Source organism: Strongylocentrotus purpuratus, unplaced genomic scaffold (assembly GCF_000002235.5).
Source record: "Strongylocentrotus purpuratus isolate Spur 01 unplaced genomic scaffold, Spur_5.0 spur5_scaffold_16, whole genome shotgun sequence".
Lineage (NCBI taxonomy): Eukaryota > Metazoa > Echinodermata > Echinoidea > Camarodonta > Strongylocentrotidae > Strongylocentrotus > Strongylocentrotus purpuratus.
This window is the reverse complement of record NW_022145601.1, coordinates 33517685-33630494: the sequence shown is the minus strand read 5'-3', so window position 1 is coordinate 33630494 and position 112810 is coordinate 33517685. Positions and strand designations below refer to the sequence as shown.

Below are 112810 nucleotides of genomic sequence, written 5' to 3'. Positions count from 1 at the left end.
ATAATTTTGTACACCTATACAGTTATAAAAACTATACGACTCTACTACGTCTACTCAGCCATCGGAGACTAATATTGTCTTATATCGATCTACATTAAATTACAAGAAAATTTAAACAAGGTTATGAATTGTACATTATACATATTAATAGTTCAATATCAACCAGACAGAAGTATGTGCACTTCATGCATTGCAAAACAGTCAGTTGCGTAATGAGTAAAATCTTTTTTTTTTTTTTTTGGGGGGGGGGGGGGGGGGGGGAGTGCTGACAAAAATCTGCATCACCATGCACCATTCTTACATGTTACATGCAGACTCCAAGAAACGTTTTTTAAGTGTGTGGGGGATCAGTTAGATCGCAGCGAGTTGAGTGTTTATAGGCGTGGGTCCACGGGTTTCAAGGGGCCGTAACCCCCGAAAGCTCATGGGGTTTAGGCATTAAATTAGGGTTAGATCGCAGCGAGCTGAGTGTTTATAGGCGTGGGTCCACGGGTTTTAAAACCCCCGAAAGCTCATGGGTTTTAGGCATCATCAGATGAGCATATTTTTAATACTTTATTTGTGACACTGGCAGGTCACTAATTGGCGTGGGGTCCATACGTAGATTTGCGTAGTGTTGCGTACCAACTATGCTGGCCTACGTTACTACATGCTGATGGACGCAAACAATTCAACATGTTCAATTTTTTCCGCGTACTTTCGGCGTAGAAACTTGACGCAGAAAGTACGCCTTTTCACGCAACACTACGCTACTGTACGCCATGCCTACGCAACAGTACGCTACCCTACGCCAAATCGACAAAGCAGTAGAAGCTTTCCACACTGTAAGCAACCGTAAGCAACAATAAGCAAACCTATACGCCACACTATGGAACTCTACGCAGTTCCAGTGTGAAAGAGGCTTAAAGAATAACTACCGGTAATAATAATAATAATTATATTTGCTTATATAGCGCCTAACACTTACTTTATCAGAAGTCTCTAAGCGCTCTACAATAATGCAGCATAATTACCCTGGCTTTAGCAGTGCAGATGTTACGCTGTAGAGTTGGATCTTTTTTTTTTTAATAAATGGCAAATAAAGTTCTAGGTGGTTTTAGTCTCTATATATCTATTTACACCCCCGCCCCCTCTAGAATCCCGCGGATTTCCGCGGGTCGTGCTAGTAAATATATCATCGTTAAATATTAAAGTTGATATTCTAAGACAGTCCCAATTATTGAGATAATTACATCAATAGAAAGCTTTTAACCCCCAGAATAACACTAAATGGTGTCCAACTGACAAAAACAAGTTTAAAATGGTGAATTTATGTGAGTAAACTCTACCAAACTATCAAAGTCTGAAACCCGGAAGTGCATGTAGAGGTGGGCCTCTATCCGCGACGTCACAAACGGGACTCGTGAGCTCAGTGAGAGTGAATGGCAGTGATATCCCTACGTAAATGCTATCCTGTCAGAGCTTAGATTTGTTGTTGTTAATGAGTATATGTTTGATGGATTTTCTGTTTTCATTTGAATGAAGAATAACGAAGCAACATTTTCCAGTCGCTGATTTCTTTTTATATCGTCATATTCACCTATTTAGACGAGTTTACTGCTTGGGAAACAAGGTTAAATCATGCACGTATGAATAGGCGGAAGATGCATTATCTTGTCATCAGTTAAGGTACAGGAGCAGTTTTGTAAAACGAATAGGCCTAGAACTATGATAGTACTTATCATAGTGGCGGATCCAGGGGGGCCCGGGCCCCCTCCCCCCCCCCCCCCCCTAAGAAAAAAAAATCATGTAAAAAACACGTGATTTTTACCTTTTGGGGGGGTTGGGCCCACCCCCCCCCCCTGGCGCTCAAGGGAGGGGGGTTGCAAATTTTCAAATTTTCGAGGACCAAAAAAAACAAAAACATGTGCTAACTACCCCCCCCCCCCCCTCCCCCCACCCCCACTGAGCGACTTTTTTTCGCCCGGCGCGATTTTCAAATTTTCGGGAGCAAAAAAAAAAAAGTTGGGCCCCCTCCCTTAAGAAATCCTGGATCCGCGCCTGACTTATCATAGATGTGTGTGACTGCCTCAAACAAGAATACAGTACCAGTTAAAAAAAATTATGATGTAAAATATCAAACTTGAACGAGATCATGCAAGCACGCTTCCTAGTTATAAGTAAAATATTTTGACAACGTCTAGTGATCGAACGATATTCATACGCGAGTGATGCGGCTCTTGCACGAACGTTTCGTGATGCGAGCAGAATCAGGAGGTAAGCCAGGCCGCTGCTCTAGGCGCGGCTTGCTTGTGATATGGAACGTACGTGCGCTAGTTAAATGTTTATCGGCAATTGCAAGACAATGAAATTAAAGGTAAAGACCAGTTATGGTCATGCGATTGCATTGTGAAAGGTTCTGAAATCATCAAAATGATGAAGAAATTTGGCCCATTCTTCATAAAGTTACAAGCACTATACACAGAAAGATGTATATGGGACTACCCTATATCTCTCACAGACCATGAGAGAAACATGCAAATTTACCAAATATATGAATTACTAGGCGGTTTCCCGGCAAATTATTTATCATCATGTATTAGTCAAAACATATTCTTTCACATGATCGCGGTAATGAGAGCTTCCTTTAATTTTTAGAAATTGGGACGTTTCCAATTAATACTGGTCTTTACCTTTAAGCGACGTTGCCAGCTAAGAAAAACAACTAACAAAGACTTGCTCCTGTCTACCGGTGTCAGAATTGGTAGATCGCACAATTAATGCACAGCATGGAAGAAGATGAAGGATCTTCAAGGCCAAGGAAGGCGAAAGACATGGGAAGGAAGAAGAAACCAGCGGGAGATTGCTGTATCACGGTAATGATCTGTGCGGGTACGGTCCACTTACCAGACAGCCACTGTTCACTCCGTGCCTGGGCAGATTTCAACACCAAAACAAAAATTACATGATGAAAATATCGACTAATAGCACATCGTTGGGATTTATATGTCATCATTTTTAAAAGGGGAATTGATATTAATACTATGAAATATTAGGGGAAGGTAAAGAATTGTACATAGAATTATGATTTATTACACTTTTCAGCCTTTGAAACAAAAAGAAGCAGAAAATCGTATCTCTCTGCACATGCTTTCTACGGAACATCCGGGTACGTGAATATACTCTTTCCCGGACGTGATGTCATAATGAGTAGACCAGCGCCGTGACTGATTTTCTATGCAAAGAGAGGCGGATATTTTCGACATTTCAATTAAGGATTTCGAGTAGCCAGATTTTTTGTGTGATATACTAAGTAATTGAAAAACTTATAAATAACATGTGCTTGCCGTAGATACCAAATTAAGGGACATTTATTTGCTTAGAATATCAGTTTTAAAGGCCGGGTTTGTCATTTATGTGTGAAAAAATATATATACAATTAATGTCTTATTTGTGGTATTGAGTGGACATATTGCACTGAATCTCCCTATGCATGTAAAACGTTCACCTTTACTCACAACATTACTCAAAAGGAGTAACACATTCTCTAGCATCACTTAAATAGTATGTAATTTCTTTTCGAACTTGTTAACCTGTTATAAATGTTATGTTAGTAACTCTTCCACTTTTGTTATTATGATACTTATGTTTTTATATCATAAAAGATACAAGTCTGTTTTCTGTAATTAAATTATACTGGTAGACAAGATGCTAATCATGATTCAAATATTCACTGTGATCATTGGTGTATTTGCCAAATTCATACTGAAATCACAAAATAAGCGGTAGAGAAAGAAAATAACAGATTGTGTAATTAAAAGGAGAGGTATAGAGAGGGGGAGGGAGGGGTGAGAGTGAGAGCCTGGGGGGAACATTAAAGATGTCAGTGATGAAATATGTACAACGATACAGGCCAAATAAAGAGAGAGAGAGAGAGAAAGAAGAGAAAAAAAGTAGGAGGACGTAGGAAGAAAATTCAGCAGACTCAGCCAGCCGCTGAATAAGCCGGGGGGGGGGGGGGGGGGGGGGGGGGGGGGGGAGAGGACATTATTTTTTTTTTTGGTCCCGAAATTTGAAAATTTGACCGATCGACATTTCGTTACCCTATTAAGGGCCCTAAGGTGGGCCCCTGAATGCTTATTTGACCGTTATCCCCTGGACCCCACGCCAATTTACGCTCCGCTCTACCTGATCGAAAAACGTTCCGCGGGGCCTGCAGGCATGTTACATGTATGAGTCGGTGGGGATGCGAATTTTTTTTCTGCCCCCAAACGTATTTGCTTATGACGCCACTGCATAACAACGAATCAAATGTTATGTTTGAAAATTCAGACAAGGATCTAGAGTCGAGAACGGTACAACGTTTTCTTTCTCTAATAATCTAATGAAACGTCAAAGCTTCTGCGCTTCGTACCCACCCCTTAGGGAGCGCGCTCTGTGATTCGCCCCATCCCCCAAATCAAATCCTGGCTAGTCGCTTGCCAAAGGCGACCGAAGCGGGGGGGGGGGGCAAAAAGCATTTTCGCGTCCAGGCTCTAGTGATTCGCCCCCCCCCCCAAATCAAATCCTGGCTAGTTGCTTGCCATAGGCGCCGGAAGCGGGGGGGAGGAAGCATTTTCGCCCCCCCCCCCCTAAAAAAAAAAAAAACAACAACACGCCCCCCCCCCCCCGTTAAAAAAAGAAAATTGAATAACATCAAAATTATAATCCTTTCAAAGAAAAGGAGAGTAAACAGGAATTAAATTTCCTCAGCACTCCGCATGCCCCTATATTTATCAATGGAGGATTTTATAATAGTGAAAACGTGGAAATATTTTGAGAGGATGGAAAAGCGTGTTTTTTATTCAATGATAGGGGTGAGTAGGCCTAGGGTGAGTTCAATCGAATTTTCGAAGCTAGAATCACAAACATGAATCACAAATCAAAACGCCGTTACAAAAAACAAGGTCATTGCGGTTAGCGTTCAAGCGATTTTTCATCAACACTGATTCTAGCTCATTTCGAGCCCAGCCACTGCGCATCACCCTCGCAGTTTGACCCAGGAAGTATAGGTCAACTTCGGCGCGCGCTTTTTGGAATTGTTTACGGTCGACTGTCGACTGCTGTTTTGAGCATAGATCGCAATAATAAAACAAAGCATGAGAATTAGGTGATGGAAGGAAGAAACAAAAAATTATATAAGGAAAGACAAAAAGAGAAAGTGATAGAGTTATTAAAACAAAGAATAACATTAGAAGAAAAGGAAGAAACAAAGAATAACATAAGGAAAGACAGAAAGAGAAAGTGATAGAATGATTAAAACAAAGAATAACATAAGAGAATGTGAGTGAAGGGAAAAAACAAAGATTAACATAAGAATAGAAGGAAGAAACAAAGAATAACAAAAGAGAAAGTGATAGAATGATTAAAACAAAGAAGAACATAAGAGAATGTGAGTGAAGGGAAAAAACAAAGATTAACATAAGAATAGAAGGAAGAAACAAAGAATAACAAAAAAGAAAGTGATAGAATTATAAAAACAAAGAATAACATAAGAGAAGGTGATAGAAGGAAAAACAAAGAATAACATAAGAATAAAAGGAAGAAACAAAGAATAACATAAGGAAAGACAGAAAGAGAAAGTGATAGAATGATTAAAACAAAGAAGAACATAAGAAAAGCTGATAGAAGGAAAAGAACAAAGATTATAAGAATAGAAAGAAGAAACAGAGAATAACAGAAGAGAAAGTGATAGAATTATAAAAATAAAGAATAACATAAGGGAAGGTGATAGAAGGAAAAAAGCAAAGAATAACATAAGAATAGAAGGAAGAAACAAAGAATAACATAAGGAAAGACAGAAAGAGAAAAAGAGGAAGACAGGGTATAACAAAACGGAACAGGCCGATAAAGCGCATGGTATAGTAAACGCAAATTGCATGAAAAGCAGGCGCGCGGTTTCCCAGATAGCAAAATGTTGTGGGGCCCATCTGGGTTTTATCTGGTTAAAACTGGGCTGGCCCACTTGGCCCAGATGGGCCATCTCTTGCCCACTTGGCCCATTTGGCCCAGATGGGTCCCAGATAGGCCCCATGTGGGGCCCAGCAATCTGCACCCGGGTTATAGAAGGGCCCCAGATGGGCGGCCCAGATTGTACCCACTTGGCCCAGATGGGCCCACGTGAAACCCAGATGTACCCCACAATTGGCCCATCAATATACACAAGGGTTACCTATTGGGCACCAGATGGGCCATATGTGGGTTTTATGTGGGACCTACCACATTCTATATATGGGTCAAGTGGGTTCTATAAGGGCCCCATATGGGCTATAAGCGGGTTTTTATATGGGATCCATATGGGCTAAGTGGGTTTGATCTGGTCCCATATGGGCCAATGTGGTTTTAAATGGGCTTTATATTGTTTAAATGGGTTCCTATTTTTCCCAGTTGAATTCATTTATCCCATTTCAATTTCCAGGGTTACCAGTTGGGTTTAACTGGACCAGTCGTACCATTTGGCACAACTTTCAACCACTGATTGAAAGCTCCAATTAGCAGACATATTTAGTAGGTAATGTAGCACTTGTACTATTTAATTTCGTCAATGGCAACAACATATCGTCTAACATTTCCAATGTAAAGGCATTGGTATTAAGAACACTTGGTTAATTTGCTGTGATAAGACATTTCCATATACTTGTATTTTATTGAATCTGTTTTAGATTATAGTTAGTGTTTTTTCTAATTCATGTTTAATTAAATGTAAAATAAACAAAGTAGTGAAATTTCCTAATAATTGGCAATTTACATTTTGTAGTATTTTCGAAATAAATTGCAAATAACTAAATCATCAGTAATTAAGAAATATCCTGTAAATGTAGATAAATTGTTAAAAAAAACATAGATGTGCACGCACCCCATACTCATTATGCAAATGATGGGATATATCTGTGGGTTTTGGGTGGGAAGGCCCATCTGGTATACATCTGGTTTTCAGCTGGGCGAAGACAATGTTCGACGTGCGATTTTCACCACTAAAAACCCACATGGAGCCCATATGGGCCCTATATGTGTTGGTACTTGTGGGTTCTGGATGGGAAGGCCCATCTGGTATACATCTGCTTTTTATATGGGCCACGTGGGCTCCGTATACCTGTGGGTTCTTGGTGGGAAAGCCCATCTGATAAACATCTGGTTTTCAGCTGGGTGAAGACAATCTTCGACGTGCAATTATCACCACCAAAAACCCACATGGGGCCCATATGGGGCCTATATGTGTTGGTACTTGTGGGTTCTGGATGAGAAGGCCCATCTGGTGTACATGTACATCTGGTTTTTAAATGGGCCACGTGGGCTCCGTATACCTGTGGGTTCTTTGTGGGAAGGCCCATATGGGATACATCTGGTTTTCAGCTGGGTGAACTGAGACAATTTTCGACGTGCGATTATCACCACCAAAAACCCACATGGGGCCCATATGGGGCCTATATGTGTTGGTACTTGTGGGTTCTGGATGAGAAGGCCCATCTGGTGTACATGTACATCTGGTTTTTAAATGGGCCACGTGGGCTCCGTATACCTGTGGGTTCTTTGTGGGAAGGCCCATATGGAGCCCATATGTGTTGGTACTTGTGGGTTCTGGATGAGAAGGCCCATCTGGTATACATGTACATCTGGTTTTTAAATGGGCCACGTGGGCTCCGTATACCTGTGGGTTCTTTGTGGGAAGGCCCATATGGGATACATCTGGTTTTCAGCTGGGTGAAGACAATTTTCGACGTGCGATTATTACCACCAAAAACCCACATGGGGCCCATATGGGGCCCATATGTGTTGTACTTGTGGGTTCTTGGTGGGAAGGCCCATCTGGTATACATCTGGCATTTAGCTGGGCCCAGCCGATGTTCGATCGACGTGCGATTTTCACAAACAAAAACCCACATGGGGCCCACATGGGGCCCATATGTGTGGGTTCTGGGTGGGAAGGCCCATCTGGTATACATCTGGTTTTTGTATGGGCCACGTGGGTTTTAGTCAGCCCATACAAAACCCAGATGGGCCCCAGATATTTTGCTATCTGGGTTTTGTCCAAACCGGAACAGGCTCCGTCATACAATCATGATTGAAAACTCCGTCCGTTCAATCGAATTTTAGCGACCGTGATTCTGCAGAATCATGATACAAAACGCATCTTTTTCAGCGTTTCATGTTTGTGTTTTCAAACACGTTTATTTTTACGACCGACGAAAAAAATCGCATGAACGCATTGCGTTTTAAACTAAACGTCTTTAGAAACCGTGATATTCTAGGGTGAAAAAGTGTCGATTAAATGCACCCCTAGATATGAGCCACTGAACACTGGCGTACTGATTGGGGCAGTTGCCGCTCCCCCCCCCCCCCCCCCCCCCCTCCCCCGATACTTCCCCTCGATACCAGTGATTTACAAATATTGCTTAAATGACATGAATTTCCGGTATTTTTTTTCTTCAATTTCATTTGTAAAATATTCTTTTTTATGCGTTTGTTGGAAAATTACAAATTCCCAAATTTACAGTCAGCCAAAAAAATGTGCTCTGCTCCCCGGACGCGAATTTTTTTTCCGTACTCGAGAGGGCAAATACCCCATGTGCGCATGCGCGTGGACTTGTGATTTCTCTGCTACTTCCCATACGAAATGTACATGTATTCGCATCTACTGTGCACGATTCGCGTTCTACGAGTAAACGATGGCATAGTAGTCTTCAAACACAGACTCTGATTTGCCAGTTTGACAAAACAATTACGCATATATCGTGCGTAGCAATAGTACTAGTATTCAAGTCTGAGTAGTTGTATGATTCAGACATTTTAGTGCTTACAGAAATGCATCCCAAATTGAATAGCATGGTATAGTAGTCTGCAAGCACAGACGCTAATCGGACAGTTTGACAACATAGAGTCTTGAGTAGTGCTTTATATTCAAATATGTGTAGTTTTATGATTCAGACCCTACTGGTGCGTGTATTGGAAAGGCATCTCAACTTGCAGAGTGGCATAGTAGTCTGCAAGCACAGACGCTAATCTGACAGTTTGACAAAATAGTGTTATTCAAGTCTGAGTAGTTTTATGATTCAGACCCTACTGGTGCGTGTATTGGAAATGCACCTCAACTTATAGAGTGGCATAGTAGTATGCAAGCACAGACTCTCCTTTGACAGTTTGACAGAATAATATAGGCCTATTGTGTATTGAGTAGTGCTTTTATTCAAGTTTTCGTAGTTTTCTGTGTTGTGCCACTGCTCTCTCACTCTCTCTCTCTCTCTCTCTCTTTCTCTCTCTCTAGCTCTCCCTCCAGTATGCTCGCACTCTCTGTATTACTTTTATTTATAATCATGGTCTGCTGAGAGCCAGAAGGATGTTAACTCTTAACACAACGAATGCCCTTCTGGCTCTGAACAAACACTTCTCAGCACACTACTAGTATGTTGTCAAACTGTCAGATTAGCGTCTGTGCTTGCAGACTACTATACCATTCTATACAAGTTGCAATGTATTTCCATATGCACTACTGGGTCTGAATCATACAACTACACAGACTTGAATAAGCACATCGCGACACATACGCATATTGATTTGTCAAACTGGCAAATCAGAGTCTGTGTTTGAAGACTACTATGCCATCGTTTACTCGTAGAACGCGAATCGTGCACAGTACATGCGAATACATGTACATTTCGTATGGGAAGTAGCAGAGAAATCGTAAGTCCACGCGCATGCGCACATGGGATTTTTGCTCTCTCGAGTACGGAAAAAAAATTCGCTCCCCGGACCCCACCGAGGGCCCCCTGATGCTCATCTGAACGTAATTAAATGTCTAAAACCCATGAGCTTTAAGGGGCTCAGCCCCCTGGACCCCCAGCCAATTGGTTCCAGTCAATGTCACAAATATGGTATAGGCCTATAAATATGCTTCTCTGACCATGGCCCTCGGTGATCTCACAGCTGCGCTATCGGCCCCTCGACTGTCGTCTCGGGGAATATATAGCAGATCGAGCTTCCGGGGACCCCACGCCAATTTATGCTCCCTTGGAGGGGGGGGGGGGTGGGGTATTACCTTTCAATAAAAATTATGAATGATTAAATATGAATAAATGAAATAATAAATGAAGATATTGATAAATAAATGAATGATTTAACCTGAATATAAATAAATAAATAGATAAGTAAACAAATAAGTAAATAGATCTACGTAAAGAAAGAAAGAAATACATGAATAAGAGAATAATGAATTAATTAATAAATTTCAAACAGGATATAGACCTAGACTAGTCTAGATAAATAACTTGCAAATACGCGCAAGATTACGTACGGTATACGGTAAGGTACGCAGCCTCGGCGCTCATAATTGTAATTATTCGGCGCATGTGACCTTTAACCTAACTATCCTTCCTTGTCAACATGACGCTCTTGCTTCGTTACCCTTTTTGTGGCTGAAGATCGGAGATGCTCTATCGTAAGTTATGTCCTATATTAATGTTTGTTTAAATCTCAAATCAACCATGATACATTTCACATGCCAAGTATTATAGACATGACGATTGGAGAGAGTGTGTTGGTGTTTATGACAATTTAACGGATACGAATTTCTTTGAAATATTGATTATTGTCCCACATATTGAGTCTTTTGTGTGTTTAACTTGGATTCGTTGAGGCTAAAATTTCCGAAATGCAAAGCCATCGCGTTTTGTGACGATTGCAGAAGACAGCAAAATTTGCCAATCTTTTATCAATATTTTCATAATTTTAAACACAATTCCAAAGAAAATGTTGTCTCTGCGTAATTTTAGGGTGCTTGCATGTTCAGAAACGTATCCAAAATTTGACCCGTAACGTAACTCCGGCGTGGAGATGCCCTAGATCTACTAGACTCTAAATAAAACATAGGTCTACCCAAAAAGATGTAAATATTCATTAAATGTCTGAATAAAGATCATGAGTTAAAATTCGTTATGTTTATTACCTGTTTCGTGTCAGTTTTCTTGTTATTTTTGGAGTATTTTTCGAATAAACGTTGATATTAGTATACACCTTTTCACAGCAAACCGTGCCACTGCACAATACAAATACATACAGATAGTGGGTTGCGGGCGGGCGCGCGCCTGTGTGAATTTATCTACCGTAATGTCTCAGATCCTCATTACAGTAGATAACTTATGCATGTACAAGTTATAATGTCATGATGATGTAGTAGATTTTGAACCTTTTTGACTTTGTGTCTTGTTTGCATAATTATGGAAGCAGTAAACCCGGAGGCCAGGCAGGTGGTTGTTGTTGGCATTTAGATGGCGCTCTTCAATCTTGTCAGATTATCTGCGTCACAGCATTGATGTTCATCTTTTCAAACATTTGATTTCGGTATCTGGACAGTTGATTTGAAACAATAACTTGAAGAAGTTTACAAGCAATATTTCGTAAATCTTCATAGACCTATGTTGGGCAATATTATAATTAACAAATATTCATGACGGTTACTGGTTACCGTTAGTGCTAGTTATGACAATTTGTCTTCTTCTTCTTCATAGTGCTGAAAAAGAGTAGGCTCTATGTTTTGAAGTGTCTGGACACCCCCCCCCCCCCCCTGACCCCCTACCATACCGGTGTGGTTCCCCCAGAGTCCAGAGTTGTCAAGACATGAACGCCTTTTGTCAAAATTGATCTGCGAGAAGACCTTTTCTACTAGAATCAATGTATTCTGAATAAATGTACATGTAGACCCCTGTAGGCCTATGAAAATAGTTGTTCATGTTGATTTTTTTTCCCTTTTTCTTTTTTGTCTCCTGTCCAGATTTGCTAAATCAACCATGTCTTCAAACCTGAAGAGCAAGTGCTGTAAACAGCAAGGTGGATATTCAGAGGATATTAATAACAATCAGAATAAGTTGTGAATGACCCAGTGCCTGTAGCAATCAGCCACATCTCAAATGCAAGCTATAATAGTAAGATGCCACTCTTTGGAGATGAATCCAGAAGGATTATTGCCATGTGAGAATATCAGGGACAATGGATTCTAAGAAAAGGGAGAGCCATAAACCACCGTTGGAGACGAGGGATAGCGGCGTTTCTTGCTACACCCCGTCTCCTCCTCCCAAGAAGTCCTCTTTACTAAAGACGTCTGAAGGGAGTGCCAGGTCCATGCATCATGAGGTCTGTCATCAGCATCCTTCCATGGAAAGCTTTGATCAGAATGTTTCTAGTAATAATCCAGAAGAATTTCATGAGCAGATGATGATCCCACCAAGGCTAGACCTGAGTAGCATTATTGGAGATGATTCGGAGAGTGATGTCTCGTCATCTGGTATTGTATCAACCGATAGAACTAGTCAGTCCCATGATGAACAATATCCAGAGCTTGCCCTAGACACCCCATCCACAGACTCTAGAATGAGCCCAGCAGGTAGAATACTTCAAGGTTACCAAAGTGGTATAGATTCCACCTCTCCATCTCCTGCTCCATCCAGTTCTTCCAGTCCAAGCTCGTCAGGACTCCACAACCTAAGACGATGCAGAAGTGGTGAGTTGGAGGATGAGAGCGAAGGCAGCGTCTTGAAAGTCAAGTTGAAGCTGAAGTCAACCCGTCCACGTTCTGGTGGTGGAGTGAGGAAGAGAGATTTCACTGTAACTAAAGTAAGAAATTCTCCTCCTCTGAGTTCTTCTAGTGACTTGCTACATGAAGGAAAGGAACAAGCATATAAACACACCCCTGATGATGTCATGAGGTCAAAGTATGTTCCTCTTCCTGGTATTGGTCTACAAGGAGCTGATCAAAATATCAATAAAGAACACGGAGAGACCGAACAAAAACAATCTGTAATCGATAAACGTTTGAGAAGTCCAACATTAGAAATCACTCCAAGTGATGAGAAGGATATAAGAGAGCAGAGATTAATAGCTTTAGAACGCTCCGCATCACAAGGTGAAATAAGTAGGAAGTTCCCAACGCCACCTCCTCAGTCTGCCAAAACTGTTTCAAGACGAGCGATGAGGATGCAACAGTTTGCCAGGAGAAAGAGTGCAAGTCAGGCTGAATCAGTCTCAAGACAGGGTGTAAGACCAATGTCTCAGGCAAGTGACTCCTCTAAAAGTGTACTTCTTGCCATTCGCTTGCCCGATGGAACCAGGGTTCAGAACCTTTTTGATAGCACGCAATCTTTGCAAAGTGTCGTCCAGTTTGCCCTGAAGCAAGGAACATGTTCCCTAGATAGGAGCAATGTTTGTTTGGTCACCAATGACATGCCTAAGAGAGAGTTAATGAATTTATCTCAGACAATTGAGGTTGCTGAACTTCGTGATAGAACCCTGTTGAATCTTGAAGAGTTAGACTAAACTAGTTATATGGATAGTTACACTGTCCATGTACAGTAGTACCAACCAAGCATGCAGTTCTACCAAAGGCTAATAAGATTTAGGGTTTCGTAGAACAAGTATCTGTTTCTTGTTCGATGCTTTCTGCATTCGCTTTTTACAAGATACTTGCCTGGAAAAAAAGATCAATATGTTGGCAGAATTGGTATGTATACATGTACATGTATATATATTTGTTGAGTTTTGTGTCGCCAGAAACTAGAGATTTTGACTTTCCAATGGTGTGTACAACATGTACATGTACATGGCTTCTGTAAAATCCCTTAAAAACAGCCATTGGGTCAAAATTGTACCTTTCCCCTTTCCATTTATTCACTAATATGTGATTCAAATTAAATGTTTAACTTTCATGGATTGCACAAGGGGCGTGTCAAAAGGTGGGACAAGAGGCCATATTAAAGGGTCATGCAGTTTAATACGATATATGCACTTTGACATGATATTTTATTTCATCAAGGTCATGAATGGTTTGATATTGTGCAGCTGCCAATAGATGTCTTCCAATCGTTCTATTGTCAAAAGATGCAATTTTAGGGGAAACGGAATGTAACATTCTGTTACAAGTATATTGCTGAAGATTAGAACTTTGTACATGTATGTTTGTTTGGTTTTGTATGTCCAACTAATTACTTAAAACCTTGCTTCTCCATATAATGCTCTGTAACACTTTATAACCAAGATATATATAACTGTATTTCTCATGAAATGAGGAGCAGATATAATGCATGTTAAAGCCATGTACATGTATATCATAACATCATTAATTTGTGTGGGCCCTTCTCCCTATAGTCTATCTTATTTTGTAAGTGAAATCAGTGGTTTAAGCAGTATGTTAGGAATTCTGAAACGGTTCTGTAATTTGCACTTTATTATTTCATCAATATCCTCTGAATTTGTGAGAAATTTGTTAAAGAATATGCTGCATGTTGCTTTTATCTTCCTGTTGTTAACAAAAAGTGTAAAACTAGGTTATATTTTTAAATGGTACAGATGGTTAAAAAAGGAATGCAATAACAAATTAGAAAGTAATACATTTCCTGATGAGTTAAAAATTAATACCTATTAGCAGTGGCGGATCCAGGGGGGGGGGGAGGCCGGACCCCCCCCCCCCCCCCCCCACCCCTTGAAAAAAAAAAAAACATGTAAAGTTTGAATTTGAATTTGAATTTGAATTTGAACACATGATTTTTACCTTTTTGGGGGGTTGGGGGAGGGGTGCAAATTTTTTAATTTTCGGGAGCAAAAAAAAAAAAAAAAGTTGGGCCCCCTCCCCTAAGAAATCCTGGGTCCGCGCCTGCCTATTAGAGTATGAAGTCATGGGTATGCTTATTACTCTTTGTTTCTTATATAAACCGATGTGAAAGATTCTTTTTTTATTAAGGAGTGAAACCGTTATTTGCTTTAGATCTGTGCCAGCCTAAATTCTGTACATTTGTGTAGATCTTGGTATCACCATACAAGCCAATTTTAATTTGTACATGTATATGTATGTTTGTCCAGCTAGGATAACAGTGCTTTCATGCGGTGTGTGTGTGTGATACTTTTTTCTTATTCCTTTTTAACAAAATATAGTTTTGGAAAGTTTATGAGAATGAATTTACTAGTCCTTTTATTCTATATTTTCCTAAATGCAGTCATATTACATGTATGTGTATAAAGCGGATAGCAATTGTGATGTGTGCAGCTTGTTAAATTTAATGTTTAAAATGTGGTGTTATGAAACGACAGTATTCACCATTGATGTTGCAGTCTGTGGTATATTAATCAAGAGCATATAATACCAACAATATACGTAGAACACCAAGTGATATCATTAGCTTTGAGGTACCATGGTATAGTGGTTCATTCACTTGACTCTCAATTCAAGTGTTAAGAGTTCAAATCCCAGCCCATCACTAATGTCCCTTGGCAAGACTTTGATCCACATGTGCCACCCTCCTGTCAGGTGTAGATGGGTACCTGGCAATGCAGTGCCCACAGATAAAACAGATATAATAATAATGTTAGTATTTAATAATAATACTATATTGTTATTACGGTAGATAAGTTTCAGTTTCATAATTCTTTTCTGTTGTGTATGAACAGATAATAAAAATCAACTTATATAGGAACAATATACAAGTACATAATCCCTTTTTTTTTTTTTTTACAACAGTAACGTCAAAAATCGAATTTCCAACTGCACCTCCTTTTTTAAGTTTTAAACTGAAGATAAATGGACAATTCTACCAAGAACACGGTCGCAAAACAGTCCAGAAATTAAACCAAGGGCAATTTAAGAACCCTATATTGTACTGTATTACTTAAATCACGTATGGATTATGAATCGTGTCGTTGCAATGTTTGCACATTTTTAGCATATGACGGACAAGGCTATTGAAATTATTTAGGTTGATTCTTTTTTTAAAAATGGGACCGTATTTTAAAAGACAGAATGGCTTTTTATATCAATGGATTTTAATGTAACATTTGAACTTTAGCTCTATTTCTTTGTTTGCTCTGTTGGGCTTTAATCAAAGTGTTAAAAAGTAAATACCTTGCAAAGAGTTATTTCATCTAGATTGTAAAATGATTTAAAACCACATTTTATCTCTAGTTTTAGTACTTGCCTCATATTTCAATCTTGATTCTTTTTGTTTTTAACTTTCAGCATAATATATATAGTTGAGTTATTCCCTTTCTTGATTCGTATTATCTTACGAGACAATTACTTTCCCACACTGAGACGTACCTCAATACAGCTGTAATATAAGTCAAACTTTTGAAATTGAATATTTGATATTGAAACTGTGCTTATATTTTCATATTTTTACTTTGCTTGATGAATTTTGTGTGCAAATGTCAAAATAGAGTAGATTTGTTTTTAATGTTTAATTTGTTTTTCTGACCTTTAAACAATCTTTGTTATGCTATTAGCGTGTCCTTTAACAACTTTGTCCCGAAGTTATGAAATATGTATGTACAGTGTACTCGCAAATGAGTGATTAAAGAATTTGCTGGCTTAGTGCAGGAAATCTTCCAGCTGATATTCCGTCCATTAACAAAATACTTTATTTCAGTCTAGATTTAGGTACATGTAGATGAAATAGATTCTTTTTATTGTGTTAATGTAATTCTGCAGAAGGCAAAAAAGTTCATTTCATTTCATTTTGTTACTCTCTTTTCTGCATAAAGATAGGCGAGCATAGGGATGCAAAATCAAACAGTTTCGTAATAGTCTTTCAATAGTCAATAGTCTTTTTAAAGATGCCCGTTGCCCCGGATAACAGCCAACCCCTTCTCTTTGAAGTGCAATTCGTGAACGCGCATGGGATGACACTAATAATGGCAGTGATTAGTCTAATAATTATGCGCAAAGTGGGACGTCTCCAAGTGTGAAATATTTATCTATGGATAATTGAAGGTCATTTTGTACCATGTGCTACAAACTGGTCTATTGAAAATGATTCCGTCCCGCTATTTGTGAGTTTGTTTTACTTGATGAATTGTGCTGATCGTGTTTTCTGCTGATGTCTTTCAGACATTAATGTATGGCCTATTATAATAGTACCATGCTTCTAGATGAAAAATTGAGTTTTGTTGTTGTTGATGTTTTTTAATTAAAGCAGATAAAAGAGATGAAATCGTATTGAATAGTCCAAGTCTCTCTTTTCTTTTCTTTTTAGTAACGAAATTAATCATAATTTCCACTTAACAGTTTAACACAAGTAACAGATTCTCTCGCTCCCAGATAAAATTTGATTACTGACCGTACACAGTAATTCAACCATAATCCATCTATTGTTATATTCATCTGCTTTCTTAAATTTCGTAATTATCTTTATACCATCTCTCTCCCGAGGTCTCTCTTCCCCCTTCCTCCCTCCGTCAGCTCTCACTCTCAGTGTTGTTGTTTTTTTCTCTGTGCCATTCTGGTCCCTCTTCACTTACTAACAATAGTCATAATGCTGTCTTTCTCTCATCTCTCTCTCTCTCTCTCTCTCTCTCTCTCTCTCTCTCTCTACCTTTCCCTTCTTTACTAGTATTTTATGAATGTAGTTCTTTCACTGAATAATAATTAGAAGAAGAAGAATCTTTTAAAGTCCACTCCAAATTTTATTAAGTTAAACCGAAAATGGAAATTCTTTTTGCCCAATATTGATTGCCACTGAGCAGTGCCAGATCGACGTTGCTCTATTCTTATTGTTAAGGGATTTTAGCTCTTTATAATATAACAATTCTGAAGAATATGATACATTTGGTATTTGACCTAACTTATTTCGTGCATGGAATCATATTTAATGGACGCTTAGATTCGTATAATTTGATACAATAAAAAACAAATAACGTATAGAAAGGTTTCAGTTTCTTCACAAACCTAATCAAATCTTGTGCGATATCAGTAACTTACTGTTCTGTCCTCCGAGGCAAGTTCCTTTTGATTTTGTGTCTAATCGATTAAACCGCTGAATATTTCCTTCAATCTATTTCCTCTCTTGTGAGGTGAGTGAATATACCGTTTTTACCCGAACCCTCGTAACATTGCCTCATTAAACAAAACGAATAAAGATACAATCCATAGAGTCGAATTTTGTGGCAAATCGTTAGGCAGCGCGCTCGAGATGTTGTATGAGTATAATTTGATAATATTCGATTTACGCTAGATAGTTCAACGAGGCACAATATTACATCCATGTTTCTAAACTTTGTCATGAAAAATGTAGGCATTTGGGTCATGTCCGCCCAATGTTTGTTAATTCATAATTCTCCTTCGAATTCGGGGGAAATCGATTAGTGGCATAAAAATAAAGTTATTTCAAACATTTTTATTAGATCGAGATATCTCGCAGAGAAATATACCGTTATCATCCTTAATGCTGGATGCAATCATTTTAAACATGTTCAACTGATGTGTGTTGATCATCTTCATGGTGAGTGTGGAATAGAATATATAACTCCCTCTCTGTTTGTATCCATACGCTCCAGCAACCAAGGCTGACTATAGATACCCTGACAACTACTTTAATTTATATAGCTACTAAGGGGAGGGGGTGGACTCAACAAAATATTCCAGCTCCCCCCCCCCCCCCCAAAAAAAAAAAAAAAAATAAATAAATAAATAAATAAATAAAATATAAAAAAAAAAAAAAATAAAAAAAAATAAATAAAAAAAAAAAAAAAAAAAAAAAAATAAATAAATAAATAAATAAAATTAAAAAAAAAAAACAAACTTATATCGTAACCAACAAACATGTAGAAAATGAAAGTAAGAACCCCAGGCCCCCTCCCTCCCGAACCAATATAGTCATGTTCTGCTCCTAAAGAGGCCATAAGAATCGGATTTGGGCTGGGGAGGTGCAAACAACACCCCCCCCCCCCCCCCCCGTCATACCTAATTTACACATACACCGACGCGAATAATTATATTTTTGAATTGTTTTATACTTGTATAAAAAATTGCTGATAATATGCTCTTTACTGTATACATCTGTAATAGGAATTGATGAAGAAGGGGGGGGGGGAGGCGAAAGAATAGAAAAGAAAGGTATACCATATCCTAATGTTTTGTTTACATGTAAATCATGGTCATATATAATAGGCCACTTGGTTTCCCTCCCGGTTTCCCTATCCTGTGGATTATTGTCTGCTCCACCTAAATGTTGTCAATACTACTACAATTGTTTGTCTATCTTAATATAAGCGCTCGAGAGAGAGAACCAAAACGCCCAAAACGACAAACTTTTTATGACTTCGATGATTCCAACAATAGCGAAATCTATAAGCTCCTCCTCGTAACAATGGATTGAAGTTTCCCTTGACTACGGGTTTAGCCACGTCAACAAAGGGTGGTATCCCATGGCCATAGTCTTCCTACCAAAACATACACACACACGGTACACGTGCATAATATAGCAATACTAGCTAGTTGCGCACACACACACACATTACCACACTAGCTTCGCGAACTGACGGGACGGTCCGATATCAAAATCAGGCTCTTCAAAGTGCCACAACTTCTTACAAATACACATTAACCTTTTAAAATGGCCCACGGAGACCCCCAAAAATGGAATCTGCCAGGATGGAGGATAGAGCAGAGATATGCGGGGAATGTTCTCATCGGAAATTGGTCAGAGGAGAGACAAAAGGTTAGTTTTTTTTGGGTCATTTTTTGCCAGTCGTGGAAACACCTGTTGCATGTCAGTGGTCGTGGAACGGCCGTGTCTGCCCCGCTTAGCTTTGGTTAGTTACCGTAGTGCCACTAACTACTAGTGGACGTGCATCTCCGGCAAAATGGCCCCACTTAACTTGGTAGTCTTTAATAACTCACATAATCCTTGGATCCCCCTTCTTTCTCTTACTCTTAGCTTAAGGGGAATCGTTATAATCATTCCATGGTGAATCTGCATGATCTCGAATCTAAAATTCTCAGTCTGAGCAACAACAAAAAACAAGGCTCCACACCAATCAGTAATGACGATTGTCATGTCTTTTTCTTCAGGCAAGTGCAGACCAAATCAAAAATTTGAAAATTGAAGGGGCAAGTGTAATTGCAAGAAGTATTAATAATAGATCTAGACTACAATAATATAGAGGTTTCTAGCTGTCGTTTATTGAGCAATTTACTCCACTGATTCCAATTCCAGTTCAATCTGTTTGGAAAATTAACAAAACATTAAATCTAGATCTAGACCCCTAGATCTAGTCTAGACTATCTAGACTAGCAAAACATATTTAGAAATTGTTACTAGAAATAGATCATCAAGATCTAGTTAGACTACATCAAATCCATGGTCACATGTATACTTCGCAAGCCCTCACTAACACGAATACTCTTAACTTTAAACTTTTTCAGAAGAATTTGTAGATCTAGAACAACTCTCATTAAGTCATTTGTTGGTTCTCAATCCCTCACTAACATGAATAATCTAAACTTTTTCAAAAGAATAGTATCATAGAACAACTCTCATTTGTTGGTTCTAGAACCTTTTATTATACCTGAATACAATGCAGGGGTATCTTTTTTGGCATTAAAATGTTTTTGTTTTGTTTTTACTTACAGTTTGGGAGAGGAGGAGAGAAACACACATCAACTCATCGTATGGATTATCTCAACAACCGCAATTTCGCACCAGATGTCATGACCAGAAGGGCAGCAAAAATGAGAAACGAAGTAAGTTTAATCACTCCCATCATGTACTCTTTGCTTTTTTTAAAATAAAGGTCATTTTTAATGAAATCATCCATTTTGCCTACATTTTTAAAATGCTATCAGTCATTGCCATGAAGCAACAAATAATCAGTCAAACCATGCTAAATTTTACCTGTACACTGTAGGCTACATGTAATATATATCGTCTGTTTGGAGGCAGAAGAGTGTAAAATCAAAGTTAACACCCTTGTGACTCTGAACAGATCGATCTAGTAATTCTACTTTTGAATAAATGCCATTTTACGTGTTACATGTATTTTTATGATTTTGTTTTTCTTCATTTTTAACCATTTTCTATTCTTCTCTCTATTTCTTTTTCTACAGGGACTGGATCAAACCTTGCTCTTCGCACACCATAACAAAAATCTCAAGAACAACCTTATCTCGTGGTACGATGAACAGTTCAACAAACGTGAGAGGTCAGGAGGCGATCAGCTCCCCGAGCTCAGGCACTGGGACGGTCAGAAACTAGCATGGGAACCAGAGAAAACAGATCATCCTGTCAAAGGTAAGATTTCATCAGTTTGATAAATGTTTGTCTATTGCTGATATCTTTAATAGAAACTTCTGTTTGATATGTTGTGGATTATTATAAATATTTAAAGCGAGCCGATTGTTGTTATGACACCTTTTTTTGCATGCTCTGATTCCCTCTGAATTTCTTTGAATAGGGTGTGTCTTGCGCCTGATGTACATATCTGTACTACATGTATATAGTAAATACTATGGTTAAAAAATGCATGATAAATATTGTTATGGAATAAACAGATAAATTAAGTCAAATTGATGTGATGAAAGTCACTGATTGAAATATGGTTATTTCATTCATGTGTTTTAGGCCAAATAACAAAACTGAAGTGTTTTTCATCTCCACCCACCTCCCTTTTTTTTTTTTTTCTTCTTTTTTTTTTGCTATTTACTATTCAGAAGAAAGAAAAAGCCTGTGATATACATTTGTTTAAATAGCTTCTAAAGTGAATACAAATCATTTGTTTTGTCATACATTGCATCAGTATACTCACATAGCACAATATCTGTGAATAAATAGGCTTGACCAATGGCCAGCTATAATTAGCATGGCAGCCATCTTGGGAAAAAATAGCAAGAAAACTGCAAAATAGTGAATAGTAATGCCCTGCCTCCCTTTTTTTTTTTAAAGTCCGGACGAGAAACACATTTTTTGTTGTTTTTTGGCCTTACATGACTTCAAAACTCCACAAAGGCCTGTATGCGTTGTACCAGTGTTTTTTCCTCTTAATATCAACGTGGCCACCCAGTGTTATTTTATTTTTTTCCAAAAGCCAAAATATTTATGAATAATTATTATCCATTTGATTTCAATCAAACAGGTGCCCCAACAAACTTTGGCTTGAAAGACAGACTACAAGAGAAATGGAAGACTGAGGAAGCAGACAAGAAGCTGAGTGATTACAGCACAACATACGGACTAGACTACAAGAACAAACCCAGGGCGGCTCTCGTCACTGAACACTTTGCCCCACAGAGGGCTCAATCATCCAGAATGCATCCCGTTAATAAGATCAATAAGGATACCAACCTGCGGAGTACGTCCATCCTCCAGACACCGCAACAGATTCATATGAGGACCAGGAACGAGGCCGTCTCGAGATCAGGACCTGCACCTGTTTCGGTTTGAAGTGACCAGGATTATATGAGACTATTACGAACGTTGACTTACACTGTACATGTATGTGATCAACGCAGAAACATTGATGGAAGCCGGTCTTAAACGTCATGCACTGGATGTAAACATGGAAGCCTTTTCTGGACAAAGTGGGAAAACAATATATTTTGAAAAATAACATTCATGGATACAAACTTTTCAAATCATGAATTTTCAATTTTATTTATTTGTGATCATCATTTTGTGACAGAATTTAGCTGAATAATATGTTAAATTGAAGGTATTGTGATTAGTTGGCAAAGGGTAATGTATTGTAAACATTCATGCAAAATTTTCAATAACAACAAAATGTTTATTTACTTGAAATCATCCGTTTTGTGACATACAGTGTAAAAAGTCCAGCTTGAAATATGTCTTAAATCATAGATTTAAATGTATACTCTCTGAATAATTATTTTGTGATGTGTTTCATTATAGATGCAAGCCGCTATGCAATTCACCGTCCAAAACCACATAAAATTTGAGTCTACATTATGTGTGTACACATTAAATCAGTATGATTACATCAGTTAATGCTATGCAGAATTTATATTTCACAAACAGTATTTATTGCTATAACTCAACTTGATGCAGCATTTCTGTGCCTTTCATGTACTTGTACATATGTCAACATCAATTATGCAATCACATGAGTTTCAACAGTTAAAATTATATTCTAGTATAATAAATATGAGATTAATTCAACATGACTTGGTGTACCGGTAGATATATAGGCTCAAATTCACATGTTGTGTAACATGTAACACCTACATGTACCAATAGTCTAGTCCTAAGTTTAATCAGTCTCGTCAAGGTACATGTAGTTGAATCGTAACAATTCCTAGCTTGGAAACTCTGTGCGCCTGAGCTTTGCTAGTCCACTGCTGGGGATGCATCGTCCAGGCCAACCCTGGATGACGTCATCGGCTCATGAAAGCTTAATTAATAGCAAAGATTCAACCACTTGATGTCAATAGAGACTTCAGAAGCATATAGATAACTATAAATGTTTTCTAGGCTAAATCATTTTCTCTGTAGATGTTTTTGACCATTAGTCTGTTCTATGATTAACTGATCAGAAATTATAAATTATGATGGTAATTTTGCAATAGTCACACAAGATCTTTAATGCTTGAAATCATGCTGATGAGAATTAGGTATTAAATTCCATAGAGTGAATATTCTTTTATATGTACTTATATTATATGCTCAGTAGTGTATTTATAATGACATTTGGCTTTATTAATCTATCAGTATCAACATACATGTATGTGATCAAAATATCCTATGCAAAATCATGTGCTACAGTATATCCGTGTTACTTACAGTTTAATATTATGTAAAAGCATATATCTACATGTATGTGTATCTATATGAATTTGACTGTGTAGTTGCCTTGATAATGTGTTATAAATTTTGAATAAAAACAAAGGAACTATATGAATTTTGTGTATGAACATCTACTTTTTAGAGTATGTTTATATTTAAGTGTTTACTTTGCCCGAAGAATGTAACTATATAACTTAGTACATGAAGAGATGTGTGATGGAAAACTAGAATTGTGATTAACCACACTGAAGGAAAAATATAAGGGAAGCATGTCAGCATTGTATTGGATTCCAGCCGTGAGTCTGGCCTTATGGACGTATTTCAGTGGGCTTGGACCGAGTTACATCTTTAAATCCTATTATTTTACGACAGCCTCATGACTTAAGGCTGGGATTATTAGTAGATGTACAGAAAACTGGAAAGAAGTTTGATGTACTGAAACACGGGAAAGAAAGGGAAGACATGTTAATACGTATACAAGATAACATGCAACATAAACATTCTGAACCATTTGTTGTTTACATTGTGAGTCTGCAGACTTTATCTTATCATACATGAAGCTCTAGTTCTTTTTCTTACTCAATGCTTATCTCTCACTTTTTGCGTCATCTATTCACCATCTCTTTCATTCGTCATTCATTTACACAACTTTCAATCTCTTTTTCTATTATTCATCAGTCTTTCTCTCCCCCCCCCCCCCCCCCAGTTCCTCTCTCTCTCTCTCTCTCTCTCCATCTCTCCTACCATTATTAAGCACCTTTTCTTTTCTTCCTCAATCCCCAAATTTGACCTTTTCTATTTCTAGTATTATTGTCCCCTCTCATCACTTTCACCCCCCCCCCCCCCCCTTCCATCACTCTTTCTCTTCCTTACATCTCTCTCACTTTTCCCACTCCACTTCCTATAAATAAAGAGCTTCACAATTCAATGTCTATAGGTCACTTCTGCATGGTCGTATTAACTTTCTGGCTTCTGAATACCACACTGAACTTTGGCTTGGCTTGAAAATACCTCCAACTGTGAGGTCAAAGCCTTTCTGAAGCTCAAAAATCTTTCCACAACAAAATGTTGAGCTTCATATGTGATTTTTGCAAAGGAAGAAAGGGAGCATAAAGGGAGCATAAAGGAAGCATCTGAAAGAAAGCACAAACTAGGAATATTCATGTATTGTGTTGACAGTGGCATTCATAGGTTTATTAATCTTACATTTTGGCATACAAATCATTCATGAGGAAAAAGATATGATTTTGTTTTCCTTCTGTTAAAGTAAGATACATGTCAACGAGACCAAGCAGTTTGCGCATGTGTTAAGAATACATTTTTTTTTACATATACTTCAACATGCATGATTCTTCATACATAATTGTCTTTTCATTTCTTTTCTTTTCTTTTCTTTTTCCTGTAACACCACGCTTTCTTTACAACTTTACTGTATTTCATTAACGCAATGATATAAAATTTTCAGATTGAAAAAAATCACTACCTCTACCCATATCATATTCAGGTAATTACATATACATATATATCTTTGTATAAACTGTAAGTACAGAAAGGGATCCCCTTCCTCCTTTCAAATAAATTTCATCTAGTTTTTGCATTGCATCATACAATGCATAATACATCACAATCTCATGAGGAAAAAAAGAAAAACATCAAAATTCATTCAAGAAGAAAAATAAGCTACACTTTTCTGTCCATGCTAAAGCAAGTGAATAAAATATCCCTATATATACCATCGTAACTCTACTGATAATATCTCCCACTCAAACACGACGTAAATATAAAGAATGAAATGAAAGATATTGAAAACAGGTTATGCTCAGAAAATATACGTATAACTTCTACCGCAAAATTAAGGTCTACGAGATCTTAAGAAAAAGCCATATCCTAAGTAATGTTTTCACCAACACCAATCTCTTTTCAAACTTATCAAATGTGCTCAAAAATTCACATGTTCCTGTGAATTGCACTAAGAATTGTTTTCTTGGCTAAGAATAATATGAAACAAACAATGATTTTTTACAAGATACTCTTATAAAGAGAAACGTCAATTAACACTTGTTCAGTAGAGAGATACTGGATAAATTCCCTACTTGCATTATTTGATTGCTAAAAAAATCAATGACTTCTTCTCATTCTAAATATTTGCGTATCTCAGTCTGTTCACTTTACGAGAACTACAGTCTACTCCTAAATTACAACAAATAAACCAAATTGTATCATTTAAACAAACAAAACCACAGGCTTCCCTTTATCAAAATAAAATGACAACATTCTCAAAGTGAGAAGTATCTAAATCAAATTCATCTCAAAACAGAGTTTTACCTAAACTATGACATTTCATCATTATATGACCACACACATGCAGCATGGCAGTTAACGTTTGCTGTATCATCAATTTGGTCTATCGATAAAGAAAAACTTAGAATTTAAAAGAAACAAACTCTCCAATACTGTGGATTTTGTTACACTATGCAAAACCAACAAAAAATGCATATCATTAGAATATTACAAAAATACAACATTCAATTTTGTACTTACATAATAAAAAGACTGAATGGTATTTTCCCCACAATAAAGTGATCTGAACAGAGGCTTTGTGTTACTCAAGAGAATAACTCAAACTCATAAATCTGTCTACGATATGTATTGCTAATAGAATAATACTAAATGTGATATGTGATGCAAAGCTTATGCTACAAGCCTTCTTCAAAGACATTGTAAAATGTGAGAGATTTATGCTAAAGATTAAATCACAATAAATATTTCCATTTGTAAGAAAATTACGGCAGTCACATATTAAAGTACTGTATAAAACAGCCTTTAAGATTGAAACATTAAATGAAATCACTTTACCTGCCTGTTATCACAAAATAAAATTTGTATTAAATTACATGTCCTTGTAAATTTTGGGAATTCAATAAAACATGTCCAGCACATCAAGATGTAATGCAATAATAAAGATCATTTTAATGAAAGTAGGACAAAATGAAAGGATTTCTAGATTTAAATAAAATTGGCAAATGGACAAAGAAAAAGGATATAAATTACTAAACTAATGATATATCTATATCAATATACTCATGAAAGTAAAGTGCACTTAAAATAGAAGGAAACAAAGAAACTAAAAGAGAAAATATGGATTGTTTTAAAATTGTCATCAAATTGAATAACATTGAATGTTAGGCTAAACAATCTTAGCTAAAATGTTGAGTCTAAGAAATCTACTCAAGGCAAAGACACTTAATAGAAGAGCAGTGACACGATGTCACATGATCTTCCAGTCACTTCATTGACTCCCTCTGAAAAATCTATAAGATGCACATGTGGCATTACAAGAGGGATTTCCCCTAAACTACGAATCAAGATATAAGTATGTTCCTGTTCCCAAAAGAAAATACTGGTGATTATTAACGGTTTCTCTCAACCACATTTCTTTGTCTCTCTCCAAGAGGCAGTTATATTATCTATCTGTTTAGGTTGCATTCTCCCACTTTTCTTTGATTCTTTCTCAAATGATATATAGGGATTGTTACAGGAAAGAGGGTTGTGACCACCATGCTTGGTTTCATTTCTTTAGCGCTTGTAGGATGGTCCCCAGCGAGGAGCAGAGGAGGCAGCAGCAGGGGCTGGTTTGGGGGCTGCTGGGGCCTGCCCTGGGGCTGGTCCACCCATAGATGGGAACTCATTGACGTTAGAGGTGTCCGGTGGGTTACTCCAGGGGGCATCACGGATGACGAAGCCGCTGTTGCTAGTGTTCTTAGGAGCTTCCTCTCGGCGGCTGGGACCACGGATGTACTGCTGCATCTCTTCGGTCTCAGTCACATCCATCATCTATCACAAAGAATTACACATAAAACCATTCAATTAACATTTTAATAATAAATACTTTCTTTACTTTCCACTTTTTATTTAGATACTCTGAACAAAATGTTTATAAGTGACACTCTATTATCCTACATACTCCTTTAATAGCGTTATGTATCCCCTCCCCTTACCGGCTGCTATCGACTCAATCATTCATGCTTATGATAGTTAGCCTCTTTATTTATCTTGATTCTTTGACAGTTTGACTTACCTCCATACTTTCAAGTTTTTGATTATATATATATATATATATATATATATATGCATTTTTGGTGTGTGCATTTCAGTTGCCACTCTTTATGTAAATCAATTAAATTATATACTATTGTTATTTGAATATTTTGTATTTGATTTATCGACAAATGCAGAAACATCTGGTTTCAATTTTTTTTTTTAAATACAGCATTTATAATGCACCATGGATCCAGTAGACTATTCTGCAGCACAGAGAGATGTTACAGAAGTAAAAGAATTAAAGATAATTTTCCATAATGATCAATCAATAATACCCATCAATAAGCCTTTTTGTAGAATCTACATTCTGATTTATTATGAGGTGGCATTCCGATGTTCTTTGTTCCTGTTTCAACTGAAATAGCAGACTCAGAAATCATTAAAAAGGACCCTCATAGGAGTGATTATTACAAAGTGGACAAAGTGGGACCTCCGCATGTTTTGAAGATCTGTGGATATTTGGGGTCATTTGGGACATGTGCTAACCGTGAAGCGGTCTATTGTCAGACTAAATGGACTCCAGACATCCTACTTACATATTCTTCCTCCAGGTTCTTGAGATAGTCGCAGCATTCGTCCACATTGTCAGAATCACCAGTAACCACGACGACGTTAGGGTTAGGATCCTCCTCCCGTGGGAAACGGATATCAACCTTGTACTCGTCCATGATACGGTTGATGGCCTTGCCACGAGCGCCGATCAAACGACGATGGATGCGATGATCGATTGCCAGTTCAACAGAGACTTGGTCCTCCTGAAGGTGTAAAGGAATGATATTCATGAGAGATCAATTGAGGTTTAGAGTTAAGAATGCTCACCTGACACCTCTATAACCAAACAGTTTTCACACATCAAAAGGAACCATTCTGTGCAGTTTAGCTCACCATCTCTTCAATTGTTGGAGGTGCTCATTAGTAGATACTATTTCCTCTTTCTCCCTATGAAAGGAATATGTTCACTTGTGCAGTGCAATACTGTGTACGCTACAGCCAGAAGTATAATTTCTCAGAAAAATTGTTTTACAGTGCCTTATTCAGGAGGGCATCACCATAAGCATTCTAAATGATGTAGCTGAAATACCAAGGCTCAGTCCTTACATATCAACTTCTACTAAATACCAAATTGTTTGATGATTGTATCAAGCAACGCGAGAGCATGTATTGTGAGTAAGAACATCCTATTTATTACTTGTATCCAGGTCTCCACACAAACTTTTTTGGAATGGGTTCCGGATAGAACTTTATACAATCTGTTTGCATTAGCCTTATGAAAAAAAACTCCAAAATTGGGGGATCCGATCCTCAATTTGGAGCGCCCATGTGACCCGGGGCGCCTGTTAGTGTCGAGCCCTCCTTGTTTCCTATCACAACAAGATTTCTTTTAAAGATGTACGACTGTAGAAGTGTCGTAGTCGAGTGGTTTTAGCACTCGACTTAAAGATGTACGACTGTAGAAGTGTCGTAGTCGAGTGGTTTTAGCACTCGACTTAAAGATGTACGACTGTAGAAGTGTCGTAGTTGAGTGGTTTAAGCACTCGACTTAAAGATGTACGACTGTAGAAGTGTCGTAGTCGAGTGGTTTAAGCACTCGACTTGAAATTCAAAGGTTGTGGTTCAATCCCCGACACGGCACTAATGTCCTTTGGCAAGGCATTAATCTTCATTTGAAACACTAGACCCAGGTGAGGTAAATGGGTACCTGGCAGGTATTAAATCCTTGGAATGCTCGAGCGCTGTTATGGAAGCTAGGCTAAAGCTGGGGTAATAATAAATGTGCCTCAGAATAGAATTTCTAGATAGACGGCGATATAGAAATGCCTATATTAATTATTATTAATATTATTACTCACCAATTCCTTGACGATGGCTAGGATCTCCTCCTTTGCAGCCTCAGCGTTGGCCTCGTATCCCATGATCTTAATGGTATCCTGTTCCTCCTGGTTACGGGCGGGGAACTGGATGTTGACCTCATGCTTGATGCGGATCTTACCGATGACCGCTCCCTTACGGCCGATGATCTTAGGATGGTACTTAGGAGCCACGGTCAACTCCACAGTGAACGACTTGAGACGCTGGGAGGATGAGATTTAGGGAGATAAATATTTAGTCATAAGTACGTCTGACGGATGGATGGATGAATATACGTCAGGAAAAATTTCACAATGAATCTCCTAATTATTCTTAAACTGTTTCATATGAATAACAACAACAACCAACAGATATTATATACCTCTCTTTAGAAATCTAGTGGTTTGATTGGTCGAAATTGCAGTCATGATTTTAGCCATTCCCACCTATCTAATGGATGGATGGATGAATAAATATATGTTGGGGAAAATTTCACAATAAATCTCCTAATTATTCTTTTACTGTATCATATGAACAATAACAATAACAACAACCAACAGGTTCTAGTAAGCAGGAATAAGACAGAACACAACAAAGACTTGAGAAAACTGATAAAAATATCGCAAATAATACATGCTTGTAGGTCTACACATTTCTCAGCCGGAAATAATATTTGGCAGAAAGTATTTCAAAGTACTGCTTATCTTACACAGTCATGGAATGGGAGTTATATCAGTATGTATGGCAAAAACGGGGAAAGAGATGTCTCATTAACTGATAAGCATACAGATAGCCATTATGTTCTCAATTAGATTTGATTTCTAGTGTACATTTAAAATGTTGATGTGGTAGAGAAAGGACTAGTAACCTATACTTACTCTGTCTTCTTGCTCATCATCTAGCTCCCTGACTCTCTTGATAAGAGCCTCTACACCTCGGGCTACATTGACAGGTGTACCTCTCACAATCACAACATCGGACTGCTCACTGGCAGGTGGGATGGCAATGTTCACCTGGAAGCAAAACAAAAGTATTTATTTTGTGCCATTTGATATTGGTATTACACACACTTTCCAAAGACTTAATCTCTGACTAAGTATTTTGACATAACAATTGCCAAACTATATTTTGTATCATGATTGTATATTTTTGCAAACAGGTCATAAATTGAATGAGGATGATTCCCAATATATAGTATTTCTCAAGTTATAATTACTATATCATAATTCAAATCATTTTCATCACCTGAGAACTAATTATTTTTTCATTTTAAACCAGTGAGAAACACATACCAATTATATAATTTTTATAATAGAGTTTGATAAATGAATTTCTCTTTAGAGTCATTTTCTGTTCACATATTTCTAATATAAAATTTAAAATTTTCATATCAAATAAATTAATATATCATATTGTAGCATTGATAGCATGGGAATATAAGTGGGGCTGAGACTCGAGCACTGGTTGATTCAAGTCTAGTTGCACTCACATCATTTTCTTCCATCAGATGTCTCACACCAGCTCCTTTAGCTCCAATGATGTAACGATGATAGTCAAAGGGAACATTCACTTCCTGGGTGATTGGAACCAAAGCCTGAAGAGACAAAATAAACAATGCAATAAACCTGTTCGTAAATAGCTTAGGAATCCATGACCCCAAAATATCCAAAGATCATTTACACGATGGATACGTCCCACTTGTGCATTTTAGAATAATCACTGCCGAAGTGATGAAAGTGCTTCATGGACATATTTTGTTTGCCTCTTGAGAAGAATACTTCCACCAGTGTATCAGATAAATCTACTGTTAGTGCATAAATGAATACTGATTACATAACTTCATGAGCACGATACCAATATGTCTCGATGGATTTACAATTTGAGAACAAATGACCTTCATCTGCCCATGCACAGCTAGTATGTAGGAAATGACGTTTTACTCAGCATCTAATCACTTCTTCCTCGTATTTCATTGTACCATCTTCTTTTTTCTGCATTAGTTCTCCTCCTTTTTCTTGTGATTAATATAACTGACATTCGCATCACCCTAATACTAGTAATAATAATCTGGATTTATAGAGAGCTTAATACGGAATAGAGATATTATTACCCTGGTCATTGGATTCATTCACGCACAATGTGCACCATCTCCACTCCCATGGGAGTATTCCTACCATATGGTCACCGTGAGGGCATAGGCAATTACTAACACGAATGCTTTTGTCATCCAAACGTGTCCCCATTTCTCTCTTGGGTATTGAGTGGCACATGTAGACTAATGTCTTGCTAAAAGACATTAGACTCTAATGGCCAAGTCTCTCTAAGAGATGAGGGGGTATTACTTGATTGGCCTACGGATTTGCTTTATGCAGACTTGTACACCCATCAATGGTATTTTCACCAAGTCTGTTTGTCAGCGAATTATGAAACCTTTCAACCAAGCTTCTGAGAAAGAAACGCTACTCCTGAATTCTCTTACCAAGAGAGCTTCCTTGGCCTTGTCACAGTTATCCTTCTTTCCTGTAATCATGATGATATCTTGTTTCTTAGGACCAGGAGCTGGAGCAGGAGCAGCTGGAGTCTCCTCACCACCCTCACCGTTGGTCTCGCCATTAACTGGCTGGGCTGTAAGATGAAACAATGTCAAGTCATTAGTTAGATAATACAACTTGTGATTGTGTGATCCCAAAATCTAATCAGTTCAGTGGCTTTGCAAGATACACAAATCACCAAAGTTTGACGGGAATCCATCAATCGGTTCAATCACGAGACGTACGTACGTAGTTATGTACGGACAGACAACCCAAAAACATAATGCTTCCGGCTACTTCATAAAAACTACATTTAGACATTTTAAGTTTGAACTGTATATGAATGTTAATGTTTAATATAACTAAATGAAATTTTGATTTCTTTTTCTTTTTCCTAACACACTTCACACTTCTCCTCTTCACAAGATGGTAATATTTTATCACCGGTAATCTATATATTTTTATTTATTGTGGGGTTAGGGTGGTGGGATTGTATTTTTGGTTAATCTAAATCATCATTTTACAAAAAGGGAAATAATCATCCGAATGACATTCTCTACTGTATCAAATCAGACTTAACTCCCCCCCCCCCCCAAAAAAAAAAAAAAAAAAAAAAAAAAAAAAATTGGGGTACACAAGAGCCCATGGAGCTCAAAATGTACACTGATTTATAAAACTAGTGAATAAAATTGTTGTACATAGGAATTACCTCCAAAAAAACTGTTTCTGCATGATTGACTTACCAGCAGGAGGAGCAGGAGGGGGAGTGTTCTTATCAGGGAACTTGATGGCTACATCAAACTCCTGAGTGACCGTCTGAATGCGAGAGCCTTTGGGTCCCATGACGGTACCATGAAACTTCTGAGGAATGATGCACTCAATAGAGACTTGCTGAACCTATAATGGAGATGTAAAGATATGATCATTGCAGGAAATCAAAGAATACTATTGATAAAGCAGGGAAAAAATTAATATTTATTTTTCGGGGGCTACTTTTCAACCTTGCCTGCATGAAAAAACATTCTAAAATTTGTTTTGCATTCAACCCTATGCAAATTTAAGGGGGCTCTTTTCTGATTTTTGGGGGCTCTTTTGGGCATTTTGGGGGCTATTTCGCCCTGAGCCCCCGTGTATTTTTTTCACTGTGATAAAGGCATAGAGAAGATTTTGAAGTTTATTTGTTCGGCATTTAATTTTTTTTTTTTTTTTTTTTTTACAAGCGTTTAAACGTAAAATACAAAATAATTTAAAGATTTCAAATCAAGTATAATGTACAGAAAATAAGTACGAAGTTTCGAAATATATAATGTAAAATGTGGGGAGCCTAAATTTGTCTTGCACTCAACAAAGTTTATAATAAGAAAGAAATAGAAACCATGAAACCACACATAATTGGAACTAGAGCAACAAAACAATGAGGTGTAAACCCCTTACTTATTTCTAGGAGCATCTACACTCTGAAGTTCAGTAAATAATTTCTAATCTTCAATAAAAGATAAACTATCCTCTCGAATGAACAAATAACATTAAGAAGGGTAATCTTGTCACAAAGCATAATTCGTAAGACTTTTCACTCCCTCTGCAAATAAAATGGACAATAATACTTAATAAAAAACAATGAATAAACTACATCAAGTTGTGCTACAAAGATATTTTGCTGGGCAGATTTTAGGGATACATATCTTGAATAGCAGGAGGACTTACAAGATCTGACACAATATCTAGGATGCGTTTCTGAGCTCCATCCACACAGTCTCTGGCTCCCTTGATGACTACCTTGGTGCTAGATGATCCGTTGCGTGGGAAACTGACTGTCACTCCACCGTACTCATCACCAATCTCACGCAGAACCTGGCCACGACGGGCAACAAAGTGACGGTGGAACTTGGTGTCCACATCGATCTCAGCCTCGGTGATGTTGTCCTGTAAAGGTGAATAAGGATTCAGGTATTAATGTCTCGAAGAGCATCACATGTTTATTCTTCTTCACAAATGTTTTAGAGCACATGTACACAAAAGTGGGAGAAATCATGCCACACAGGTGTAGGAATGTCAGATGTAAGATCCTAGGAAATTTAGAAGACTAGTGGGGCGTTGCAAAAAAGTTGAGTTGCAATTAATTGCAAATGCAACTTTCTTGCAACCCCCATTAGTGTCTAAGCAAATCTATAGAAAACATATATATAACATGATGGGACCAATAAAACCAAACAAGTGACAATCATCATCATCACCACCACCACCACACCTATTATCAGCATCATCATCATCTCCATCATCATCCTTACCAGGTCTTTGATGAGACTAGCCAGCCTCTTCTTAGCCTCCTCCACAGCCTCCTTGGTCCCAATGATCTGGACCAGCGTCTGGTCATCATCGTTGTTGTTAGGGAAGACGACTCGTGCTCCGGTCTCCTCACGCACTTTGCGGATGTTTGCTCCACCACGGCCAATCAGGAACCTGTGATACTCCGGCTTGGCATGAACGTCGACGGTGAAGCTGGCTTGCTCCTGTTTGAAGAGAAATGATTAAACATCAACTGATGATGAAACAATTGTGTACACAAAAGTGACATAGAAATGTTTTGCTGATTCAAGTTCTAGTACGGCAATCAGCTTGATACAGATATACTAATGGGGTATTGCAAACTTCCTCGCAATACCCCATTAGTAAGAGAGAGAGAGGGGGGGGGTGGGGGAATAAAAGCTAGATCTAGTTAACTTAATGAAATTGTTAAAACTTTAATCCTAACAAATTCCTAATAAATTTTTTCGAGTAGTGGGGCGTTGCAAGGAAGTTAAGTTGCAATCAATTGCAAATATCAGTTGCAAATTTAGCAACTTGCAATCAATTGCAACTTTCTTGCAATGCTCCATTAGTAAGGAACATATGAGATCCAAGAGCCTTCAGAAATATAGAGTGCTCTTTCATGAACGGCCTGCCATAGTTAATCCAACTTTAAGTCGATCTTAGTCTTTGTGAAACACTCCCCTGGGTCAAAGAGGGACAAATGTGGTCAAGAAACATTGTACAAGAACTTAGTACGGAACATATGAGATCCAAGAGCCTTCAGGAATATAGAGTGCTCTTTCATTAACTCTTATCCTGCCACAGGGCTAATCCCCATTGTGCCAAGCCACAAATCCCCCCAGTGCCAAGTTTATTTTGAGATAATCGGATTAACGCGATGGTAGTATCAATAGCGTGTGCGAAACACTAGGCACAGTACAATGGGCATGAACAATAACTGCTTTTACAAATGCTTGCTATAACATGCAAGAAGCAGCAAAGCAGTAGCTTGCTCGTGTGTACAAAGCACGATAACAATAGCGTGCATACAGCCTTATGGTAGGATATGAGTTACCAAAAGATCTTTGTCCTTTCCTTACCCGTTCATTAGTAAGATCCATGAGTTGTTTCTTGGCTTTTTCCACTTCGTCCTTTGGTCCTCTGATGGTGACCTTGTCACTCCCTGAGCCTTCCTTAGGGAAGTGAATGTGTGCACCACCGCATTCATCCATGATAGCTCGGATCAGACGACCCTTAGATCCGATCAGCGACTGGTGATGTTTGGTAGGGATACGCACCTCCGCTTCAGTGATATTGGCCTGATTGCAAAATAGATCGAACCATGATTAATATTTTACATTGTGAATATTCTCTTTTTTCTTCCTTTTTCGTTAGTTTTTTTCCTTTTTCATTAATAAATCATTGAAGCAACGACCTTGTCATTATTGATTACACAAGACGTAGCACGGTTCATAAGTCTTTATTGCATCAACACTTTTGTATATATTAATATATTCACAAACATTATTACATCATAACATATAACATTAGGAGGAAAGGCACTTTCAAATGGTCTGAACTTAGAATTCTGTTGAATGAAGCAACATCACATTTTAAAGTGCACTGCCATCTCCTACAGAAACTGAGATGACAACTTTTTAAGAAATCTTAAATATTTAAAATGTTTGACATTGGAAAATTTTTTTGATACTGAATAAGTCTCATCTGCATTCTCTTCATTTCAATTAATCAATTCCTTATTACTTCATTCAAATCATTCTTCTTTTGAGATCTTACCAGTTCACTTTCAATGGCAATGATCCTTTTTTTAGCCTTCTCAACGTTAGCTTTCTTTCCTGTGATCACGATAAGATCACTGTCACTGCTCTCTGTAGGGATCTCAATCCTTGTATCTGTATCTTCCTTGATCTAGAAAACAATCAGGAATACAAATTACAGGTTAGATACAAACAAACTTATAAATCAATTACTGGAAAGAGTGCAGACCTGCCAACCTCTGGAGTTCAAAAACTGTATTCTTTAATCCCAAAAGTTGTATTTTACTGACAAAAGTTGTATTCTTAAAATAAACACGGACATTGTACGTCCCACAACCTCATTTCAGAGAAAAAAATGAAGGAGTGAATTTGATAACCACTGCAGAAAAACAAACTTTTATGATTACAATTTGTGTAGATCTCACGTATTCCAATCAGATTTCTGCTCGTATTTTTGCAATTTGTTTATTCCTCAGTAGATATTGGCAAAGGATCAACAAGCTATGCTTTCCAGTAGGTTCCTGTTTCATTTCATAATAATAATAATAATAATAGCTAGGACCGAAGGCCCTCTCAAAGCGCTTTACAGATATATACATTATTACCCCAGTCATCGGATTCAGGCTTACCCGCACACAATGTATGCACATTCTCCACTTCCTGGGGAGCATTCCAGCCAGGCATCATTTTTACAAGCGCACACTTGCTAATCTAAGCACATTAGCTTTCCCATCCTACCGGATACCCATTTAACACCTGGGTGGAGAGTGGAAATGTAGATCAATGTCTTGCCAAAGGACATTTAGTGCCGCAGTGGGACTTGAACTGCGGACCTTGAGATGCACAGTCCGGTGACATATCCACTCGTCCACGACACCTCTACTTACCTTGTCAACTATGTTCTGTATTGTGCAAACCATTGATATGAAATGGAATAAATTTGAATCAATCAATCAATCAACAAAAAAAGGATAGAGTAATTTTGAACTTACCGTGTTGATGGTTGAGCCTCCTTTACCAATCACATTCTTGTGGAATTTCTTGAAGATGGGCAGGGAAACCTGGAAGTTGTTCTCTACCTGAAAGAAAAATGATTTTATAACAAGTAACCATTAACATTTATGTAACAGTTACAGTATCATTACAGTACCTTTTACAAAAGTGGTCAACGTCTCTGTACATAGTGATACCTCAAACTATTGCATACATTAAACTTTTGTTCAGTTCAGAAGTTTCCTTCCATGAAGTGACAGAATTACAACACAGAATTGTTGCAATTCAGGAATGCTTTCTGCATCAAAATGGCAGTTATTGACAATTTGTGATAGTTTCAGGACAGTACAAAAACAAACTTTCTTTGGCATTTATCATTCTGATATCAATTATTCATATATAGACATTTATATTATTAATATATGTATCATTTTAAATGATATTTATATTATTAACCCTATGTTAACTGGGGGGGGGGTCAATTTGACCCCCCCCCCCCTGTAGAAATTTCGCGACTACTCCGAAACCGCGGCAGATATAAAAATTTTCTTTCATGACTTTTTACTTTCGAGTCTTACGCATCTTTTAAAACAATTTTTTTGAAAATCGGACCTACGGTTACAAGGTCACGTGACCTTTTGTCTTTGCATGTCAGCCCGAAAATCGCTCATTTTCATGATTTGTGTACAAAACATATGTAAAAGTCATTTTTCCTAAAAATAGATAAAACATTGGTTATTCAGTCTTGTTTAAAGTTTAGATGTTTGTTTTGGGGTCAAAATAGTTGAATTGTAGTTATAAATGAAATAAAACAACTAAAACAATAAAATACATAAGTTAAAAAAACAATGAAATACATAAGAAATTATAAAAACAAGAGATAACATAAGGAATAACCTGGCTCTTCCAATTTTTTGTGTTGCATTATTATTCCAAATGGTCTAATAAATGTATGTTATGAAAAAGAATACGTAAACATGAATAATCTATGATTTATGGGCAAAAATGTGAATTTGATGACCTTATTTGCATAAATTACCATAATTATGCAAATGAGTGAATTTTTCAAAAATTTGAAATTACCATAGTATTCTATACACTTCACTTGACATGCATGCAAATTTTCGCGGCGATCGGCGGTGAAACGGCAGAGATCTTAGGGGGGGGGTCAAATTGACCCCCCCCCCCCCCAGTAAAAACATGGTCTGAAATAGCCCAGTTAAAATAGGGTTAATATATATATCATTTAAAATGATATTTATATTATTAATACATATATCATTTTAAATGATATTTCGACAAGGAATTATATCCTGAGCTGAAGTTGAAAAAGCAATAAAAGATTAGTAAACGTCCAGACTTCCTGATTTCAAGATTTGCGATGACCTGTCTCTTCCTTGATGAGTTCCTTGAGGAAATGATGGCAGAGATCCATTTCCTGACATCTTCCTCGTACCCCCCCCCCCCCAAAGATGTACACTGTAGATTGCTGCAGTACATTGCTGAAGTCCCCTGCTTATGTCCATACTCATTAACAAGTGAGTCGCCAATTATGTCACAGTCTGTGGGTAAAAACAATGGAAGAAATCTACTTCCTTCAACAATACTTTTGAGGAGATTTTTCAATAACGTACCAATTCCTTGGTGAGTTCCTTGAGGAAACGGTGGCACAGATCTACTTCCTGTTTGGGTCCACGAAGGGTCACGACATCACTCTGTTTGCCGTGGTCTGGGAATGTGATTTGAACCTGTCATGGGCAGAGAAGAATATGTCAAGTTAGGTTTAGCATTTTAAGAGTGATGAATCACGATGTTAGTTAATTATTCCAGCCAGCTCTACTTCCTAATTTGCGATGCAAAGTTAAATGCATTTGAGCAGGTTTTCTCAGCATTTTATCTTCCAAATAAATGCTATTACCTTACATACATGTGACAAAAAGCTTCTACTTGCTAGCTAATTCAACAAACTATTTGGAAAATTGAGTGGTCTCTGACACCTTAATTTCAAACAACAAATAAAGTATTGTTTCGACTAAATACCCTAAAAAAAGAACATTGTTACCTCTCACATCTTAAGTTAACAACCTTTCTTTTAGATTGCTCTTCTCCTCTCTTTCTCTCTGTCTTTCAATTTTTTCTTTCAAAAACAGTTTTTTTTTTTCTTCACCATACAGACATGAAAGAGGCATCACAATCAAATTGAATGGGTGGGGGTTTAAGATTCTCACCTGTTTGAATTTATCCCTGATATCTTTGATATATTCTCCTTTGGTTCCGATAATCGTGCGATGGAATCGGTGCTCAATCAGAATGTCTCTGGACTTCTCATTTTCCTGCAAATCAACAAAATAACAATGATACATTTTCTTTAAATAGATTAAGTTTGAATGGCAGTTTATCAGTCCAATATAGAGTTTATAAGAAACACAAAACCTTTGACAGAGTTGTAATATAGTTCACCAAAATTGATGAAGCACAGATCAATTTAATAACTTTAAAAAACAATATAACATCACAGAAAATAATTCTTAGATTTATAAAGCACAACTTTTTCCTATATTGGCATCAAAGGCACAAAACAATTGAAAATTTGATTAGTATAAAATTTATACAATTAAGAAAAACTTTGTTTATGAGCGACTTCAGTATTTAAGAATGAGATAGTCTTTATCTTTAAAAGATGTTAATTTCACATAAACTCCACACCAAGCAAGAGGTTTCTTACCAATCTCTGGGCGATCTCGAGCAGCTCCTTCTTGGCTTGCTGAATGCCTTCTGGACTTCCCTCAATCCTGATGTTACTACTCTTCTCTTCATCGGGAGGAATGCGGATAGACACACCGGTATCCTTCTTGATACGAGTGACTGATTCAAGAAAAGACATTTAAAAAAATTGAATTTAAAGGCCCACTGCACTACTTGTAGCTACTTGCGCCCTCTATATAACAAACAATGCCTAATTGGTGACCATTGGTTCCCCCATGATCCTCTTTTTCTTATGTTAACTGAGAGCTGAGTTGATGAGATAACCACCTGCCCAGTGACCTTGGAGTGTGGTCTAAACCCTCCTTTAAACTAGTACTGATAAGGTTTAAAGATAATTGGTTTTGGTGAAGTTTTCTTAGGTATTCAATTCACATTTATGCGGCAAAAGATAAAAATCAAAATGAAATCATTATAAATACCTGGGGGGTGTTTCATAAAGAGTTCGTAAAGTTACGCATGACTTTACGAACGACTTGTATATGAAGCCAAATGGGATGCTCAATCATTATTGATTTTTATTTATTAAGTTGAACTGTGCAGATGTAGATTAACATTCTTATTATAACAAACATTTTTAATGCAAAGTATATTTTTTGCCATAATTTAGTTGAGGTTATTGGAAAAATCAGAAAAAAATTTGAGCATCCTATCTGGCACTTCATACATGTATACAAGTCGTTTGTAAATTCATGCGTAACTTTACGAACTCTTTATGAAACAACCCCCAGGATTGCTAAAATAAGTTGAAAACTTGTAAACAAGCAACCCCAAACATAAGAACATACAGATACAATACAATATGATGAAATACGATACAATACATTACAATATTAATAATGTAAGATATTAACTCAATAACTCAACATTAACTCAATAAGTGGCAAGTATTGTTCTTTTCAGCTTAAGTTTAAAAGCGCTGTGGTTCTTAACACCCTTAAATGGCTTAACATGGATATAGTTTGGCAGGTTACACTTTCCGGGTTATACTTTGGCCTCCACTGTCTTCGATTAAGATGATTATTAGAATTTTGAGATCAAAGTGTAATTAACATTGTGTGTGCTTAAATGCATACAATTTTAGCAGTGTAATCACAATTTGAATAGTGTAATCACACTACTGTTCATGCTTTACTCCAATTAACATATACATTTGTATGATTTTAAAGATAAACTTGAGTTCTGGTAAAAAAAAAAGAAAATGAATTCTCACAGAATCTAACGAAACTTACACTGAATGTTCAAGATTACAAATAAATGTCATGTGCCAAATAATTTTGAAAGAAAATGTATACTGGCTGAGTAATGAGCATAGAAAGATAAGGAAATCAGGGTAGTACTAGCCCCAACACCATGTGTGTTGTCCCATATACATCTTTCTGTGTAAGTGATTGTTACTTTACCAAGACTCTGCCAAATTTATGATGATTTTGATGACTCCAGAACCTTGCATTACACACCATAACTTACATGCCATATGATCAACTTTTCTGATCCATTCCACACCTTTTCTTTCACAATGCAATAGCATTACCAGAACTCAAGTTTATCTTTAATATCAGAGATGCCCTGCTCAAAAAATTAATTCATCTTTATATTGGATGAATATTAGCTGGCCAACAATGCAACCCACAAGATTTGTTGCTATCATGTATGACTTACTATTTGCACCAGCCTTCCCGATGATGTGCTTGTGATATTTAGGATCAATGCTGATGTCTACAAACGAGAGGCGGTTCTGGAGATCGCGAGAGATTTCTTCGAGCGCTGAACGCGCTTTCTCAACTTCGTCTGGCGGTCCTTCGATGACGATGACGTCACGTCCTTCCTTGAATTCCACATGGACCTATAACCAAGAACAAACATGTAGCAGTATTGTAATTAAAGGTTAAGACCAGTTTTGGAAACGCCCCCTCTCAAAAAATGAAATGGAAGCTGTTACTACCAATCATGTGAAAGAATATGTTTTGACTAATACGTGATCATACAAATTTGCAGAGAAACCACCTACTAATTGATATATTTGGTAAATTATTATATCTATTTGGACCTGATAGATATCGCGCACGTGTCGCGTAGTCCCATATACATATGGGGTATTCAGTTTTAAATGGAGTTGTTTTTTAATCATTGCTGCCTATAAAAATTCAATCAAACTTCCCAATATGTTTTTTTTATAAATTATAAATCAACTCATATTTTCAGTAACTTTTCAACTAACTGTGAGCCGTGAATGATACTGACCTTGGGTAGGTTTTGTGTGATGTTCTTGACGTTCTTTCCTTGTCGTCCAATGATGAATCGATGAAGCCAGGCTGGGGCATGTACTTCCTCCATCTTAATGCTGTTAGCCTGTACAAACACACACACAAATAGAGATGTATTAGTATACATAGTAAGAATTACCCACACAAGGTACCTTTGGAACAGTCTAACACGCCCGAGGCGATAGCCGAGGGTGTTTGGACTGTTTTGAAGGTACCGAGTGTTGGTAATTTTCCTAATTCCCGAACAAAATGATATGTATTATTTGTTTTATAAGACTATGTTTTTTATTTGTTTTAGGAAATGATGTTTTATAGCATGATTTTACTAATGACCGGTCATTAGCATTTGTGTACGCTCTCAACCAATCATTTGATTAGGATCCACGTCATCATCTTATAATAAGGTTTCTCCTACCTCTTACTTTCAACACAGAAATTTAAGCAAGCATATATCATGTGCAAACTTTGAGATTCACAAAAACTTTATTCCTTGAACTATTCAAATACAAACATTAATTTTTTGCCATTTGCAAAGGATTTTCTTGCTACAAAATTGTCCATCATTGACATCTCCTTTAAGTTTCTGCCTTCAAAGTATATTCATGAACATGTAGAAGGCAGATTGACAGGTTGTGTGCAAAGTCAAAACTCTCAGTTCCTGACTGACCTAAAGGTTTATAATTATCATTGCAGCATGAGCTAAATCAAGGATTATTTCTAAAGGATCTAAGACAAAGTTACCGGATCCCTTTAAATCATTCCATTCTTATCATTAACACATGATTCTATGTACACTGTAGTTTAGATATTCTAAACAACAACCAAACACTCCCCCAAATCAAATAATTCTGTGTCACATCCAAAATAAATGTAATTATTATGAAAGCAATCCGGATTTCATCAACATGTTACAAAAATTATGTTTGTCATTATTTTGAGGGATCCACATTTTACAAGCTCTGCTTTTCAGTGGATCCATCCATTTCCACAGGTTTATCTTTAAAAAACTTTTTAAAAACCATTATACTGGATATTTATGTATACTTTCTATATCATAACTTTAAACCATGTGTATTATATTATTGAATGTTGAATTGTATAGCTGATTTCTTGTCAAAATTACTGTTCTATTGGAAATGAAAAATAAAACTGAAACTGAAAATGAAAACTAAAACATTTGTGAAATTGACCCCTGACCTTTGATAGGTCGCACCTTACCTTGGCATAGACTTGTGTGATAGCTGGTCCCAGCTGGGCCTGTTCACCGCGCAGGGTGATGGTCTCGGAGGGGCTGTCTGCTGGAGGGACTTCCACAGACACTCCGGTCTCTTTCAAGATATCGGCGAGGTTGGAACCACGGGGGCCGATCACGTAACGGTGCTGGGACTTGCGCACCTCCAGGGAGACAGTGGTGGTCTTCAGTTTCTGAGAAGAGAGAAGTAAATTGGTGGAATTCAATTTCAATCTTTTTTTCCAATGAATTATATATGAAATCTGTACTAGTTGCTCAAGCACCAAAATGGTAGGAATTGAATCAAATGTTTCACCTTTGAGTGGATAGAAACATACAACCTTCTTCAGTCATCTACAAACATGATGTTCATTCATTGGAAAAACACTGTCAAAGCACTCTTTCAGAATATTAGAAAACTGTTTAACTGTTTTGTTTAATGGGCGCTTCATTTAAAGGCCCACTGCACTACTTGTAGCTACTTGTGCCCTCTATATAGCAAACACTGCATTATCGGTGCATGTTGGTCCCCCATGATCCCCTTTTTCTTATGCTAATTGAGAGCTGATTTAATGAGATAACTCCCTGTCAGTGACCTCGCAGGGAGGTCTACTCCTCCTGGCCAAACTAGTGCAAACATGTTTTAAATATTTGGAAAGTATCCTAAAAAAAAACTTTTTAAAATGGAAGCCTTCCATTTTGAATAGTCACTAACCATGGAAATCAACAATGAACAACTAAATATAAGTTACCTTCTCTTCATAGGTCCTGAGGATGACAGCCTTGGCTTCATGCACACCTTCCTTCTCGCCAGCCACTACGATCTCATCCTTCCTGGCACTAAGGGGTGGCACGCTGATCTTAGCTCCGGTCCTGGCCGATAGCTCCTTGGTAAAACAGTTCTCTGGTCCACAGATGAAGGGGTGGTACTTGTAGGGAACAATCAAGCGCTCAAATGCTCTCTTGGCCTGTTAAGGATAGAGGAACAAGAGAGAAAGGGGGGTTGTGATTCTGTGCCTCTTCTTCTTGTTCATAAATAAAGAAGTAGATGCTTGTATTGTTGCAATGCTTGAAATAATAATGTTTACCGTTTGCTCACAACACTATCTTCGATCCACTTGTAACACTACCTCTATGCACCAGCTTTGATTTACTACCACATCATAATCATTGTCATATTCATTATCAATATCATCATCACCACAAACCATCACCATCACAAACTACCACCAATTCAACATCAACATCACCATCACAAGCCACCACCAATTCAACAACAACATCATCATAATCATTATCACCACCACTAAAACCACCTTAGTCAACAACACCATCATCACCATCGCTATCGACCTCATCATCATCGCCATCACCCTCCTCCCTACCTACCTGTTCATCTGAAATGAGTTGTAGTTCATGCTTGGCCTGATCGATGCCCTCCTTGGGTCCAAGGATCCTGATCATATCAGAGTTCTCTTCACTGTTTGGGATGGTGATCTTGGTCATGGTGGCTTGTTCCAGTTCTTTCAGTTTCTTGCCTTCCTTCCCGATGACAAAACGATGATGTTCCTTAGGGATCTGGACTGTGATGTTTGCCTACAAGGAAAATATTAAGTAGAATTGATGATTTATGAACACATCACATTCTCAATTCATGCAACATAATCCATACACGTACAACCAATATAATCATGACCTTAGCAAATTCACAAATTCCCCCTTGCTCACTTGCTCACCTCTAAATGTTCACTTGATCATTTTTATTGGGAACATTCTACATGTACATGTATCATTCCACAGTAAGAATGAATGGCAAGTACAGACCTGCCAACCTCTGGAGTTCAAAAACTGCATTCTTTAATCCCAAAAGTTGTATTTTACTGACAAAATTTGTATTCTTAAAAATAAACACGGACTATCACGCGGATCAATGCCTCTTACAGTTCCTGCATACCTGAAGAAATTTTGTTATGGATCATTGGTTGAATATGCATGATTTTGTTCCGACTGTTGTGTTCGATGAACCAATGAACATCCCCAAATTGCCGATGAAAGGTACTTTACAGGACAGAATGGGCATTTTGCCATTGAAAATGGCACACAAACACACATTTAAATTTAATAAAAAATAAAAAATCATAAACATAAAAATAAAAAATCGTTTTTTTGTGAGTTTTATTTTTAAATTGTATTTTATTGAGGAAAATCGTACTGTCGTATTTGCTTCTAAAAATCGTACTAAATCGTACTGGTTGGCAGGTCTGCAAGTATACATGGACATACGATCACAATGTAATAAATTACTGAGAGCAATAATGACTTTAAGTGAGGATACATGTATTAGAACGTCTTACTGTGATCTTTGAAACCTACAGAAAAATCATGAAAAAAATTCCAAGGCTCATCAATGACTGGTACACATGAGCTCCCCACACTGGACCCCTTATTCTAAAGATAAAGTTGAGTTCTGGTCATGCGATTGCATTGTGAAAGAAACATTGTGGAATCAATCATCTAGCATATAAGTATTGGTGTGTACTGCAAGGTTCTGGAATCATCAAAATGATAAGAAATGTGGCCCAGTCTTGGTACAGTTACAAGCACTGTACACAAAAAGATGTATATGGGACTACACGAACATGTGGCATATAAATCCATCCCGATTTTTATGTAACATGCCATAATTAGAATATTAAGGCATTTGAAAAGCCCTGCTTTTCAGGGAACATTTTTTTGTCTGATGTTCTTCCACACTTGCATAATTCAATGATAATGCTCACAAATTATTTTTCACCTCTTCCCAAAACTCAACCTTCTCTTTAAAGGGGCCAATCGTACACACCCTAAAGATACTCATCCGGACACCCACATGAAAAAAAACATGAATGAAGAAACCTGCAAAATAGTATAATTAAACTGACCTGGGTTTGTAGTTTGTTCATGACTTCTCTCCTGGCCTTGATGACCGCTTCCTCCTTACCGGTCACTACAATGGTCAAACTCTGGTCTTTGGCAAGACTCATCTCAATGCTGGCATCTGAAGTACAAATCAATCACAGTCATAGTCAAACATGGACATGGACATTAACTTCTACAATATTATGTACATGTTATTTAGAACAATAACAAATGAGTCACTCACAGGTACAAATATTTGTACAGATAGAACATGTTTTGCTTCAAAAGACAAAGTACTGTGGTGAATTATGAAATACTGTTAACACTGATGAAGAAGTGAGAAATAAAGTGCTTAACCATGAGATGAATTTAATCAAGTATTACTGTACATACCTGTTTTCTTCATGATATCTGTGCATATCTTGCTGGATTGACTACCTGTTTCTCCAAAACCTTGGTTCATTTCTTTGTAGCGACGTTCCTCTAAAGGCACATGGAACACCTGCAATGTAAAGGGATGTAAACAAAGATGGAATCTTGAGGAACAAACTCTATTGATGTTCAAAAAACATCAATGCACTGAAATTTTGCAATTTTTTAATTTCATGCCAAACAAATCAGCAATCATCATCAATTCTTTAAGTTTCCCTTATTAAAAATTCTTATTTTACAGTCAGTAAAATGAAAGTAAAACTATCAAAGAAATAAAAGCACAAATACATATGTGGGGCTAAAAATCTTATGGAAATGATTACGATTTTTGTGGACTTGAGACCAACTTATAACCCTTATCAGGAAATAATAATTAACTAAATGGATGCAATTCAATATACAGCATTCAGAAATTTCTATCAGTTGTGAAATGCACTTTTTGAGGTCAATTTAATATTGCCATCAATTATTGTATAAGTTACAAAACTTATAGATTGCAACTGCTCAAATTTTATATCAACTTCTTATTCTTATTCTTCTGTTGAATTACCGGCCACCATGTTGTCGGTGTATCTTCGTACTTTCAAAGTTGTGCAGATACAGGTATATGTATAGTGCTGTGGAAGATCTAATCTATGTGCTCATATTCAATCAACTGCTTTATTTTTAAATAATAATAATAATACATAACATTTATTAGGCGCTTAATACTGATGTTTCTAAGCGCACAGTGTTCTGATTAAGAGAAGACTATAACCCGTAGAATTAAATTAGAAGAAAAAGCAAAAATACAAAAGTAACATAGATAAGGTAAGAAAAACAGTGGCAATCAACTAAATAAAGACAAATATGGTGCGCACCTCCATTGACCGACGCACAACTGCAATTTACAATTTGCAAAGATAGGTTTTGAGTAGAGATTTGAATTGAGATACAGAGGGGGCGCAGTGAATAAAGGCGGGCAGTTTGTTCCAGAGAGCGGGGGCAATAACTGAAAAGGCGCGGTCACCATACCGGGTGTTAGTGCGGGGTCCAGGTGTTAACAGTAATGTGGAAGATGAACGAAGTGTTCGTGACGACGTATGGGAACGTAAGGATATGAGATCGGAAAGGTAAGAGGGGGCTAAGCCATTGATAGCTTTGTAGCACAGGAGAAGAATTTTGAAGGATATGCGGTGGTGAATTTTAAGCCAATGTAGTGAGTTCAATATTGGAGTTATGTGCTCTGATTTAAAGAAGCTTAATTAGATACCAGTTTTATGGATGACTAATATTGCACTGATGAGTAAAAGGAGATGGTGAGTCTCACACTATGAACATGACAGACAAAGAAAGAGGACAAAATATACAGTTCCTCATTCTACCCTCAACAATTGCTGTGGTAGACAAAGGAACACCTCTTTACTGCTATTAGGTAAAAATGTGTAATAAGGTGAATATGCATGTGACACCTGTTCTACACATTTTTACATAATAGCAGTGAAGGGATGTTCCTTTGTCTACCACAGCAATTGTTGAGGGTAGAATGAGGAACTGTATATTTTGTCCTCAGCTCTTTCTTTGTAAGTCATGTTCATAGTGATTGCACTGACGAGTAGAAGATGATGGAGAGTGTGACTGACCTGAGTTACAACGGAAGACTTGACTGCCATTCTGGCATAGGACGGCCCGCGTCCACTTTGGCCTCGCTTAGGCCCGCCACCCATGGGGGCGCTCTCCATCGGAGGAAAGGCGTCATCGTAGGTGGGAGGTTCGTACGCTTCTTCTTCAATGTTGACGCCATTGGGGTCAACGGCCGGAGCCGGGGTACTGCCACCAGGCAGAAGTTGAGGATCCGTACTCATGGTCTAGGGTCGTGATCAAGGTCAGACAGCACCACTGAAAATTGAAACAAACGTCATTAATAAGAGCATTTTCACTTTAAATATTCTTTTAAAGTTGCTTCTACGCATCATTTATTAAAGTCGGCATTATCCCTCTTTACGAGGGGTTACTGACTTTGGTGGCATGATAATAATAGGCGTTTGTATTGCGCCATCAGTTTAAAACATCAATGCAGACTGCAGAGGCGTACAAGGAAAAATATATAAGAAAGGAAAAATATATAAGAAATAAAAGTCAGAATAAGTGCCAAATTCTTATGACAAGCATTACTAAAAACTAAAGGGTAGGATTTCAACTTCGACTTTAAAATCTTGACTGATGTTGTACTTTTCAACTCCAAAGGTAAATTGTTCTACAGAACAGGTACTGCGGCCGAGAAAGCCATGTTGTAAACTATTTAGTTTACACATTTGGAGATGGAATTTATCTCGAAATTAATACGTGTCTGAAAACTAGAGAATATACCTCTGACTATGACTTGCCTGCCGTGACAGCTTACAAAGATTTTTCCAAAATGAAAATATTCAAACATGAAAAATAAGAATATTAATAGTGAACTAAAGTGCCATGACTGTCAAAATATTGCTGAAGAAGAAGAAACAGGAAGAGAAGAAGAAGAAGAAACAGGAAGAGGAGAAGGAGGAAAAGGAGAAGGAGGAGAAAGAGAAGAAGGAGAAGAAGAAGAAGAAAGAAAAAAGGAGAAAGAGAAAAAAGGAGAAAGAGAAAAAAGGAGAAAGAGAAAAAAGGAAAAAGAGAAAAAAGGAGGAGAAGAAAGGAGAAGGAGAAAAAAGGAGAAGTAGGAAAAAGGAGGAGAACGAAAAAGAAAAGGGGAAAGAGAAAGAAAAGGGGAAAGAGAAAGAAAAGGGGAAAGAGAAAGAAAAGGGGAAAGAGAAAGAAAAGGGGAAAGAGAAAGAAAAGGAGAAAGAAAAGGGGAAAGAAAAAGAAAAGGGGAAAGAGAAAGAAGGGGAAGGAGAAAGAGGAAGAGGAGAAGGAGGAGAAAGAAAGAGAAGCAGAAAAGGAGGAGAAGAGAAGCAAAAGAAGAAAAAAGGAAGAAGAAAAGAAGAAAAAAGGAAGAAGAAAAGAAGAAAAAAGGAAGAAGAAAAGAAGAAAAAGGAGAAAGAAGAAAAGAAGAACAAGGAGAAGAAGAAGAAGGAGAAAGGAGAAGGAGAATAAGAAGAAGGAGAAAGGAGAAGAAGAAGGAGAAAGGGGAAGAAGAAGAAGAAGGAGAAAGGAGAAAGAAGGAGGAGGATCGGAAGAAGAAAAAAATAAATTGAATCTATAGTTCTACACACAGCAGGCTTGTTTGATTTTCAGCAATTTCTAGTCAAGACTAAATATTAAAACAAATTGTGATCACACTGCAAGTAGATCTAAAATAAATAAAAATTCAATAAATAAACAATCAGTCATCTACTAAGGTTGCATCTACTACTATTTCTACACAACACACGACCATGATAAATCTGTGACTGTCTTTACGAGCCAAAAAATGATCTTGTTCCTCAACTTCAATTTCTTTTTGCACAATTTTTTTGGGGCATAATTTGTAGATCGAGGTCAAGAGACTCGAGGGAGTTAATTTAAGTGAGAATAGGTCTACTCTGACTCTATTACCATATGAAGGATAACATTAATACTAATATAGACTACTTACTGTGAATAATTCATTGAAATTAAACAATTTAACTAGTTCAGGTTCATTCACTCAGTCTCACAAGACATTCACAAACACACCCATCACAGACTCGGATTTCAGCAATTTTATAAATTCTGCATTTGAGTTATAAATCAGATTGTGGCTATGAAATCCTACAATGTTACTTAAGATTGTTCATATTAAATCATTTGTACAAATTAGACAATTTTTCAATAAAAAGCCAATGAAGAAGTCCACTCCAATTTGTTAAGATGTTTCTGAAAATGTGTCAACGTGTCAAATCTTTTGCTGGCATCGCAGCTAGCGCAGTGCTATATCGCGGCCGTGGCTGTGGAGGCTGCGTTGCGCACACTGCACCCGGTCGACTCGACTCACGTCAACACGCAATAAATGAATAAGATGACAAATCTGGAGGATGAAAACTCGTAAAATACTGGATAACTTACACTGAAGTGGTCACTGTTTGCCGGGTTATCCGTCCTAGTGTGGATTTCTTCCTTTTGGTTGCGCCACTTTCTGTTATTTTCAGTTTTCACTGAAAATATAAAAAGTTTCTTTCCCTGAATGAGATAGACGTCGCAGCTTGTGCACGTACAAGGAAAGCAACTGCCTACGTACGCAGCGGAAGTAGGAAAATGACCTCTCTGCCAACTCCACAAGGATTTTCTGTGTCAAGATGTTTCATTGGCCAATAGTTGACACATCGCTAAATTCTATCCAATGATTTAACGTCTTATGAAATCCCTATATGCACCTGTCTTGATGAGCCGATTGGTGAGAGATAATGAGAGAGCTATTATCATGTAATGATTGTAATCATTGTACAAGTTCAAACAAATCATTTACAGCAATTAATGAGCAAAATTAATCGGTTTTGTCGCATAAAAGACTGGCATAATAGTAGATAATGAGTACAACAAGTGGAGCAGATCTCGTTTTCATCGAAATATATCTACATAGTACATATCATGTTATACTTGGTGTAACTTGAAGAATATTCCGAATATTTCAGATGCAAAAGCCAAAGATCATATTTCAACATATTAATTATTGCAATATTCTGTTCATCACAAACCTTATGAAACTTGAGTACACAAAATAGAACGCACACACACTGTCACACACACACACACACACGTTTTATCAATATGAGAGGAAAAGAGTGGTTAAGTCATAGAGATCAATATATAGATCTTAGTATACCGATATTATATAACTCATCTCTCCCTCTCTTTCTCCCTGCCCCGCCCCTTTTTTCCTTCTCTCTCTTTCTCTCTCTCTCTCACTCTCTCTTTCTCTCTCTCTCTCTCTCTCTCTCTATCTCTCTCTCTCTCTCCTTCCCCTCCCCTCCCCTTTCTTTCTGTCTGTCATTCTTCCATAAAATGTTTAAATGCTTTTTTTCAGGATTGGCTAATACCATTTTATATCCAGCAATAGGCCTACTAAGTTCATGAAGATCGAGATTTGAGAAAAATGATCAAATGTCTGATAAAAAGTAAAAACCAGTGCGAATAAAAGCAAAATTCGTTCATAAAGTTTTTAAAAAACTCCTGAAAATATGGTGTTATTCTTTGCCCCCACGGCCTAGTCTAGTTCGCTCCCCCCCCCCCTCCCCCCTCCCCCCCCCCTATTATCAACAAAAGTGTAGGCTACTGAGGTACAGCTGTTGGGAAAAACGCGTACCAGAGTCGGCCCTCCCGGGGGGGGGGGGGCAGGGGGGGCACAGTGCCCCCCACTTTTTCAGATACCCCAAAAGTGCCCCTTTTTACATAGGAAAAGTGCCCCTTTTATTTTGTAAGAAGTGCCCTTTTTACATAGGAAAGGTGCCCCTTTTACTTTGACAAGTGCCCCTATTACTTAGTAAAAGTGCCCCTTCCCCTTTTTCACCTCTGACGAGTGCCCTTTTTATTTTTGACACGCGCCCCTTTTCCTTCGACATCATGTTCCCATTTTCCTTTGCAATAAATGTCCATTTTCCATTCTCATAAATCTTGAAATTATCTTGAATAAATTTTTAATCTCTAGTAAGTGCCTCTTTTCAGGTACGAGAAGTGCCCCTTTTCACTTTTAATAAGTGCCCCCTTCACCTCTGATAATTGCCCTATTCAAAACTGAGAGGTGCTCCTTTTACTTTGACAGCTTCTCCTTTTTTCCTTTGTTAGAAGTGCCACTTCTCCTTTTAATAACTACCCCTTTTTAAAACTCGGATGAGCACACCTTTCATTTTAACATGTGCCCCTCTTATTTCTAATAAGTGCCCTTTTTCCTTATGATAAGTACCCCCCATAAAAAAGAGAGAGCTCCCTCCCCTTCTCATAACTACCCCTTTCCCTTTCTAATAAGTGCCCCTTTTCCTTATGATAAGTGCTCCCATTTAAAAGAAAGAGCTCCTTCCCCTTCTCATAACTGCCCCTTTTAAAAATCTGAACGGTGCCCCCTTTTCATTCAACAAATTATTATAAGTGCCCCTTTTCATATCTGGTCAGTGCCCCTTTTCAACTCTGATAATTCCCCTTTTAATAATGATACGTGCCCATTTTACTTTCTAATAAGGGACCTATCCCCTTTTCACCTCTTATAAATGCCCCTATCAAAATCTGATGGGTGCCCCTTTTCCGTCAACAAATACCTATTTCCCATTTTCGTAAACGCCTCTTTTTCATCACTGGTGAGTGCCTCTTTTCAGGTAAAAAAAAAAAAGCCTCATTTTCACCTCCTATAATAATCCTTAGTACTTTGACACGTGCTCCTTTTCTTTTCTAATAAGTGTCTTATCCCTTTCGATAATTGTCCCCTTTTCATGTAATCATTAAACGTGCCCCTTATTTAAAGCGACTAAGAGCAATTTCCCCCAAAGTTCGCTCGCATTTAAAGATGATATAATTATGTTACTTATCAAAGGTCTTTTCAGTCTTCCGTTATGAGAATGTGCTTATAACCCCATCACGATTGGCTTTTTTCCTCTTTATAAGATGTAATTTTTCGCACTGCGACCTCACAGATCTTTAAAATTTTTCTCGCTCGCTTCGCTCGCTCGTAAATGCATATTCAGACATTACACCCAACTGTAAAGTATGATGCTTAAGCGATATACATGTATGAAGAGAAACAAATATTGAAATCATCCCTGATAATGTAATCACAATGTAGGGGTATATACCAATGTCTAACAAATTGTATATTTTCGCTTCGAGATTTCCCACTGTAGGTGCCCCTTTTTTCCAGAAAGTGCCCTTTTTTGGTGGTGCCCCCCCCCCCACTTTGGAAGTCGCTCGGCCGCCTCTGACGCGTATCATACACTCTCATGAGGAGTAAACCATGAACGATCCTATATTTAAACAAAAACATACTAATTAGTACTCCACTATTTCATTTCCACAATCAAAGACAGCATAATTATAAGCTTTTCGTTTTACAAAAGTCATTCCCATTGAAATATTAATAAACAAGAAATATACATAATATGGTACGTGCAATGCAGTAAAAGTATACAATTGAGACTAAGAACTTTAAGAAGATAATATCAATTGCTCGCTGTATTGCGAAGGAAACCTAGGCAAGCCTAATTTTGGTTCCTTAACATAAAATATCATATTATCATAAAGTAGAACATGCAAAGAAAAGAAATGAGGGGGGAAACGGGACAAATTAATACAAAACATGACAAGACAAGCAAAAACAACACAAGCACCAGAACGGGACGCGTTATTTTTTCGGCGGCACAGATTGGGGTTAGGTGCGTGTTGAGCCTATGGGAAATTTTACTGGGTTAGGGTTAGGGTTAAATCAAGACCTCTTTTTTTTTTTTAAAGCCCCAATCTGTGCCGCAGGAAAAAAATGACGCGAACGGGACACTGTCGCTTGCATTCTGCAGCTATCATGCACTAAAATCATTGCGCGACATTGGTTGCTATATAAATCAGATTCCAAGGGAAAGTGTGTATTATAAACATGAATATAAATGGCATGCATTTGAGCAAATGAGTATAAAGTTACATGGCTTTTTCCTTCTAAATGTTAACGAGCTTTAACTTCAGGTTACATTTAAATGAAAACAGACATGTGTTTGAAAGACTCACCAAGAGAATTCCAAAAGATCATCGGGGTTTCTGTTTTAATTACAAAGAGTTCTTAACCCGGACATTTTGGGAACACGCATGCGACCCCTCCGAGCCTCCGGAGTGGGGTGGGGGGGGGGGGGCGGGGTTCTTATTGAACATTGGAATACGGTAATAAGAACTTAAGAAAATGTCTCGTTTGTTAATTGTGGAGTCTCTCATTTTATTAAATAACAAAGTTAATGCATGAGGCAACTCGCCCAGATTCAGTTGATACATATTTCATAATACAACTATAAATTGGTCCTTCGTGGTCTTTTTGTCATCTGTTTGCCGACGTGCAGACAATCAGACATAAGGCCCCCCCAAAAAAAAAAAACATGTTTAGCGTCCTTTTTTTTTCTCGAAAAATAGGAAGGAGGAGCCCCCCTTTTTTTTTCTTCAAAATGGCCGCTCAAAATGGCCGCTCGGCAAAGTGGCCGCTCAAAATGGCCGCTCGGTACATTTTCCCTAACAGTCGAGCTATTTTTTCAAGCTGGCCGCTGACTTTTTTATTATTTTATTTTTAGATCAGAAATAGATTCATTTTAGCAGTGTTTTTCATGTTTTTTTCCTTAAAAAAAAAAAAAATAGGAGGCGCCCCCAAAAAGGAAGCGGGCGGGGACGCTAAACATGTACCGGTATATATATTTTTTTTAATGGCCTAACATGTTTATCGCCATTTAAGGAAGGAACACGGTCCGTCGATCATCCAACAACTAAATACGCCTTCGATATCTTCAAATAAAATAGTTCCAAGTCCCAACTAATTTACCCCCAATTTGCCTACTTAATTAGCATATCGTTCTTTTCTCATGCATGGTCTTTCTATATTATGTTGTTAGACTTAGTACTCCAAATCCACGCACATATTTTCTCGAATCAATATTACTGTGTTAATGGGTAGATGAGGTGCTGGGACGGTGGCGGATCAAGAATTTTCTGGCGGGGAAGGGGGGGGGGGAGGGACATAACTCCCCAAATTATCTGAAAGTTAATCGGCACATTGCCTTTTTATACTCAGTGTTTATTTACGGTATGCCACATTTGAGTTTTGCCGATGGGGAGGGGGGGGGCGTACATAAGGCCCTGTGCCTCATTTGGATAAATGCTTTTTTTTCTGTCTTCTTCTCTTTTCTTCAGAGGTACACAAGACGAGCTTTCATTGTCGGACAGAGAGAGAGAGAGAGAGAGAGAGAGAGAGCGAGAGAGACAGACAGGGTTGGCTCAAAGATGTTTACTTGACTTGAGGGCGTGGCACAGGTTAGAGGGTGTGTCACCTTTGTTGACTAGGTACGCATTGTATAGTAGAGTCTGTTTAGTAAAATGTACTGGTACGGTATAAACAAAGAGTTAGAGAGGGGGGGGGGGGGAGGGGTAGGCCGAGAGCAGGTGGGGTGTAACATTTGATTTTTCTTTCCATTGTAAAGGTATTACAAAGTTTTGGTATGGGGTCATGAATTTAGTTCAAATGAACACAGTGGAAGCATATACTATCCTACAATATTCAGTGATCGTTGTCGCGGTTGAAATCGAGTCTAAAGTCATGAAATTGTAAATAATTAACTTTTTATGTTGCATAGCTCCCTCTCAAGGTCAATATATTAATTAAGCTATAAAACAATGTTTCTTGACTAAAATCAACCGATTAGCTATTCCGGTTGGAAATTATATACCACAACTACATATTCTGAGATTTTGGTCGCATCTACCATTGTACGGCCGTAGGCGCTATTTGAAATTTATCAAAATTTACCGGGAGCACCGGCAAATTTTTATATCCAATTTTTCTCAAAAACAGAAATGTTTTAGGGGCTAAATGTTATAGTGCTTACAATAATGATAATAATAATAATAATAATAATAATAATAATAATAATAATAATAATAATAAATTTATATAGCGCAGCTTTTATACAAAATATATTCAGCTGCGCTGGTTAAGAGCTCCTTTTTACTCAATTCTACAAAATAAGATCACTCAGTTGAACAAATAAGTTTTTAAATTGGATTTAAAAATATTGAGAGATGGAGTGCTTCTTATTTCTATTGGCAAGCTATTCCATAGTTTGGGGGAAGCAATAGCAAAAGCACGGCCCCCAAGAGTTACTTTAGTTTTGCCATGGGGAATCTGAAACAATAATTTATCTGTGGAACTGCGCAGGCTACGACTGTGTGAATGGACTTTGAGTTGAAGTAATTCTTTGATGTAGATCCACATGGGCATCCAAATATATCAAAATTATAAAGAACTACGTACTATCCACCCAATTTTTAAAATTTCCCAAAACTTTGTATTACCTTTAATCTTATTCTGATAGTGGTTTGCTTGTTCCGTGGATATCTGGGCCCATATTCATAGCGGGAAAGGCTCTTAGTAAGGTTTTATGAATACCGATTTTGTTGGAAACTCGACATTAAAGCCTTCCAGTGCTGCATACATAATTATACAAGTAAACTATTCAGACTTAGGATCTTAATTTTCATGTTTTCCTCCCACGTCTACTTCACCAGTAGGCACACAATGGCTATAGTTCCTAACCGGCTATAGTTGCGCGAGTTGGCTTCTCCATAGTTATTAACTAGGGGGTTTTAGATGGCAACTATACCTTTTAAGGTATGAATATTGGCCCCGATCTATTATAGGTCACCACACGTCGTCATCATCATCATCACCTCTCTTTCTTTCAATCTCTCTTTCTCTCTCTCTCTCTCTCTCTCTCTCTCTCTCTCTCTCTCCATCAAGCTCTTTATCTACCACCCTTTCTGCTCAATTAATAGATTCAGGTCCATTCAATACCACCACAATGTTTTTCTTGGTATCTACCCTTCCAATGGTCTGAAGGGTGATCTTGTAGACTACAAGCATTGTGTTTTCAAGAAAAAGAGTGAAATGAGACATTGAAGAAAATAGTGATCATACGAAAACAAGAAAACAAGTTGACATAGATCTAAAACCTTTCTGTTTTACAAGATGCCTCTATTTAATTTCATACAGAAATAAATACACACGATACAACGGACAAATTTAACAAGGCAGCATAGCTTTCATTAAGCACACTGAGTGCATAACATCTCTTTGTTAAATTACCTGAATTAATTTCCTACATAGAATAGGACAGATTGAGATGAGAGGGCAAACCCTATCCCAATGTAAGGTAGTATTCAACAGTTTAAGGGCAATTACATGAGAAAGAAAAATCTTAAGTTCTTAGGTATGAAATCATACACAGGTTGACATCCCCCCCCCCAAAAAAAAACAACAACAAACAAACAAACTTACAATTAAAGATGATTTGGAATTTTCAAAGAAATGTACTCTGAAGGCAAATTATTTTGGAAACACTAAACGGAAATCTGTTTGTCTCAAAATTTCCAATTATCTGTTCTAAACTAGATGTATGAACAAGTCAACCACTTTATTTTGTGACTCATAAGCGTTAAATTGAACTTTCAAATAGAACTCTGTATTACTTAAGGGCAAAAATGAACATAACAAATTCTTCATCATCATGATTTACTCCTCATGCTACGGTCACAAAGCATTGTACAAAAGATAATTTTGTATGAATCTTCGTTTTTCCATTGTCTTCCCGAATTTCCATTGTCTGAAAATTGTTCGTACGGCGTTCGTAGCCGTTCCTAATGGTATTTGTGACTGAGGCTTTACACAAAACAAACAAGATTTTAAATTCAAACATTTCTCTGATAACAGAATACTTTTTTCTATGAAGGAGGGAATGATATACACTAGGACTTTATTGACTCATTTCTTTAAACAGATGTTGCTGTTTACATTAATAAAGATTTGATCATTAGTAGGTAAGGAATGATTCATGAATTAACATATATTCTTTCATAAAATTTACATGATTTCAGAAGCCATAAGCAAGTAATTATTATAACTTAACAAGTATTGTTCTCTTTTTAACTTCAAAATGGAAATGAAAAAAAAAAGTGTAAAATGCTGAATATGGCACAGTCGTTATGATGCATACAAATGTAACAAATTGAACATAAATAACAGAAATGATGAATAACAATTGAGAAAAGCATAAAAGTAACAAAACTATCATGATAATTAAGTACCTCCTCTTAACTTTGAAATGAATAAATTCAGTAAAGAATTGATTAACTTGCATGACAATACAACAAAAAAAATTAAGAGAGAAATAACTTTTGCTATTTACTGATCTATAAAATAAAGAGTCGAAATCCAGCCTGCATCTTTTAAACAGGTATTTTGTGACAAATAGACCTATAGGGCGGTATTCTCATAAGTCAGGCCGGGACTAAGTCCAGACTAAACAAGAATTTTAGTTCACACTTCTATGGAATGCTAGCTTTCATCTTCCTCCTTCAATATTCATGACAAAGAAAATCTACCAAATTTTTTTTTTTAATTCAGTTCATACTCATATTATCTTTTTGTTCCCATTTTATTGCAAAATTAATTTTTTTGACACTTTTCATTGAAGGATTAAAATAATCTGTACAGGGTAAATGAGTTGGCAACAGGCACTCCATAAAAGTGTGGACTAACTTAGTACACGCTACCAGAATACCACCCATGGAGTCTTAAACAAACAAATATTATAAAGAAAGAAAGAATATAAGGCAACTCAATGGTAAGCTCTTTGGATGAATTAGGACATTGTTCAAACAAAGACTTTTATGATTAACACTTAAAACAACTTTCTGGCATGTATCTACCTTTACAAAAATATTACTATTGCAGCAAACCCTTTACATTACAAATAAGTTTTCTTATGACAATGGCGTATGTACAATGGCAAAGAAACATTGAAAGAATTAACGCTAAAGTAAATGCTATTCCTCTTCATGACAAGCGATTGAATAAATAGTTTTAGGAGTAGGTACCTAGAGGGATTTTTAAAGACTTCAAGAAAAAGAAACGGGTGATAATAAAAGGAACTGAACAACAGGTAAATGAAGTGGAATTTTGTCTTAATTCTCATAAAGCAGATGTAATGAGTATGTTAACAATTTCATACTCTGTATAACTAGTGGAATGATGTACATACATCATATCATTTTCTTCTAATACATACATGAATGAGTATAGCTTAAAACCATGTATTGCAAGCACAAAGAAGGTATTTGGATTATTACATGCACTTTCCTAGAAGTGAGATCATAAAGAAATTGCTCACAAAGAGGGAAAGGCCAACTCTCAAGAAACATCTCGGTTTCTCCTACAAAGAATAAAATAAAATTTAATTCCATGTCTAAAACACTTACAGTTTTTAAGCTGATTACAGATTATAAAGGCCCGAGAATGCAATAACTCTGAACAGAAGTTATGTGAGAATGGGACTTCCTTTTGGACATTTGTACAGCTACAGTCTTGAGAATGTATAGCCACTGGTAACATTATACTGCTAAGAGCCAGAAGAGCATTAGCTCTGTGTTGAGGTAGATGAGAATAACACCCTTCTGGCTCTCAACAGAGTATAATAGGTAAACTTATATATCGCACCTACTTCAGTGAAACCTGTCTATAAAGACCACCCAAAGGACACAAGAAAAGCGGTCTTTATAGGCAGGTGGTCTTTAAGAACAGGTTCCTTTAGTACATGTTTCACTGAGAAACCATTTTTAAGTGAAATAAAAAATGTGGTCTTTGTAGACAGGTGGTCTTTCTATACAGGTGGTCACTAAAGCAGGTTTGACTGTACATGAATATACTCTACTGCGCTTAACACAAGGTATCATATTATTACCTTGGCTGTAGCTGAGCTACCATAATAAGGCGCTAAAGCATTCCACACATTTCTTCCTACTGGGTACCCATTTACTTCACCTGGGTGGAGAGTGGCAAATGGAGATTAATGTCTTGCCAAAGGACATTAGTGTCGCGGCAGGACTCGAACCGCGAACTTTAAGATCCACAATCCGGTGATGTACACTAGACCACGACACCTTTATATTATGCTAAATTAGAATTACAATGCACACATGTCAACATCTTCATGAGTACAATACGCAAGTGTTTGATAAATAAATGTTTCCTGATTGCCCTGTATCAAGACTCCACATAAACCTGACATCTTAAACTGCCTTGATGAGGCAAAACTTTGCATGAAAGTGAATAGTTTAAGGGAAAATTTTGGGAGGGATTAAGAAATAAGAAACCTAGCTACATACAACGATGGCCACTATGCGTACTTCCAGATGCGTCTCAAGAGATGCGAAAATGTGAAGCACTATGCTTATCTCATTTTATTTCGCTGCAGAAGAGATGTTGATTTTAAATGATCCCTTACAATATTTAAACAAAAATCTCTAACAATGATGATGATGATGAAGACAAACATGTAGTGAGGTATTGACATAACGTTGCATAACTACTGAATGGACACATGTAGATCAGTTGGTGGGACTATAGTAGCAATAATGTGCTATTTGCGTTGAGCCAGAATTCTTGCACTTAACATAAATCAAAATACTTACATAGCCTACACATTTTACGTCGTTGCAACAAAATTAAACAAGATAGAAAAATAAAGCATAACATCTATAGCTTTAATGCCATTTTTTGCACGATAAATGAATTTGCACTGTATCTACTCTCTGAGCTTGACTATTTCAAAACCTATCATGAAACAGCTGTTATTACAACAATTTGCAGTTCTAAATGAGATATTTGCAGCTTAGTAATGTAATGCGTACTGAAAATAGTACAAGTTTAGAATAAATTGCAACTGTGTCACTGAAAAAACATTGTATATTGTGCTTATTAAGGCATGGTGCAGAAATGACGATATGAAAATCTGCATCTCATGTGTATTTCTGATATCATACATATCTCAAGAAGAAAAATTAAAGAACATGATAAAGGGTGTAGGACAGAAATATGGACAGAGCAAAGAAAACTGTAAGAAATCAGGAGAGGTACAAGACAAAAAGTGAAAATAAAAAGATGGAGTGCGGGAGTGAAAGAACAAACAATCATGAGAAGGAAAGAAAAATAATAAATATGAAAGAAACAAAAGGGAGAAGGTGGGGAAAGAAGATGGGGGAGGAATTAAAGAAGTGGATGGAACCCCCTCAAAATGGGAGAAAAGTAACAAAGAAAGAATAAAAGAAAACCTTATTCTTAGCTCAAAAAAAGACATGTTGAAATATGTAACTTTCGGTTTCTTTCACATTTCACACTTGATTTAATACTGTTTCTTTCTGGTTCTTGATCACCTGCATAGCAAAACATCCAGCAGTGTACTGAAGCACACAACCTTTCACAAACATACACAAAATTACACAAAATCATCCCATTTTCATAATGATTTGTTTCAATGAAATATGACAATATCACTCAATCGTCACTTTACCACAACCAACAAAGTTTCCTATTCTGGCTTAAAGTAAACTTCTTCCACAAACAGCTACAAGAAAGTCACATGTCATGGAACTGATTCTAGAAAGTCACATGACAAAACTGGAGTCACGTGACAAAAATTTAGAGTCACATGACACATACCTGATACTTAAGTCACATGACATATCACGTTGTAATAGAGCACACATAGCAACACATACTTACAGCTGTTGATTCTAATATACATTGCTTCAAATAAATAAAACTAGACATGTGTAATAGTTAGACTGCCGTGTTTAAGAATGTAAAGTTCATATTCCCGGGACCCGTTTCACAAAGCCTTTTTTCAATGACAAACGACAAAACTCAGTGACCAATCTGCTGATAACTAATCAGAAACAAGGATTTCGGTAGCTTATAATAAAAACTGTCCTTTGTCACTGATGACAAGTTTTGTGAAACACCCCCCTGGTCACAAGGCTATAGCTGTTGCTCCGCGACACTACTGTGCGACCCTCTGGAGGCGACTATATCAGCGACCGTTACTCCCACGCTGCTACGCCTCGTTGACATGCCTGAGATGGTAGTCCAACGATGTGTCTTAGGGTCGTAACGCTCTGCACTGTTCAGACTGCTGCTTCCATCATTACCTCCTATGACGTAGAGCTGGCCGTCCAGAGCTATTGCATCATGGGTACTCCTGTGTAAATAGTTATTGAAGTTTTCATACATTAGCAGTAGTGGAAGTTATTTTACATGACTGCTAAGAAAGCATTAATGCTTGTTAGTAAGCAACCAGAGGACCGACAGCTTTAGGTCCTCTCTGAGAGCCTTGGTAGTGAGGATTAGTGCCTTACCAAAGGGCACTAGCCCATCGACTTGGTTTCGAACCAGGGTCACCTGAATACGAGACCACTGCTCTACCAACTTAGCTATCGCGCCTCATTAAGCATTTATATTTTTTATTTACACGGTCGTCAAATTTATACATGCATACAATATGTGCATCATCTCCACTACCTGGGTAGTATTTGCTGTATATGGTCACCGTGAGGGGATATAGTACAATGGTGTTCAGCACCCTGGGTTACAGACTCACAGTGGCAAATGTACAGAAATATCTTTTCAAATGACAGGATTACCATGTCAGGTCTCGAGTGCATCAGCATGACATCTACTATCGCTACCATTGAACTGACTTAGGGAATAATATAATCATGCACTTGATGTCAAATTTCTCTAATTATTAATTTTAAGATGAAAGGTAGAAAAGAATTGATCATATTTCATAGTGTTTAACAGAGTAGCACATCTTCTTCTATTTTGTAGAATAATACTATAAATTGCCATCGAGCTTGAAGATATGAAGAGAGACTTCAACTGACCTTCTGACGGACATAGAGGGAAGCGGTTCCCACAGGTTTATTTCCGGATTGAAGCTCTCGGCACTGCTGAGGCACATGGCTCCGTCACTACCACCGACGACAAAGAGCTGATTGGCTATGACTGCCACGCCCATACTGACCCGGCGGTTGATCATGTTTGGAATGGAGGTCCAGGCGTTGGTCCGTGGGTCGTACTTCTCAATGCTAGAGAGATGTGTGGAGCCATCGTAGCCACCTACTGCATACAGGCATCCACCTGATCAAAGAAATGTAATGGCCAGCAGTGTGAACTCTATCCATGAGTTAGCAATACGTCATGTATCCTTTAGTATCGTCACTCATTCTATAATATAATGGTATCTGATAGTAGCTAGTGTCAAGATAATAAAGACTTTTAACAGCAGCCCCCCTCCCCCCCCCCCCCCATTAACAAAGTAATTTGATTTCTCCAAGTGTGTTATTTCAAAAGTGCGAAGAGTCCAATTTTTAATCAATCAAATCCATGATTGCAGTCTCTTAATGATTCTCACAGTGGATGCTCAGTAAACATTGGTTGTATCGCCAACATCTGACATTCTACGCAAATACATAATGTATGCTGAAAGTGCAAAATATATGGTAATTGAACATTTGGAGCAAATGTTCAAATTGTTGCAGTCTTACAGTGCCAATACAATGTGGTACACCTACCCAATAAACATACACCATGCAAATCAATGTAGAATGCATTTAGAAATGCATATATGGAAAATTATTATATATATAATAATAATTCAATCCCTCTACCACTCACCTAGGGCAGCAACCTTCACATATCTTCTCCTGGCTGACATAGGTGTTATAGAAGTCCAGGAGTTCGTCAAAGGATCATAACGTTCGGCGCTGTTCAGGCAAGACGCACCATCATACCCTCCTATGGCATAGATGAGACCGTTCAAGACAGCCACGCCTAGAGAGCTGCGTTTGGTTCCTAACGGAGCAAGCTCAAACCATGAATGGGTCTGTGTGTTGAAGCATTCTACGGAGGCTAAATCATGAGATCCATCGTAGCTGAAGAGCAATAACAAATAGAAATAGAAACATTTGAATTTAGGATCTTACTAACATGGATCATTTGACATAAAAGTGAAACCTTCAAAAATAAATTTACAAAGTTGTACCTATCGCATGGAAATGATCCTTGTATATATTTACCTTTACATTGGGTAATTGCAGTTTACATCTGCCACCAAGATGAATTTGGGTGTAATTGTAACTTGAAAACTTCCTAATTCTATGCTTGAGGCTGTAGCTCTTACATCTGACTTCTCAGTAGATATTTGTGTGGTAACTGGCATAATCTTTCAAGGGGGTAGTAGTCTGGGATATTTGCCCATAGGATTATTCTACTAGTTCTTGTAATTTCTAAAAGTTTAGGGAGGTTGACCCATGGGTAATTGTCTTTGGGGAGTGGGAGTGATTATTTGTCCATGGGATTATTCTACTAGTTCTTGTAATTCCAATCGTTCAGGGTAGTTGTTTCATGGTTCATTATCTTCTGGGAAGGGGAGAGAGTATTTTTCTGTAGGGGCATTTCTACTAGTTCTTGTAATTCTAATTGTTCAGTGTAGTTTTCCCCTATGTCATTTGGTCACTGTCTTCAGGGAGGGGAGAGAGTATTTGTTCTTTGGGGTAACTGTCCAGTGGTTAGTTGTCTGGGGGGAGGGTGGGGGAAGGGGAGGGGTCATCGTCCATGGGGGTATATTTCCAGAGGGGTAGTCATCCTAATACTCAAACCAACATACCCTCCTATGGCATAGATTATCTTTCCGATGGCTGCAGCTCCTAGTCTTGCTCGACGGGTGTTCATTGTGGGCATAGGTCTCCAGGAGTTGAGTAGTTGATCGTAGCATTCACATTCATTATGTATCGCAAACAGACTGCCTCCACCTACATGGGTCATAGAAAAGAAAATATTGAGTAAAAATACAGATGCTAACAGTCTGATAAGGAGACAAGTCAATCAAATTTTATGATATCATTCATAATGTATTTAGTATACAGATATTTCTTTATCCATGTTTTTCTCAATATCTAACTAATTCAATTAACTCAATGTATTCATTTTCCTGATGTACCTTCTATATGGATATTTTATTCGCTCACATGTAAAATTAAGACTAGGACTCGGATTACAAATATGAAACATAACATGGATACATTTTGGTGATGACAAGCTAATAGTCATAAACAATATTGATTCTCGTTTGGTTATTGCTTGTTTTGTTTACTTAAGTTATGTAATTTAATTGTCTTCAGGCATATTTATAAATAAAAATTATTTACCACTATACACATAACATAGAAAATTAAGTTTTTTAACTGAATTGAAGTATATGTAAGCATATGAATACTAATAAAGAAATAAAAGAAAACTACCCCAAGACACCAAACAACAAACTTTTACTTTTAATTTTTTTCCTTTTTTGTTTGTTTTCTTCTTCTTCATACTTTAAGTATGATTACTGAATTTTTAAATCAACTATTTTTAATGCAGTTTTATATGATAAATTGTGAGCCAATTATTGTTAGTCTTTGGACTTTTTATTTGGTATATTTGTAATAAAACCGAAATTGAATTGAATTGAATTGAAATTACTGACCTACTGCGAATAGTACTGGTACTTGGGATGAGTTCTGTCTTAATCTTGTTCTAGGAGATTGAAGGGTTGATCTTTGTTCAGGTAATAGATGATATTTCATGGCTTCTATTAAGAGATCTTTACATCCATTACACTGCTGAACAATGGGATGGGCTTCTACTTGGGTGACGAGGAAATCTCGGTTCAGGAGAGGCAGTCGCACGTATCTTAGAAGCTAGAGGGAAAAACAAGAAATTGAAATATTGATATAATACATCATCCTTTCTCTTTCATTAGATAACAAGCAATAGCAGATGACTTTAAGGAAACACATTGAAATGGAAGAATACACTTGAAGAAGGGTTCAATCCAAATATAAGTTGATTCCTGTTGATGTGCAGGGCTGCCGCAACTCATATTTTGTTATTCAAACATCTAAATATATTTCATAGATTTTTAAATATTAAAAAAAATAATTTTCTCAGGTCTGCTATAAAGCTCCATCATAAAAAATGCTCCAGATCTCATTCATCTTGTGACATCATCTGTCAATCATTAGTGAGCTAACAAGAGACAGTGGTATGTAGCTTCACCATTCAAGATTCAAGATTCAAATAAGGTTTCATTCATGACTTGTCAAAAAGTCCACAGACTAAAAATGCAAGTTTACATCAAACATACAATCACATAAAAAGCATTCAAAAACATATATACACATATATAAAGATAACATAGCAAATGAGAACAAATATATAACAATGAATAAATGTTTAAATCAAAACATTAAAGAAGTGACAATAACAACAACAACAAAGAAAAAAAAATTAAAAAAATGAAATATTGCTAGCCAAAAATGAACAAGTAAAATGTTTACAGATACGTGAGTTCAATTAACACCAGAGCTGACCACATGTTTACAATAGACCATACAATACTAACATAGGAGTTGCTATGTCAGACGTGCTGTAGCATCACCAGGAAAAGAGAGCAAATGTGGAGGTATTGTACGAAGGAATGCAATTCTTTTGTGAGCACGTGCTGAGCTTGGGGAAGTCACATACCACTGTCCCTTTTTTTACATTTTCAATATTGTATTCTGTTTATTTTTTTAATTTGCTTGTAAAATGTGAACAATTCAGCCATTGGCTGCTAATCATATTTTGTATTATACCATGAATACATAAACATTCATTCACGAGTATAAAGAAGTGTTCTTACCCGACTGACTGCATCTTTTCTTTCTTCTTCATTGAATTGAAGCCATTGTATAACAGCACTGAACACCTCTTCTTCTGCTGTTACATTCAACTGCTCACTGGAGACCATCTGCTCAACCTGTTACAAATATAACATTATGGAATAAGCATCAGACTTGTGGAATGAACCTGGTTTATGTATCACTCATTTCTCCCTTCCAGTCATCCACCTTCCCCCACTTCCATGATCTAAACAGAACCCCATTATTCCTAGATTCTGACCCCATTATCTTGTGATTCTAAACATTGACCATTAATGACCATCCCAGAGAGTAAACTTCAAGGAACTGCATTTAAGAACTATGACTCTTCATTTAAACACTCCTCCTCCAAAACCCGATACCCAAACACAACATTTATGTCACAAAGCAATGCATTGGCTCCATATACCATTCCAGACATTTAAGTGTTGAAAGATTTTTTAAAGCCTCTCTTGTGTTATATTTTCATGGGAAAACGGTTGGAAAGTTAAAAAATGGTTGGGAGAATTTACTGTTAGAGGGTGACGCCTCCAAAGAAAACCATAAATATCTTTGTGGTTTGAGAATTTGTTCAGAACTGTTTGCATGTTAGAGGGTTAGTACTGTAGAAGGAATATAATAATTAACATTTCATACAACAATTACGCAAGCCAGCTTTTTCACCAACCTTCAACAATGTTACCGAGTCACAATATCACAAAAAATTATCCTACCTCTGTTTCAGGTAACTGAAGGAACTCCTCAGTATTGACCACATGACAGAAGTTATAGAGAGCATACTGTCTTGATGACTGCTCCAAGTCATAGCAACCATGTGTGTCTGCAAACCTTCTGATTCCCAAGCAGTTTGTAGGATCCAGCTGACCCACCAGGAACTTACAGCAAGCATCTCTAACACTCTCCATCTGCAGGAGGCTAGCCGCTGGGAGTAGAGCCTGTCAAGAAAAGTTAGCGAACAAGAGAAAATAAAATAATAATAATAATAATAATAATTGTGGGTTCTTGTATTGCGCTCATGTCTGTCATACATGACACTCCTGGCGCTCCCCATTATTACCCTGGCTTTAGCACGGCTGCCATACATCTTTAGTGACTACCTGTCTACAAAGACCAGATTTTTTGTTTCCCTTGAAAATGGTTTCTCATTGAAATATGTATTGTAGGGGCCATAAAGACCACCTGCCTATAAAGACCACTTTTCTTGTCTCCCTTGAGTGGTCTTTATAGACAGGTTTCACTGTAGTTAGCACTAGATGGAGAGAAAAAAGAAAATAAGTACCAAAGGAGGTAACTTGCAACACATATTTCTCATACTCCTAGCATTGTGGCATTGCGTATGTATGTAATTGGTTATTACAGGCAAGCTTCAACCAGGTGCATGATTATTTACGTCTCAGACTGACATTTAACGTCACCATCAGAAAGACGTGACTCAGTTTCGACCCTGGGTCCAATCAAAATCAGTTTGTGGCCAGGAAAGAGAACAGACTGCGGATATAACAGCTAGACCAACAGCAGGGAGTAGAGCTATTTTATACTTAATTGATCCAAAATACCATGGAACGGTAGTTTGTATCATCGTCATACATTCTGCTTCATTTTGATAAATTCCTTTAATTTTATTTTTGTCTTTATTTCACAAACCATGATTTACGGCACTTACCTGAACATTACTCTCTCCAATCATGATTTCAGCTGTGTATGCGAACGAGACTAGCTGATTAACAGCATCTGAGTCTATCTCATGTAGCGTGACCTCTGACCTGTGTGATTCTGTCATGTCACCTGATACATACAGAAAATGAACAGAGAACATGTATCAATAGATGCTCCACTCAACTAATCATAATGAATGCAATTGCATTAATGTAGTTATTGTCCTTCAATTGAATTTAATTAAATGGAGCATTTACTGTCTCTATTCTGGTAAAGCCTAGGTCACAAATGCCATTATGAACTTCTACGAACGCCGTACGAATGATTTTCAGACAATGGAAATTCGAGAAGACAATGGAAACACAGGGAGATTCGTAAGAAATTATCATTCGTACAAACCTTTATGACCATAGCATAATTTGTTCGATCATCAAAGGAATAGATAATGCAAGACAATCTAAGGCTTAAAAGATCAAACTACATACATATGATATGATGTTCCTCTAATAAGCATACCGCTACTGATTTAATTTTCTCTCTCTTTATCGAGAGGGTTGAAAGACCTCACTTAGAAAGGAATAACATGCATTTTGAAGGCCCTTTGAGGCAAAATATTAAAGGGAAATTCAAGCTTGATAGCAAACTACTCTAGGGGGAAGAAGAAGAATCAGAGATGTAGACTGGTGAAAGAACTAGTTTTCTTTGGTAATGATTATAAATTTATATGAATTTGTTTGAAAAATATAATAACCATGACAAATTGAATTGGATTACTGGGTCAAGGTATTCTTAGTACATTCTGGAGGGCGTTTCACAAAACTTGTCATCATTGACAAATGACAGTTTGTGTTATAAGCTACTGAAATCCTTGCTTCTGACTGGTTATCAACAGATTTGTCACTGATTTTTGTCATTGTCATTGAAAAAAGGCTTTGTGAAACAGGCCCCTGGATGAAATGGGAAGATTCAATAAATTTGCTAACTTTGACCTACTTGTAAACATTGCATGAAAGTAGGCACTGCATGAAGCGAGGACGAGCCTGTGTGCTCTGATCTCATGATCGGTGACCTTGAGGACGATATCACATAGCGCCCCCTGCTGTCTCATCTTGTCCATGGCAAGGAACGAGTCGTTGCTATGGCGCTGGGCATGGTGGATAATGTACACCCCGGAGGCCTGCCCCCCACTGGAGCTTCCAGTGCTAGTAGGGCTGAGACACAGGGAGGGGGCGGAGCCGGAGGAGGGGCTTAGGGGAGAGGGCGAGGTCATTAAACCCAGAGATGAGCTGGGGCGTTGACCCCCACAGGATACCCCGCCCGGGCCCCGTGGGGCGCCGGTGGTGTTGACTTGCAGCGGCCCCAACTCCATCGTGCGATTCCTGTCAACAAAAATCAAGGAGGACATATCAGTTATGAAAATAATCTTTTAAAGTCTTTTTACAATTGAAGTACTCACTGTAAGAATAATAATCAACACATGGTTTAATATATATACAGAACATACTGTACATTGTATTTCGATTACCGGTAGGCATTAGTTGACTGATGTAGTGGAAGGTCAATTTGTCAATTCTTAATCAGCATCTCACATACAATAACATGTTCTAAAACGTCTACTGTTATTATAATTCACCTAAATCTTCTGTATGCTGCCATTTTGAAGTCCAAATCTACTCGTCTTAAATCCAACTCCAATCACTCCATCAATAATCGTGTATACTCAGCTAGAGCTTTCAAATCTTCAGCATCAAGTGTAAGGCATTGTCTCTTTGATCCAAATAAAAGAAAACTCTCCTTCCATACGCAGCACTTTCACAAGATAAGCTTCACTCCAACAATCCAAGAACCATACATAGGTTTAAAATATTATACCAAGCTCAAGGTCCAGGTCCAAAGTGTACAGTAGATCATCATAAATACTTCAGACGATGGGTTTCCTTTCAATTCTGGATAGTGCACTCTACAAATCCACAACAGAGGCCAATTTTAGTTACAAATTATGTCTGTTATGTTAAGTAGGTGAGTATAATTTATTACAAATTTCTCATGTTTGTCATATCATTAGACTTATTTGCTCCTACCAAAGTAGGTCATCTGTAAAAGGTTACAATACAATAGGATAAACGATAGACTTGCAATTCCGTAATCAGTGAATAAAGTTGAAAAGCCAATTCAGTCAATTATCATCACCTTCATAAAAGGCTGCATATTTGGACTAGATTTTAAACACAATGGCAGCTAGTACAATGAACTTTTGCATGCTGTGTTGCTTGGCTCGTCAGAGAATGAGTGAATATAATAAACACTCTTGGTGGGCAGTACTAGAATAAATGTCAACAAACAGGAATGTAACCACTTATCAGATGCTCTAAATACACGATTGGTTACAGATTTTGTTTACAGAACTATCATACACCGGACCAAAAGGTACAGGTATGGATTGCTTGTGTTTTGGGTCAGGTAAATGAGTTAGATTAACATCATACACGATGGCCTTCCAGTGAGACATCCACTCCAATTTGAAACTGACTGGTATAGCCTAATCCAGCTGTCGCATTGAATTGTGATGATCAAATAAAGGGAGAATAAATCAATGTTGGATTAGCTATCCATGACTGCAGCTGACTAAAGTAAGTTCTGGATGACAGCATTCACCAGGGGAAGATATTGATCTGTTGTTCCACTGAGTTTTATCAACAATCTCCTGCCTCGATCAAAAAGCTAATCTAATTTCTCATCAAAATGTTGTTAACAAACACAGCAAGCCTAGATACTACATGACATGTACTGTACATGTACATGAAACAAATAAACAGTTGTCAATGACTGCAGTTTACACCAAAAAAAGTTAGTTCCAGATGACCATGAATAACCTTGGCAAGATATTAACCTGCTGTTCCCACTAAAATTTGATCAAGGATCTTGATCCTGTCTTGATCAGAAATCCAATCAAATACCACATCAGAATGTTGCTAACATGCCGGCACGCTTCCAATCACATACATGTAGGCGTACATGTTCATGTGCATGTCACAATGTGTAGTTATCAATGACTAGACTGCTGTCTGCATGACCAAGGTGCTGGTAACTCCTTGGTCTGACTTAGAAACAAAGTTTTCCAGATGAACAGATGCACAAAATAAAGAAACCTGGATGCCTATATTGATCTGTTGGTCACACTGCACTTTTATTGTATCATCGTAAGGACCTCCTTTCTTGATTCTTCTTCTTCTTCAGAAATCCACTTGTAAACTATGTGTAATATCAGAGCATCGTTAACAAGTGCTGAGCTCCTGTAACTCATAGATACCAGTAGTTCTGCATGAAACAAGTGAACAGTTTATTGCTATGAGTGAAGTCCTCTGCGGAAGTTCTAGAGCAGGCTGCAAGACCATAAAAGTGTCATGTCAGGAAACAAGTTGACCTGGGGGGCACTGAGCTTAAAATCAACAGGCGAATCTTAGGATTTCAAAGTCTTGATCAGAAACCATGAGCACAACATTGTCACTGCATACAGAATAATATCTCAATGTTGTCATAGAACACAAACATTAGACTTCAGAGTGAAGCACTATCAATCACATGTTCAAATACATGAACTTGAGTCCTTCCAAAACACAATAGGAATGAAACCTGTGAACCATTGGCCTCCAATACACCGTGTGTACGTGCACTGTCATCAAAACAAAGTCATGCATGACAGACTGAAAAACAAACATCCTCTTGATTTATGTGCCATAGTAGCTAGGGCATGTCAAGCAGACATGTGATTATTAATAACACACCTCCCTCCTTCATTAACTCTGCCTAACCTAGCTAAACTCAGCTAAAAACAAATGAGTCACATTGAGATCTCTAATCAAGCGTGTCTTATCTTTTGGTATCCTTTCAGAGCCATCAGCAGTGACCTCACAGGACAACTATTAATAGGCCTGTCATCATCAGCTCCAGATTGCCAAATAGCCCGCTATTTCTGATTTAAGAAATAATCCAGAAGTTACAAATCGTGTCTTCATCAGCTAGAGACTCGACCTCGAAACTTAAAAACTTGACCTTGAGATATTAGCTCGAGATATTTTGCTCAGCTTTCGCGTATAGTGCGAGTCCTCGGTCTGGTGAGGACGCAGTGGACAAATAGCTGGATATCTTGCCAAATAGTGGGATATTTTGCAAACTATCCCAAGATATCTTGGGATGACAATCCCGACCAAACATCCCGCTAATTGCAACTTCGGGATGATGAAGATGAAAATTAGCTGGATAATTTGCGATCGGGATATTTGGCAATCTCGAGCTAGTGAGGACAGGCCTAGTGACCTCAGAGGACGACTATGTTTGACCTTAGAAGCTTGAAGAGATCATCCTGGAGATTAGACTATCATCACATCTCATTGAAAGAATTAAGCACTTTGTATACAATATGATATAGAGATATGAGATGTTTGCTTGGGTGGAGTTTCTTAATGAAAATTAGGACAAAATTGAAGGTAGATCTAGGGTCTTAACCTTTCAGGATAGAGATAGAAATGACCTGATTTATCTTTTGTCTATTACCTCAGGAAGCAATATTTATTTATTTATTTACTTATTTATCTTTTTATTTCTGAAATTTAGACAGGGTGACTCATTATCACCAATATCATTTTATTTGTCATTTATTTGCAAATTAAGCATTTCTTTGTTCCCATACTACTTCCCATATGGGGACATCTACATGCACCTACATTTATACGTGTAAACACACAATGCTTTTGAAATTATACAGAAATAGAGCAACATAAAAAAATTACATTCAATCTACCAAACAATGACCATATTTAACCATGTTAACCAAGATTTATTTTCATTCAAAATGTTCCACACATTTTTTGTTTAATTTAAAAAAGAAGAAAAAAAGAAGAGGGATAACAAAAAAAATGTATGAATTCCTATGTACCCCCCCCCCCCCCCTCCTCCTCCAGTCGGGCCAGTCCCTAATACCAAAGGATATATGACAACATGTAGACTACATTTATAGCATTAAAGATAAATACCAGTTCTGGTCTTGCGATTGCATTGTGAAAGAAACGTTGTGGAATCGATCAAAATTATAAGAAATTTGGCCCAGTCTTGATAAAGTTACAGCACTGTACACAGAAAGATGGACTACCCCCACACGTGCGCGACACGTGCGTTATTTCTATCAGGTCCAAATAGATAATAATTTACCAAATATATCAATTAGTAGGCGGTTTCTCACAAAATTTGTATGATCACATATTTATAGTCAAAACATATTCTTTCACCTGATTGGTAATAAGAGCTTCCATTTCATTTTTTGAGGGGGGGGGGGATTTCCAAAACTGGTCTTTAATTACCTTTAACTAATGACACGTACTCCAAGATTACTAGAATGACAGAGATGTGTGGGGAAATGTTGCCATCAACCTCGAAGCTGGGAAAAGATACCTTCCTTGATAGATACATTTGTACATGTAGATAAAGACTACGGTACATTCAAGCTTCCACTAGTAGCAATCTTCATACCATGCATGTCTTGATTGACTACACAAGCCTAGCTAGTGTTGACACTTCTACACAGACTAACTGACTGTCTGTCTGTCATATCTAATAAGGATGAGCCGTGCATGCATGCATGCATGCTAGGAATCAGTCCGGAATGATAATAACTAGACCAGGGTGCTAGCTAGCGTGGCGTATTTATCCTTACATTATCGAGGTTAACAACATACTGTACATGTGCAAAGGGAACGTACATGTAGACAAGGTTACAATTAATGTTCAAGAAAGAAACATAGAATCATTGCCAACATGATGGATTGTTAATCACCAGTCTCAATGTTATCATCGTTATCATTATCATCATTATTAATAACATCATCTTCGTCAACATCACTAAAATGATAACCACCACCATCTTTACCATCATAATCATCATCATAGAAAATCATCACCACCACCAACATCATTACCACCACTATCAACATCAATCCCATCAAATTTCAATTCTATCATAATGTTAACTGTGCTATCTAATTTGTATCCCTCTCCATCCTCCAACACAGGATTCACTGTCACCCACCTTTACAACCGGTGTATTAAAACATCTTCACATAGAAAGTCTTCATCATCATATATTTTTCTTTTAATATCTTATATTTCCATCTCAATATATGTACATAATGCACGTTTGTGTACATGTATGTATACATGCAAAAGTTGCCACAGGGTAGATTTATTAAACAGAACATCAACAAATAAATAAAAATAAAAGATGAAATGTGCTCACCTTCTTCTTTTCATGGACGTGCTGCCGCAGTGGAGAGCTCTATGATAGCATCAACCTCATCTCATCACAACAGGCAGATGGTCCTGAACTTAGCGCCAAAATCCCACCAAACCAAAGACCTAAACACAGGAAAACACAACACAAAGGAACAATTATAACAGACCACAAAGCAGAATAGCAGCGCACACAGTGCATGAATGGAACATAACATATGAGGGCGATTTTCCGTCAATCATAACTTAATGAGGTCGCTCAGATGTTCCCTTGTTATTGTCGCGAGGGGACAAAAGCATGGTTCGTAGGAGAGCGGAGGAGCCAGGCCGAACCAATATCACTTGCAATACTCAGCAGGCCATTCACATGCAAATCAAAGGCACGTGCTCTGTGAACTGTGTGTACTTACTTTGTGGGAGGTTGCAGAGATATTTTGAGAGGAAAACCAACAAAAACAGATTGATTGAGTTGAGGCCCGGTATGAAAATAAGGGGATACATGTATACTTCTCAAACTCTTATTTTCTTATTTGAGGAGGAAAACTGTTTACAACTACGGTACACTGTACTTTGCTTCGTGGGAGGAATCCCATCAATTGAATTTAATCCTTATATTCGAGTGGGTTTTATTGATAATTAAGAATAGAAATTCTTTGATGAAATGAAATGGAGCAGTGCAAACATACCTAAATCTGATATGGGTAGGATTCAAAACAACTTGTTATTACTCTGAACTTGGATATTTAAAGCATAATAAGGGAACAAGTGTGGGAGTGAACTTGTTATCTTCACTGTTCAGGGTTTTAAACTTGTTTTGTTTTGCTTAGGGAATGAACTAAAATTAGGGGAATTTACACATCAAGCTATTAAAATCGATCGGTTTTTCTCACATTCTTGAGTTTTGTCTGAAGTTGCTAGGTAACTATCCATCAATACAACCCCAAAAAAGACCTGAATTAAAAAAAACCCACCCCAGAAAACTCTTTTTGCAGTTTAATTACTCGTTCTCATTCAAGTGAATTATTCCTCTTTTTTGTGACTCTCCTGGCTTCCATGCTAATGCACGCAGAGCAGCAAAGAGTGGGGCACGCGCACATCTCTAAGATAAAATATAATTAGCAAACACCCAGTAGTGTGTTAAAGTGGTAGTATAGTTTTTCAAATAGGATTTTCTGCAATGTGAATGGGCCTCGTGCTAGGGTCTGTAAAACTCTGTATGCATAATTAAAGCCCCTACATTTTGGCTTCTAATGTACATGTACATGTTTATGGATTTAATTTGAGTTGACTCTATAAACAATAATAATCAGAGAATGAGCATAACAACAGAATGAGCATTAAAATATTCAAATAATAATGATAAGTAATTACACAAAATCAAAACAAAATGTGAATTGTTAAAAGAAGTTGAGCAAATCAAGCATTCAATTCAAAAAGTGAAATGATCTAACAGTAGGTTAATAACAAAATTCATATTAGTACAAAATGTATGCTGTTTAGTGTTTACCTCATACCTTCAACATCACATACTGTACATGTCACATCATCTTCCAAAATTCACCAGCAACAGAAATCACTCCTTATTATAATATTTTCTAAAAAAACTTACCAGCCAAACAAGAAATAAAAATGCTCTTACTGATCCAAAAAAAGCACTTCTGACTTCAACTCAATTCAAACAGTTTATGGTAAATGATCATACATGTAAGCCATTGGCAAATATCAATAATCGTGTGACAACAGTCATAATATAGGCTACCTATTAATACAGTTTTTCACAAAAATGTAAGGAATGTTATTTGTGCCAAATATTTTAGAACGTTTTCAGTGTTATCCAAACAAAATCCCTGAAGCTTGTCATTGATCTTTATGAATTGCAATAATTACAAATCTTATTATGACAATTAAAGGCTCAGAACAAATCACTTAGATGTAGTTTAGACTGTGTTTTGTTAAAAGCCAAAGGCTTAAGGTTGACATAAATTACTGTTCGGCTGGATTTACATTGAATATCAGTAACCTACTATTGTCAACTTTTTTTCACTTACTATGCAGGTTCATTGTATTTGTTGTTGTACATGTACTTGTACGTGAATGTTGTTGTTGTTTTAAGGGTAGATTTTAGATCACACCTAAATTGTACCATAAACACAATGAGAAAATTTATTACAATTGGAACATTAATTTGTTTTTCTTAACACAAACATAATGAACATAGAGCTAATAAATGAAATGACAGTAAACAGCGTCTTCTAAGAGCCCAAAAGATATTATATTATGAGTAAAATAAAGTTAAATCTTTTCTGGCTAAAAAAGATTGCTGTAGTAACTGTAGCATACAACATACAGTTACAGTTTAATAGTCAAGGTGTCTTTAAAGTGACAAATTCACAACAAAATGCAAAATGGTTTGTCAATAAACATAGGTGGTTAATCAAAGATCCAAACAAAGAGCTTAGGAATGCAGACGCCCACTGGACATCAGGGATGACAATGATTGCATCATAATAATCAACCATACTTCATGTATGAGAGATCTCTTGTAAACAAAATTCTTAGTCATGGATGTTTGGGTAAAAACTATAAAGTTCATTATACTCTGAATTGACTATGAGCGCGTTTATCTAGGCTTGCCACTAGATATGTACATATCGTACCCCACTATCGAACCCCACTATCGTACCCCACTATACGATCGTGATTTGCGGGATGTCGCGTTTATCGACCCTTCACGATTCAAAATAAAGGCCTTGTGTCTGTCCAGCTGTTTTGACCCGGGAAGCAGACAGTTTCTCGGAGGTCAAATTCACACGTATGCTTGTACACAACACCTGGGTGGTCATATTTGTATGTGAGGTTCAAAACAGCTTTGCGTTTATCGATCTTTCAGAAACGTGATTCTGGCTGTATGTCACATTCAAAACGCACCTTTTTGCGTCTTTAGATATGCCCATATCTAAAGACGTTTGAAAAAGGCTTTGCGTTTATCTACTTCTAAATTTGCCTGAAAGACGTTTGAGAAACCTGATTCTAGCCAAAAATTTGCTAGATAAACGCAACCTATGATGTTTTTTACTCATCTAAAAATGTAATTACATGTAGCTCAATGAAGTTACTAAAGAGACTACACCAGATCTGTTTTTAAAAGAGAGAAATTAAGATAGAAAAGAAAAATGCGACAGAGAAAGAGAGAGAAAGAGAGAGAGAGAAAGAAAGAAAAGAAAATATTGATTGCATCATAATAATCAACCACATGTATGAGAAACAAAATTCTTAGTCATGGATGTTTGGGTAATTTAAACTAAGTTCATTATATTCTGAATTGACTATGATGTTTTTAATTTTTACTCAATGTAAACAGGTAATTACACCGAAGAGACTACATCAGATCTGTCTGTTAAAAAGAGAGAAAGAAAAGAAAAGAAAATAATAAGAGAAAGAAAGAGCAAGAGAGAGAGAAAGAGAGAGAGAGAAAAAGAGAGAGAAAGAGAGAGAAAGAAAGAAAAGAAAAAATGTACTAGAGCACTTGTATTAGCTGGATAACATCTGAAGATGTTTAGGGTCAATAAATAAAGTGCATTTTAAAAAGAATAACGAAATACCAGTAAGACATTTTTGCAAAGTTACTGTAAAAAAAGGTGTGTATTTTTCGCAATTTGGGGGCACAGTTAACAACTAACTTAATCATACCCCTTGTAGATTTGATGTTTTTGTGTTTTTCATATCTCAAGAATGAGAGGTGGACTGGTTGAGTTAGGGCCTTTCTTGAATACTTCTAGATATAAGCTTTATATCACATATTCTCAAGAAACATAAACATCAATTTGGAATATTATACTAGTATTGGGCTGAGGAGGAGGCATTTCAAATACTCCTATCTGTGAACACTTTCATGATGTTTTTATAAAGCAAATTATTTGATTTTAATAATTGGTATCTTTGTTATTATTCACAAACATTGATTTTTCTTTCTGTAACCATTTGGTCACAGTCATACCATCTAGGTAGTGTAAACACGGATGCATTGAAACCATATATATGAGGGACAGAGTTAATTTAGTTACAAACTAGCAATGTTATGCTCCAAAGATTCCCCCCAAGGCCCTGGACTCTTAACTCCTCTTTTGTGTACTGTACACTGTATGCGGTTTTCTTTGAATAATTCAAAAAGGGTTACAGACGGGAAATGGTGACCAAAAATACTCATTACCATTTCCTCTTCCTGTTTACAAATTGTATTATGTGAAAGATAAAGTGTGATGAATTTTTCGCATGCAATCATTTTCTATATATTATATATACTTTACATGTACATGTATATACTTTATGGGTCTGTGTTTACATGACAATGGGGGGGGGGGGGGGTGGAAACGATCTGGTCACACTTCACCAAGAATAACAAAGATGGAGAAAAGGTACATGTGTAATGTTAGTCTGACCAGACTCCCCCCAGCACTACATGTAGCACGGCCTAAGTTCATAATACTATGTCCTCTATGCATGTCATTATTGTGTAACGTCATGATTCTTGAAAGATTAATAAATACAGCATGTACACTTTTTAAAATTGCCATTTTAAATAAACTGTCCAGATATAACCAACCTGTCTAGACTACATGTAGGTCAATATTGTGGACTGGCCATTTACTAACCCACACACCAGTTAGAGAACAAATCCAGCCCATTTGCAAGTTGAATTTAATAAATAGCGACAACTTAAAAAAACGAAAGAATGAAAGTTTCATCAAAATCAGATGATAAATCATAAAGTTCTCTCTCATGGGTTCTGCCAAAGGCAGTTCGACACACCGGAGCCTTCTTCAGTTTTGTTTCTACATACATGTACATATTTGTACATACATGTACATGTACATGTAATTCTCTATATTTATCCTTCCTTTTTATTATATCATATGACCTAGCTGTCACGCCTTCTTAGTCTGACGCCATCCCAATTCTTGGTCTTCCCCTTCCCTGATTACCCTGGGCCTGTCCCTTCAACTAACTCCTTCCACAGCAACATTTCAAAACTGCAATTCAATCATTAAATAGGGTCTATCTCATATTAATGACCTGTCACCTACATGTACCAAGTCTGATGCCATCCCAATTCTTGGTCTTCCCCTTCCCCGGTTACCATCCATCTCTCCCCTTCTTGAGCACGTTTTTAGTTTTTATGGCAATGGTCGCTGTTTTGAGGGGGAGAAAAAAGATTTCCAACCGACCGACCCAGGTTCTGGCACCTTAACTTCTAAAGGGCAATACTTGACATCTTTTTTTTTTTTTTTTTTTTTTTTGGGGGGGGGGGGGCCTAATCCAGCACTTCTTCATTAGTAACCCTGTTCAAGTAAATTGATGACCTCACTTGTCATGAAGTCACCCCCTCACTCTTTTTTTAAAATCGGTTTTGAACATACCTGTATGTAAATTAAACAAAAATATAAACACCCTTCTGCTTGTGGAATGTAAAATATGGCTTTAATCTTCATGGAATATTTGCAAAATCATCATCATTTTAACTTATTGTATTTGTAATTTAAAGGAAATCTTTAAAAACAGCCTAGGTGTGTCAATAAAGAAGAAAAACTTGAAGTTCATAAATAAAATCTACTAAAAATGTACAGTAGATCTAGATCTACACCGGAGTGTTGGCTCAGTCAGTCGGGCGTCCGCCTCACAACCGGGAGGTTGTGGGTTCAAACCCCACCGAGTCATACCAAAAGACGTTATAAGATGGGAGTTGCTGCTACCTTGTTTGGCGTTCAACAATAAGGGATAGAGCAACGTCGATCTGGCGCTGCTCAGTGGCTGCCAAGCTCACGATAAATTGGGCAAAAAGAATTTCCATTTTAACTTAATAAAATTTGGAGTGGACTTTAAAAGATTATTAATAGATCTAGACCTTCTAGGCTCTATTATAGACATCTAGATCTAAAGACTATTATTATAAATTATGGGAAATAGTGAGGATAACTCATAAGCTCATTATAGACATTAATAATTATGCATTGGTCGACTAATATTTGACTAAATCGTCCCTGGTTAAGAAAGAAAAAAAGAAGAAAGAAAAAAAGAAGAAAAAAAAAAAGAAGAAGAAAAAAAAGGGGAAAAAGGGAGAAGAAAAAAGGCAAAAATAAAATGAACATGGACTACATGTAAATGATAAACAAGCACCCAAGAAACAATCAATTTAATGCAATTAACATTAATTAACGCTTAGCCTACAACCTTTCAAGTTTTAATCTCAAAATTCCTTACAATTGATAACATAAAATCTGGTCAATTGATGTTCTTAACAAACAGCCTTAACTTCATCAACATACCTTTTTGACTGAATCTTTCAAATTCAAGATTGCTTGATGATGATGACAGTTCTTCGACAGACAAAACTTCAATCAGAGACAAAGGCAATGATAAACACGATCACCCAGCGCCAGCCTAAATTCTTGTCTTCCCAAACAAAGGCCAAATGCTAGGATACTTCTGTTTTACTTTTGGTTCACAGCCAAAAAACCTAAATAAATAGTAGTCTAGCTCAGCTTGCTCTGACTATATCTATGTCACTCAGGTCTAGCTTGCTTTCCACATTCTTCCAAAAAGAAGTTAGTGTATTGTGCTAGTTGAATGACCAGGCCATGATGACACTTTGTATGATGTTGTTGTGGATTGCGTGCTAAAAATATATAGGGCCTCTATGTAGCTAGCTAGCTAGGGATCGAACGGGCGCGGGCGCGAGCGCGGGAGCTCTTGGCGAGAAAGGAGAGAGGAGGTGCTGGTGGAGCTTGCATCGAATGTGATGTGGTAGGAAGTATTTGTGGAGTATAGGTTGCGACTTTTTCATAGCCTATTTCAATACGACATGGGAAGAAATATTCAAGTATTGGGATGAATAAGAAAATGTAAATAAAAAAATTAGATTTGTATTTAAAGTATTTAATATATATCAACAGATAGAAACTATTTTTTCTAAAAATACTAAAATTAGGGTAATGTGGAAAATTAACATTTATCAAAAAGTATGAGTAAAGACTAACCTTAATTACCATTTCGTACACGGAAAAGAGGTTGTGATTGTGTACTCTAGCAGAGGGAATCTGAAACTAAAGCCGTAAAGCCCTTTAATGTTTAAAGGAAATGGCAGAACAGATTGTCAACAAACTGTCTAAAGACAATTTTAACGCAGACGATTGTAAGTAGCATCACAGATATTAATAATTTGATTCTTTGAATTATGAGGTGAATGTGTACATATTCGTATCTTATTTCAAATGCAGAGAGGTGTGAATTTTTGTCATTATTTAACTGTTGTATTGGGCTTGGAAGTTGGGGCTGGGCTTGGCTACTGACTGTGCATGCAGGCTCCCTGGAGTTACTGACTTTGCAGCTGCAGCAGTGGTCAGACTGTGTGTAGCCTCCGCGTAGGGTGGGGGTGGGTGCCAAATAAACAGCGCTAGTTCACAAGTGCGCCCATACTTTGGACCCCTTGACTCGCGAATGGAGAGTACCCTACTATAATGTACTAAAAATCAACTAAATCTTCAAAAATTGTTCAACTTCAAGTAATGGTCATGATTTCAAAGTCATTATCTTTCTTACCTGTTTCGTGCCAATTTTCTTATATTTTTTGGTTGCTAACTTCACGCTTGCTCACCCGCCCGCACCCCCACCTGCACCCCACCCCTGCCCGCACCCCACCATATAACGCAGTATGCAATTTAAATGTATTGTCACAATTGTGCGCCGGTGTGCAATATGAAACCTCTACGTGAGAAAGTGCTTATTTTAAAGATAAACTTGAGTTCTGGTAATGTGATTGCATTGTGAAAGAAAATTAGGTGTGGAATGGATCAGAAAAGTTGATCATATAGCATGTAAGTAATGGTGTGTAATACAAGGTTCTGGAGTCATCAAAATCATCATAAATTTGGCAGAGCCTTGGTAAAGAAACAATCACTTACACAGAAAGATGTATATTGAGAAGTGTCTAACTTTTGTTTTTAAGTGGCCCAAACATTGTCGAGCATGTGTGCAGCGCTTTGTAACTGCAAGGAAAAGGCGCTATATCAAATATCTTTTGGATTGGATTGGACACATGGTGTCGGGGCTAGTACTACCCTGATTTCCTTATCTTTCTATGCTCATTACTCAGCCAGTATACATTTTCTTCCAAAATTGTTTGGCACATGACATTTATTTGTAATCTTGAACATTCAGTGTGAGTTTCGTTAGATTCTGTGAGAATTCATTTTCTTTTTTTTTACCAGAACTCAAGTTTATCTTTAATGTCTTAGTTTTTTTATGAAAAATACTCCATAAAAGATAAGAAAATTGACACAAAAGAGTTGAAGAAAGATAACACCTGCCATTTTACACTAATCGTTGTAGTTCATAAGTTGATATGTTTAAATAATTTTATATCTCCTTTTTTTTCTTCAGATGTTTTGGAAATAGCATCTGGTGGAGATGTGTATCAAGATCTTCAGGAACACAAACAAAGGGTTCTCAATCTCAACGATGACACGGCAGTCGCACTCAAGAAAAATGTCTACCGCAACTACACCCAATTCATCGAAACGGCCAAAGAAATCTCATGTATCCTTGAAGTAGTTGAAATCAATATATGCCCTTTCTTCTAGTTCACAGATGTGATTGGAGGCTGACATGTATATATTTTTTTACTTTTGTGTAAGAGAATTTGATGAACAGAATTAAATCTAGGCCCTAAAAACTTGTTTGGTAATGTATTAAAGGATTAGTATATGAAGGTGCCTTCATCTTAATTTGGTTTGAATATATGGAAGGCTTTATTTCCTGATTCATCTAAGATCTGGTAAGGTTGATAATAATTGTTCTATGATTCAGGGGTGATATACAGTACATGTATGTCATCCCAACTGTTTTTATCAGGAAATGCATGTACTGTAAACATGTTTTTGAATTCACTTTACTGGCAATTCCATCTAAAAAGGTGGAATCTGTCTCAGAATTTATTTCATACTCTGGGAAGAAACCTACAGTTTTGTTTTTAATTAGACTATCCTCTTATTATGGCCATAGTGGCCTATCTCTCAAACAGGCAACATCTTTCAGCCTCTTTTTATGGTCTGTCCTTGTCCATAAATAGAAATCAGATATATAATGAATGTTTTGTTGATTTTTATGCCTCCGCCACCGAAGGTGGTGCCGGAGGCATCATGTTTTCGGGTTGTCCGTCCGTCCGTACGTCTGTCCGTACGTCCGTCCCGTTTGACCGTTATCACAATATCTCAAGAACCATTTAAGATTTAAACTTAAGACTCGGGAATAGTATTTATCACCATAGGAAGACGATCTGATTAGATTTTGGAGTACGTAGGTCAAAGGTCACAGGTCACAGAGGTCAACTTATGAAATTCCATACATTGAGATTGTTATCATGATATCTCAAGAACCACTGGAGATTTAAACTCCAAACTTGTTTAAATTGCTCTATGGCGGAGGCATCATTTTCGACTGCGCGCAGTCAAAATTCCATCTAGTTGTTTTAGCTTTGTGGAGGCTAATTTCTTTGACTAACAATGTGTTCAGATTTGGAAGGAGAGATGTATCAACTTAGTCACATCCTGACTGAACAGAAGACTATCATGACTCAACTACTAGATATGTCTATGGGAGGAAAAGGTACATTCAACATAAATTAATAGTACTAGTCAATCAAAAATATAGGCATAGCAAAGCCTTTGGGAGGAGTAAATTCAGTTTCAGTGCCGAGACTCCTACATTTCCATGCATGTTAACCTGTAAGAAAAGAAGACTCCATGGACAGAATAGTCATCCGAGTAATCTTCTAAACAATCCGTTTCACTGCGTTCTTAGTATCGACAAAACTGAAAATTGTTTACTCACCCCAAATGAATAAGTATTAAGGTGATAACATACAAGTTATTATAATAATAATAATAACTCCTGGGGCTCCCGATTATTACCCTGGCTTTAGCATGGCTGCCATTACGGAGCTCAAGCATTTCAAGGAATTGATTCCTGCCAGGTACCCATTTACATTACCTGGGTTGAGTGTGGCAAATGTAGATCAATGTCTTGCCAAAGGTGCCACAGCAGGACTCGAACTGCGGACCTCGTGATCCACAGTCCGGTGTGACGTATTCACTCAACCACAACAATAGAAATTGAAAATAGCAGTGATAAAAAAGTGGAATACAAAAAAGATGACAAGATGTATTCATCCTCAGTGTTCAGAGATAAAAGTAGCTTTTAATTAAAAGGATTGTGCTTTTCATGTTTTATAATCAGATAAAGAATGTTTAATAATTAAGGTAACGCTGATACTGAATATAATATGAAGACATTTTATTGTTTATTGCAGAGGATACAGGAAGAGATAAGAATGCTCCACAAGCCCCAGAGGAACATAAAAGAACCATAGCTTCTCTGCTTGATAGAGTGGAAGGCTGCTCTGTAAGTATTCCATTCCCCTCCTCTTTTATCCTTCAGGTGACACAACTTTTATTATATACGGGAGGCTTACGGTTGCACCATGTGAGAGAGGGGGGAGGAATGGGGAGTCCTGAAAAAGACTGACAATAATCTTTCTTTCTTGAGTGTGTGTGTAGTTCTGAAAAGGACTGTTGGTAATCTTGAAAAAAACTGTTGTTAATCTTTCTTGAGCTTTAATATCTAAGGAGAACTATAGTGCCAATTGGAGAGTATGGGTGGTAGGAGTGGCTCGACGTTTCGAACAGGTTGACTATCCGTTGACTATCCCCCTCTCTCACATGGTGTAACCGTAAGCCTACTGTATGTGTTAAGCCTAACCGGAGTGTTGGCTCAGTCAGTAGAGCGTCTGCCTCACAACCGGGAGGTCCTGGGTTCGAACCCCGGCCGCATCATACCAATAGACGTTAAAAGATGGGAGTTGTTGCTACCTTGCTTGGCGTTCAAGAATAAGGGATAGAGCAACGTCGATCTGGCGCTGCTCAGTGGCTGCCGGGCTCACGATCAATTGGGCAAAATAAATTTCCGTTTCGGTTTAATGAAATTTGGAGTGGACCATTAAAGATTATTATTATTATTATTATTATTATTATTATATCTACATCACCATGCAAGCCAATACTTATAATCATCATTTAACTTTTATTTTATAGCTACATCGGTGTAGCGATGAAGAAAAGAGCAAAGTGAGAGACATGTTCTAATCAGTTTTCTTTGTAGTGTGGTACATTAAAGTTCTGTGTGGAAACTAGGGATATGGTGAAACACATTATTAACATGAACATGAATGTTGTTTCATTTGTTCCCTAATTTGTGGTCAAAGCAGTTGTTTTATTCTTTTCCTCTTTTACTAATTGAATTTTTCAGTAATTAGTCCAGGGCCCCATCTTATAAAGAGTTGATATTAATCGCAACTATGTACATAAGAGATAGGAGACTGCAAACTTGTGATTGATCAGAGGACTTGAGATTAATCACAACTCTTTATAAGACGGGGCCCAGATTGGATAAAACTTTTTATAGCTGCCTATCAGTTTTAATGTTCACAAGTTCAAATTCAAGTGATGTTCATCATTGCTAATGAAAACTTAAATAATCTATTTACAAAGGCAGACACCAAATAGAAATTCTGATGCCTGTTTCTTGAAGATTATTTTAATTTAATTGTTTCCCTACAGAGAATAGCTGAGGTACCAGGACGATACATCATCTATGATGCTGATCTGATTGAGCTAGATACCGATTCATTCCAAGAGATCCAGAGGGTCCATGCATACCTCCTCAATGATAGCCTCGTCATCACAACCTTCATCAGAAACAGGTATATGATGCTCTTATGTTTTTACAGACCTGCATCAGTCAGTTTGATTATGTAGGTCAGTGGGATATATTTAGTGCCCTAAACATCCTTTATTTGGATCCAAGTTTAAAAGTCAAAGCCTGCAGTAACCTTTTGAATGAGTGACCTTTGCTACCCAATGAATTTGAATGTACATTTGACATGGGCTTTGTAAGATTTTTGGGACATGCTCCTGTGCCCTGTTTCATAAAAACTTGTTATCAATAACAAATGCAAAATTTCTATGATAAATTTGCTCTCAGTCAATCTGCTCCCACAATTTAAGTAGCTTATGAAAGTTATTGTAACTTGTTATTGATACCAAGTTTTATTAAATACGGCCTTGGTCATCAACGATCAGATTTGTTTTGTCAGCTACGCCCAATACCTTCTTTGTATAGTCTTCCTTCATTCACAATGGATTTGTATTTGTATGTGTAGGCTGTCGGTATTTATAGACATTTTCCACTCAGATTGATTAATTAATCAATGATAGCGTTGATGTATGATGAATGTGTCTATGGCACTGTCTTTTCTTCTATTTTCAGACGAGGACCAGTACGCTACAAGTATCAAGCTCTGTTTGAATTGGACAGTCTTGCTGTGGTTAACGTCAGAGATGTAGGACGTAAGTATAATGCTGACATCGTGTAGGTATATTCAGTCTCAGTCTCAAATGTGACATGAATGTTGTTTAGCTTAACAAAATATTTCATGAAAACTTCTGTTATTTTTGTTTGCTTTTATGTCAATTGCAATGCTTTCATAGTAGGAATTTTTTACTACTGTATAGAAGTTTAGTGAAAAACATGGGAGTCCTTCTTACTGCCATAATATTAGTTTGAACTTACAAGTCTGCATAACATTTTGGAAGAAGCCAAACTGGAATCTGAAAAATCATTCATGAAGTAGTACGACTGATTCTTCTTTCTTTAAGATATATGTAGATAAAGACTCCATGATTAAAAAATACATACATACTTTTAACATTTTACATCCGTGGAAATTATCTCTCTCCCTTTTTTTTTTCTTTCTCATCCAGCTGTCAAGAATGCTTTCAAAGTTCTGAGATTCCCTGACCAGCACATGTACAGCACTGAGACTGCCAAATCAAAGGTACATGATGTTTATCTTTCTTCTTTTACAATTAACTCAAATCGTTCTTTTCTTCATAGAATTCAATGCCATGAATACAATTTTCATTATCAATGTTATTTTAGTGCTTTGAAAGGAAGTACCGTAAATCTCTGTGTATAAGGCGCACCTGTGTATAAGGCACACCCCTATTTTTTAGATTTGAAAAAAAAAAAAAAAAAAAAAAAAAATTCCTTTTGGGTTTGCTTTTTTGCCGACACCAACTGAATCAGCAAAAAAGCGTGTGGTCCTGTTCGGAAACCAAAGCCATGATGCAGGGAATTGGGAAGGACTTTTTATGCCTCCGTTACGAAGTAGCCGGAGGCATTATGTTTTCGGGTTGTCCGTCCGTCCGTCCGTCCGTCCGTCCGTCCGTACGTCTGTACGTACGTCTGTACGTACGTCCCGTTCTCGTGATCACGTTATCTGAAGAACGGATCGATGGATTCCTACCAAACTTTGGTCATATATGTATCTAGCAAAGTCGATGAACTGATTAGATTTTGGGGTCACGAGGTCAAAGGTCAAAGGTCACAGGGCTCATTATGTATGCAAAAACAGCTCGTGATCGCGTTATCTGAAGAACCGATTGATAGATTCCTGCCAAACTTTGGTCATGTATGTATCTTGTAGAGTTGATGAACTGATTAGATTTTGGGGTCACGAGGTCAAAGGTCAAAGGTCACAGGGCTCATTATGTATGCAAAACGGCTCGTGATCGCGTTATCTGAAGAACCGATAGATGGATTCCTGCCAAACTTTGGTCATGTATGTATCTTGCAGAGCCAATGAACTGATTAGATTTTGGGGTCACGAGGTCAAAGGTCACAGGGCTCATTATGTATGCAAAAACAGCTTGTGATCGCGTTATCTCAAGAACCGATTGATGGATTCCTGCCAAACTTAGGTCATGTATGTTACTTGCAGAGCTGATGAACTTATTAGATTTTGGGTAACGAGGTCAAAGGTCACAGCGCCCATCATGTATGCAAAAACAGCTTGTGATCGCGTTATCATTAGAACAGATTGATGGATTCCTGCCAAACTTAGATCATTTATGTATCTTGCAGAGCCAATGAACTGTGTAGATTCTTGGTTCATAAGGTCAAAGGTCATGGGCTCATTATGTATGCAAAAATAGCTTGTGAACGCATTCTCATTAGAACTGACAGATGGATTACTATTTAACTCTGGATATCTTGCAGAGCCAATGAGCTGAGTAGATATTAGGATCATGAGGTCAAAGTTCAAAGGGTCATATATGTATATGAGAAATTGTTTGTAATCACGATATTCTGAGAACCTGTTAATGGATTACAATTGAACTTGAATTTGAAAAATTTCTTCTGTTTTGGTTTGTAAAATTGCTCTATGACGGAGGCATCATTTTCGACTGCGCGCAGTCGAATTCCATCTAGTTATTTATTACAACTTTACAGACAAAAAGTCTAAGTATTAGAATAGTAACAATGTTGTTTTTAAAACTAAAGATGACAGAAAAACCAAAATTTAGACAGGCTAGTTTTCGAGTGGTGATTCGATATCCCCCGTGTGAGTGAGCTGCATGATACAGGTGAGTGAGCTGGAGACATGGGAGAGCTTCGGCCGGCAAAGTGCTTTGTGAAGGGGCATAATTTATCGAGAGTGAAAAAAAAAAGAAGAAAAAAAACTCTCTTCCCTTCAAATTAGGAACGTAGTTTAACTTTAAATAGTAGATCCTATTCTTTATTTGCATTATGTAATTCATGTTGAGACACAGAGATTTTCGGAAACCATTCAAAAGTAGCATTTTGAGAACTCAAAATATCCTGTACCTGTGTATTAGGCGCCCCCCCCGACTTTTGATTTTTCCTGACGGAAAAAAGTGTGCCTTATACACGGAGATTTACGGTATATGCTTGTAAGAAAGTATTAGGAGGCTATAGCTGCAAGTCCAAGAGACGAGGTAATTGAGATTACTTCAAGGGCACTAGCATTGCGACTTGCTCTTACTTGGGTTCAACTTGAATATCACTAGCTTGCAATACCCTTTTGTGGGAGAGGGAGTTGACAAGTTATCAATTTCTACAGAAATACTCTTGAAGATTATGTTGGAATGACTGTATTTTTGTGTGATTCCTGTAACATCTGAAATTCAATCCAATCTCTAGTCCATCCAGCACAATCATTATTCATACTATGTAATCAAGATCACATGACTGAATAACTCATGTCCAGTCCAAGAATATTGTTTCATGAGACTTCACTTGTGCCACTCAAATAAAACATGTTACATAGAACGCAGCCATTTCTCCGCACGTTGTGTCATATTGTTAGACTTATATTAGGCTTTATTCTAACTTGAGGATGCTACAATTCCTTTGTATATTATAGCGTGCATGGCTTGATAAACTAGAAGAAGCTAAGAGGATCCAGGTAGCTGCAAACAGTCAGAGAAGAGAACTAGCTGAACAGATGAGTATTGATATACCAGAAGGAAAGAATCGTAAGTTATTTTATTTTCAATTCTTTATAAGTTGGGCTTAGAAACATGAGAATCAATAAAAAGGAGAGAGAGAGGATTGGGGTTGAATAAATTAGAATTAATATACCAGAAGGGAAAATAAAAAAGTTGTTATATTATGACTTGATTTAGTGTATTGGTTGGGTTTGAGAAAATGAGAATTGATAGAGTTGATTTCACAAGTTGAGGTTCAAGGGCCATTTTCTAATGAGGAACTTCTGAAAACTATCACAATACAGTAAATGAAAACAGAAAACAAAATTAGGTTGTAAATACCTTACAACAGTTGAATTATAATACATATGTATGAACTGTAATGTGAAGAGGTGTTTTATTTTATGTAATTGTCATGAACATTTCATGCATGTATGAATCATGTTCTGATGCCAAGTGATTTGTTTCAGGATAGATTTTAACACTCAATCTATTTCTACCCTCACTATTGCCTTTGACCCTGCCTTTGACCCTGCCTTTGACCCTGCCTTCTGAACATTCTTGTTAATTTCTTATTCCTGTTGCACTTCTTTTTTTAATTATTGTTTCCATGACATTTACAAGTCACAGAAAGCACTATTTTTGTATTAATATTGTGAAGAAAAAAGATGTTCACTATGAGCACATATGTAAATCAACTTGTTTTTTATGTGGTATAATTGTTACTATAACAAATCTTTCTTCCTAAGCCATAGGTATCCCATGCTTTTATGTTCAAGTTTCAAGTTCTATTTGTTCCAAATTTTACAAAAAATATAGACATACCGGTACATATAAAATATAAAATTATACAATACATGCACCGCAAAATGTATGAGCACGTTTCAATGATTCTCAATTCATATAATAAATTAATTAGAATATGAGGAAAATTAATGTTGACTATCTTGAGAAGAAATATATTGATGTGTTCATAAAACAGCTACGTACTGCTTTGTATGTCCTTGGAAAAGCAGAAGAGCTGGAAGAAAAGCATTTATGTACAGTCATGTTTGTGCTTGGTTTTCTCTTTTCTACATGTATGTTCTTCTGCACTCTTTCCTGTTTTCTTGTACAGAAGAAGAGGGTAAACTATTCTTGCACGTCTCTCACTCATTCATCTTGCACGGCATGATGCATCATATGATTTTATTTTTGTTTCCATCAATTTGTTGAATGATATGTGCATTGTGTAGAGACATTCTCTGAGCTGTTCATCCAAACCACTCGCATTTGAAAATACCACAACTTACAATTTACAATTTTAAGGAATTCATGGTTTCACTGGCGGCGATCAGGGGTGGGGGGGGGGGGGGGGGGGTGGGGGTCATGTCCCTCCCCCCCCCTGGAAAATTTGAAAAGTGAAGAAAAAAATGTATAGCAAATAGTGACTAAAGACTGCAACACACTTTGAGGCTCTGGAGGGCACAAGAGTGCAGCGTTCAGACTATTAAAATAGAAAAGCAAAAATCTTCTCGCTTCTCACTCGCGCATGTTACTGTACATGTATATCCTTCAAAATGTACAAGTAAATATTGTAGAAAATCTGTATTCCATTGGTACCACCATGATACCAACAAAATACAGATTTTCCTTCACATTCTGTCCCCCGGTCATGAAAAGAAATCGCCGCCCCTGTATATGTTAACGTATTTTAACTTCAGTTTAAGGTGAAATTTTACATTATTCATAACTGTTTTTTCACCATCTACATTTGATACATTCATACACTGTTTTTTTTACATTTACATAATTATACCTTTTATTACATATAAGCAATCATCACATCTATTTTGAAATAGTAAATATGCAGGTCAAAGCTACAGAACTTTGTATACATTCAGCTGTTTATTGCATCGTTTTACAGAGAGAAAACCACTACGCTCTCTCATATGTTTGTCCTCTGTTATTTTTTTAAGGATCCCCAAGCCCTTGTTAATGTCGTTGATTTTCTGTTAATGGCATGAGTTGGTTTGATTAATTGGTTTCTTCCATTAAAAACAGTATATAGTTTGTCTCATGAATTTAGAACAAGTATCAAACTGTACCAAATGGATAATGGGTGGAATATACATGCATGATGTAACCCACTACCCTATTCAGAATATGCATGGGATAGAGTTTTATTTTTGTTAGAAAAAAGAAGTATTGTCGGACATAGAGTTTTGTGGATATGAAGTTCCCTCTATTTGTGTTGTATGATTTCAGTGCATGAATGAATTATTAGATTACAGATTAAACATCATAATCTTGGGTAAAACTTACCTGTGTACCCAAGTTTGAAATGTTATCAGCAAAGATATTTCATTTACCACCAGTTACTATATTTATACAGTGCATTGTTCAGCAAAGATATACCATTTACCAGTAGTTACTATATTTATACAGTGCATCGTTCAGCAAAGATATACCATTTACCATCAGTTACTATATTTATACCTTGCATTGTTCATTCATTGGATGATTTCTGTTACATGATTAGAATGTACATGATTCATTGATCATGTGTTATACTGAGTGCAGACAAACTGAACAAAGATAGGATTTGGAGATTTCCGAAAGGTTCATGTCATCTCATACAATACAGGCCTATATCTTCATATTCATTTTTGTAAACCGCCATATACATGTACATGTATATACATGTAAATTTTGCAAAGTTTGTTCATTCTAAGTTATGCGAAAGTGTGAAGTTAGAATCTGTAAATTGAACATAAAGATTTCTTTTATATAAAACTGATAATAGTTGCAATTTATTAATTCCACAGTCATTCTAAAGTCTCACATGTTACAGATCTAAGTGTTTACAGTTTTCGTCTCAAAAGTGTAAATTTCTTTTATAATTTGAATTCAAAGCATTTTTGTGATTTCAAGATAGCAAAATCAATTTTTTTTTTACACATTTTGCAATTACATGTACACAACTACACACGTGGTAAAAATTAGTGAAGTGTGAAAAAAAAAAAACTTCAATAAGAAAGAGGAGAAACGTTCAGGAAACTGCACATGTATGATCAACAGTCTTGACTTACAATGATTGTACAATCCTCTTTACTCCATTCTTTCTGAACCAGCCTTTGTAGAGGATGAAAGCCTGTTTTTTCAATCTGTTTCCATGGAGACAAGTATGCTTCAAGTTGATTGGATATTGGAGCTCCCTGAGGATCTAGATATGAGTATTGCACAGAGGAACTTTGAGGAATCAGTTGATCTTATTCTTAAAGGTATGATTATAGTCTTCCATTTCGTTGGATTTATAAAACCCTTAACATTTTAATAGATACAATTATTATCTAGAGTAGCTTTGCAAAGTCAGCTGATCTCATTCCCGGAGGTAATAATAATACTACAGCATTTTTCATTTTGCACCATCGATCTAGTAAACAAAAGTTATATGCTAAATCATCAACTTTTCTGATCGATTCCACACCGTTTCTTTGACAATACAATTGAACGACTAGACTCAACTACCGTATATCTTTAAATAGCCATAGGTCTTGAAATGCATTCTAGTGCTGTTACTGTTTGTGCAGTGTTGAGATTCAAGATTAGAGGTTGTAATTATTTGTCACTACCAGAAGACTTTATCTAAAACAATACAATACAGAGCCACTGTAGAACTTGAACTGAATAATACACTTTTTTTAATTCCCATTTTTATGATATTGTAATTTTTCAATTCCTGTCATATCTTCATTTTCAGCCAATGAATACTTGGAACAAGTACCTGTGGGACCATCACTGAAGGAGATGAGGTATATGATTACATAACATTTCATTATTCATTATCAACAGTCGTGTCATACAGTTCGCTAACACAAATCAACTGGCCAAATCAATATTTCTAAAGGGGACTGCAGCAAACTCTTTATTACATGTGAAAAATGACTACTCATAGTTACCTGTGGCTGCCCTTGTGCTTGTTCAGTCTCCATTCATCTGTATGTCCTGTTTAGTGATTGACAAAAGGAAATTTGTTCTTGAAGTCTTGTCTCAAATGAAATATTAAGACTATTAAAATGGGCACGAGTATCCTTTGAGGTGGTGGACAAGTTATTGGGTAAACCCTTTACCCAACATTGATAAACGCACTGTAAAGAAAAGGCATATGTGATTCATGATATCCTTAAATAATGCATAAATTTAATCTTCATTTGTCTCTCTGAAATGTCGTTTAGTATTGTAGTGCTTAAATGCTTGATGACTATTCATGTAAGAGCTGTTCAACTTTACTTTCCGAAGCTCATAGAAACCCACAGTCAAAAAGGATAATCTACTCTGGTTTGTAACTACTAAATGACACTACATCCTACTTTTCACTTATCCGCAGAGCTAGAGTTGACCATCGAGTGAAGCAGCTGACCGATACACTGACCAGAGAGCTTCAAGTGTCTCCTGATCGGTCACTCCGAGGTGGACCGCAGGTCACCAGAAGGGCTGTAGTACAACTCATAAGGCTTGGTAAAGCTACACAGGTAAATAGAGATCCAGACTGTAATTACCATCATATCAGATTGTTCAGTGTGTTCTTAAATTAATTTCGTGTATTTCGCTGACAACTTTCTCTCATCATCAATAATAACCTTAACTTTCGTGCAAAACTTGCACTATTTTGGGAGTCTTTTTAGTCATATTCTCTTGACAGTCATTGATCATTCCCATAATGGACAAATAGATGAAGGTGTCCATGGAGTTAAAATGATCTTGGCTCTCTAATCCACAGTTTTTGTAACCAATGAAACCTGATACAGTGATTGTTGCCAATTCACACAATATTTATCTTGCCCAACTACAATCAAATTCCAGCTCATCTGGTGGCCATCTTGGATTTGACCAAAATGGCGACCCCAGGCGGCACCTTTCTTGGTGCCCGTCAAAATTAAAATATTATGGTATATGTGTAATCGACATCTAGGCCGAATTCAATGCTTTTAGAACAATCTGAACCAAAATATCCCTTACATCTCTGATTACAAAAGACAAAGCTATAGTCTACCGGTAGTGCATATAAACACACAAATATGCACCTGTAGAACTTCATAAGCTTCCAAGTTAGTCCTCCAAGGCAAGTCATACATAGATCTAGCAGACTTTAGCAAATACATATTATGCATCAATTGGCTAAACTTCTACATGTACCAGTATATGGTCCATATATCATTCATATTTTATATAAGATATGTATAAAGGTATCATCTTTCAATTACTATGTAAAGTTCACAAGAGGTAATCCCAGTTTCTTGTTTGATCTGTTAGGCATGTGATCTGTTCTTGAAGAATCGGAGTGCAGCGATCAAGCAGTCTCTGAGACAGCTCAGGATAGAGGGCGCTACAAGTCTCTACGTCACCAAACTCTGTCATGTCTTCTTCAATCATATCATAGAGACTGGTAAAGAGTTTAGGTTTACATTCTCACAGAACCAGGGCTGCTATTCAGGTAAGATTCAACTCATATTTGTTTGAAAGAATATGATTGAAAGAATCAAGCTGAAATTCCTGTCTTTTATGGCAATAAAATTATTGTTTTCCTTCCTTCTACTTCTTCTTTTTTTTTTGGGGGGGGGGGGGGGTGTAGGGGAAGTATCATGCTATCAGTATCAGTAGCACTTATTTATGTTGCTGCATTGCCCAAAGATTTGAAGATGTATCTATAAACCAGGAAAGTATAAAGCATGATTCTTTTAGTTTTTGTGTAGAATTTGCTGACAGCAAACAAGAACAAAAACAAAACAAAGAAACGGACGACGGATAGTCAACCTGTTCGAGCCACTTATCCTCTCCAAGCGCTATAGTTCTCCTTAGAACTATATGCTAAGAAAGATAACAACAGTCCTTTTCAGGACTTCACACCCCCAAGAAAGATTACAGAGTCAGAGTCCTTTTCAGGACTCCTCAACCCTCTCTCTCTCTCTCTCTCACATGTTGCACCCGCAAACCTACTGTATAGACACACTCAGAATCAGAGTCTTGAATGGTTCATAGATTTAGAGGAAGGGCTAACTATTGTTTGCATCTGTCTGTCTCAAGAGACAATTGGAGAGCAACTTTGTTCAAGGTTATCATCAAATTGTACCTTTATCTTTCAGCATTTGTGCCATTATGTGGTATGGGTGAAGGGAGAACTGTGTAGCTTCGTAGATCTCTTTTCTTAAATCTTACATTTACTTTCTCTTTCAGCTTTTGTAGTGTGGGCGAAGGCAGAGCTTCGTACCTTTGTGAATCTCTTCTCTCGTCAAGCCCTTGCTAAGCAGACTGCCTTGGTCACTGTTGCTGAGTGTGTCTGCATCGCTCGGACGTCATGCGCTCTCCTCTCAACCATAGGACTGGACCTCCTCTTCGCTCTTAATGGATTAACGCTGAAAGGCATCAGGGAGGTACTGCTCTATAACAAGGAGCAGTTCATTGAGGCCTCCAGACATAGGAATGTGGTATGTGGCAAAGCTTGCATTACTACTGTAAAAGTGTCAGAGGATTGTGATAATAATCATAATAATCATACTAGTATTCATGTCTTTGTGTGACTCTACATCGCAATAGTATTGTTTTGCAACTCTCCCCCCCCCCCCCACACACACACACAAATGATAATACTAACAATGATTACAAATATATAAATAGATAATGATATCAGAAATCAAGCATTATAATCTTGAAAAATTTGAAATACAAATTTAAAGAAAATATTAATAATAAAATAAATAATAAGAAAATCTACATCATTCTGAAAGATGGAGGGCCCAGAGGACCCAGTGAAATGAAAAAAGTTTTAATGTTTCCTTTCTACTAGAGTGTTGTTAGCCCAGGCTGGAAATTGCTTCTAACCAATCCATGAGCAAGACATTTTTGATAAAGGATTAAACAGCATGTACACCATGAACATGGTATAATATCATTAACCTTGATTTGGCAATTTATGGTGCTAGAAGCTGAGAAATAACTTCTTCCTACCATATGATTTATGAGTAACTATTACTTTCTGAATAGATCAATAGATCAATAGACTCAGCATGTGTACCTGGAATCATGTTAAAATGTGGTAAAGGTGTTGGACATGGCCACTATTATCATGAAGTGTGATTGCCTTTATCTTTCAGGAGGAGCGCTGGTACCCCTTGAATCTCAAGAACCCTAATGCAGCAAACAATCTGGTCAGGGACATGCAGCAGCTTGGCTTTGACAGATTCAACCAACTAGTCTATGGTAAGAACTGCTTTCTTCTTCCTATATTCGGTCAAATCCAGCAAGTGTATTTTGCAGAAAACTGGCAGTAAATAATCATATTTTATAAGTCATAGTCATCGTCGTTATCCTATATAGACTATAGGGCATGGGGTCAAAAGAGCTTCCTAAAATGATTTTTGTAGTCTCCTCCTTGTGACTACCTAAACTATGGCTTAAAATGTGGGTATTGTGTTCCTTATCAATATTCTGATAGTTCCCACGTCCAGAAGTGGAGCACTTCCGAAAAAAATGGCGGCCAAAACAAAAGATCTAAAACCAAGCATTCCTTCATAAAAGGACTGCATCCGGTGCAAGTGATTTTCACTAATACAGGTGGTAATTGGTTTTAATCAGTGAATGTGATACCGCTGTGGTGGTCTAACTTCATATTTATTGTACAAAATATCTATAGGGAAGATGTAATATTTCACAAAACACTGTATAGTTCAGGAAATTTGCATGAAAATGACATTTTAAGCCAAAATACCTAAGTTTGACATTTTTCTGCAACAAAGCCTGTAATAATTTAACAATTATTCTGAATGAGGAAGTTCATTTACAAACAATAAATATTACAGTAAAAAACAAACTACTTTGCTTTGTGCTGCTTCTTTAGTTTGATGAACAATACATACAGCATTCATTTCACTTAACCCTTACTGTACGGGAGGGGGGGGGGGGGGGGGCTGCTGGAGGCCCCCCTCGACATTTTCGGAGATTGCGCCGCAACCGCTTGGAATTTTGAATTGTCGTTTCATGACTTTTTTTCCCTCAAGTCTTACGCACATTTTGATACCATTTTTGTCGAAATCGGATATACCTGCAAGGTGTTACATAAAAATTAGTATGCGCATGTCATGAAAAATATGCTATAATTGCATATATTCATGTACAAGCAGAAATGTGAATACTATGAATTGATATCAAATTGCTTTTATATGTTTCTCAAAGTAACTTGATGTGTTCCAGAACAAAAGAATACATTGGAAATAAAACAATAGATATAATAAGAAATAAAAAACAATAAAATACAAAAGAAAATAAATATTTGAAAATCGAATTTAATTTAATAAAAATAATAATCATAATAATAATAAAAACGTTACTTATAAAGCGCTTACCACCGAAGTCTCTAAGCGCTATACACACAAAATAGACTGATATACAATTACATCTTATACAAAACTAAAAATGCAAATAAACCTACAAATTACAATACATATGGAATACACATCAAAGTGAACAGAGTTAATTATTCATCGAACGCAATTTTGAATAAATGTGTCTTGAGACTAGTTTTGAATAGGTTAACGGTTTGACAATTTAAAGGTAATCTGTTCCAAAGTTCAGCAGAAGCTTTGCGAAAGGAGCGATTACCATAAGAGAGAGTTGACACAGAAGTAGATACGAGGTTTAATTGTGAAGATGACCGTAAATTGCGTGAGGGTTTGTATTCCTCGATTAATTCTTGCAGATAAATTGGTGCCAATTCATGAATGCATTTATAAGTTAAAACTAAGATTTTATACATAATGCGGTACGTCACCGGCAACCAATGCAATTCACGAAGTACTGGGGTGATGTGTTCACAAGAACGCGTGCGTGTTACAAGCCTGGCAGCAGAGTTTTGGAGTCTCTGGAGTTTTGCAATGTGCGAGTCCGGAAGGCCATAAAGAAGGCTATTGCATTGATCAAGACGGCACGTAATAAATGCATGTATAAGCGTTTCGGCAGATTTTTGATCAAGAAAATTTCTAATACGACCTATCTTGTACAAGGCATATGAAGCTGAGCGACAAATATTTTGTATATAATCATCCATCCTAAGATCATTTTCAAAGATGACACCAAGGTTACGTGCACTTTTGACAGGTTGTATAGGAACATTAGCAATTTCGACAGATGGTAAACGGGAGGACTTTCTGAATCGAGATGTTACATGTATAACCTCAGTTTTATCCTCATTTAACTTCAAATCATTAGCAGTGGACCAAGCTTTGATATCATTATCAATAACAGAATGGTCGGAATCACGTTTCAAAACAACATAAACTTGGGTGTCATCTGCATATATCATTCGGCCTAAACCATGCGCTTCAATAATATCTTCAAGTGGTGCAGTGTACAGAGTAAATGATAAAGGGCCGATGACGGATCCCTGAGGAACACCTTCAAGTGGAACATGAGGTTTGGATAATGAGTCATTAATGATAGATAGATAGGGCGTCTGTATCAGTGGTGGTGTCTGTTTCTTCTCCTTCAGAACCAACTGCTCCTGGCACAAGGTCTTCAGTTGATAACGTCTCGACATACACCATTTCACTTGCATACCTCTTCTTAGGCTGCAGAAAGCAGAGTTGTGGATACTTTCGTTTCAGGCGTTGTTTTAGGCTGTAGGTCTTGTAATTTGATGCATCTTTAGACTCAACATCTTTAACGGCTTTTACAAACAATCTTCTCAGTGCTGTCATTCTATATATTTGCTTCTCTTGTATGATCTTCTTGTCTACAACATAACTGCAAAATGTAAGGAATGCCTTTCCATACTTCTGCTCCTTGATGGGCTCAACACTTTTCCTTGATTGGTAGACAGTATAGCTCCTGAAACAACTGCGATGATACCTGACCTCTATTGCTACACAGTCCCGGTCCTGGATCTGAAGAAGAATGTGGACGTCCTTCTTGTCTTTAGCAGCTGTTGCTACTTTTCCACCATCTGGCTATTGACACAGCATTAATGGTTCCTTCTTTTTCTTCCCCTCAGAGTCCTTATAAGTTTTATTTTGTCGACAGTTGATGCAAATCTTTGGTAGAATGTGGGCAGAGACAGAGGGCTGCTTTGAAGCACCAGCAACACTGGAATTTGACCGTAAGCGTCTTATTGCTGAGGCTGAGGACGGACCTGGAGCTTGACCGCCTGCACTTGACGTAGAAGGCTCCAATTCTGTACAAATAAATGAAATTGAGAGAGATGGGTGATTTTCATAATTCAAATAATGTTTGAACAATTATGCAAGCAGGTTAAATAAAAATTCATAGTCATAACAGTAACAATATGAATTATTGATTTATCAAACATCAGCTGTATTCAAAACTGTACTTGACGTATAGTTAAAAAAAACAGGCTGTTTTGGACAGTTATGCACAAGGAGAAAGAAATTAAACACTAAGACATTATTTTATAATGCATTTGTATGTGAACATCCCATTTAAATTTAAGCACAATTAAAATTGTAATGTATTCAAAGTAATCAAAGGTTAAAATTGCCCCCCCCCCAAAAAAAAAAAAAAAAAAAAAAATGGCCATAGCTTCGCTGTCTGACGGCTTTTTAGACAAAAGCCGTCAGAAAACTAAGACATTATATTATAATCACTTGTATTTGAACATCCCATTTAAATTTAAGCACAAATAAAATGTTAAGGTGTTCGAAGTAATGCTACGAAGCAATCGAAGGTTAAATTGAAGGTTAAAATTGCCCCCCCCCCAAAAAAAAATAAAAAATAAAAAAAAATGGCCATAGCTTCTCTGTCTGACGGCTTTTTAGACAAAAGCCGTCAGAAAACTAAGACATTATATTATAATCACTTGTATTTGAACATCCCATTTAAATTTAAGCACAAATAATATGTTAAGGTGTTCGAAGTAATGCTACGAAGCAATCGAAGGTTAAATTGAAGGTTAAAATTGCCCCCCCCCCCCAAAAAAAAAAAAAATTAAAAAAAATGGCCATAGCTTCGCTGTCTGACGGCTTTTTAGACAAAAGCCGTCAGAAAACTAAGACATTATATTATAATGCATTTGCATGTGAACATCCCATTTGAATTTAATCACAAATAAAATGTTAAGGTGTTCAAAGTATTCAGTGCTATAGACTAATAACAAATCAATCGTAAGTTAAAACTGCCCCCCCCAAAAAAAAAAAAAAAAAAAAAAAAAAAATGGCCAAGCCCATACTTAGCTGAAAACTTAGTCTAGGCTATTGAACACTTTTTGTTATAGGCCTAGGTCTAGAATCGATTTTTTTTAAGCTGCAAATTAAGTGCAAGACTATATTAGACCTAGATCTGTGCTTGTTTACAACTGTAAACATTTTTGACCCGTAACTCCGGCGTGGAAATACTCTAGAATCTAGACCGTCTTCTTGTTCAAACCAGTGACTGTGAAAAAGTGTAGAGGTCTAACCTAGGCCTGGGCCTAGGAAATATAGTCTACTATTAAAAAAAAAGATTTAAAATTGACATGAAACAGATAAGAAAGATAATGACTTTTAAATCATGACCGTTATTTGAACAACTGTGGAAGTTTTAGATGAATTTTGATGTGTTGGTAGTGTTAGAGTGGGTTTCTCCACGCCGGAGTCACGGGTCAAAAATGGTCACACTCACACTCACAGTTGTGAACAAAATTTTGAGTGAAAAGAATTCGCACAAGTTAAGTTAAATGTATGGCTTACCTAAAGTGTGACATGATGCAGCGTCTGTTTTTTGTTTGTCTTTGTTGAGTTTCCCTCTTTCTTGGTTTGATGAATCTGTGAAATAGCGATAGCACGTCGGGTAATATCCACCAAATTCTGTAGGCCTACTACAGTACTGGTAAGCTTACTACAGCAGTATCGACCAGCGCATCAGGTCCAACTTCGCGTAAAAAAGGCTCTCGCTATATCAGCCTGATACCCCACTAAATCTTTCCAAATATTCACACTGCTTACTAATACGTCCCACCGTGTGGTCGTGAAAGGTTTGAGATCTTCGGAAACACTAGAGCAATGAGCAAAACATCTATTTTTTGACGAATTTCGATAAGATTTTGCATCGACAGACATGATTACGGCAAACAAAGCGCCTGTATGTACACGTGACTCGCATACAAAGCCGGTTAATACAACTTTTCTGATTGGCGGACTAGCGATAATCTGTCATTTTGTCGATCTGATAGGCCAATCAGATGAGTTTATAGACTTAGCAACGTAAGTGGATTAATTACGCGATTTGATTGGACGATTTTATTGCAATAATATTAACCCTTTTTCATCAAAATATTTAATACTGCCCCAATCCCCAGTGTGGGAAATAACAAATTTATTTCCTAAAAATATAATGCTTATTTCTTAGATAAGTTTTAGGTAGTCACAACATGTGGAGTACAAGACAAGCGTTAAAATCGGCTCGCCCTATGGTCTAATAGGTCCTATAGGTTATGGTTGACTCTTTGTGACCCATGTGATGAGACCTTTCCATCAGCATCTGTCTCCTGCAATCTGGTAGAGTGTATTGAGAGGGTGGCCAGTGATATCCCTAAGACCATCACTCCATCTTAGCTTGGGTTTTTCTTTCCTATGTGTTCCTTCAAAGGTACCTTGAATTATAATTTTTTCAAGGTTGTCTCTTGATCTTCTGCTAACATGGCCAAAATATTGTGGCTTGTACCAAATAATCCTGGTAGCAAGTGGTGATTGATCTCCGATGATGGACTTTGAGTGTTCATTGGTGATGTGATCTCTCAATGATAGCCCAAGTCGTAGAGGTACATGTAACTACAAATATAGAAAAGTCACAATTTAACATCCATAAACTGCATATAAAGAAGGAAGAAAGCCCATCAGGAATACACATATGCCATGTTTGTTGTATTCAAAGTGTTATAATAATAATAATAGCTCACATTTATAATGCGCCTAATACTACGTTTCTAGGCGCGGAACATATTATTACCCCGGTCATCGGATTCAGGCTTACCCGCACACAAGGTATGCACATTCTCCACTCCCTGGGGAGTGTTCTACTGCTTTCTTTATTCAATGCATTATGTATACTTTCTTATCTGTTTCACTTGATGTTTACAGATAGCTGCTTTGTGAGTCTTGCGAACAGTACCGTTGCATTCACCAAAGTTGTCCTGGCTTTCGTGAAGGACGCATTGAAACTCTACGTACCAGAGGTTTGTTCCATTTGATATTGATAGTATCCTTATTTGGGAGACACTGGTCAATTGGTGGTACTGCTTATTTTGTTCATGAGATTAGGAAAAAAGAATACAGCACATCATGCTGAATTTCATTTTTGAAACTGTTTGAAGTTTCAGCTTAGTTTTCCAAAATATTTTGAATTATTTCCCTAAGCATTTTGTAAATTTATGTTATCTTACCGTGTGACACACAACACAACTATACACCAACAACACATACATGTAACTATAAATCTCTTTTCCAGTGTAGATGACTTGGTGAGTAGTTTACAACATTCATGTCTACTGTTGACCCCGGTTGTCGGAATGCATGTTGCAAACATTGCTGCTACATCTGGCAAGCATCTGACTTGCCATAGTATTGTCACTAATAAATATTTTTGTATAAGCCTCTCTAGAGTCTGTATAGATTTTGACTTTTCTACTAAGTTTTGTTGTAATATTTGGTCCTCTTTAGAGATTTGGTTGTGTTTGAATCCAAATCTATTCATGGAATGTTTGATTATTTTTGTGGTCATTTTCATCAATTTCAGCTATACCCCAACATTGTAGAGGTGCTTGTGGAAGTCTTTGATAACCACATCCAGCTGGTAGAGGGCGCTGTCACTTCAGATAGGTTCGAGGAAGAGAGGCAGTTCATCCTCAAGAACGTAGATTATCTCTTCAAGACACTTCTACCTCTCATCGAAAAGAAACTAACGGTAAGACCAGGCTCTAACTGTGCAGTCCGTCTTCTACTCTAGGCTAGCTCGATTCAGGGCCCTTTTTATAAGCTTCGTTATCAATAACAATTGTCACAGATGTATGACAAATCTATTCATAGCCAATCACGTGTAAGGATTTCAGTAGCTTGTTACTGATAACAGCTTGATGAAACAGGACCCTGAACTGCAACCATGGAACCAACATAATATCCAACCTTAACAGTAACCCTAAACCGACCTGCTTCAACCACTATGGCTGCGATGAACTCAAGTTTGGTGTAAAAAAAATGATGTAATAATGCGGCAAGAGTCAGTCCACCACAGTATGTAATATTCTTATAACTCCTTTTGATACACTGTATACGCACACAAACAAATACTCTTGTACTATTTTGATAATTGTGTTAAATACTCTCTAATGTGAGCCACCAGCTGTACCATTCACAGCTCTTTGTCATTGTAGGTAAATATTTATTTCTCTGCATTTTCTTTTGTAGGAGGTAGCAGGACGAAAGGTGAAGGAGCTTCAAGATATCCAGAAACGAAGCCAAGTCATCTCATCGCGAGTCAGAACACTTGGCGTGTTAATCTAACTCGGCCATCAAATGTGGATTATGAACAGTGTTTATAGATTTATGGGTCTGTTTTTGTGGCTTTTGTTTGGGGGGAGGGGGTAAAGTCATCTCATTGCGAGTCAGAACACTTGGCGTTTTAATCTAACTCAGCCATCAACTTTAGATTGCAATCAATTTAATAATTATAAATCTGTATTTGTTTGTCGGGAGGGGGGGGGGGGTGTAAAGTCATCTCATCACGACTTAGAACACTTGGCATTTTACCGGTAATCTAACTCAGCCATCAAATGTGGATTATGAACAGTTTTTATAGCTTTATGGGTCTGTATTTGTGGATTTTGTTTGGGAATGGGGGGGGGGGGGGGGGGGGTGATGGGGGAAGGGGGAGGGTAAAACTTCATGACATTGACATGTAAGGTGCTATGCAGGTAGAAGGTACCTTAAAGTACCCAATTTACCAATTTCTATGCATACATTATGTATGCATGCATTTTGTGTGCATGTGTATGAATTCATGTGCTCAAAATGCATTAATGCTCATAAGCTGTCCAGTCAAAATTAAGATCATGCCACCTTTGGTAAACTAAAATGTCATAATTTGGGGGTAAGTTCTGTATGTCAATTCTTTCACTTGTAATGTATCTGTGATACTAGTACCAACATTTTTGTGTGTGTCAAGGAGAAGGACTGTCCAACTGGGGGAAAAAAAAGTTACGATCCACAATATGAAATTAAATGTAAACCAGCAAAGACTGGGCATTATTTCCCAAATATTTCTAATTTATTTATAGATAAAGCCATTCATTATAAAAACACTGTAAAAGGTATATCTACATTAAGAAGATGATACCAATCTTGTACAAGCATTCCATCAAGCAGGGGGTCAATGCTTCCAGATCTTTTTTGGGTCAAGGGTCTGGTAGGTGTGGGCAGGCTCGGAGATGTTGCACAGTCTACCCCTCTCCACATACCGGGGGTAGATGGGGTCATCATTTTCACTAAATCCCCACTTTAACTAGGTTGGTTTTGCAACAACCAAGTTGTAGAATTATGTAAGGTTTACATAATGATACCATGACATGTAAACAGATTAATTCAATGGAACTTAATGGTCTAATGGTACACACATTGAATTAGGGAGATTTCATTTGTGAAATATTATTGAGAAAAAAGTTTGGGAATTTTTTTTCCTTAATCATCTCAGTCTTTAAAAATCAAGTGTGTATAAAGTTGCACTGAATGTTCAGATGTATGTAACACAAAATTAAATATCTAGGTTATAAAGCTTGGTTCCTTCTTGATGCAAATCAGCATTTACTTTAGAGTCTTGTGAACTGTTTATAAGTAACCTTTGAAAAATGGTAGAAATGTGATTCACATTTCAATTATTTTGTTAGCAAGAATTATCCTAAAAAGTCTATGTGTTGTCGTTGAACAATGTATCAATTATGTTTTGTATGTAGACCTAATGTCCATCTAATTGAGAAATCATAATTATTGTATATCAAAATGGTTAAAGGACCATATGTGCATAGTACATCTACTCTTTCAATTCTTACCTCTTCTTGTGAAATGGTTGTGAAAATATGATTTATTCTTGATAGATAAGGTTTATTTTCTCAGAACTTCATTAATCAATCAAGATTTATCACTAAAGTTTTGAGAAGATATAAACTTTATCTATCAAGAATAAATCATCATATTGTCATAACCATTTCATGAAAAAAGGTAAGAATAATTATTCCAACTTGATGGGTAACAGTGTACCTTTTCCGTTTTGATAATGAAGTTATATGTTATCATGTGAATATTAGTTGGAATTGTTTTTCTATGCTGATATGTGCATGCTGTTTGTATTGTCAGAATGCATGTCTACTTAAAATAATTATAGAAGAGAAATATGTGCAATATCTTATGTTTATGCTTGAATAAAGTCATATTAGAGATACATCTAAAAGAAACACTTTTGACTGCATTTGTTATTGATATGGTATGTAGCACGCAAGCATGTAACTTTCTCATTATTTCTATTGAATAAAAAAGCATCAGTTATATACCTCACTTATTATATAACTTTGTTTTAATTTGAGAGAGTGGGAGAGAGAGAGAGTAAGAGAGAGGGATGGAGGAAGGAAGATACTGATTACAAATCACACTATCATATCTATATCTTGTGCCTTTTTACTATTACATTTTAATCCTCACAGTTTGGTAGAGTTCAGAATATAATATTACTCGATGCTATTTTATTCTTTGTTTAAACAAAATACAGAGCTCGTGTGTTGTACAGCTCTGAAAGGGTAGTCTTTAAATGTAAGTAGCTCTTTACATCATGATCATTATCAAGTGCTAGGTCTTGATCATCAGCACATGCCCCTCCGTTTCTGTCTATTATCTGCTATTCTTAAAAAGCTCTTTACAACAATTTTAAAAAATTGCATGCTACAAGAATAGGCCTTGATGCTTCACTGGAACTGGTGTTTGATAAAATGCTGTTTTAAACTTCTGAGCTGTCATTTATTTTGTGCAAGTTGCAATAAGTTTTGAGGGGAAAATGTAATTTGATCTAAATGTATGCAGGCATTCCTTTAATCATAAATGTTTTTTTGTATATAAATTCTACCAAACTGTGAACAGTAAAATTTAATAGTAAAAAGGCACAAGATTTGGAATTGATAGTGTGATTTGTCAGCATTTTCTTCCTCTCTCTCTCTCTCGCTCTCTCGTTCTCACTTACTCCCTAGCTCGCTCGGTCTCTCTGTCTCTTCCTCTCCCTCTCTCTTCGTCACTCACTCCCTCATCCAATCTCTGTCTATGTCTCTCTCTTTCTTACTAAATCTCTCTCTATACCTACTCTCTTGATCTCTCTCTTCTTCGGTCTCTCACTCTCTCGATCGCTAACTAATTCACTATTTTTCTTACACACACAGTCATGGGTGTCGATCCCGTAGGGTGGGGGGATATATCCCCCCCAAAAAAAAAAATATTTCAGGTGTGGGGGGGGGGGGAGGCCTGTACAATCCCCCCCCCCCCCCCCCCCAAATAATTCACCATCAAAACAAAAATGAAGAGAAAAATTGATGATGAGAGCCGATGAGAGTAGTTAATTGTTATTACTCGCACGATGACCATCAATATACACATTTTGCTATCTAAATAGAAAACGAAGTAAATGAGACAACCGTATATGAATTCTCACTCATACGGCTTCATCAGGAATTGATGAATTTATTCAATTTATTCAATCAACAGCATCCTAGAAATGCAGTGCGCCAAATGCAAACCCGCAGCGTTAAAAAGCAACGAGCTAAATGTTAAGCCCAAAAGTGCAAAAAAGAAGAAGAGAGTGGGAGAGAGAGATAATGAGAGACAGAGAGGATAATAACCCAGGTAGCAAGCCTATGTGGGACCCACTTGGGTCCCAGTGGCGGATCCAGGGGGGAGGGCCGGGTGGCCCGGCCCCCCCCCCCCTTGAGAAAAAAAAAATCATGTAAAAACACGTGATTTTTTTTGATTTTTTTTTGGGGGGGGGGGGTTGGGCCACCCCCTGGCGCTCAAGGGAGGGGGGGGGGTGCAAATTTTTAAATTTTCGAGGACCAAAAAAAAAAATGTGCTCACTCCCCCTGCTATATACCTGGGAAAAAGGAAAAAGGGGAAGAAATGGGCAGAAGAAAAAAGGAAGGGGAAGAGAAAAGGAAGAAAGTCAAGAGAAAGACGGTTTTGTCCAAATGGCAGCATGTAGGAGATAAGACGAAACTTTCAGTTTGTTCCCTGATTCTACTCAGTATCTATTTTGTTTTATTGATTTCATCCATTTCTTTGTTTTTTCATATCTATACATGTAAAACTTTTGAAGAGCTATTTTCCGAAAGGAGCAAAATCTTTTGATAGCAAATGGAGATATACATTTTCCTCTATTTACCTTGAACAAAATTATTAACCTAAATTACGAAAGAAATTATGAACACATGCATCTTTTAATAACAATTTTCCATAAACACCTGAACAAAATCGGGTAAACAAAGAGTTCTTTCTAAAGTTACACACATGGATCTAGTGCCTCTTGAAAATAAGCTCTTTGTATGTACATAAACAAACAATACAACAGAATACTCCAGTTCGATATTTTGGAGAAAGATTATTATGTCACAACTTAATTTTGTTTTATTGAAAAGCTGATGTAGGCATATGTTTTATATTCAAACGTAACAGGCATAAGATAGTTAAAGATAAAGACCAGTTATGGTCATGCGATTGAATTGTGAAAGAAACGTTGTGGAATCGATCAGAACAGGTTTATCATCTAGCATATAAGTATTGGTGTGTACGGCAAGGTTCTGGAATCATCAAAATTATAAGAAATTTGGCCCAGTCTTGGTAAAGTTACAAGCACTGTTCACAGAGAGATGTATATGGGACTACGCGACACGTGCGCGATATCTATCAGGTCCAGATAGATATAATAATTTACCAAATATATCAATTAGTAGGCGGTTTCTCGGCAAAATTCGTATCATCGCGTATAGTCAAAACAATATCTTTCACATGATTGGCAATAAGAGCTTCCATTTCATTTTTGAGAGGGGGCGTTTCCAAACTGATCTTTACCTTTAAGGTGTTTTTGAAGGTTAGAATGTTATTGGCCCGAATTCACAAAGCAAGGTTTGAGCTTAGACCAAGGTTTGACCTCAAACCTCCTTTTGTTTCGCCAAACCTCCTTTTGTTGGTTTGTAAATAACAAAGGGAGGTTTGGCGAAACAAAAGGAGGTTTGAGCCCAAACCTTGGTCTGAGCTCAAACCTTGCTTTTGTGAATTCGGGCCATTAAGTTTGAAGTTTTGTTTATAACACCCTTCCAATATTAATGCACCTTCTTAAGACTGGTTATAGTTTTTGAAGATAAAAAAAAGTGCTCTGGTCAGGGCCTTAGGGGAATATTATGCTTATATTTTTAGAGCGTATCTGGTATGATAAATATATCTGGGTGAAGAAGGACATAATGGAAGTTTGTTGTTTGGTAGTTGGAACGTAAGTTTTATATTATGTTTTTAAGAAACAAAGAGTTTGTATGAGATCAGGAGTGGACATTTTCTGTCATTTTGAGAACCAAATTTTGCATCAGTGATATTCTGTTTTATTGAATTGAGTTTCCCGCAGAGAGGATTCAGTTAGTTTAATTAAAGAATCCCAGAAGGAAAAACCAGTTACCACCAGTTGAAATTTCCAACTGGTTCCAGTTAACTTCAACTGGAACCAGTTAGATTCAACTGGAACCAGTTAGATTCAACTGGTTCCAGTTGATTCTAACTGGTCCATATGATGCACATCAAGCGGATATTTGGTGCGACTGCATTTCATTTAATTGGAACCAGTCCTTATAATGACCAGTTACAGCAGTTGATTACTGGTCTGTTTGCATACTTCCAGTTGCACCAGTTGATAACTGGTCTGTGGGCACTATTTCCAGTTGCACCAGTTGATAACTGGTCTGTGGGCATATTTCCAGTTGATAACTGGTCTGTTAATTCCAACTGGACCAGTTAGAATTTGACCAGTTGAATTCCAACTGGACCAGTTAGAATTTGACCAGTTGAATTCCAACTGGACCAGTTAGAATTTGACCAGTTGAATTCCAACTGGACCAGTTAAAAATCTGACCAGTTGAATTCCAACTGGACCAGTTAGAATTTGACCAGTTGAATTCCAACTGGACCAGTTAGAATTTGACCAGTTGAATTCCAACTGGACCAGTTAGAATTTGACCAGTTGAATTCCAACTGGACCAGTTAGAATTTGACCAGTTGAATTCCAACTGGACCAGTTAGAATTTGACCAGTTGAATTCCAACTGGACCAGTTAGAATCTGACCAGTTGAATTCCAACTGGACCAGTTAAAAATCTGACCAGTTGAATTCCAACTGGACCAGTTAGAATTTGACCAGTTGAATTCCAACTGGACCAGTTAGAATTTGACCAGTTGAATTCCAACTGGACCAGTTAGAATCTGACCAGTTGAATTCCAACTGGACCAGTTAAAAATCTGACCAGTTGAATTCCAACTGGACCAGTTAGAATTTGACCAGTTGAATTCCAACTGGACCAGTTAGAATTTGACCAGTTGAATTCCAACTGGACAAGTTAGAATTCAACTGGTCAATTAAATTCTAACTGGTCCGTATGCATATTTCCAGTTGACACCAGCTAATTTGCATAATGGATATGGGGTGCGTGAATATCTATGTTTCAATATAATTTATCTGAATTTACAGCCTATTCCTTAATTACTGCTGATTTAGTTATGTGCAATTCATTTCGAAAATACTACAAATACAAATTGCCAATTATTAGGACATTTCATTACTTCGTGTAAATAACATTTAATTGAACATGAATTAGGGAAAACATTAACTATGAACTAAAATAGATTCGATACAATACAAGTATATTCAAATTATTTAGTTAACCAGTCTGATTGATTGATTGATTGATTGATTTTATTCGTCAAGTATAGTACAATGAATGCATACATAAAGCAAAATGAGACGAGAAGATACATTGACAGGATAAACCCATGAAAGCCGGAAAAGGCTTATTTCCAACGGGGTCCTATAAAGTACGTGTACAGTACGGCATGAGAATAAAATATCACAACTAATAACTACTACGAATATTACGAATAAATAATATAACATAAACAACAACAAAAATTTCTAGAACTTATAGCAAACAATGATCTACGGTATATTATGCAAGATTAAACTTAAAAACATGCGCTACACATAATGAACTGTGATTTAAGATAACTGATATTACTGTTCTTGAAGGGATTCATGCTTTAGGTATTGTTTTAATACACTTTTAAAGTGTGAAAAATTCTTAACTATTTTGACATGTTTTGGGAGAGAATTCCAAAATTGGATACCATTAAAATAAAAAGAGTTTCCAATTTGTCCTTTTCGCTTGGGTAAAACAAAATTAAAATGACTATTTCTTGTATCGTATCCATGGATATTTGAGACACGAGTAAAATTATTAGTAATATAATGATCTACATCTGAGTAGTATATTTTATGGACATGGTGTAACACGAGTTGTTTAGACCTTTGACCTACATAGAGTATACCTGCTTCTTCAAGTTCATTTTTCCCGACGTGTGTTCTTGGGCCTAAGCAATTAATAAATCTTACCATCTTATTCTGAATTATTCTTAACTTTTTCTTATCCATCTTGCCCAGACTACTGTACCAAGCAGCATTAGCATAATCAAATAAACATTGTATCAAAGCAAAACACAAAATACGTCTCGACTTCATGTTCATACAAGTTTGGTATCTATACAAAAATTTTAAGCGAGAATTAGCCCTTTTGGCAATTGAATCTACCAAACCTGTCCATGACAGATCACTAGTTAAATTTATTCCTAAATATTTTACTGAATCTTTACTCTCAATCACTTGATTATTATAGGTAACCTTGAAGTCACGTGTATATTTATACTTTCCCTTCGAACAAAATAAAATACTTTCTGTTTTTCCAGCATGTAAACTAAGCTTGTTGTCTGTCATCCATTCGATGCATTTTGCCAATTCTGCACTTAGTTTTTCTTCAATTGACTTAGGATTTGTATCTGAATATAGTAACACACTATCGTCAGCATATAAAAGTAATTTAGAATCATTAACACAAGTACACATATCATTAATATAACACATAAAGAGAATGGGGCCTAAAATGCTCCCTTGTGGAACCCCGCATTTAATAGGCTGGGAATCAGATATTACCTTCTGCATAGTTACCACTTGATGACGATTAGTTAAATATGATCTAAACCATTTAACACATGCCGAATCCAAACCCATCACTTCCAATTTCTTTAACAGTATGTTATGATTTACAGTATCAAAGGCTTTTTGTAAGTCCAGAGGAACCATTCCAACAAAGCGCCCTTGAGAAACTTCATTCCTAACAAAATCCGATAAATGTATTAAACATGTTTCAGTGGAATATCCGTTACGAAAGCCGGACTGAAATTCATATATTAACTTTTTTTCTTG

The 112810-nt window shown here is 37.0% G+C and overlaps 5 protein-coding genes across 7 annotated transcripts; 3 read left to right on the top strand and 2 right to left on the bottom strand.

Moving 5' to 3' along the window:
* The first annotated feature begins 10350 nt into the window (after nucleotides 1–10350).
* LOC753664 lies at nucleotides 10351–14447 on the top strand. Its single transcript, XM_001183007.4, has 2 exons — nucleotides 10351–10450; nucleotides 11783–14447. The coding sequence occupies exon 2, from the start codon at nucleotides 11998–12000 to the stop codon at nucleotides 13318–13320; it is 1323 nt and encodes a 440-aa protein (XP_001183007.2). The 5' UTR covers nucleotides 10351–10450; nucleotides 11783–11997; the 3' UTR covers nucleotides 13321–14447.
* A 4815-nt stretch (nucleotides 14448–19262) lies between these two features.
* On the top strand, nucleotides 19263–23679 carry LOC587724 (uncharacterized protein C1orf158 homolog). The gene is made up of 4 exons (XM_787435.4): nucleotides 19263–19487; nucleotides 20402–20512; nucleotides 20876–21059; nucleotides 21901–23679. The coding sequence occupies exons 1-4, from the start codon at nucleotides 19383–19385 to the stop codon at nucleotides 22206–22208; spliced, it is 708 nt and encodes a 235-aa protein (XP_792528.1). The 5' UTR covers nucleotides 19263–19382; the 3' UTR covers nucleotides 22209–23679.
* A 1050-nt stretch (nucleotides 23680–24729) lies between these two features.
* On the bottom strand, nucleotides 24730–50856 carry LOC587697 (vigilin). The gene is made up of 24 exons (XM_787409.5): nucleotides 50683–50856; nucleotides 48318–48573; nucleotides 46657–46765; nucleotides 46287–46402; nucleotides 44755–44961; nucleotides 44118–44333; nucleotides 43353–43559; nucleotides 42112–42219; nucleotides 41530–41713; nucleotides 39830–39969; nucleotides 39333–39437; nucleotides 38739–38852; nucleotides 37104–37190; nucleotides 36131–36262; nucleotides 35434–35652; nucleotides 34333–34554; nucleotides 33749–33967; nucleotides 32788–32941; nucleotides 31993–32138; nucleotides 31003–31107; nucleotides 30392–30526; nucleotides 29516–29737; nucleotides 28202–28420; nucleotides 24730–27398 (listed from the first exon to the last, which is right to left on the bottom strand). The coding sequence occupies exons 2-24, from the start codon at nucleotides 48537–48539 to the stop codon at nucleotides 27141–27143; spliced, it is 3846 nt and encodes a 1281-aa protein (XP_792502.1). The 5' UTR covers nucleotides 48540–48573; nucleotides 50683–50856; the 3' UTR covers nucleotides 24730–27140.
* A 9908-nt stretch (nucleotides 50857–60764) lies between these two features.
* LOC589994 (kelch-like protein 17) lies at nucleotides 60765–81651 on the bottom strand. 2 transcript variants are annotated; one of them, XM_789618.5, is made up of 11 exons: nucleotides 81177–81651; nucleotides 74861–74979; nucleotides 69565–69950; nucleotides 68579–68700; nucleotides 67629–67850; nucleotides 66897–67013; nucleotides 65700–65913; nucleotides 64842–64986; nucleotides 63851–64107; nucleotides 63058–63313; nucleotides 62142–62372 (listed from the first exon to the last, which is right to left on the bottom strand). In XM_789618.5, exons 2-11 carry the CDS (start codon nucleotides 74872–74874, stop codon nucleotides 62153–62155), a joined length of 1953 nt encoding a protein of 650 aa, XP_794711.3. In that variant the 5' UTR covers nucleotides 74875–74979; nucleotides 81177–81651; the 3' UTR covers nucleotides 62142–62152. The 2 variants fall into 2 exon arrangements, with proteins under 2 accessions (XP_011672314.1, XP_794711.3); XM_011674012.2 differs by lacking the exons at nucleotides 74861–74979; nucleotides 81177–81651 and adding an exon at nucleotides 70205–70290 and having other exon boundaries at nucleotides 60765–62372.
* A 334-nt stretch (nucleotides 81652–81985) lies between these two features.
* On the top strand, nucleotides 81986–105124 carry LOC589976 (exocyst complex component 8). 2 transcript variants are annotated; one of them, XM_030987333.1, is made up of 18 exons: nucleotides 81986–82042; nucleotides 83290–83445; nucleotides 84421–84513; nucleotides 85217–85308; nucleotides 86523–86665; nucleotides 87232–87311; nucleotides 87726–87799; nucleotides 90191–90302; nucleotides 91372–91380; nucleotides 93368–93517; nucleotides 93997–94048; nucleotides 94624–94768; nucleotides 95550–95730; nucleotides 96471–96721; nucleotides 97388–97493; nucleotides 103358–103452; nucleotides 104013–104180; nucleotides 104681–105124. In XM_030987333.1, the coding sequence occupies exons 1-18, from the start codon at nucleotides 81988–81990 to the stop codon at nucleotides 104774–104776; spliced, it is 2058 nt and encodes a 685-aa protein (XP_030843193.1). In that variant the 5' UTR covers nucleotides 81986–81987; the 3' UTR covers nucleotides 104777–105124. The 2 variants fall into 2 exon arrangements, with proteins under 2 accessions (XP_030843193.1, XP_030843194.1); XM_030987334.1 differs by lacking the exon at nucleotides 91372–91380.
* The last annotated feature ends 7686 nt before the right edge of the window (nucleotides 105125–112810 follow it).

Coding starts and splice junctions, on each gene's coding strand:
- LOC589994 (XM_011674012.2), bottom strand. CDS start 70,227: ATGGCAGCATACAGAAGATTTAG. Junction 64,987..65,699: donor ACCAGTACTATTCGCAGTAG/GTCAGTAATTTC, acceptor TGACCCATGTAG/GTGGAGGCAGTCTGTTTGCG. Junction 62,373..63,057: donor CCCTCTATGTCCGTCAGAAG/GTCAGTTGAAGT, acceptor CTATTTACACAG/GAGTACCCATGATGCAATAG.
- LOC587697 (XM_787409.5), bottom strand. CDS start 48,539: ATGAGTACGGATCCTCAACTTCTGCCTGGTGGCAGTACCCCGGCTCCG. Junction 43,560..44,117: donor TCAGGACCTATGAAGAGAAG/GTAACTTATATT, acceptor CTCTCTTCTCAG/AAACTGAAGACCACCACTGT. Junction 33,968..34,332: donor CTAGTCTCATCAAAGACCTG/GTAAGGATGATG, acceptor TCACCTTTACAG/GACAACATCACCGAGGCTGA.
- LOC753664 (XM_001183007.4), top strand. CDS start 11,998: ATGGATTCTAAGAAAAGGGAGAGCCATAAACCACCGTTGGAGACGAGG.
- LOC589976 (XM_030987333.1), top strand. CDS start 81,988: ATGGCAGAACAGATTGTCAACAAACTGTCTAAAGACAATTTTAACGCA. Junction 82,043..83,289: donor CAATTTTAACGCAGACGATT/GTAAGTAGCATC, acceptor TTTTTTCTTCAG/ATGTTTTGGAAATAGCATCT. Junction 96,722..97,387: donor CCTCCAGACATAGGAATGTG/GTATGTGGCAAA, acceptor TTTATCTTTCAG/GAGGAGCGCTGGTACCCCTT.
- LOC587724 (XM_787435.4), top strand. CDS start 19,383: ATGGCCCACGGAGACCCCCAAAAATGGAATCTGCCAGGATGGAGGATA. Junction 19,488..20,401: donor GGTCAGAGGAGAGACAAAAG/GTTAGTTTTTTT, acceptor TTTTACTTACAG/TTTGGGAGAGGAGGAGAGAA. Junction 20,513..20,875: donor CAGCAAAAATGAGAAACGAA/GTAAGTTTAATC, acceptor CTTTTTCTACAG/GGACTGGATCAAACCTTGCT.